Here is a 144,179-nt window from a genome sequence, read left to right as displayed (position 1 = left end):
ATACACAATTAAGGTGGCTGTTGTCCCACCTTGGCCAAAAATACCCCTTTCTGTAACTCCCTAAAAGATGCCCTGGTCTTCTCCGCCCTTATCGTTAAACAGTTTGACTCTCATGGGCTGGAAGTCTACTCAACCACCTTGTTATACACACTGAATAAGACATTTAAAGAGTTGTTTGCACCTTGAAAAGAATCGACATACATGACAAAGTAAGGCAGAGAAATTTCACTTTATCTGGGACTCATTTCTTTCTTTCTTCTTCTCTCTTAGCACCAGCGAGCTCACCTCTCTGTCACCTCATACCAACATCCAGAGACATCATCTTTCCTGTTTTTATTCATTTATATTTCTTTCTTCTTTTATGTAAGTTTTGTTTTAGGTGTGTGTATTTTTTCTGTTGTGATAAAAAATTGGAAATGCCAATGAAACCCAGCCTCCCTACTACTGCACCTATCTGATGGTGGATAAGAAGGATGCTAGATAAGGCCACATTTTTCTAACTATATAAAACAACAAGGTCGACATTCACACCCAGAAAGAGTCAAAAAAATAATATATGTCGCTTTTCATGTGAGCAGCTGCTTGCAACACTACGACTGACTTCCAGCGGAGAGACAGAGGCTGAAAATAGGCACAGTCATCCTTGTATTTTAAACAATATCGTATGTTCCCACCCTAACCACGTCCGCACTCTGTGACAGTTCGCTTTTCACTCCGCCTTTGAGTGAAGCCGTTCAGAATAAGACACTGGTGAAGAAAGTAGAACATCTGCTAAAGACAGCCATTTTTTCTATATTGGACTTATTATTCATTATTCACCGATCGCTCACACACACAAACACGTCTAATAGGATGATAATGTTGCTGAATGTGTGAACACAAAATATTTCACTAACAGATGATAATCATGACAATTTTATATGGTAATAATTCAGGCCTAGTTATCAGTGTTAGCGGCCAAAAATTGATTAATGCAACTTTTTACACAATTTAAAATGTGATCATTCAGCTTCAAAATCAGTGCAGTTTCAGCCCTGCATCCAAGTGTAAAGAGTTGGCTGCTAAAAACACTGTACTCATAAGCTTTTTATATCAGAAAATGAATCCCTGAAGACAAACAATAAGCCAAAGTGAATGCTATTAAAGGATTATGTTGATGTGGTAATTTCCTGCTTTAAAAGAAAGCTGCTGTTCAATCGCCAAATCTCAACTCCTGCATGTCAGAGTGTCTTTGAACGCACCGACGTGGAGAATTATAATAATAGCCTCTGCTAAAATATGCAGTACCACATGATAGACACTTGAATCAAAAAAATGGACAAACATCTTTTTTCTTTCTTTTTTAAATGTGACAAATCGTGCTCTTTGATAAACAACAACCCAGTTCAACCTGTTTACTTTTAAAAAGGTTGGCAGCCTCTCACACCCTCATCTCATTTTTCATTTTGAGCCATTAGAATAGATTTCCCTGGAAGCCTGTTTATAATAATAAGTGCAGGTGATTCGTTAGCTTTATTCACACTCCTCTCGTCTGCATGGTTTCAAACTCGCTCTGGTTACAGTATGTTGTTGGAATGCATATTCACTGTTATCAGTTTTCTCCTTTGTCTCAATCTTCAAAACATACCCATGCGCTGCGATTCCCAGGAATGGGGAGGTAAGTAAACAACATTTATCACATATGTGTCAGAAAGTTGGTCTTAATTTGGTGGAACAGCGTGTTGCACAAACTCAAGCCTAGCTGACCCATGAGAGACGTGTGTTTGCAGGATCACGGTACCTTGACGTGACTCTGAGCGCCCAGGTTGTAGATCTCCGTCGGCTTCACCTGGTTGATGATCTTCACCAGACACGTGCTGTCAGTCAGATCGCCGTAGTGCAGCTTCATGTCTGACGGGGAAGACGGACAAACACGTAAAACAAACATTGGTTTCTACTGTAATTCACACTCACTGCTCCTTCACATATTCACTCAGCATGACTTCCCTTCTTGGAAACATATCAGAGAGGAAAACCCAACAGCTGCTGTTTTTTTTGTGCACTTCAAATGAAATCAATCGGATCGGAAAAATTGATCGTCAAAGTTCACTTAGAGTCAACTGATCCTGGTGATATGTCTGTTATATTCTGCTGTAATTCATTGGAAGAATGTTTCCTACCAGTTAGCAAACTGTTACTATATGTCAATTTGCAATCTGTTCTCTTTCAATAATAATAACCAGGGCTTGACAATACAAATACATTATTATAAAACAACTGCAAATAAATAAATAAAAAAATTAGTTTGAAAGGTTTGGTATATGCAGAACCTAAAATACACTATTATACACTATTACATATTTTGTTCTGTTGCTATTTCACTTCTAAGCTTGAACAATGGTCAGCTGTATGATATGTTTGTAATAATAGACCAACCAAGTGGGTCCAGAATGAAAGAAGATGATTTAATTTAGTTTTAGATGCATGTTTTAGATGTTTTAGATGTAGACACTTACTGCCTTCAGTGTGTGTCTGTGGGTTCTGGTAAAGATGTTCAATGCGTCCCGTGTTGAAGGAGCTGGAACGACGCAAAATACCATGAACCTGAGGGAGAAGAAGACAAAAGAAGAGAGGTAAAAGGAGATTTATCCACGTTAACTATACAGCAGTCTCTGCCCTGAAATACATAACAGTATGCATCTAGAATTAGGATTTAAAATGCCATGTTTTTAAGATTTTTAATATAAATGTATATGGTTTTAACATTTAAAAAAAAAGATTGGTAACTGTCAATCCTCTGTGAGAGTAAAGATTGGATGTCTGGATATTTTATATGGATGGATATGGATATAAGTGAACTCAACACTTCCTGCAGCTGCTTCACAGACCATATAAAAGCGCCTTCCAGTAAAAGAAAACAAGTTACGCTGCAAGAAATGTTTGCGGTGTCGTCGCCGGCTTGAAGCTGCTTAGCTGTGTTTTAACAAAAGGTAAGACGTAGGCTTATGTGGATCCTCGTGCGTGCGTTTGTCATCACATTTTTGTCATTGCGTCGATTCCACAAACAAACACATTGAGTGAAGTAAGCAGGCGTTTATACTAGGCAGCTGTCCAACACACATAATCAAAGTAAACATGGCTTTTCCTGTGCCGATATCAAACCCCCTCCATAATAATCTGTCCTAATGTTACCTCACACCGAGCACAGCGAGGCCTTATTACAAATATTTCCTCCTAAGCTGGAACAATACGGTCATAAAATGTGCTATTGTGATGTTGCGTAACGTAGAATAGCAGCATAACTCGTGATGCTATAGCGGCCATTGACTCAGCATTAAACAGCGTTCCACTTTGCCTGGATGTAAATATCATGACACATCAAGCACTGATTTTAGACATAACACTTGGCTGTAGTTTTTAGGGGCTACCTAGTGGGCTTGGTGGTCTCCTATCTAATCCTTCTGTTACCACCCAGAATGACTTATTATATTCCTCATATTTCTTCACCCTCATTCCCAGTCTGTCTCTATTTACTCTACAATTATAGCCATGTTTTGTTTTTACCCAAGATAAAAGGTTTTAAATTGATGTCAGATATAATATTACTGCGGTGGCCAACGTTGCTTTAATCCTTATCTTCAAAAAAGATCTTTGTGCCAATAAAATATTTTTATAGCAAACATTGATACAACAGCGTTGTGTCTCATGGCTCCGGCTCATAGTGTTTTTAAAACGCTGCCTGTGATCTGTACTCCATGTTCTGGAGAAGGGGGGGAGGGGGCTGTGTGTGAGGAAGCTCTGCTCAGGGAAGATAACAGGTCCTGATCCAAAGGGAGTCCATTAGAGGGAGGACGCTGTGCCCTGACCTCACTTCCTTTATTCACTGTGCACTTCCTGCTTGCTTGCTTGCTTGCGTGCTCCTCTTTAATGCCACTGCATCACCCTCCCACCCTCCCCCCCTCCCTCCTCCTCCCTTCTCTCTCCTCCTCCTCCTCTTCAACATCAGCATCCCCAACCTAGATCTAGTCCACTTCCTGTCTGCTGTCTCTAAAGCAGGCAGCAGATGGCGAAGCTGACCAGGCAGGCTTTGGACGATGATGATGATGAAGTTGTGTGTTTGTGCTGCATGTTTGAAGGGGAAATGAAATCATGCGGCTACTGTCAGGAAAACACATGACCTCTGGTGCAATGTGTGTGTGTGTGTGTGTGTGTGTGTGTGTGTGTGTGTGTGTGTGTGTGTGTGTGTGTGTGTGTGTGTGTGTGTGTGTGTGTGCGTGTGTGCATGTGGGTAGTATGTAAAGGCTTTTCATGGGTGTGAAACCACCACTGAAGCCCCACATAGCCTCAGTCAGTCAGAAACAGCTCATTAATCTTCATGTCCATCCACAAGCTGTTGACTTTTTGGGCGCTCCTAAAAACACATCATGCAGCAGGTGAAAGTTATCATCCTCGCTCACTCATATTATAACAACCTGCGTTATTAACCGTCTGACCCAAGGGTAAAAGTTCACATGTCAAAGGGCTCGGTGCCACACAAAGGGTCTTATCGGGGTGGGGGTGAGGGGGCAGGGGGGTGAGGTGTGAGTCACAGTTCGAGTACGAATCTGACTGCCACGTTACATCACGATCCCTCGGGAGCTCCCACACACTGCTGTGGCTGGACGCGTCTTATCGAGGGAATGTCGCCCTGCGTGTGTCTGTGATTGTTGGCCTTCAGGAGCGTCTGGATTCATTTGGGCGTACGTGTGTGTGTGCGTCTACAGTACCAAAAGGGCAGATTCTTGGTGCTGTCTGGGTTTCTCTCTCTCTCTCTCTCTCTCTCTCTCACTCTCTCTCTCACTCACCTCGTAGCCTTTAGCGAGCAGGAACTCAGCCAGGTAGGATCCATCCTGCAAAAGAGAGAAGATGACAAACCATAAGGCATGTAAATACACAAGTGTGTGGTTCAGACATACTGATTTATTACATCGACTGATTACAATAAGGCTGCAATTAATCATTATTTTCATTATCTATTATCTGTCAATTATTTTCTTGATTATTCAATGAATCATTTGGCCTTTTTAAAATGTCAGATAACAAGTGAGACATGCCAGTTATAATTTCCCGCAGCCCAAAGTGACGTCTTCAAAATGTCTTGTTTTGTCTGACCGATAGTCTTAAAGCCAACCATTTTGTCATTTTAAGAAAAAAAAGGTTAAATATTTGCTTGTTGAAGGTTCTCAAATGTGAGGATTTGAAGCTTTTCTGTGTCATAGTTATCATAGTTAATTGAATTTCTTTGGATTTTTGATGAGATAAAACAAGATATTTGAATTAACCTCAAGATCTTACAAATAATAAGAGTCATTTTTCACTATTTTCTGATATTTTATAGACTAAACAATTGAGAAAATTATTGGCAGATCAATGGATAATGCAAATAATCATTAATTGCAGCCCAATTTCAGAGCATATGCCTACAGAGTTATGTTTGGAAGATTGTTGAAAACGAGACAGCAATGACAGATGCGACAAAAAAAGCTGAAGCGAACACTGAAGATGTTTGTTTTCTGTTGGTCAAGTAAACCAAATATGACTCCATGAGTCATGACACATTGATGGACACAAGTGGTCAAAAAACAACAACTGTAAAACCTAAATCCCCTTAAATGCTATTGGAACGCCTCCTTTAAACCTCCACGCTGGTAGTCGTGAGATCATTAGGTATAACATCCACATGAATCAGGAGCTTTGGGGCAGATGCTGAATCCGTCTCTCTGTGTGTGTGTGTGTGTGTGTGTGTGTGTGTGTGTGTGTGTGTGTGTGTGTGTGTGTGTGTGTGTGTGTGTGTGTGTGTGTGTATGTGTGTGTGTGTGTGTTCGAGAGCGAGCCCTGTCAATAAGGTCTTGTTCCCTTCACCCATGTTACTCCTCGTCTTTTTTCCCTGCTCAGACTTTCCGACCGCACATTCTGAAACACTCTGGAACATTCCTAACCAGTCATGGCATTCATCCCTCAAACCCCCTCACATATGTGCACGCACACGTACACGCACACACACACACATACGCTGCCAACATGCCAGCCCCATGCTTCCTCTCCAGGTCTGAGGGAGGGGTGGTAGTGGTGGTGGTAGCGGTGGTGGTGGTGGTGGTGGTGGGATAGAGAAAGAGTCAGGGTGGAGAGGGAGGCAGGAGGAAAGGTTGAAGGGAGGCTGGAGGCTGGAGGTTGGAGGTTGGAGGACACCCAGGACCTGCAATCAAGTCACGAGAGAGTGATAGATGGTCATGTTTTAGGCTGCGTGAGGCCCTGATCCTGGATGCACCGCTACATAATCTACCATGGAGCAAAGACAACAGAATAGACCACATTCCCAAATGGGAAAACTTTAAAAATTGGAATAACTTGGGTGGTTGTTTTAAGAGTTAGTTCAATTTTCCATATTAATTAATCAATGCAATATAGCATTAGCCCATTTTGGCCACTAGGTGACAACCTCATGAAGCTGGTAAAGCTGTCATCAAGGCATACAGTGATGACTTTGAGGAATCTAAAACATGAATGATTTTTGGTTTGTTTGACACTTTTTTCTTCTCTACATAGTTCCATATGTGTTATTTCATAGTTGTGATGTCTTCAGTATTGTTTTACAGTGTATAAAATAGTAAAAAATAAAGAAATAAAGCACATTTTCAAATATTCTTATATCAGAAATATGGGTTTCTGTCACCGAAATGTGTTAAAATAACAGGGATGGTTCCTTACTAAGCTTTTCACAAATAAAATGAATTATCACTAAATTTCATTGTGGGTGTTTTATAAAAAATATAGCATCAATGGTTCTTCTATGGTGGTCAAAAGTTGCATGGTTGATGAGAAAACAACAGGAAGGTTAAAAATTGGAATAACTTAGGTTGTTGTTTTAAGAGAAACAGCTGATTAATCTCTCAAGTTAGTTCAGTGCTGTATTAATAAATTAAAGTAGTATTAGCACATTTTGGCCACTAGGTGACTACCTCATAAAGGTGGTAAAGCTGTCATTAAGGCATACAGTGATCTAAACTTTTTTTTTTTTTTGGCTTGTTTAACACTTTTTTGTTCACTGCATAGTTCTATATGTGTTATTTCATAGTTGTGATGTCTTCAGTATTGTTCTACAGTGTCTAAAACAGTAATAATAAAGTCAAAACCCTTGAATTTGTAGGTGAATCCAAACTTTTCACTAGTACTGTATATTAATGGAAGCGTACAGTGGATATAACAGACCTTGTTTGCTGAAAACGGTTGCCAGCTGCTGCTAGAAACGGGGTTGATGAGAGTCTCGAACCATACAGTAAATACACCGTAAAGCCAAAAAACCACATCAAGTTATTCCTAATCATTTGAGGCATGCATCCAGGAAGCTTTTTTTTCTGTACCTTGGCTGCTGTATAACATCATATGAAAAGTAGAGGATCATTACGAGGATTTGCTGGCTTCCATCTGTTGGAGTCTAATTATTCATGTAAATGCTACCTCTTAATCTAGGACCTCCAAAAAGCCACGCTGTAGTCAAAAAAAAGATCTAAGAATATAGTTTTCCCCTTCTTTCCAAGCAGGCATACGTTTCTAATTTTCTGCGATATTACTTCATTAAACATTTATAAGTATCGGCATATATATATCAGCTGATTAGCAACAAAACATCTCAGTGAAGAAAAGCCAAAAACATGAGGTCATATATTCACCAGAAAGACTGATCTAATAACCAAAATTTAAGAGGCCCTAGTTCAAAACACATGTTTATGTTAAGTCATTTAGTATCGCTCCAGCTTGACTGTGTGTAAAGATGTATACCGATCTCTCTCCGCTCTTAACCTACTTTTTACCCACATTTTTAACATTTTTGAAGATAATTCCAATTTCTGTGCTACTGAATAAAATATGTTGTTCATTAGGATTTCCAAGTAGTGTATGTTTCTGTTATTATTGTTGCCTTGAAAACACAGATGGATGGGCTTAAACATGTTTAAACGCTGGTACTTTCCTCTGAAGTCACACAAATTGCAGCAGTTTTACTCTAAATGTCTTCTGAAGATCATTTTTTTAGCATCTCCAGATTGAGCTCTCTGTACTGTAGGTCGGCCGGGAGGTGTAAGCACTGATGTCCAACCTGTTTCTGCCTAACCCCAGAGGGGGGGTGTGGTGGGGTGGGGAGATGGGCACAGTCGGGGCACCTGGCAGCCCCCGTCCCCACGGCGTTCAAAGCTCCAGCTGGTGTCATGTTTTCCTGCCCCAGTGCCAGGGTCAAAGCGTTCCACGCCAGACCAATATGGAAAACAAGCCTGAAGAGCTGCAGCTCTGTTTAAAAACAAGAGGCTCCTTTGAGGCTGTATTAGCCCATAAACCCTGGCCTCACCTCGCCGTTTCCTGTTATGGGGAGCTGAGCGTTTGGTGGGAGTGGGAGGCGGGTGGTGGTGGTGGGGGGGGAGGGATGGACACACACACAAACACGCATATATACAACTACAGTACATGCTCACCTGCCAGGTCAATGCCACACCACAAAAACTCCCCACAGACTCATTTCAGACTCTGACACAATGTGATCTCTCTACTCTGCTGGATTTAAACCAGAGAGGAGGCTTCAGTAACAGGAGGGTGAAAGTTCATCAAAGAAGAAGAAGAAGAAGATAGTGACTATAAATGCCTCGTATTTATAAACGCTGATGGTATGATGATGTGTTAACTGAATCTTCTGATTGTCAGTGAATGCAGCATGAAGTGTCATCTGCAGGGGGAGCAATCATTAAAAACAGGTGTGATGAAACTTTTTGAAATGTTCTTAATTGCAACATTACTTTCTTTCCTCTTCCCTTACATCTTACATTCCTTCCTCTCCTACTTCCTTCTTCAATCCCTTAGTTCCTTCCTTTGTTGCTTTTTCCTTCTTTCCTAACTGTCTTTACTGTTTTTCTTTCCATACCTTTTTCCCCTTTTTAATTGCTCCCTCACTTCTTCCTTTCCTTCCTTATTTCTTTTTTTACTTCCTTACTTTCGTTTTCTTCCTTCCGTATTTCTTTCTTTCCTTCCTTACTTCTTTTCTTCCTTCCTTACTTCATTCTTTACTTATTTCATTACTTAATTCTTTCTTTCCTTCCTTCCATATTTCCTTTTTCCTGTCTTCTGTCCTTCCTCTCCTATTTTCTTAGTTCTCTCCTTTGTTGCTATTTTCCTTCTTTCCTTCCTTTCTTTACTTTTAAATTGCTTCATGACTTCCTCTCCTTCCTTACTTTCTTCCTTCCTTCCTCATTTCTTTTTTCCCCTTCCTTACTTCCTTCTTTACCTCCTTCCTTTGTTACGTTGTTTTCTTTCCTTACTTCCTTCCTTCCATATTTCTTTTATCACTTCCTTAGTTCCTTAATTCTCTTTCCTTCTTAAATTCTGTCTTTTCTTCCTTCCATATTTCCTTCTTTGCTTCTTTCGTTCCTTCTTAATGTTATTCCTGACTTTGTTACATTGTTCTTTCCTTCCTTACTTTCTTGCTTTTTTCCTTCCTTCGTTTCTTTTCTCCTTCCTTACATATTTTCTTTATCACTTCCTTCTTTTCTTCTTTACCTCCTTCCTTCCTTCCTTTTTCTTCCATAATTCCTTTTTTACTTCTTCCCTTGTTTCCATATTTCCTTCATCACTTGCTTCTATTCTTCTTTACTTCCTTACTTAACTATTTTTCCTTCGTTTCTTCCTTCTTTCCTTCATTTCTTCCTTCTTACTTCCATATTTCCTTCATTTCCTCCTTCTTTACTTCCGTTTTTCCTTCCTTCCTGACTGACAGTTTACACACATTGCCTTCATAATAATCTGAGTCTAATTTCGTGATATTTTGGTTCAAACACACAAATATTAATGACGTTACATAAGCCTCGAGAAAAGTAAAGTACTGAGTAAAAAATGAATAAGAAGAGTAATGTGAGCAAATAGAGAACGAGCAAAAAGAAAGGATGAAAAAAGAAAAACCTAAAGCTGATGTTGACGTTACACTAAATCAATCCATGTGACGGAAAAATGTTAACAATGTTCACTCATCAGAACTGCTCCTCAAGTGCTATCATTAGCTCCAATCAACATTCCCGTCATCATCATCACATCATCATCATCATCATGGTGTGGTTTCATTAAAAGGAGGGAAGGTGGGACTCTGCTCACGTCTGTGTGTCACAGGAGAGTAAATGTTCAGTGTTTCTGCAGCACATTGAACAGCATGTTCAGTCCATCACTGCAAACACTCGCTGTGCTTTAAAAGCTTAATGATGGAGACATGCTGGTGTGTTTTCAGTCTCCACAATTATGGGGAAATTATATATGATTACATAACATAACATGATGGCCGTTACCGTGCCAACCAGAGCCCCAATAATGATACTGGACTTCTGGGGCTGATGCCAATATGTGGGATTAAAAAACTTCCAATATCAATATATCACTGATAACCTTACATATATACAGAATATATACTTAAACACACATTAAATATGAAGCACTCGTGACAAAGATATATAATGGTGGCATGATGTTTTACAGTTTATACTTTATTGTATAAAATAACATTATTGCACTGAAATAGCAAATCTAACTGGAAATGTAATATTATAAAAGTAATATATTTTAAGCACTTCCAAATGATCAATACGCAATACACACACAGGAACTGATATGCACTCATATTTTTTATACCTTAACATACATAAATATATAAAATATGTATGTATTCTATGTTTTTTATGTAATTTCTGTCTATTGTATGTCTGTTATTGGTCAGTCAAAGACAGTTTTCCACCATGGTTTTGTTTTATTCTATTCTATTCTTTTATTCTATAAATTAAAAAAAATAGAGAACAAAAAAAACATATGTGCATGGATGTTAAACTTGAATTTAGAAAAATGATCAACTATATATGAAATGCTGCCTATATAACGTGAAGAAATCTTTAAAAACTATCAGCAACATACACCTCAATACTGATATATCTGTGATAGGCCAATATCGGCTGATAATATTGTCTTACTAACATATCTTTATAATAACTATATGATAATCCTTTTTTTGCTACTGGGAAGAAAGGATGAGGAGAACATGTAGAGTCCAGATGGGGTTCAGAGTCTTTTGATCAAACCATCAACCCAGTGATAAATAAATGACCTGCTGAACCTCTTAACCCACAACAACACCATTCATACTGTATCACATCATGTCTGCAACACTGAAGGACTCTCAATCAAAAGTTTTCTCATAGCACAAATGAAACACTTCAATCATTTAATCTTAATCAGAGTAAACATTTTCTGAGAGGCTCCACCTCCTTAAATAACCAATCTTTGAGGGGAGAAGATGACACACACACACACACACACACACACACACAAACACACTCCTCCCAAACACAGGCGGTGCACATCGGGCCATTAACAAGCTCAACAAATGTTTTAATCCTAAAGCTGCAAGATGCAATCCATGTGAACGAAGCATTAACAACACCGAAGCATTTGTCTTCCTAATGTAGGAAGTACATTAAGAAACTTAATAAAAAGAATAGAAAAATAAATACCATTAAAAACCAATTTACTCAGGAGAAATAATATAAACAATTACTGACAACAAAGAGGGAGGAGTGGAAACTCTTTATAATGTATATTTTAACAGCCTACACTCAAAAAACCAAAGATATTCAGTTAACTATCATATAAGACACCAAACTTTGGCATTTTAGCTTAAAAAAACATCATAAATAAATGACGGATTGTAAAAATTGTTGCTGACTAATGTGTGTGCAGTGCAGACAGAAGACATGTCCATGGTGCAGACAGCATAATAACATGTAGAGGAGTGATGTTTTGGACTAACCCCATGCAGCACTATGAGGTTAGTGCCCCCTGGTGGTGGAAGAGTGAATTGCAGGACATTTACCAATTACATCTACTCTGATTCAGATTATTAGGGTTAAATTATCTGTTTAACATTAAGGAGTAAATAACCTACTTGGGGGGAAAAAAAGATCCTGACCCAGTCCAAAAGTTAAAGGGGTTCAGTCTGCAGGCCTGCAGGCATTATGCATGTATTTATGTAAACTTTTAAGTTCATGGCCGTTTATTTGTCGTTGTGTATAACCTCCAAATGAATCACTTTAATGTGCTTTCTTTAGACCGCAGGAAGAGCGGGCGGCCAAGCACGCCACCGCTCTGCAATTAAGCCCGATACACTTTAATGGAGCCGTAATCACAGACCACAATACACACGAGCACATCATGCACACAAATAAACATACACATGCAGCAATAAGTAGGAACATTTGGTGTGCTGTGTGAAGAGCGGCCCGAATCTTTCCCACCCTACTTTAGAAACAAGTCAGGCGTGAAATAAAATGAGTGAACAGAGCTTCCTGGTATCAATATGAGTCAGGAAGACGAAACTTTGAGGAAGCTGCTGCAAAACTTACTCACAGAAAATACATCTTAAAGAGTTATTTTATATTCTTTACAGCCAAATCAAGTAAGATTCATTCAAGAATGCTTATTTTTTGATATTTGAAAGATTAAAAAAGTGACAGTTACATGTTTTTCCTGCATTAAATTACTTTTTAGCTCATAAAAAAACGTCCTAGAATATATAAACTGTATATTACCATTCAAATGCTTAATAATAACTTAACCTATCATGGAAATTAGAATAGGAAGCATGCTTGGCTGACACATACTGTGACTACACCATAAGCATGGAAAGCCTCAGGTATCAAAAAGGATTAAAGGTGACTGTTATCCACAACATAACTTAAACGTAGCTGAAATAAACTACTTGTATGTTGAGCTATTGACTCCTTAAAACTCAGAAGTTATAAGTGAAGCCAAATGGAAAGCAAACGTGATAGTCAGTGATTATTTAGTGATAGTGATACTTTAAAATATGAGTTTCAGGGTTGAGATCTGTTGCCTTTCATGCTATGACTCAACGGTAAGTCGATCTTTGGTTTCCACTGCGGTAAAAGTTCACGTTCAAGTTGTTCATGAAGGACATGTGACAAACTTCTCAGAGCCACCTACAGACAGGCAGCACTTCATCATAAGATAGATTTCTAGGGAAGGATTTCTTTATTCCTTTACTTTTATAATCTCTTTGATAAATTTCAGATCAAAAACTACAAACATGTGATTCATGAGTTTAAGATGATGCTTCATGTGAATTGTTTTAGAGTATGAGAAGCAGTCAGACTCCATGTTTTTTCTTGGCTTGGTTTCCTCTCACATCTTTACTAAATGTTTAAGAATTTGTGATATCAAAAGATGATTCCTGAATTTAGAAAAATGAGCTTTTTCCATCTTCACTTTAAAGTTATTTTTCTCTTCATCTACACAGACGTCATGACCAATCATAAATGACTGCCTTGCAATAGAGAAGCTGCAAGTAATTCATATAATTAGCCAATTAAGCAGTCGGCCAGTCGAGAGGAAATGAATCAGCAACTGTTGGGATCAATCAACAATCCTAAAGCCAAAGATATTTAGTTTACAACGATCATTTTTGTCAGTTTTTACCCATTAATGCCAAACATTTGCTGGTTTCAGAGTTTGAAGCTTTTCTGTGTCATACATGATGGCAAAGTGAAATTCTTTGGATTTTGGACTGTTTTTAAGCATTTTTCACAATTTTCTTCTTTTATAGATACAATGATTTATTGTTTGATGAGGAAAACTTACCAGATTAATCCATTATGAAAGTAATCATTCACTGCAGCCCTATTTCAATATGTTGTAGTAACATCTAATCTTTACACCATCATATCATGTGTTAGCCTGTAAACTTCACAGCTAATCTTGAACCACATGCAGTTCACTTGTTGTTAGTTAAATTTATTCAGCTTTTTATCACTAACTGCACTGTTCCTGTTTAAAAAGTTACCAGACTTCATTCAGAGGGAGAATCAGTCTTGAAGGAGCCATCAGCAGCGGTTATGAGCGACAGAGGAGATGTGTGCACGGATTCTTAGCTTTATGATTATTATTACTGGCACAGGCTCCGACTCTATCCTGCAGCCGCTAACGCTGGGGTCTGTAGGAAGGAGGCGAGGGAAGGAATGAGAGAAGCGAATCAAATGCCAACAAAAGGGATGAAGCAAAGAGATTTGAAGGATGAACATCAAACAGCTCGAGGGGTCGTATCACGGCGCGGGCGTTGTTTTCCCAACCAGAGGAGCCGAGGAAAGAAGTGCGAACCTCAAAGCCAAAGTAAAGTTTTACTGTCGAGCGGAGAGGCTGAACCTGTCCTTTTCGTAACCCCACGTCGTAAAACAGCACTATCAGGCTGGAGCCCCTGCCCGGCTCTGCAGCTCTGCCTTGGCACTCAGGTGGTCTCCCATAACTCACACCCTCTCACCCCAATACTTCACACTGACACAGCAGTCAAAAGGTATTCAGACTGAGCAGCATGCTGCCTAGAAATTTATGAACAGTAGTTAGCCAGGCAATTTATGGCATCACTGTGACCCCGCGGCCCGTGCAAGTGACTCCTGAGATGATCTATCCAGATGCCTGCGCTGCCTCCTGCGTGGACTCTCATGGAGTATTTTACAGTAATGCAATGACCGGCGGGATAAAAATGAATTAACGCTGTTATTCTTTGTTTTTTTGTCAAAGGAAAGAAAGGAATGCGAGATGTTGAAAATGACTTTCCAAGACCTCCGATAGTTGTCTCGCCTCCAGGGACGCATTCTGGAAACGGTCAACTGACAACTTTTACCTCATACCGTGAAACATTTCACAAGTCTTTGCTGCTTATTTTCTCTGATGCAAATCACCTCTGCATGTGCAACACTGCCACAACGCGTGCATACATTCACACATAAATACTGTGCACACTTATACAATTACGTTCACATGCACACACAGAACCGCTGATGCAAAAGTACTGGACAGGTTTAAGGGCAGCAAAAAAATAAAATGCAACATATTACGATCTTCCATAACATTCCCGAGCTTCCTGAAGTCCAAAGAGACTTTTCTTCACTGCAGAAACTATTACTGAAAACACATCTATGAGTAAAAACAGCAGGGATATAGATACTGAATGTCTCATCTGTTCACACAGTACACAGGTGTTCAAGGAACAGACAATATGGATCAAATGTATCACAGTATATCCAGACTCATTCAAATGTTTAGTCCTAATATGAGCTGCAGTGATTCGTCGATTCATCAGTCGGTCACACAATTTAGATAATTGAATAATCGTTTCTGTGATTTTAAATAGAATATTTGGTTGCAGCTACTCAAATGAGAGGATTTAAAAGCTTTTCTGTATCACACATGATGGAAAAATTGAATTTATTTGGATTTTTCTCTCTTTTTATAGACACAACGATGAATCAAGAACATAATTGGCAGATTAATCAGTAATGAAAACAACAATTAGTTGCAGCGCTACTCCAAATATAAACATTGATATTGAAGTATAGTACATTTTATGGAAATTAAACCAAGAAAGCATTTATGGGTAAAATTGTGAAATGACAATATCTAAAAAAATACCTGACTGATGCAAAAATCTTGTTAATCCAACACTATCATAAAATCTTGTTCCCTGACGTCCATTGAAATCAAAGATATTAAAAAGACTTTTGTAGATCAATGCAGCAAAAATCACTAAAAGTTTACAAAACTTAACAGTCTCAAAGTATAGTACATCATCATATTGTCGAACCCATGACGTCTTAAATATGTATTTTCTACAGCAAGAATTATGGCCTATAAGCTACTGTTTAGTTTTCTAGGAAATAACATCTTCTGTTTTCCCAAATGTACTGAAAACACAGCTTTAATCAACTAAACTATCCACATATTAAACCATGAATAATAAATCTTTTAGATTAATTGACTGATTTATATAAAAACTGTCCACAGCTGATGAACAATGAATTCAGCTCTACTACAGTAGAACCCGACCAAGCCCAGTTAAATCTATGAAAAGACAGATACTGATCTTGATACTTGAGAAAAATTGGCCAAAATTCTTTTAGTCTGTTTTGACACAGATAAAATAAACCAAAGATTCCTCAATTTTAGATATAATAAATAGTTATGTCAAAGATATGTGCTGGGGCTGGACATTTTAAAGATGAAACACAACCTTAACCGTCTAACATGACAATAGCAATAAAAATAGGGAACCAAAAGAGCAGTAAAGTATGTATAAATGCAACATATGAAGATTTTTTGGATACCTGCCGACTCATAAGCACCTGCTAATATATCTCCAATAAGCAAATATCAGCCTGCTGATAAATGTCAAAATCAAGCACTAAAATTGACTAAAATTACAATTAAATTCAAGTAAAAGTCATTTTTGGACATCCTCCATACATAAATCAAAGTTTCATCCTCAAATAAAATTCCAGGTTTGAAGTCTGCTGTAACCATGACGATGACACAACATCTCAACCTCTAGGCGATGACACAACTTCAAACAAAAGCTCTCACGGTAACACGATAACAAACCTCCGTGACAGTATCGTCACCGTGGCGATGTCGTTCAATTGGCACATAAATACCAGTACGGCCAGTTCCACCAGGCTGACGCTGCTCCTCCCTGCCCATTGAACAGGTGTTGTGTTCTGGTTAAGTGACTGCCATATTCAGCGTGCCAGATCTTAAACATGAGGAAATGCTTCACGCCACAGTGGCAGCATGAAGTCAATCGTTAACTATAAATGTCATAAAAAGGTCAACCTTCTACCCGTCTTCCGTAAATCCCATAAAGCCTCAGATGCTCCAGTACTGTTGGACGTAGCAACCAAATAGTGACCGAAGAAGAGTATCAAATACAATGAAGTAGGACAAAGTAGGACTGTTTAATTTTAAATGTCTACATGCACAAAAAGTTCATTTTTAGTCAAAAAGTAGCGTAGATCATAGCTGCTACAGTAGCAGTTTTGAGTCATTAAGGTCCCGTAAACTGTGATATGATCAGTTACACCATGCACACAATCAGTTTGAACTGCCGACCTCTGGCAGACGTTACAGGACAATAAAAACACGAACAAACAGATTAAAAAACTGCTTTCATGCAAGAGCCACAACTGCCTTTAAACGCTCAGAAAACCTGATTTTTGTACAGTTGCAATGACACTTTATATGTGCAATACTAAGGGAGATTGCGCAATAATGACAGCAGAATGTGGAGTGTATTGTTTGTAGTTTATTATGTGTTTCACTTTCCTTTTAGTATATAGTTTACTATCTTTTATAAGCACTTTTTTAAACTTTAGGCACCAATAAGGATTGCTTCCAATTTCGTTGTACAATGACAATAAAGACTATCATATTCTATTCTACCTGCAGCAGTTTTTCTGTCTCTGGCTACCTTGAAGTGAATTTAACGGACATATCTAACCCTAAGTAGGACAGACAGAAAAAAAAAGTGCACACACTGATCTGTGCTCCTGGTTTGCGTCATTAACAAGGTTACACCCTCCCATCTGCTGGTTATGATGTTCATGTGCTTTTAACTCATGATCCTTTGTATGTTCTCTCTCTTGGGTATATCTGGCCCCATCTAATTGAGGGCAACTAATAAAGAGAGGGCAGGAACCTGAGCTCTCTCTTTCTCCCTTTTTCTTTTTTTGCCTTTGTTGGTATCTGTAGGTCCGGTTGTCCTATTTTTTTACGGCTTTATTTCTGTCCTACTTTTCATGTTGTCTCATTTTAACCCTCACATACTGTTCATATTCTGACTCATAATTAGTCTATATACACCAATGCACATCCATGAATTCCCCTTCAGGTTTCATAGAATATGACGGCAGCAGCTCCATCAGTGAGCGGAGCTTTCTGACTCTCTGTGCTCAAACTGATTATTAAACTAGATGATGTATCTGCTCATCACAGTCCATAGCTGTGTGGTATGATCTGTGTTTTAAGCAGAATGATAAAAGCATTGCAAATGATGCAGGACTTTTATTATTCTTGCACAACTGCATGCTTCAATCCTGCATTTTCCCAGCAAACAAAACCCCACTACAACTTTAAATCAAACCCAAGTTTGGAACAGAAAGAAAGAAAAAATTGTATTTATGGACATATCTTCTAGCTCGACCGTGAAATTAACAAAAGTTGGCATTCTACATTTGATTAAACACTTGGTTTTGTTTACACTGTTCATCTTTTTACTGTAGTTTAAAAATTCTTGTCTGGCTGTTTGTGGGGAAAATGTGATGAAACAAGTTTAGAAAAAGGGTCCAAAAGATCTGATTTCATCTGATATTCTCCACCAACACTAAACAACTAACACACTGCACAAGAACATCCATCACACTCTGCTACGCTGTCGCCAAACACATGCACACAGTGTCAGCGGCACTCTTTATTCATTTTGGACTTAATCGCATTTTTTAGTTTTGACTACAGGTTCCAGATTCTCAAGCTGAGCATCATCTTAGTCTGTTTATCAAACTCAACTCAAATCATTTGTTTGACTTAACTACCTCAAAGAAAAACTTATTTTTAACTATCAATTAATCTATTAGTTGTTTGGTCTTTAAAATGTCAGAAAAACGTCAATCACTGTTACCTAAAGCACAAGATGGAACTTAAAACGTCTTGTTTAGACACAACCGACAGAGATGTTCAGTTTAGTGTCATAGAGGACAAAAGAAGGAAGGAAAATAGTCACATGGAAACAGAGAATTTTAGCTTTTCTTTCTTGAAAAATTGACTCATAGAAAAACTTTATTATAGACCAACGCATTTCAGCTTGTGGCCTTCATCAGGATCATCATAAAACCCTATGTAAATACTGCTTGTATTTACCCCATTTACCCTATTATAAAACATGTTTATCTATTGTCCTATTGGTCTATATGAAACATAGACTGTATATAAAATGGACGTAACATCCGTGACGTCACCCATTGGTTTGGGGACTGCTGCTTGGAAGCGTATAATTTCAGATCTGAGCAGCGCGATCTTGAAAATTTCCGGTGCATGCCGGGTAAAAAAAAAACACAGATTCTACTTATATGGGCATCAGGAGGAGCAAGAGGCGCCCTCCTGAACCTGTGAATCAATCAACCTGTCAAACACGACGTAGCCACGCCCTAATGCATACCCTGCTTTATCGTCAAATATAAAATCAGGGAGGCCAACATTTCACAAATGAACATCATACTGCATTGAAGAAGGCTTTAAACTAGCGATTGAGACCATAAACACATTTTGAAAACGTTTACTGAGGTTAGAAATCAAGTGAGAAGTTGGTGAATTCTCCATTGACTTGTATAGAGACGGAAGTCCTTTTGACACCAAAACGGTCGCCCCCTGGTGGCCTTTTGATAGAATGCAGTTTTAAGTTACTTCTGCGTTGGCCTCATTTCAGAGGACCGTAACTCCCCGCCTGATATGAAGTTGTTCTATACCCTGTTTCTTCAAAAGTTTACTTATAAATCTAAAAAACCTTTGGGCAATTACTTATCTGTCAATCAACCGGCCTAATCAATAAATCCACTAATCGTCAGCTCTAGAAACATGCACTATTAAAACTGGAAAGAGTGAACTATAATATCAATTATACTGTACAGTGACTAAAGGTACTGTCAGAGTACTCCACTTCTGCAACATTTACATCCACTATGTGACATTTAACTTAAAGTTTAGAGTTTAATAATCAGATAACAAATAAGAGACTTTAAAGTATTCATATAGAAACTTTTAGCACTGGTTTAAAATACATTTCAATATACACACACAGCACCAGATTGTAAGAAATAAGCAATAAAATAGTCTCACATCTGCACAAATCTCCACAAATGACTTCATTATGTGCTAACCAGCGATGTTAAAATGTACTTTACACAATAAACTAAATATGTGTGAATATCCTCTAACAGACTTTACTATTTCACAAGCAGTGAGCAACTTATTGTTATCTCTATGTGGAATAGACTTTACCGTTAAGAAAGGTGATACACACTCTAAAAACAGATGTTTGTTGCTTCAAACTGCAGCTGACCAGATTTTAACTTCCCTCTCAGTTATAAAACATCTGTCTCTTTTTTACAAGAGTTCCTCAGAAAATTTCAATATTATTGTTTGAAGAGTTTCAGTGGAATCGTGTTGTGATATTACACCATATCCACCGAGCAATAAGTGTCACTGTTGTCCAGATGAATAACTCTGATCTGATAAAGCTGTTATTAAGGCTTTGTTTTACACATGTGAAGAGTTTGGTCTCCTATAATGCATAACACTGGTTTTATTTAGAGTTTTAATGGACATTTTCTTGTCCACAGCCACTTATCTTGCTTAATTCCCAGGTATTATTCCCAAGTATTATTCCTGGATATTATTATTACTTGATCCAACAGAAACTCAACAATTGAGACAAGCTAAATATTTCTGTTTGACATAACTTCCTCACTAATTTGACTACACCAAATCCATTAAACTTCTTTCTTTAAAAGGCTTTTATTCAGTTCTGACTCTGAGAAAGTGGGGAAAATAGCAAAATACACCAATACTACTATATCTCATAAATATCTCTTTAACTAGATCAAACATATTTAGGCTTTTCTATGTGATTCCCTTTTTATAACTAATTTAATATAACCTTTGAGCCTCCTCTGAAACCATTTGGAGCAACCTGCACCATAGCAATAAAGAATTTGATTATTTTATATGTGGTTTTGCATACATTTAACCATATTGTGACACATATATACAGTACTGTGCAAAAGTCTTAGGCAGTCACTAGCTTTGTTTTTTTAGCAATGTTTTAATGACTATCCATATTTATTTTTCTGCCTCTTTATTAAGATATAAACAGGAAATATGTACACAATTTTTTTTTTAAACACAATTTTCAGAGCAAAATGTCTTCTACTGGCAAAAGTCTATATTTAGTTTGACCTCTCTTGGCATTAAGCACATCTTGAACTCTTTTGAGTCGACTGTCCTGAAGTTTTCTGAAGTAATCTTCTAATATATTATACCAGACTTCTCTCTTCTTTAGGTTTATGTTGTTCTTTCTCTGTCCAGGTGACCAAATACTGCATTTATAATGTTCAGGTCTGGTTTTTTTAACACTGCATACACATTTCCTGTATTTTCTGTTTGTACTCTAATAAAGACACTGAGAAATAATTCTATATGGTCATTATAGCAATGCTAAAACACTAAATCTAGACTTTTTTGGCACAGTACTGTTTATAAATATGATAAATACAGTAAATAATAAGGATTTTAAACATATGTGTATGTCATATTCTGCAACTCCCACTAGGGTCACCTGAGTTTACTCTAAATGAATCAACAGAAAAGTAATCAGCAACTATTTTGATGTCGGAGTCATTTTTCAAGCAGAAATGTCAAACACTCGCTGGCTCCAGCTTTAAGGATTTGCAGATTTTTTTGTTTGTTTTGTTTTGTTTTTTTATGATGATGATGATGATGATGATGACTGTAAACAGAATATTTTTGACTGCCGATGAGACAAAACAAGAGATGAAGACGTCACCTTTTCCTCATGTTTTCGGGGGAGCTGCGGTGGTGATTTTTCACTACTTTGACATTAAAAAAAACTAAATGATTTAACAGATTAATCAAGAAACAATTGTTCAACCACTGACAGTTAATGTGATGCAAATAACTAACCTGTCAACCTCTCCACTCGTCTTATTCGACACTATTCTGTCACTTTCCTTCTTTACTCAGTTTAACTTAACTACTATATGAATACAACTCTAGATGGACTGATTACGTCAACATTTATATCCCCTAAAAAGCTGCTTTCCCCTCAGTTTGGTGCTACAGAGGAACATAAAAAACAAAGCCACTGAATGGAAAGGTGGCTAATGTGTAACCTGACAACTTGGTGTTGGGCTCAGTGGAAGCATGTGTTTGAGATAATAGGAGAAGGAGAGACTTGTTGTAGGAAAATAAACATTTCATTTCCAAAGAAAGTTTATTCTGGGAAGACAACAGCTTCAGGCACAACTTCGGTGTAATTTTAGCCAGCTCAGAATCCGCCATCCGCCCCCCCTCACACACACACACACACACACACACAGTCATCAATGTGTTTGTTTATTGTTACTTCACTGTGATGTTTGAGCTTCGCAGAGTGATGCATGGACAGAGTTCGACACCATAGGAGACTGTTTTCACATTCGTCTTTTATAAAGGGGGGAAAAGTTTCTCTGTTATCACCTCACAGACAACTGGAATCATATTTAATCATCCGTCTGCATGTTTCCTCAAATGTATTGTTCATAGTTTTTTTTGTTATTAAAATGTAGTTTTTAAAAAAAGGTATTTGGAAAAATGCTCTATTCTGTCTCAGCCAGGTGTTGGAGGCTTATTTGATTATCATTAGCTGGCAGTCTACTAATGTAACACCAATCAGAACAGAGACAAAGTAAACTACTGTAAAAACTGTCACTTAGAGGGATTATGAAGTGCAACGACCAAACCAGCATCTGCACTTTTCCCCAGTGAATATTTATTTGGTGGCTCATTCAACAAACTAAGGTGCAGGACAAGGTGTGGGATCATGTTTGTAAGTTAGATAAGAAGGAGACTTTAGCAGGAAAGCTAATGTTGGTTGTTGTTCAGAGTTTGTGTCTCTTGTGTTGTGTAGCAGGATGCAATCAGGCTCAGTGTGACCGTCTGCTCTGCCTATGATAAGACGCCACATTGAAGCTTTATGCAATGTTTGATTAGCTGTGTTTAAGTAAGGATGGGTATTTCATTGCTATCATTAAATGAAATAATTAAAAAAATGTATTTCTCCCTCCTGGTTTCTGCTTTTTTTCTCAAAAGGAGAACACACGACAAGTATAGAGCAGATATGTTTTTCTGGACACTGAAGACATAAAAATACTCTGATTGAAACAATAGTGTGTGTCTGATATTTAGGGTCGGGTGTCGATACTCGATATCTTTAAAAAGGTAAATAAATCGATACCAAGTAGTATTGAAACGTCTCCCGTCAAACGATACCTGAAATCGATCCTTTTTGCACCCAGAGTTAGAAAATATGACTATTTCTATGAACTTGCTCACAGCCAATCAACTCGAGTGTTCGATTTAATGCGACATGTGATTGGTCCACTGCCACAGCAGCTACAACCCGTATGTTGTGATGAAGTCGAGGTGAATTTGAGTAAATACGCTTAACAGTTCACATGCGGAGCTGACAGTATTGTACATTAAGTCGAAGTTCGCTTTGCTGGACAAACTATGTAATGACACCATATTTAGATCACCCCAAGCATAATTTTCTGCATTATATATGTTCTGATCTGTGAAAGGCCGATATCAACCGATAATATCGGTCGGCGATAAATCGGTCGGTTTCTTCATCTTCTGACATTTCATAGACAAAATAAATAATTGGGAAGTAATGATTTAAATGACAATAATCACTACTCTGCACATTCATCATTCTGCACAATGAAACTCAAACAACTGAGTGAACAACAAATAACGCATTTTATGAGTAGAGGGGGACTTTAACTATTAAACTGAACTTTTTTTAAGGGGGGGGGGGTGGTTATTATTGGTCAAAGCAGAGTTTCCATGTCAGGAAGGGATCTTTACGTCAATAAACGCTTCTTTAGAAACACCTGAAACGCATGAGGCAACGTTTGAGGGCAGAGGAGGATTAGAGTAGCGGTGAGTTTGCACCTGACAGGTGGAAACAACCACCGGTGTTTCGCTCAAACTGGTGACCGTGTTAACTGGTGACTCTCTCCCATGACAAGCTACGTTGCAAGACGTGAATGAGTCTTCTGAACACAATTTAACTTAGGTAAATGGTTAGCATAGATATTAAACACAAATGAGTATGTATTTTAAAAAAGGAATAAACTAGCATACAATTAAAGGCTTTAAAGGACACATACGTGCAAGTCATCAATTAGCACGGTCACCATGTAAACTGAAACACCGGCAGTGATAAACAAAAGCCTCCAAAAGCATAAATCACACTCACAGCAGCAGTGATAAAGAGACACATAAGCATGATTGTTGGTGCGCGTGTGCGTGTGTGTGTGTGTATGTGTATGTGTGTGTCTCTGTATGCGTGTGCGTGTGCATGTGTGTGTTACCTGTCCGGTGATGCCGGTGATGACAGCCACCTTCCTCTCCTTCTTCATCTCTCCATTCACCGCTGAGCTGACAGTAGCATCCTCTAAGCTCTCAGCCATCTCTGCACAGATTGATGTTTGCAGTCTGAAGCTTCACAGACCAACAGAACCGTTACAAAAAACCTAGTTTATGTGTGTTTACAGTCTGGATCCTGCAGCATCCGTCACCCAAACTACACAAACACACACGCGCACACACACACGAACCGCTACACAGTGCAATACGTAGAAGGAAGTAAGGGTGAAATCAACCAATAGGAGGAGAGCAGCAGAGGAGGGTTTATTAAAGAGAGGAGGAAGAGCTTGAGATGTGTTTATTATAGCACCACTGTGGGGAGGGAGGGAGAAATACAGCTGTACCTTTTAATATTTGCACAAATTGTTTCAAAAGGAAGTGAAATAAATGAATCTGTAATAGTTACTGAGGAAAAAAATGTGGTATTAATTTATAGTTACTAATGATGGATGATTAGAAAAGGGAAGTCAGACCTTTAAGATTTTATCAAGGAGGGTTTTTTCTTAATGTTTTCATATTTAACATGTTACTGAATACATATATTGCTGTTTTTAATTCTTTGACATCAATGTTTTTATATATATTTTGTAAAAGAAATCATGATGTGAGCTTAAATGGTGTCACAGTACCAATTAAACCCATGCCAGAATTTAGATTTTTATTTTTTTCATAAAATTATCTTTATTATATATTTTAAAATCTACATGAACTCATAGGTGGGAAGTAACAAAGTATTTGTACTTACTGTACCTAAGTAGTTTTTCCAGGTATTTGTACTTTACTTGAGTATTTATTTTTCTGATGACTTTTTACTTTCACTCCCTACATTTGAACACAAATATCTGTACTTTCTACTCCTTACATTGTCGAAACAGGCTCGTTACTTGTTTCAACGACTCGGGAGAATAAAACACCTTTTTTATTATTTATTTTATTTAACAAAATGTACAAGACACCCAACAATCAAACATATGACACACAAATCTATCAAAACCAAAAAATCAACAACATTATCAACTCTGGCAAGTTATAATAATTGTTGGGTGGAATAATTTATTATGACAGTAATAAGGTAGCAGGGGGGAAAATAATGAAAAGAGGGAGGAAGAAGATTGATTAAAAGAAGACAGATGGGAGAAATACATCAATTAATGAATAAATGACATGCAAAAAGGGGAAGAAGTGTTAATAGACCGATGGCTGAATGGAAGTGATCCCAGCAGTGGAGAGACATGAAGAAGTGGGAAATAAATGGTTCCCAAACCCAATATATATTTTAATTTATGTATTTCTTCTGAGTTATTCATGAATAAAAATTGATTTATAAAACATTTTGGGAGTGTGTCCGAGGGCAGATTTCATCATTTCCATTTGTAAGAGAACAGCTTGTGAGAACGAGAATGGGTTCACAATTTTTCAAATCTGTCTTAAATCAACAGTCAGCTGCCAAAATTAACACTGAAACATTTTTTCTTTCTGTAATCATTCCTCCCATTCATACCAGCCATTAGAAGATCATTTCATAATGCTCTTACAATATAAGTGATGGGGGCCAAAATCCACACTCCTCCTTTTTTGCAAAAATGTGTTTAAAAGTTTATCTGAAGCTAATATGAAGCTTCAGCCGTCCAAATGAGTCAAATCAAGTAGATCATTCTTTCAACGCTACAGTGTTTTTAGTGCCTAAGTTCCTCTTTTTGTTACTATACTTCCACCACAGCTCATCAGGGAAACACTAAGAGGCAATTTGATGCTAAAAACACTATAAATGTGTCAGATATCCACTTGATATGACTAACTCAGACTGCTGACATGCTTCACATCAACCTTTAAATGCATTTTTGCACAAACCATGACTGGTTTTTGTCCTCCATCACTTAACATTGAAAGCACATTTGAAGATCTTTTAATAGTCAGTATGAACAGGAGGAATGATTACAGCGAGGAAAACGTCTGTCTCTCACACACCTGACTGCTGTTTTAAGACACTTTTGGAAAAATGGTGAAACTAACCTTTACTACTTTAACAACAACTTTCTCAAACTCAACTCTTTCCCAGTTCATTCCACTTTTATTCAACAAAAGTTTTTAATATCACCTTCATCACGGTGCCGTCTGAGGCTGCTTCCATTTCCTTTATATACCCTTTACACACAATGTCAGAACCAATCCCTTCTTCAAAATTACCATATACCAAACTGATAAAGTCACTACAAGAGAAATATGGCCATTAATCCAGGACCAATAAGATCTTCCCTATCACTACTCACATTTATAAACTCACCTTTGACTCCTCTTAATTTATAATATCAGGATAAAATAGTTATAATTTTGTCCTTTACAGTTATTTATCTATTCTTGTTATTTTTTATTTAATTATTTAAAAGTATCTTAAATTTCCCTATAAAGCACTTTAGTCAGCTCCTGTTGTTTTTAAATGTATAAATAAATTAGTCTTGACTTGATAATCTTTTCACAATATCCTCCATAAAATGTACTTTCAAAAATAAATAAAAAGATAAATATCCATATTTCTATTCTGACAGACAAATTCTGCATTCTTTCAGCATTTCATCATTAAAATAGTCTTTCAAAACACACTGTATTTACATCATTTCCATTATTTAACATCAGGAATGTTTTTTGCAACCAACAAAAACAAAGTAAAAAGACATGCAAACATGCAAAAGATAAGACAAGCATGGAGTGAGAAATACGTCTCTCCCAGCAGAGGACGTTTCTCTCTGTGTGCTTGTGTTTGCCGATGGGTGAATGTGTGTGAATGATGTGTTCATATCTGGTTACAATTCACAGCAGCACTGTGAAAGCTATGATATGAAAATGAACCATCACTTTCCTGCCAAACTCTTGTGTAACTGTGGTTGATTAAACATTCTGCTCAAACTAAACAGTGAAAGACGGACTACTGACGGATTCATTTAGGCCGTGTATGTTTGAAGGACAAATGTGCCGATTCACCCCTTTGTGAACATTATATTGTGTTTAATGAGTATCACTGCAAGAGGAATAAACACTCATGTCAAAACCTCACTCCTGAGAAAACTCTTACTCCTCTCTTTCAGATCCGAGTTGGTCAGAAAGGCATTTGTTAAAACCTGCAGGAACTTTTTCAATTGCATTAAATTCCCAAAGATTTGCAGAGATCCTAAATGTTAATATTTCATTTATCCAGAGGGAAATTCAGCTGACAAAGCAGCATGATACAACAAAGAGATAATAGCAACATGAAGAGAAAACTACATGTGGGACTGGTAAAGCACAGCGTATTCAAAGTAATTAGATACATTGAAAGAAAATGTAAATAAATGTACAAAAAAACTGTGCAAAATAGGTTGATATGAATTAAAAATATGGGTAGAAATATGTGAATAAATGTGAAATATGTGTTTAATTAAAAACAAAAGGAGAATTCCCAAAAAAAACAAGCAGTCTTGGGTTTGAGTATGCCAGTCAGGCTTGTGTTAACCTCCATACAGTTTTAATGAAGCATCAAAAGAACCAAATGCTGAACACAGAGTATGTGATACTCTCCTATCGTGTGGAAAATGGAGTGTTTTTCTGACTTTAAGCGAACGTTAAGAGGAAAATCTGGGTTAAAGATCTGGTCATTGGTCAGTTTGCCAAAATAAGCAGAACTTCAGGAGGAGAACTTGATATATTGACTGACAGAGAGATTCATTTCACAAGAACAAACCGCAATCACTTGAGACGCTATCTTAACAGGAGCGATCAAACCTCTCAGAGCTAATCTCTTATTGTTCTTGTACATTTGACCGTTTACGACAACATCTGCTCCAGCTGAGAGTCTCGGTAGCGTTGGTCAAAAAGCTCTCTCTCTCTCTCCCTCTCTGCTCGACTTCCCAGGGTGCACAGCATGATGGGAGGTGTGATTCCATTACCGACTAAAGTAAACATCATTGTAAAGGCTCTCCAATATTTAAAAAGAAGAGAGAGAAAAACAAGTGCTTGGGGTCCTGAGAACCACAGCAGTCCACTCATCCACCCTGCCTGATCAAAAGAGCTCTGTGTCAGCCCCGAGGCCTTTCTTCTTCTCTTCTCTTGTTTTAGGGGGCAGGTGTCTCGCTGTGTGCTTTTAGGTATTTGACTCTGACAGTGTGTCTACTGCTGTGCAGAAAAAGCTTCATTCTTTGCACGTGTGGGAACAGGAAACAGCGCGGGGTTAAGTTCATCTGAGAGAAAAAGAAGATGGATGGTGTCAAAGAAAGTTGTAACCGTCACAGCACAAAGGAAACAGTTGTCAGAGACGCAGTTGTTCATCGGGAGGTTCTGAGTTCAAATCTCCACGTTGACATGCAGCTGACTCCATACTTAAATCTCTAAAGCTCCAGCTCTGGTGTGGTGATGTTCAGTAGAGGTGACACTGACACAACCAGAGAAAATCTGCAGCTTGTTTGCTTGTTTTAAGCTCTGGAGCAACCAGCTGGTTTTTATTCGCTCCTGAATTCCAACAGCAGTGAAGTAAAGTTGTACTTTTTGTGCATGAACGAAAAATGTGATGCTATGTAGGAGTTTAGTTGCAAAAAAGAGAGGGTTATGTTTTGTATAAAAGGTGCAAAAAAACCCAAAAAAACACCTTTAAAGCTGGACTGAAGCAGTGAGGGTAATTACAAAATACTCACACATCTCACACAAATGACTCATTGCACTATTAGAGTTTCATTTGAGAGGGTTAACCTGAAGTTGGACGACAATACATGTTTAAAAATCGAGTTTTATGTGAAAGTGTAAATCAAGACCTATAATCAGTTATCAGGTGATGTTTTTGGAGGAAAATCTTTCACCACAAGTTCCCCTAAACTGACCCAAATTAGACCACAGCCGCTATTTGACAAGTTTTTGTCCAAGGATCCCCCATCTGATAAGATTTTCACTTTCAGATGTTTTGTCATAGAGAGTGTATGAAATCCAGACCAAAATAATCACACATTCTGTCATTGTTTTACTTTTGGATGGAATTATAGTGAAAATAATGTATTTCCCTTTTTGCTGGGGACCTCCACAAGCACCCCTGGGGGTCCTAAGACCCCACTTTGAGAACTACAGCTCTAGTTCTCTTTTAGTTTCGAAGTTCCTTGGACCTGTCTGCTGCCTCAATGTATCGACTGATGAGAGAAATGATAATTTTTCTCCCAATGAATCTTTACTTTGGCCCGCAAAGGTCAGCTGTCCATCGTCTTTCTGTCTTTCTTAATTCCCAAAATCCCTTAAATCTCTCACTGTGGATGGAGAGGTGTTTGTTTTATCAGGTGAATGATACTGACGGGAGTATACAGGAATGTCAATTGTTAATTGAGATTTGGATCCTCGTCCTGACATTAATACCAAGATTCAAACACAACATTTCAAGAGTAAAACCAAAATCTCTAAATGTAATCTAAGAATTTCTGTCTCTTTTTTCCCCCTTGTTCAGTTCCCTGCACTCAGTCAGATATGCTGCTCTCTAGTGGTTTAACTTGGTCATTGACCAGTTTTAATATGAAGAAACATAAATATCCTCAATCATGTGGAATCTATATGTGCACAGATTAAATGTGTGATTAAAAACCCTGCATACAGAGCAGTACACTGTGAACATGTTTGATACATATCTAAAATATGCACGTGCACATTTTGGTACACTTTTACACATCTCATTATAACTTCAGTGATGTGAGGTCATATTATCAATATTTAAAGAAAATGTCCATTTCTGTTTCAATTCATGGGAAAAAAACACAATATTTCTTCTTCATTTTCTAGTGTGCTTTATTTATTTGCTTATTCATATTCTACATTTATTTATTTATCATTACACAAGAAAACTTGAAAAAAAAGAAGTCATAAATTCAAATAAACAAGTATTCAAAATCACAAAGCTTTTTCCATTTTCAAATGGAACAATCAACAACTGAGTGATTAATATTCATCCAACTTTCCATTTCTTACCCAGAATGGGACAATACTGCACAGACTGATGTCTTCTTTTGCTCTGTTGTTGGCTCCTCATCAAGCTGAACTGTGCATTAACACAAAACTATGTGGATAACTAAACTAAATCCTGTTTGTCTCCCCTGAAATAAAACATAACATATCGAATACAAGCTTTGTACTTCAAGTACAGACTGGTGTTGAACCAGTAAATAAAGGAACATAAGAATCCACTCCAGTCATAAACATGAATCATTCATAGGTAGTATTCTGTTGTTCGTTACGCCTTCATGGAAGGTGAGAGGGCTACTCAATACTGCCGAAGCAAAGCCAAGCTCTGGTGGCATGAATGCATACAGAAGGCAATCCAGGCTACAGTGAAAATGAATGTGGGTTGATTATGGAACAAACCAGAAAGCGTACAGTAACTGAGATATTCTTACTTCCAGGGGAACGACGGTATGCAGAGCTGTGTTATATACAAAATAAATTAAACAGGGCGTGACTTCAAAAATCAAGCAAGTTCTAAATGTATTTTTTTATGTCACGTTCAAGAAAGAGATAACATTTTTATAAGACTTGTAAATCAAAAGAAAGAAAATAATCTGTATTCACAAAAATATATTATTTAAATAGTAACATTCAGTCTACATCTTGTGTGTGTGTGTGTGTTTCTTTTTTGCTGAATCTTGGAGAAATAGGCCCGAAAACAAAGTGCAAAGCATGCAACAAATCAGGACGACATGACGAAGTCAGAGGGAGAACAACAGTGTTTGTTTGATGCAAAACTGCAGATTTTCTTTCTGAGAAGTGGAAGTTGTAGAAGTGGCAAGTAACACAGGCCTTTTGTCTCTAATATCTTGGATTCGCTATTGAAAAACGGGTCTTTTTTTAACCTTTACAGCTACAAGAAACTTAATACCACAGAGCGTCAAAGGCTCATTCTGAAGTATTGTACTCTACAGGACAGCTACCATGCTAGCAGGCCGTTTCTACCTCAAACTTGGGGGGTTGAAAAAGGTCAGATTTCTTCCTGCTGGCCTCACAATATTCTGTTACAGGTCCGAACTACAAGCTGCGGAGGTAAGCTGATGTGAGGGTGCGAGGCAGAGAGTAGTTATCCAGTAGCCGTTACAGGTAAAGCAGCATTGGTCCAGTGTTGGGCACCAGGGCCCTACATTGTCAAGAGGCATGCTGAGGGCCTCACAGTGTTTCCTGGAGAGAAACAAAAGCAGATTTCAGGATTGAAGATGATGAAGAACAGCTTTAAAATAAATACTTTAAGCTGAGTAATAATTTTTAGGTACTGTTTGTTGGCTAAATGCAATAAAATATATATATATATGTATCTTACCTGTCTAGCTCTCTGGAGAAGGAGCATGTGTGGAGTGGCACTTGTTTTTCTGCAGGCAGAGAGGAAACACAAAAATTAGCACTTAAATAAACACTGTTTTGTTGTCCATCTCTTAGTGTAATGCTTTTTTTCCCCCAACTCCTTTCAATAATCTTGATAACCTGCCAACTGTTACCAAAATATGCCTACCAAGACGGGTGCTACAACGCAGGTGCCGACTAAATCTGAGTGAGTTTTTTAATCAAAATTGTGATTAAAAGCGAAACTTCTGAAGACGTTTCATGCAATGCAATTGAAAATGTAATGATTCATATTAAATGTAATGTAAAATGTAATATTTATTGTTTTCCTTTTGATCTAATTCTTTATTGTAATTTATTTATGTTGTGTTTTTTTAATGTATTGTTTATAAGGGCCAAAATAAATCACTACTACTAATACTTATGTTTGCAGTAGTCATACAATGCAGTAAAATTCAATTCTGCACATGTGAAAAAATTGTCCCTAAATCCGCCCCTGGTAACCACTCCATTTGTGAGATTGATATCAATCTTGTCATCTCACTCTTGGAAAGAAAGCAAATACATATATTTCCTAAAATGTTTAACTATTACGTCCACATTCTTAATTGACAAGAAACTCCCAAGTAAAAGAAACCTTAATTACCTTCCCTATTAGCAATTAAATGTTCTCATTTCTAATTATTGATTCATTATTTAATTGAATATCAAATTTTAAACTGACAAATGTGTCATATTCCCTCATAGTTTGTCTCCTGTTCTAACCTCTGCTGTGTGTCATGTGTGTTCAGACCACAACAACTCTGCTTTTCTTGGCCTTAAAAGAAACAAAAGTGTGTTTAGATTTTACCTTCAGATTTAATCGATAGTGCAGACTCCGGTCTGACAGCCAGGGGTGTCTGAGGGACTCTGCAGCGCTCATCCTCCAGCTCTTGCTCTTCACCAGCAGACGGGTGATGAAGTCTTTGGCCTCGTCTGAGATGTCCGAAAACTCGTCCTCCTCGAAGTTCCACTGACAGGCCAGAATGTTGTTTAGTGTCTCGTTGTCATCGTCCCCCAGAAACGGAGACAAGCCACTCAGTCTGAAGGGAAAGAAGCACAGGTCAGGGGTGCTGCTGTGTGTGTGTGTGTGTGTGTGTGTGTGTGGATAAAATTAGCGTGTAAGACTCACAGCATGTAAGTGATGACGCCGAGGCTCCACATGTCTGTGGGGAATGAAACAAACTCATAGTTGATGACTTCTGGAGCTAAAAATTCAGGCGTTCCAAAGTTGACCCTCAGCTTCTCTCTGGGTTTATACCTGTTAGAGACAAAACACCACAAACATAAGATACACACACACTCATACACACGCATATATACACAGGGCTCAACAAATCCACTTATGAAAGAGAAGATAACTAAAGCTTTTTACCTCCTGGCCAGACCGAAATCAATGATTTTTATCTTGTTAGTAGCTCTGCTGACACAAAGAATGTTCTCTGGCTGAAAAAGAAGAAAAAGTTGATCGTTACAACCTTTTTATGGGTAAAATATATATCAGACAGACAGATATCAGACTTCTACTGTGAGCTCCCTGTCAACTAAAAGCAGATTTAGACTTGAAAGCCTTAACAGTTGTTGAATTTCATTGTTTTAGCCCCGTGAGAGACTGCAGTATTTATGTGATTTACCCTAAAAACTAAACAGAGAGACAAAGCTACACATAAATAAATATTGGAATATATCATTTTAATAGGGTTTGGGTTGAAATACAGTAAAATAAGGGTGGAACAGTGCAGTAAAGTATGGAAATGGGTACAAAAACTGATAAGACAGTAAAATGAGAATAAAAGAAGTAAACTTTATGCAGGTTTACCTTGAGGTCGAGGTGCAGGATGTACATCTTATGCATGTACTGCAGCCCTTCACAGATCTGGCGTATAAACAGAACCGTGTCCAACTCCGTCAGGTTGTAGTTCTCATCAATGATGCGGTCAAACAGCTCGCCTCCCTCAACACTGAATCACACACACACACACATATATATATATCAACATCTGGAAAAAGAGCTTTTAATGCAGCTGCTGCTTTAGTAATACACGATGACAAAAACTACACACACACAGAAAGACGCTGTTAGATAGACTTACTACTCCATGACGAGGATGATGTCATGGCGAGACTCGAAGGCGGCGTACAGCTGGATGAGGTTGGAGTGATTCAGCTGGTTCATCACCTGGATCTCATTCCTCACCACATCCTGAGAGGCAGAAAATAGTGAAACAAGTCAATATACACACATAAAAGTAGAGATACAATATAAAAAAATGACAAAGATGCAACAATTAGTCGAGTAATTGTTTAGTAAACTGGAATAATACTGAGTCTAATGAGCAAAAATGGTATAAATTCATTAGTTCTTGGGGTTTTTTGTTGCATTATTTGGCAGTATATTACAACATATGTAAATTTGACTGAACACAGACACACAGGCAGATAGGCGGGAGGCAGCAACACTGTCAGTTTTGGACGGATGGTCAGTGACGTCAAGCTGAGCCAGCTGAGGATTTGGCCTTGCATTTGTTGGGGCTTTTGATTGGCGCTGAGCTTTTTGAATATCTTGATGATAATGTAACCTCAGAGCTATGTTCGGACATGTGACCTCTCTTACATCACTTTTGGATGAGTGAGAGCAAGAAAAAAACACAATGAGACTGACAAATTGACACATACTCGCACCCTCTTGGCTGTTGAGCTGCGTCTATTTTTAAAAATCCTTTATGGTGCTTAGCAATGATAAAAGTAATCGTCTATTAGGTCATCTACAGAATCTGGCATCCCAACGCCATTATTGAGCATGTACGCTGTATCGTATTCATCACTGATTGGTTAATTATGACCCCACCTTCTCTTTCTGGCTCTTGGCTTTGATGATCTTGGCAGCCAACATCAGACCAGACGAGTTCTCCATGCACTTGTGGACTTGTCCAAAACGCCCCCTAATCAAAGAAAAGCAAAAAAACACATTGATAAGTCAAACAAATTGATAACAACAGAGAAAATAAGGAGCCTAGAAACTGGATTTTTGATTTATTAAACACTTCAAGCAGACATCCAAAACATTTGCTGGATTTAGCTTCTCAACTGTGTCGATTTATAGTTTTATTCTATATTTTATATTATTGTAATAATGTATTTTTTGGGGGGCTTTCAACTGTTGGTTGATCCAAAACCCAAAGTTATATATGTTGGTCACACAAAACAAGTAATATGAAGATGATGATGTTGACTTATGATGGTTATTTGTCAGTATTCTTTACGATTAATGGATATTATATTTGAAAATGGTAAATAATCATTAGATGGAGCCCCCAGTCACTTGTGTACATACATTATAATTGGCCCCTTCAGTCATACAGCAATTAGAGCTATGTACTGTGTCATTATGTCAGAAATCTTAGAAATGTGCTTGCGTGCTGAGGGGTAATCTCCAGTTTGAGAGGCAGGATTTAGCACTGGTCTATTACATCAGAGAGGCCCGCTATTTTGCAAGTTGCCCCCCTCCTCTACCTCCCTAGGCTCGCAATCATCTGCCCTTTAGGGGCACAATAAAAAGGTCTCGGAAAAAACTATTAGCCGTCCCCTCACGGGGCGTGAGATCCTCTGTTATTCCATTAGAGAAGACTGATGTGTTACGGCGACTGTGGTCGTATCTGTAATGAAAATAAACTCGGCCGTATTATTATGAGAGCCGAGCATTCTGCGGTTTTCTTCTCACTCACCCGCCGAGGACCTCGTCTCGGTTTATGGTGTAGTAGGTGGCGATTTGATGGGGTTTGGGAGTCACGATGCGGTGGTCAAAAGGTGCTGATGGTGGAGGGCTGGAGTCTGGAGAAAAACAGGAGAGGAGTTTTTTTTAAGAGAGGTAAAGAAGAGTTTGCTTTTGCTTTAAAATATAATTAGGCAGAGACTGAGGAAGAGACCACCACAGGCCCTCGCCCCCTAGATACGAAGTGGATCAAAATAGCAGCATGCCAAAGTCTCATTATCTGCTGTGCCAGCTGTGCCTGCTGACATGTTAGTGACGCTTGAACAGGCAGGGTGTTATGACATTGGATCTGCTTCAAAGTGTGAGGAACAAAAAGTCAAATGTCACCAACTAAACACTAAGCTGAGTCTGCATTTAGAGTCTGCTGCCCAGGAATCTGAGATAAAAATGTGGATTTATGCCAAATAAAGCCAGAATGTAGCAGTCTTATATTCAACTCTTATGGATAAAGTCCTGATGTAGTAGTAGCTCACTTTTGCTTTTCATGCATCATAAGGCCTTTATGTCTCACCTATGATAAATTCCATCAGCCCTGACTCATCCTCCTTCCCGTCCTCTTCCGTCTTTGTCTTTACGTCATCAGATTCGGAGGCTTTTGGTTCGGCCCCCTCCGCCAACTGTCCATCAGCGGTTTCCACCTTGCTGCCTTCCACTCGACTTTTTTTCAGGTCGTCCTTAACCACGTCTTCTTCTGCGACACGACGTTTGCTGCACGTGGCCACATCGCCGACCTCTTCAGAGCTACACACACACACAGGAAATTGAAATGAATAATTAAATGTTTTTATTTTATTTGTGCCACTAAAAAAATGAGATGATAATGAAGATTTTTGATTCTGTTACAAATACCTTTCTTGTGTGAGGAGAGCAGGCTTGCAGATCTCATTGGAAGCGTCTGTGATGACACTCTGTGTTGATTTAGGCGACACTTCTGCCTCTCCTTTATGCCTTTTCTTCCCATCATCCTCCCCTCCTACAGGCTGCTCTGGAATAACATCAGCTGTCTTTCCCTCTGTCTTCTCCCTCTCTTCCTCAGCCTCTGAGTCGTCAAAGACACTCCCCTCCTCTTCTGCCTCCTCTCTCTCTTTAGCTGTCTTCTTCCTGTCCTCTTCTGGCAGGGCGGCCGAGGTGTGCGACCCATCCAGGATAAGCTCTGTCGACTCCTGTCTTCGTCCTCCACTTCCCCTGTCCTCCCCTCTTTGTATGTCAGCCTCTGTGTTTCCATGTGAATGCTCCGTATTCTGTCTGTTGAGTTTTTCCACCTGTTCCTGCAGCACAGGCTCAATCAGGGAGTCTGAAGTGGGAAAAGCAAAGATGCAACCATGAGTGTTTAAATGCATTCTGATAATTGATGCCTCACTCATGACATGTTTTACACTAAGCTGGTTGGTTGATAAATTGGTCAACCACAATCTCGACATCTTCTGGATATATTGTCATGAAATATGGTGCAGACATTCATGGATGAAAGTTAATGCTGATCCTCTTCAGCAACCTTAACCGGTCACTTCCTTCTACTTGTCAAACACATCAGTTGAATAATGGAGCTCTACAATATTTCATATTGGACTACTTCTCAAATTAATGCCTTAATTCCTATTAATACTTGCTGTATTTTAGATTAATTCTAACATACTAGGCTAGTTGGCAAGCAATAAGAGACGATTAAAGACATGTGTAGTACAGCTAAACATGTGAATAATCTCCACTTAGCATTTAGCTGAGTCTACACTGAGGCGGACAAAGTTTAGATTAATAAAACTTCAGCGAAGTTGGCCGATGTGTAGCTTAGTCAATCTAAGACGTCCTGAAATAACCATCCAGGTAAAAAAAAATAAAAAGCAACACTAACAGGCCAAACTGTATAGTTTTTGTAGAGTTTCCATTTTTCTTCAATCCAATGAACTATTTTAAAGATTTAATGTCCTTGTCTATACTATTCAAGCAGATCATTCACCACAAAGATGCTCCAGTTAGCATTTAGTCTTCATTGAGGCGGACAAAGTTCAGTTAAGTTGGCTGTCTTTCCATTTTTCTTATATTCAATGACTTATTTTGGAGATTTAATGTCCTTGTCTATCCTATTCTAGCAGATCATTAAACACAAAGATGCTGTGCAAGTATCTACATGAACTCAGGTGATTATCTGAGACTAACCTGACGTATCTGGGGGCTTCCTCTTCTTCTGGGCCTTCAAACCCTTCAGGCTCAGTTTGGTTTTATCCTTGTCATCCTTAGCCTGGTTTTAGAAAGAAGACAGAAACAGACAGAGAGAAGATGAAGCATTAGACATTATCATACATAACACACTGGAGCCATGAAGCCAAAGATGAGGACACAACTTGGACCAGATATGAAAGTCTCATATTTACAGCATTTTATTTTTCTTAGTTGTGGGAAGATTTTTGGAAACTCATTCGGAAATCCAAAGTATTTGTTGCTGTTGCTATGGTTACCACCAGAGATGCATGCTTCTTCAACAAAGAGGAAAAGTCATATCCTCACATATCATCTGCAGCAGACTACATATGAAACAACACTGCAAACTAATATATTTATTCATTTACTTCAGACTTCTTTTCTATATGGAGTATACCATACAGTGAATTAAGAGCATTATATGAGAGCAATATCAATAAAATACATTATTTTCAATGCACGACACTGATACATGTGTACAGGGTGATAGGGAAATCTTTTAGATGAACCCTGCTACAGTTTCCCTGTCATTTAACATGTGTGACAGAAGCCACATGGAGTAATGAATCTCTTTCTCTTAACCTTCCTCCCACCCCTGAAAACACCCTCTGAATCAGCAGAATTCAAGTATGTAAGGTATCCCATCTCACACACACACACATACACACACGCACGCACGCACACACACACACACACACACACACACACACACACACACACACACACACACACACACACACACACACACACACACATATTCTGCATAGACAGCGTAGTAAAAGCTATAAAACAGTCCACCAAGAATACCAAACATGCACAATTTAATGCAGACTATGTTGGTGCTTCATACAAAGGACACCAGACCATCTCATCAATCACTACAGTATAACGTCACTGATTCAGCACGAGCCAGACTGCAAGTGCTAAACTGACTGTGTGTCCAGCCCACTGCTGATAAAGCCATGATTTGGATAAGAGAACCAGTCTGACTCTAATCATCTACACCTCTGATACAAGTAGGAAAACTACTTAACATTACAAACAATCTGAGAACGACATGTTAAAGAACAGCAGAACTAATAATAGATTCACAAAGAGCCACGTATATCAGTTTTTATACACAGACGAGGAATTCAAAAACATGTGGAGAGACATTTAAAAGATGTGCCTCATGTGCATTTAACTATACCTCTTTAAATTTTAGAGCCAGGAATTAATAATATCACATTTCACCTATGCAATCAAGAGGATGCCATTTGCAACCTTTCGGACAGCACTTAGTTAGTCTGCTGCAATGATCACAATGCAGTTAGACTTCTCACTATGTTGACATGCACATAGTACAGTAACACAACCACTAGGTACTCAAAGCAAGGCACAATAATCAATTAGTCAGTTCATTTGCGAAGCTTCCTTGTTTTTGGCCACTTCTTGCCCGAAGACGTTGGTGGTAACATGATTAAATACTCTCACCTTCCTGTTATGTTTGTTTCCAGGCTGTTTGAAGAGCAGCTCCACCAGCCTGGAGCTCTTCACCACCTCCCCGATGAAGCTGATCACCTGCTGGGTGCCCTCCACCAGCTTCTCCACCCCATCCAACCTACGGCTATGACTCTCCATCCGCTCGGTGGCCCTCTCCACCACCACCTGTAGCTCCCTGCACACCGCCACCACCTCCGAGCCACCATGACCACCACCTCCTCCACGACCCTCCTCGCGCATAGATGCCAGATCGCGACCCATGCCCCTCACGTCTTGGGATAGACCGTCAAGCCGGGTGAGGACGGTCTGCTGCATGTTGAGCAAACACTCCATTTGAGAGCTCAGGGAGTCCATACGGCTCTCCACACAGCGCAGGGCATCATGAGGAGAGGAGGAAGAAGGGGAAGAAGAAGCTTGGGACTTGTCTGATCCATTCAAAGAAAGCTTCCTTCCACCAGGCTTCTGACCGTGGAGCGGGTTGGGATCATACACTTTGGCTAAAGAGTTGACCAGGCTGGAGCTCATGGCGGATTCGCAGTAGATCCCCTCTCAAAAACCAAAAACACTTTTCATTCACAAATGAAGCCTCGTGCAGACTTGATAGAAACTAAAATATAAAAACATACACCAGACAAAGCTGTAGGCAGGAGAAAAGAAGCGGAGGGAGATCAGAGATCTCTCCCCCAACGCAGCAGCACTGAGTTGAGTTTTAAGAATAGCAAGTGGCTGCCCTCCAAATTAAAGAGCAGCCCCCTGTGGACGTCAGGCACAGAGTGGCCAGTGATAAGAGCTGAGGGCTCGGGTGTGCAGTAGGGGATTGATGGGGGGTTTAGAGGGAGATGCTGGAAAGGATCGCTATGTGACATTTGAGACACTTCAAAAGCCCTTCAGTCAGGTGTCAGAATCCAAAGAATCTGGGACTGAAATATGATGCGGTGAAAAGTAAGACAAACAAATAAAATGTACAGCCAACAAAAAAAGAACAGGGGAACGCCCAAACCTGGGAATTAAGAAGATGTAGGAGTTGTAGAAGATGTAGAAGTTGTAGAAGTTGTAGAAGTTGTAGAAGTTAGTTAAAGTTAAATTGGCTTTCACAATTGTTCTGCAACAGGAAGAGGGGTGACAGGTGTGAGTGCGTGCAAGGCTGCAAAAAACTTTATTAACCACTGAGAACTTTGTTTAAACACATAAACATTGTGAGTATTTCTGAACCTCGTCAAATGCCACCCGGTTCTCACAACTGACTTGTTTTTATCACCCAGCTGATGCGTCAGCACAACGTTGCATAATTGCTTGTAACCCCGAGGGTCAAGACTCTCTAGGAAAGAAAAAAAAAAAAAAAGAAAAGAAAAAACAGACCTCAAGACCTCTTATTTTAAATGTGATGTTTAATTTTGTATATTGTGCTTGTGATATCACAACATTGCCAACACGCTTTTTATTAAGCTGCATTTTGAATTACGATTAAGTATTGAGTATTAAAAACGTATATTTTGCTTTCTTTCATGCTGGATATGTACTTTTTGGTTTTACTCTATTTATGGTTAAATATTAATTTTAATTGTTTGTCTAAATAGTTAAATAACCTGTATCTTGTTAATGTTGTAGCTCATTCATACCGTTGATGTTCATGGTGTAACAAATACAAATGTATTATTAAAATAAAGATAGCATTCTGAATATAAAGCAAGGTGAAGTAAAGGCGATTACTGTAACTTTAATAGTAAAAAGTTTATTCTAGTCAATGTTTGCAGGTTGCAGTATGGATTCTAAGAAAAGACGGGTTTCATTTACAGTGTAAAAAGAGGCAGCGAGGTTCCTAATATAGGCTCTCCATCCGTGCAACGTGTAGACAACGGAAGAAACCCACAAACAGGTGATACCACTGACACCCAAGAACTGTTGACACAGAGGAGAAGAGATTTGATGGAGAGGAAACTTAGTGCACACGTGTTGTTGTCACAGAATAAAGAGAATGAACTGACACAGAGAGACCAACGCACAAGTTCATGGGTCTCCGTTAGGGTCGTATTGAGATGTGTCTGACTCCTGCTCACTGGCCTCAAACTTGTCCACGTCTCAGTGCAGAGGTATCTGGAGTAGGCAGGGTGACAAAGCGCCGGCGCCTATATACTGGCACCCATCTGTCACCACCGGAAAAAACTGACCTATACTCTGTTTGTCCCTCGCACTGTTCCCAGTACAGACAACTCGTCAGCTGTCAGGTTTAACACTCGTAGCCTCGGTGCCTATTAACCAGCTACGGTGAGAATGAAAGAGAACACGGTGCGAGTGGAGACACAGAACAAGTCATAACGTGGAAATGCATGTTTGTTCCCTGAATGGACAAATGAGATCACTGATCAGGAAAACACTCAGCTGCTTTGTAAACATTAACACATCTGCATTAACCACTTCTTGACCAAAAACTGCTGCAACTCAAACATACTGTATCATCACCCTGGTTAATAATGTAGGTTTCCTAGAAGTTAAAGGGCCATTTCACACAAAATCAGTCCACTAATGTGCATTAAATGACATTTGCTCACCATGATGCTTAAAGAGCAAGAAGATTATACTCGAAGAACTGAATGAAAATGTTTTTTTTTCCATTAAGAATTGATCTAATAACTATAATCCATGACTGAAAACTACTTTTAAGTAATCTTTGATTGTCAACAGATTCGATAATTGTTCACAGTTATCGTAAGTTGTTTTTTTTTACTTAGAGCATCAAAAATCTTAATATTATTTTATTTTCTAAACCAAATACTAATTTGCTGTTTCACCAGTTAACTCATGGGTGAAACTAAGCTAAGTGGTTAATCAGGCTACAAATACCCTTAAAGGAGCAGTAGCTAACTTTTTTTAGCAACATATTACCACTTCATTAAGTTGTTAGGCTAAACATGTTAGCTCATTGTTGCTTGTTTACACATCCAGCAAACATGGACTAAAGTAGCGTTGATTTAAAATTGTTGTTTCTTGCCACTCAATGAATAAAAGTCCAATATTCCTTCTCCTTCAAGACTTATTTTTGTCTCACTTCAGAGAAAAATGTATGGTTCATTTCCCACTAAACGCTCCAATGAGTTGCTAACCTTGTCTGTGTGTCATTCGGTACAGGACAGGAAGTGTACAGTGAGTTTATCAGAGCTTTAAACAGCTGCTTGCTGTGGCTATAAATGAGGCTGACGAGTGAAATGAGTGATGAGACCGAACCATACAGTAGAACAGTAACCCATACTCTAACCTCAACAAGGTTGGATCTAAATTCTCTGTGGGTTCATCACTACAAGCGACCACGTTCACATTACACACCGTCATAGGATCAGTTTTATCAGCACCCATGGGAGACTCATCATGTTTGTTCCATATCAGTGTTTTTCTGATTGATGTACTGTTGTTGTTGTTTTATATGTGTCTTGTAAGGTGTCCTTGAGTGCTTTGAAAGGCACATTATAATAATTATTATTATGGTAAATGGACTGTACCTATATAGCGTTTTGCTAGTTGTTATGACCACTCAAAGCGCTTTTACACAGCATGTCTCATTCACCCATTCACACACATTCATACACTTATGACAGCGGCTACCACACAGGGTGCCAACCTGCTAATCAGGAGGAAACTAACCATTCATAGACTGTTGGCACAGCAACAGGAGCGATTTGGGGTTAAATATCTTGCCACATCGACAGGTGACTGGAGGAGTCAGGAATCAAACTGACAATCTTCCAATTGGTGGACGACCGCTCTACCTCCTGAGCCACAACTGCATTTATCTTTATTATTATTATTATTATTATTATTAGTAGTAGTAGTAGTAGTAGTAGTAGTAGTAGTAGTAGTAGTAGTAGTAGTAGTAGTAGTAGAAGTAGTAGTAGTAGTAGTAGTAGTAGTAGTAGTAGTAGTAGTATCACTGATTATTCACTAGTTTCACTGATCACTAGATTAGGTGTCTGACAATGTGTGATGGACATATATTTAAAAGATGGAAAGAATCTGGCAAAATAGATGCTACAAAAAACAATATTATATATATATATATATATATATATATATATATACACACACACATATATATATATATATATACACACACACATATATATATATATACATATATATATATATATACACACATATATATATATGACAATATTATCAGGGTGATGGTTGACTGGTGTGGAACTGTTGTTGTGTGCAGTGGAAGGTTTAACTGTTCCCTGATGGTAAATCTCTGAAATCCCCCGTCAGAAAGGGTTACATGCAAAGATGAGCGTCAGTGTGTCATAGGAGCGTTGTTTAGGAATGACACTGACCCAGCCTCACCACTCACTCTCTCCACATATAGAGTTACTCAGCAGGAAGACGCTGACAATACATAATGTTTATTCTAGTGCAGCAGACGATCCAGTAATCCAATATCGCTCCATAGCAAAGGCCTGAACAATGTGGATGTATCGAGCTTCTGCCCACAGACACAATAATAGAGTGCGTGACATGCAACAAGCCTGTGCCTCAGGTTGTGGTAAACTGAGTCTTCATATAACAATGGCTTGGCAACAGAGAGATGGAAAGTAACGAAATACAGATACTCAAGTATTTCCATGTCGTCTTTTAAAGAAATTAAACACTGTGCTGGCTTCATTTTTATTTTCACACTATATTAAAACTTCAATACACTCATTCTTTGTAGATCCACTCAGAGTATTTATACGCAGCCCCTTAAATTTGATCCATTTTAGGGGGGGGGGGGGCCGGATGCTTTGAAGGACTCGAGAGATTGGAGATTCATGAGCTGCACCTGCACATTTTTCCCAGTGAGACAATGGACAAATGTTGTGGTCACTAAAAATGTTTGGCTCTCCCAAACGAGAGCTCAATGACAGCTTTCGTATCTTGAGCATGTTCCAGGACTCCGGTCCAACTATGGAGGCCCTGAATCATCCAGGATGTCCCCGACCTCCATATGGCATCCCTGCCCGCAAAGGATGACTCATCCCACACAGCATCTTTACGACCGAAAATAATATAATCAGAGGGGAGTTGAACCTCTCCAAGTTCACTATAAGGAAGTTTTTCATCATATTTCATCTCTGTATCATGATTTTAGGAGATTATTTGTGTTTAAACTTTAAGCTTTCAACACAGTTTTTACCTGAGAAAATGCAAACACTAAATGTATCTAACTTTATAAGTTAACATAAACTGATTGAATTCAACATAAAGTGACTGATACACAGTGGATTTTGGGGTTCTGAGGATTTGGTTTGGCAAGTGAAGGTTGTACTTTTCTGCGGCATTTGGACATTTTCAGTCTTGAAATGTAGAATTTAAAAGGAGGAGAGAGATTTGGAGTTCTTCTATGAGAGAAACTTGCTGACCTTCTGCGATTTTAAGGGGGAAGCTCAGTCCCTCTGGCCTAATATTAGGCTTGAACCGTTGCCATTCGTCAAAACGAGTTTCTTTATTTATGATATCAATTTATCCTTAATTCTGTCAACCTGTTTTTCCCTGTTGTATTTCTGTAATTCGGTAAACACAACATCTGTTGCATGTCTGTCTGTTCTGAAACAGGGATTCCTCCTCTGTTGCACTTACTGACGTTTCTTCTATTTTCTGGGGGAGTTTGTCCTTATATTCAATTGAGGATCTATGGATGTTGGATGTTGGATGTTGTATGCTTTACAGATTGCAAAATCTCGAGAGGCAAATTTATGATTTGTAATATTGGACGAAACAAATAAAATTGACTCAATTTGGCTGTTTCACTGCTAATGCTTGCATCCTTTTGCATTTTGAACCCTTTAACCCACCTCATGTAAGTTGGGGAGAGCATATTTCTACAATAATAGCATGCAGGCAGGACTTAATTGAAGCTAAATTGTGCTTATGATTATGTTTTTATAGCTGCAATATAAAAGGGAAGTTAGAATATTCCACATCTTGCACATCATTGCATGCAAATTTTTCCCTAAATCTACCGTGATATTTTTTTGGTATCTTTGCAAACCATGGACTATAATTTAAAGTAAATATCTGAGGGTTTAAACAACACCCATCATTGCAACATGCATTATTATTCATATGACCACAGGCATGTTTTTCAGGGTTTTAATTTTCAAGTGCTTTTTCCAGGACTGCTGGAGAATGGCGGTCTGGCGAGTACATAACAATGGAAAGAAGGCTGAACATTATCTCTGCTGCTCCACCTGCTGCTTTTCTATCTGTATAAACCTACTTGTGTCACCGCTGGCCGATGACAGTCTGTACTTTCACAGTTCAGCTGCCGCGATAACGTTCGTGCAAGTCTGACCTAGGACAGACCCTAGAAAGATTCCTTTAATGGGATGGAGGAGCTCTGTGACGTCAATAAAGTGTGTGTGCTTATGTGTGTGTGTGTGTGTGTGTGTGTGTGTGTGTGTGTGTGTGTGTGTGTGTGTGTGTGTGTGTGTGTGTGTGTGTGTGAGTTTGTGAGGGTTATGTTACATAAGTTACGCATGTTTGTGCATAGACTCCTATATAAATAGATGCATACAAAACAACTTTACTTTGTTATCTGTGAAAGTCTTGAGAGTCGCTCTAAAAGCCTCATTATGATTTTCAGATGATAATCACCAGGGCGTTTTCCTGCAAACACATCGCCTGTTTACTGCTGGCTGTCAATGTTACATAACGAGTAGACAACTGGGCGTGTTTGAAAGGGGATTCTGCATAAATGGTGACTTCTGACCCTGCGGAATGACTGTGAATCCCACTGCTTCAAAACATGCACACACATACACAGACAAACAAAAACCAGCGCAGCTTAGCGGAGAATTCAAGCAGGAGATCGTGTATCTCACTCCATCTATTAGTGTCACAGTGTCAGTACGAAGTGATGGTCTAGCTTGATAACAATAATTGAATAATCAAAAAAGATTAATAACTTAATGATTTAACGTTTTGTCTGTTTGATGATGAAATAGGAGCAAACATCAATTAATCAACCAATCAAAAGTTCAGCCCTGACACTGACCCTTCAGTCTGACGTCAGGGAAGCATTCAGATATTCATACTGTGTAAATTATTATTACGTTCAAGGATAAATAAACTCTAAATTAGGAATTGGTTTTTAGTTACTTTTAAATACATAAATGCAAATATAATGGTTTGTAATAATCTGCGCTATATGGCTGCTTTATTGCTCGATCATTCAGTTTTTTTAACTCTGACCTCACCTCAGCAACAGTATCAGTATGACGGCAATAAATGTAAAATTTCATGAAAACACAAAAGTTTGAGAAAGTAAATAAAAGTCAATTAATGCAGAAATCAAAAAATGTTTAAATAAAATCGGAAGGGATTAATGTTGACCAATTTATGTATTTGAATATTTATAATTGACTGCATTTATATTTGCATGTATGAACATATGGTATATGACATCATATTTACTGAAATGAGAAAGTGTGGCCAAACTTTTGATAGGTACTGTATTTTTAAAATGTCTCATTATATAATAGATATTAGTTAAATTATGTTAAATCTGATGCAGAAAAGAGTTTTTTTTAAATTTGCTAAATAGATTGGTCAGTATGTGTTGTTTTCAAACATGAGTTGTTGCATTAAATTTTTGAATCTGTAAAAGTCTGTGCTGCACTAATTATTTGTGATATAATGCTGACAATAATAAGGCTGACATAATGATCCTTGTAATAGATTACTTGACTAAAATGTTTTTTTAAAAAAAGAAAAACCGAGATCGACCTGCTTTGACTGTTATCAGCACACATCAGTCCCAAATATGAAGGCTAGTTGGGGCCTTATTGGAGGCTGTTATTACCTATTTATTTCAGTGAGTCAATGTTAATAGAGCCCAACATCTCTGGTATGTTTTGTTAAATTTAAAGCCTTTATGAAAAAACTAATATAATAAACTAAATAATGCTGTAATAAGTAATGTATGGTCTATTAAGTATGAGGAAGATGTAATTCTCTTGTATCACCACTAGATGGCAGAACAGGACCACAGACGCCTGCTCCTCTGTTCTCCAGACCATAAAATCTAGTGATGACTATGCAGGAATTCAGGAGCAACAGGAGACCTTTGGTTATGTATCTTGGTACCTTGAACCCCGACCTACTACCCCCCAAACCACACACACACTCACAGAAACACACCACCGCCCAGTGCATCAATATTTGCCATGTCAGAACTACTGTACATGGTGACAGATCATAAACACGACCTGGCCTGCAGTCAAATACCATTCTGACAGGCAGCTGTGACTTCATGTTGGCTATAAGTTCAATTGGGCTTTATTTCATCCTGCACTCACTCATTATTCCTGCCTTCTGTGATCATATTCTGTCCTTTTATTTGTTTTGTTTTGTCTTGTTTTATACTATGTAAAGCCCTTTGTGTTACATTACTCTGTATGAAAAGTGCTATAGGAATAAAGTCTGATTGATTGATTGATTTATTGACTGTGTTTAATGACTGATATGCATGTTTGACTTTCAACTGGGCTTTTCTTTTAATTCAGGCCGCCATTGCTTGAATGTAAACTGCAACTAATTTTGTATTAAAATCAACTGTATCTAGTTTTTCCCCCACTGCAATATACAGTATATCCAATGCACCATTAGCAAAAAGGTCAGTGTATCCAGGCTTCCTCTATTACTGCTGCACTGCAAATACTTAAACTAATTATAGAATTAATCATCTGAAGGCATCTAATTAGGAACAAATCCAGGTTGAAATACTGATTTTTTTTTTTTTTTTAAATGTACACTCAGTTGCCAGATTATTGTGCAGTAGATGTGTGTTTGTAGATTATTATGAAGTCTACAGACCTGCAATTATGTGCAGACGTTGTTTAAACTATTTTAGCAAGGGTGCTGATTCAACTTTCTGTTCATTTTGGATTTTCTTGTTTGTGGTGCTGTTATACTGAGAGGTGTATGTGGCTTAACTAAATATTACAGTAGGCCTATATCTAATCCTATAATACGCTATTTAATGCAATACCTTTTACTTTAAATCCACTCTATGATCAATGACAGTGTTTGATTCGCTCTTATTATGTTTGTGCATCTAACAGCTGACACCACTTACCCTGTTTAAAAGAGGTCAGACTTTGACCATCGCTGCATGTATACTGAGGCCAAATAATTGTTTTATTCTCCTCTAATTTAAAATATTTATTGTCTGTGTGTGTATCGTTGAGGGGGAATCAACTAAATTTAACTGTTTCATCCTGTATTGCACTTCAATGCACTTTCTCACAAATCTATCGTAGATTTTTAAAAATACAGGCTCAAATCTCAATGAGTGTAAACTTGCCCACAGATAAAAAAAACACGTTATTTGAATGATGCATGATGCTGAAATTAATTAATGAATGAACCTACTAAAGTGACTTTTTATGTGTGAATTATGCTGTTTTTATTCCACAGGTTTAGCCAATTTGACCACAGCAGATGTATTCTTCAGAAACACACATAGGTGGCAGTATAACAGAGACGATGTGGTGATGCAGCAACAGTATTTCAGTCAACCTTATATGAACCACACACAGGATATATTGGTGTATAATCAATAAAGTGCTCAAACCCAGACCCAAAAGACCCAAAAATTGCAAATAAAGTCATCAGCACTGACAGATAAGTATGTAACACATTACATTTTGGGCAGCAGCAGAGGGAAACAGACGAGTTTCAGCCCTAAGCTTTCCTTAGTGTGTCATGAGTGTGAGACATATGTGGATGTGACTCCCATTAAACAGCAGCCAAGGATCTGCCAATGATTAACAACCAGCTGAAAGACACACAGCTTCATAAGTAGTGTATCAAAGAGGCCTTCTTCTCTGTATCTCCTTCCCTCAACAGCCTCAATACCCATGAACCATAGCCAATAAACTCCATAGACAGCAGAATTACAGTGTCTGGCTAAAGGAGACCTTTTATCATTATTTCTGATGCTACTTATATGTTCAGAGATCCTAATTTTCAATGTTCTTGCCCGCAAAGCAAAACCCAAAAGGGCATTTCAATAGGTAGACTACATGAGTGGATATAAACGTGATTCTACCCCTGACTTTAATTCTTCTGCTTTTGAGGGGATGTAAAAAAAATAATAATAATAATAACAAAAAGGACACAGTAAAAAGGAAGTAGAGTTAGAGTCACTTTTAGCCAAATTACACCACACATCCACCACAGGTAAGATGGACAGTGCAAGATGAAGCTTAGTGACGGAGAAAGTTCTGTGGTTGAGCTATGACTATAAATCCATAAAAAATATCAATTGAGATGATATGACTTTTTCTAAGACTTTGGATTATTTGGATGGTGACATTTGGACAGTGACAGTCTGCCATCTGTTAAAAGTGCATACAAGGATGCCACCACACAATTTATAGACCATATTATTAATAGATCAATTGAGAATATATAATATGCAGATTAATCAGTTATGAAATTAATCATTAGTCCTAAACCTAACACATGTAAATATGCCTTTTTTGACTCAAAATCATTTAGAATTGAGAATTTATCCTGTAGATTACACAGTTACTATTGTACAGCTGCACTTAACTGTTCACGATTCAAAACTACCTGATGAATATCACATGGATCATTGGGTTTAGATTTATCCATCTCAGTTTAGTAGATAGCATTATTCCCTGCTATGTTTGGAGGTGCTTTGGGGAATGGCTTCGTGTATGTGACCAGGCCACACACAGACAGCACATTTAATTTAACAATGTCAACTTTGGAGTGTGGTATGACCCCAAGGAGGCAGTTATAATACATAAACCATCCTAATCATTCCACTTGCTCAGGCCAAAACACAAGCACTTTTGCACATGAAGTTTTTGCAACACAAAGGAAGACCACACACACTTTTCCTTGTTTGTACTGAGACTGTCTGTGGTTTTATATGCGTGTGTGTGTGTGTGTGTGTGTGTGTGTGTGTCCAACCGCTATGTATCAGCACTGTGCTGGTAATGAGTTATGCAAACCACTGAAAGGGGACACCAGTCGAGATCCCAGAGGAGCCCAGGCGAAAACAGCACATTCCCCAGAGTCCTCATACCAGAGAGAGCCAGAGGGAGACATGCGGAGTCAGCAGAACAAAAGTTTAGAACTAAAAATGTCGGTTCAATTTTAAACTTGTTTTAAAGTGCTCAAATTGCAACTCGACTTTCTTTAACTTCGGCCATAATGCAGGTAGCTAATGAGACATTGTGTGTAATTGATCATCGTCAAGTATTGTACAGTATTGATAAATAGGAATATAAAGGTCAGTCACAAAAATGACCAGGCATCATTCAACTTTGCTTCTCCAAATATGCAGCAAAGGTAAAAATACAGTACATGCATTTAATAATAAATAAATAATACATTTAAATTATTTAAATATGCAGTATAAATTAAATTGAAACCCTTTGCAAACAAGTTCACACAATACTAATTAAGCCTATCACTGCCAGGTAAATCTCTCTGTATTTCACAGTATATCTAAGTTTTTTTAATCTGATGTCAGGTTTGACATTCCTGCACTGGCCAGATGAATTCAAACTGCACATGCTCTATCGGCAGGGCAATGCACACTGGAGACACCTGCCAGTCGAGTCAGCAAACTCTGATTAGCTCTCTCTCTAATTTAAATGGGGATACAATAATTTAATCATGCAGCTCTTCCAGACTTTCCAAATGTTATCAGACAGAATGGATCAAATTCTGATGGTAAAATGAGGCATTTTGAGAGGATTATGTGACATTTATCCACATGTTTAAAGCTGCAACAGTAGCAACAGACTTGGCTCTGGTGGAGCCAATGACACAAGCACATTGACATTGTTTTTGTAATTACTCTCAATGCCAGAAAGGGGAGACAAACGTCCTGCACTCCAGTTTTCATTTGTACAACACTTTAAATTCATTGTGCATCTCAAAGTGCAGAAATGCTGTTGAAAAACTGTACTAGACCTAAACTATACTGTCCTATAAGATGCATCCATTTAATAAGGCCCTGACTTAACTAAATCTACCATCAAATATATTTGATTCATGCCAAACTTCTGTGTTATTGTATTATTATTGATTTATGGTCAATTTCATCTCATTCTAGTATGTGTGCAAACCTTTTTCAAGTGTCTATATTATCAACAGTAGAGGAAATACAACGCAGTCTTCTCTCTTTTGCAAAATTCCATGTTTGCAAAGAGTGAATCATCTTGAAGTTTATCCTTGCTTGTTCTAAACTAAAGCATCAATAACAAATTTCTCTTTGCAAAAAAGGAACAGTCTACATTTGCTTCCCTGCATTAGATCGTCCATGCGTTCTTTAATTCTTTAAACCATCTTTAAACTATCACCAGCTCTCTGTTTCTATCTCTCCTCTACTTGTGTGTGTGCTAATTCTGTCTGAGCCATGTGAGTGTGAGAATCTCAGGCAGGGGAAGCCATTCTCACATTAGTCATGCTCGAACGCATTAGCACAGGCTAGAGTTTACTCTCTGCTGGCCTCATAAAAAAAAAAACTGTTTGTTGGTACTTGTTGTAATGTCCGAGGCTCTTATTAACAAGACTTTCCAATTTTTTATTTATCAGCGCATTAACTCCAACTTCTCAGCAGCTGAAGTGTATTAATAATGTATACAGATTGTCACATTTTGTCCAAGAGAAAAGCCCTCTAACATCAACATTCAGGCGGCCGTCTGTACAGTTTTAACACAAACAAAGCTTATGACTGATGCAGGAATACTTTCATAACTCTTTTAACTATTTGTCAAATAGGAAAGCATGAAAGGGCAAACTCTGCTTGGTTTTCTCCACCAAGTGCACAATGCAACTGTGAAGCAGTAAACAATGACACTTAAAAAGTATAAATGGGGAAACAACCCTAACAACCTTAACCTTTTATAGCATCTGTCTCTAGAAATGTCAGCTTTGTTTAAATAATACAGTTTAAAAAGCAGAAGAGTGCAGATCTGCACCAGATGTGTAGGGTCAAGATGGCGGTGAAGATAACAAAAACAGGGATTTATTCATGACGTATCGTGCTTAACTTAAGTGGATCTTGACATATCAGGTGTGGAATTAATCTGCAGACGCTCCAGTTCAAAATAAGGTCAAATTTATCACTGAATGTCAGTTTTTGAGCCACAAAAGAAGCCAAAATGTGGCCTGCAATAGACTGGGTAAGCCTTGTTTTTAGTCTAGCCGATGGTCAGATATGCCTTTTGCTATATCATAACACACGTCGTAAAATGACCAGAACTGCTGAAAACAAAAAAATCTAAACTTTATGATAGTCTCATAATGACTCATATCAATAATTATTTGTATTCATAACACAGCCGGCTCTAAAGGTAGCACACTTTGGTATTGATTCCTCTAACACGACAACAAGTCAAGGTGACAGTCTTGTCCTTTTGCACAAACAAGATTCCAAACTGAAGCTGTTGTTGATCACTTGCGGCCCCACCGGCTGAGGAGTGAGTGAGTGAGAAGTCAGAAGGTAATGGTGTTATAAAATAGGTTTTTCAATAACTGTGAATCACCATAACTACGAGATCTTGAGTGGACGATCACAAATGTGCACAAAACATTTTAGACAGACGACGGGTCCAGTAGTATGTGAGATTAGCTGCAAACAGATACACACATGGACACACACACACTCACACTCACACACAAAACCAAACACCTCTGCCAACCGAACGCCAGACTGAGGTAAAAAATATCTGATCTGTGTTGGACTAATTATATTAAGTAAACTTTTTTTTTTTTTCTTTTAACTTTCTGATTATAAATAATAACTGCGTGAAAGGGAGAGTGTACTACATCTGAATAAAATGCATAAAATGTAAATAACAGGAAAAAATACTAACTTTTTTTTAACCTTTGATTACTAAATTCATTTTCACATATATTATTGTTATGTATTGTCTAACTGAAAGGAATAGAAATAAAAACATACATAATGACTGTTATATTAATGGAGTGGTTGCGATAAAATACACATCAGGATGAACATAATGCAGTGTAGTTGGTAAATGCAGTAAAAACATTGAATATGTTTGACCATTTTATGCAAATTGAATGAATCAAATGCTGCATTTAATTGATTAAATACAGTAAAATCATTATTTTTAATGAAAGAGAATAATAAAACATGTGAAGAGAAAAACAGCTGTCTGATTTAAATCCTATACTTTGATTTCTATCTTCTACCTTTGTGAACCTGCAATGTTTCCTAGCAACATCTGGGCTTTTCTGCCAGATTAATGCCTTTTTTTCTTGCAAATGTTCATACTATATTAATTTGCAAGATGCTTCAGACTGGCTTTATGAGGAAATCTAATGTAGAAAAAGAAAATGCTGCCATGTATTTAGGGTAGTTGTTTCTGACATGAAAGGAACATGGCTACAAAAATAAAGTCACCTGTTCAGCACCTTGGACAGATCTCACCTAAATAGGATTAAACCATGAAGTACACTCAGTTTACCTAAAACTTTTACCACGTCTTACACTCAAGTTCCACATATCTATTGTTTTATCTGAATTTACGGCATCCACAGCCTGAGCTGACAAGAACATGTTGACACATTTGGGCTAAACTACCCGGGTCATATATATGATAAACAGAGTTATAAATCCAGCTGTAACAAGTCCACTGTCAGCAGAGACAAGAAGACTGAGACTAATAAAATTATTCCGTTGACACTGACAGGCTTTAACTGCTGAAAAACACCACAGAGCTCACATTTTATGAGGAGTCAATTACATTTGCTTCCTGTGGGATTATGTTAGCATAATAAAGTGGTTTATGCCAGACTTGGTATGCGTAGCGTAGAGGGCACCGGCTCGTCTGAATGGAGTGGTGGAGTTAAGTGCTGTTGGGCAGAATTTAGATGTCAGCGCTGGTGACAAGTGTGTGACGCATGTAAGATGACGTTATCTTTTCCACTGAGCTCACACACACTGGCACCTTGATGAAATACTGCTTTACCTGCAAAACACTGTTGTTGTGTCATTGTTTTGTCACAGCAATCATGTTCAGGACATGTCCGAAGTTAAATCCAACAGTGGAAATGTTACCGATGCCAGAAATACTTCTGCTGATTAGTTTAACAGCCAGTTGTCGCGTCCACACTCAGACCTCATTAGTCAATAATGCTTTACTTGATCCTAGAGAAGAGCAGACTTGAATCATGTGAGCTTGATCACATCGCCAGAAACATAACTGCTCTTCTCTGACTGAAAGCAGAGAGCCACCCAGAGAAAATGTCACCATAGATGAGCTCAAATAGTCCAGGTTCTGATTTCCGTACTCAAATATATGAATAATGAAACCACCAACATAGAGCATAATGCTTCAGATCTGCTTCACCAGCCAGAGCTTTCTCATGTAGTATCAAGGCCTAAATGTTATTTCATTATTAATGTTTTTAAATTAAAGTTTTCAATTCTGCTGTTACTATTACACCTTCACTAATAGTAATAAAATTATATTATCCACCAAGAACTTCTTTACACATTTAGACTAAAGGATTCATCATGATTCAATTATGCAGTGTGTATATACTTAATTGGAAAATAATGCCCATGACTTCTTTGATATTCCTCATAAACTAAATCCAATCACTTGTTCCTCTTGCAATGACCTCAGTCTCATTATAATCTGCTTTTAAACAGATGTATTAAATACCTTAATAACTGGCAGACAGAGAAAAAGAAAAAGAACCTCCTAAAAGAGCAGAGCTAACAAATATTTATAACAGCAATGGTCACACCAGCACACACACATCTGTCATGTCCAGGTGCTGAATCAAAGATATTGTAGATACTTTTGTTTCGTAAAGTCTTTAAGATGAACCCATAAAATAGTCATGCTCTTTGTCAGGTACAGATGTTCTCATGTTAACACATCTGTCAAAATGACAAGACAGAAACTATCTAGATTGTGTAACAGCATCGGAAGGCGTGATAACATGATAACATTATTCATTTCCGGGTCATGCAGGCCTGCAGCCTGTCGGCCTCTGTCATAATCCACAATGTGACAGTTCGGTCCAATAAACAAATATTTGTTGATTTCTTGTGTTATATGTGACAATTCGGCTGTTTATTCATACTGAGTGAACTACTGGCACATCACCAGGAAAGATTCGGCTGGTCACACGTAGCGCAGGTGCACAAACCCAAACTCCTCTGTCTCAGTATTACCTGTACATCTGGAGACGGTTTGGTCTTCTTGGTGGAGAATAAATTCCACAGCCGTCCCCACAGGAAGGTGGCCACCAGACACACACTCCCTAATATCCAAATATCTTTATCCTTAAAGATGTTCTCCATGATGCAAACCTCCCTCTTCCTGTCCCAGGTTCTCTGTCCTATCTCAGCTTGTCTGCCGTCTGTGGTGAAGGAGTCCCGGGTGGAGGGCAAAAAGTTGTTGACATGAGGCGAAACAACAGGCCTATGATTGTGAAATCAACAGGCTTCTGTAGCTGTGCATTGATTGTCAGTGTGTTGCTCTCTACAGAGTTGGACGAGAACAGGGAACTTTGCTGTGCTGCCACCCACCCACCAAGTCACCCATTCACTCTGTACCCAGTTTCCTCCCTGCCTCCCGCCCCCTGGACCAAAAAGGAGAGAACATGCCGTCTCTGAGACGAGAACAGGACAGGTGGTGTTGGGTTCAGGGTGTCGTTGCAGTACGCAGAATCAGATGCCTACTGCTGCTGCTGCTGGCATGTTAGTGAGACCTCTGCGATATCCTTAAACTTCAGACACAGCACTTCACGCATGCATGCATGCTCCTAAGTATATCTGTTAGGCAGTCGCCTTGTCCCTGTACCACAGGGCATAAGTACTCTATGTACATGCATCACTGCCGATGCATACAATGGCAAACAAGTAGACAAGCACGCACACATGTAAACAAACACTACGTGCTAAAGTAGTCATCTCATTCAGTGGACCACTATGTCCAAATTGTGTGAGAAAGAAGAAGGAAGGGTGACTTTTTCTGTCCATTCAATGTATAAATTACAGAGTAAGTCAAGATTTAGATGTAGGTGTGTGTAGTTTTAAATTACACTCACATTTAAAAAGAGACAAAAACAGAGAAATTACAATTTTCTGAAAAAGAAAAATATTTAAAAAATGACTCCTGCAAACGTTTAGCACACACCCCTGCTAGCTAGACACACATGGAGCCTACAGGTTCTCCTAGTGTTGTCAGCAGAGGACTGCAGAGTGTCCTTTTGGGACTTTGAGTTCCTCTGTGTGTACGACAGCTATCTGTCTGGACGGAGCCCATGATTTATACTGGATATTGGTATGTGACCACTGCAGTAAGGCAGATCGGATCCCTCCCTGTGCCCTGCTAAACATGTCGGTCTACAGTATTAAGGACATATAACCTTGGTGCCTTTATATGTTTCTTTAAGAGATTGGACCTTTTTAGAGGCAACCCTCCAAAGCAAGCTTCATATAACAAGCAGCAACAGCTGGGGAGGGATGGGGGGGGGGGTTTCAAGGGTCCAATGGGTTACAGGGGTTACAGATCAGGACCTTGGAGAGGAAAAATATTCCCCAGTGGGAATCTGAGGAGAACTTCTGCACAGCTCAGGAGTGGAGTGACTTAAGGTAATGAAGCTGGTGAATCTGGAGACTCAATGACATGCTGTTGGTCTGAAAAGTTTGTAGCAGTTAAACTGAGGAGAGTGCAGACAGGTGGAGACTGAAAAGATGAGGTGACTGAAAGAGATATAGTGGAGGGATGGAAGGTGCAGCTGAGACCAATTGAGTTTAGGGAGAGCAAGGTGGAAGAGGAATGAGAGAGAGAGAGGAAGGTGAGAAGGGTGTTCACTGAGTACTATGATAGACTGAGGATCTTAAATTACACATGGAGCCTCCCATGTAACTGGAACGTTTCCCTCAGAGCTGCCTGCTGGTTGATGGAAAATCACCACAGATTTACAGCTTAACCAGGCAAAAAGAAACGAAAATTAAAATGCCAACAATGCATATATTGTCCATGACATTTCTTCATTTGGTTAAGATGAAGCTACTCACACCTCAAACAGCTGGTGAACTCTCTGAAGGGTTAGGGGGCATGTACATGTAAACTGGCAACGCTTTCTATCTGTTCATTTTTCATTTATTCATCAAAAATAAATCCCCACTATAAAAAATTACATAAAGTAGGTTTTGATCACACACAAGCAATTCCTTACAGATATTTAAACACATATTTCACATCTGTCCCATACAGCAACCTCTTAAACAAAAATCGACAAGATTGGCTTTATTAGATTCATTCTAGCAGAGGTGGCAAAAGTATTCACATCCAGTACTTAAGTAGAATTACAGATACCTGGTAAAAAAATAGAAGTACTGATTCAACTCCATTACTCAAGTAAAAGTAAGAAAGTACAGGCTCTGAAATGTACTTAGGTAAAAAATGAATTTTTACCGTCAGTGATATACAACACCTCTCCTGATAACTTGACAAAATGAAAAAAGTTCTCGGCACACAAAATAGGATAGTTTTCCTCTTTTGTTCACAACCTGCACAGAAAATAAATCACTGGACACAGTCTAGTTTTGCTGCAGACCAAATTTCAGACAGAATATTAATATATAAAATATGTATAATATAAATATTAGGCCTGTCTGCGTTAACGTGTTAATCGCGATGAGATTAAGGGCCGAACATAACACGTTAACTTTTTTAATTGCGTTAATCGCTCCTCACTGACTCACTGACTGCTGTTATAATCAACCTCTATAAACTGTGCACTGTGCACAGCATGTGTTCATATGGTAGGAGTCTTCCTATTTCTGCACTGTCGGCACACACTGTAGGGACTTTCCTTCCAGTAGTGGATTTTGATATGAGCAGTCGCCCAGGGAGGCTTCTTAACGGTGGCGACATGGTGCGCACACACCAAAAGAAAAAAAAAAGATCGGTTTTCTATCTATGAAATTCTATAAATATCTATATATAAATACTGACACACGCTGTTGTACTTATTTGCACGTCATGTCTTCTTTATAAAACAAGTAACAAGCCTGTTTTAACAATTTAAGGAATAGAAAGTCCAGATAATTGGGTTTAAATGTAGAGTAAAAGTAAAAAGTCATCAGAAAAATAAATACTCAAGTAAAGTAAAGATACCTGGAAAATCTACTTAAGTACAGTAATGAAGTGCAAATACTTCGTTACTGTACTGGATAGTTTAGTGTAGAGATGCAGACAGGAAATGAGAGGAGAAAGAGGAGAGAATAACATGCAATATAGGCCCTTTGGCCAGAGCCTGAAACAGATCTTTGTGGTTATATAGTATGCAGGTATGCAACCATTTGGTTATTGCACCATTATTTTTAAAGTCATAAGCATGTTTCAAGTCTGGAGTCAGTCTGAAGTTAAGTCCGGTAGACACACTTTGTTGTAAAAGAAACAAGGTAATGAAATGCAGGCTTTTCAAAACAAAATAAGTGTCACTGAACATCAGCAGTAACATCAGGAAAGTAGAGCACTCTTAATTTCTCTGTCAACTTGTTGAAAAAAATGACCAGTATGTAGGATTTAGTGACATCTAGTGGTGACGTTTCAGATTGCAACTAAATGAATAACCCCTCTCCTCACTCTCCCCTTCTGAGTGTGTAGTGGGGCTGCATGGTGGCTGCAAAAATCATGAAAGGCCTTGTCTAGAGCCAGTGTTTGGTCGTCTGTTCTGGGCTGAAGATATATGGTGGGCTCTGTGGAAGATGACCGACACCCTATATAAAGGATTCATTCTTATTTCTGGCGATTACACACTCATTTAAACATACTCATGAATATTATATTACATTTCTGCCAAGCCCGTTCTACTAGATATCACTAGGTTCTACACACTGGACTTTTAAGCCATCATGCAGTAAACAATCCTCTTTTTCTCTCTCTGACCCCGAGTCCTTACACTTTGGCCCTAGAGGTCACATGACTCCAGTTCTTGTAAATCATCAGTGTCAAATCCAAACTGAGAAGACTAATCTTTCACTCTAGCAGGTGACATAGAAACAAAGACGCTATGTCCTCGGATCCTCTGTTGCCTGATATTTCTTTATAGTAATGGTATTTACTGAACTATAGATGTTATATAGTCTCTTAAAGTTTTATTACCTGAGCTACAATATCATAGAAGCACTTTAAAACACCTTCTCTACATTTAAGAGTATTTTAAAAACTGTCCTTTTTGATAAAGCTTAGAGTTAGAGTCGGTCTAGACATGCCTAGTTGTTGCTGCCATAAGCCTGGGCTGCCAGGGGCCATCACATGATGCACCTCTCTCCTCCTTACCCTCTCCATCCGTACTCATCACATTTGTCACATTCATGTACCGGAAATGCTTTTTACTAACTTAGATTCTTCCCCAGAGTTCTTGGGCTTTCTCATCTCACAGGCTTCTTTGTATCATGGATGTGGGCCACCTGATTATGGATTACAAGCTTCTGTGGGTCATGATTGTGGACCCCATGCTGCCATGTTATTATTATTAGTCATATTTCTATTATTATTAATGTCGTTATTGTTGGTTTGTTGCTTCTCTGTGTCTCTTCTCCCTCTTTCTCTCTCAACCCAGCCGGTCAAGGCAGATGGCTGCCCACCTATGGAGCCTGAATCTTCTTCAGTCTCACCATTAAAAGGGAGATTTTGTCTTACTGCTGTTGCCAAGTGCTGCTCATGTGAGAATGTTAGGTCTCTTTAAATTAAATTAAATTAAATTAAATTAAAGGGTATGGTCTAGACCTGCCCTATGTGAAAAGTGCCTTGAGATAACTTCTGCTGTTATTTGGTGCTATATAAATAACATTGAATTGAACTTATAATAATGACTATATGCAGATTCATATTAACAATAAAGATTAGAAAACACGGTTACCTGTGTATAGTTACTTTGAGCATCAATTCCTGCAGGTTGGTGTTCTGAATTACTTATAAAATTGTGGTTTCAGTCATATCAGACTGAAGGTTCACTGTATTTATTTCCTGATTATGAAAACTGGCCCAGTGCTGCCATCTAGTGGCGACCAAATCTGCATCAACCTTGACTCAGCACCAAATATTTGGTTCAGTCTGCAGGTTTACGTGCATGTGTGACAGACCCGGGGTTGAGAAAGTTCAAACAGGCAGTAAAAAACATTTAAAGAACTGCAGCTCCCTCTAGTGAGCTTGTTACATTTCACCTGTCAGGGCATGTTGTGCCTGCCAACAGGTGCCGAGAACGGGAATAGACTCTGCTGTGGCCTTCTTTTGGTTACCTTAGTCCTCCCCTGGTGATTGGTCAAACATGGTGACAAAGACAGAGTCATTCTCTTTCAACTTAGCACTCCCATAAATGCTGTTTTGAAGGACCGACAGCTGTAGGGCAAAGGGTGCAAGTGGAAGACAGCATTTCTGTCTCCAGAGATCAAAGACTTGTCTAATTAACTCCAACTCGAGTGAAAAGAGCAGGCAGAGTGTGTTACCTGTTGATTGCCTCCCTCCAGCTCCACGTGTTTGAGCTCCCAGAAGCAGCGCATAGTCTCCACCTTCTCCAGGTGCCGGTAGAAAGCCAGTCGACCCAGACGAAGGCTGTTGCTACGGTTGCGGATGTCTTTCAGGCCCTCCATCTTCTCAACGATGGGGGACATGGGTATTGGTGGTGGTACCACTGATGGCAGTTTTCCATTCGTCTTACCAGAAACAGACTCATTACACGAGCTCTTCTTGTCTGACCTGCAATTACAACAAGCCTTTTATTAAACTTCATCCTTTAAAATGTATCATTACTGTTAAACACATGACTCAATACCAGCCATGAATAGGTAAAATAGATGTTGGGGCTCAGAATATAATCTACTGCTGAAATGATTAGTTGATTGACGAAAGTTTCGACAACTTATTCATATTTCATCAATCAAACCTTTTCTGTTTCCAGCTTCTCAATTGTAAGGCTTTCTTCTTTTCTCTGTTTTAAATAAATGTAAATTGAATATCTTCAGATATAGAAAGGTTAAACAAAAGTATTATGAAGACGTTACCCTGCACTTTAGGCTTCTGGGTAATTTTGATGGGTATTTTTCAGTATTTTCTGACATTTTATGAAATCATCTACTAAGGAAACTATTAACTGATGTATGTTAAGTCCTCCCTGAAGTTAAACATTAGTTGCAGCATTAATTCATATCTAAAAAGATCAAGGTAGTGTATCACATTGATGAAACTATCCTGTGAATCTAACACTGCTGTGTCCCCCGATTTGCAACATTGCTTACACTTGCCTAATGCGACTAGTAATATTAAAGGGATTGCTACCTTGGTATAAACAGTATTGGAAAATCTATTTCCAAATCTATGGCCACAGTCTAATCTACAGTGTTGAAATGACCATATGCTTTGATCCATCCCTCCAGCGGACAGCAGATCCGAATGGGATGACTGATGATGTTGGGGAGAAATCCACTGTGACGCCTACAGGCGACAGCTGGCTTTCTGCTGCGCTCTACCTGTTGAGCCTCTGGGGGAGTCATGGAAGATCACTGGGGATATTTATACCTCCAGAGTGTAAATGTTCTGCCTTTGCTTTACAATTACAGAGGTCAGAGAGTGGCTGTAGTTTCAGCACGGTGCGTAAGCCTGCGATGCCGCCAGAGCTGTTCCTCAGCATCAGGGGCTTTCTCGGGGTAGGATTTCAGCTCCACTGCTGTGCTATGGCTGAGGATGCACCTGTTATTGCTACTTATGTTGGCCCTTTTACATGTTGTGATTTATTTACACTTGTTAGAATTTCAAATGATATAATCATTTTAAAAAACTTTTCTTATAATTTCTTTCATTTCCTGCTAGCTGGGGAGGAATGAGTTTAATCTGTTAATGCACCAACTCATTAATTGATATTGTTAATTAAAAGGTTTTTATTTAAAAGGTAGTTGATATAAATAAGCACAGTAATGACACATTTTCACATTTATGGTAAAAACTATGAAATGTGACTGAAAATGTAGTATAAAGTTATGAAGAAAAGTCATAACATCTCTATGGGTTTATGCAATAGTTGAACAGTTACATAAGGCATATTGGAGGTTTTCATGAGTGCATTTTAACATAGTATATCAGACAGGAATACTATGAATGAAAGGCCAAATGTACCCTACAGATAACAGTAAACTCTCTTAATAATTACACTCCATGTTTGTCATAATTTAATGAGATTTACAAAGTAGGTATTTTGTAACCTGGCTTCTTACAAAACTGATGCCTGTTTATGATTACCTCAACAAGTAGACATGTCACATTGAGCTCCTGTAATTGCAATAAGTTCAGTCAGTTTTATAAAATAGTGCAATAGACAACTGGTAAAGACGTAGTATACTGTACTAACATTGTGCTACATTAGTACAGGGTTAGGGTTAGGGCAGCCGGTAATAGATTTGAGTATTTATGCTTTGGAAGACTTCATAGCAGTGATAATAGTGCTGTACATTTTACTTCAGTATATATCTGAAGACCAAAATAAAGTCATTTCAGAGATAAGTTTACTCATCATCGGCTCTCCAAATATTGCCCTTGTTTGGTTAAAATGTTATATCTCTAAATTGTCAGTTGTTTAAATGCTATTTAAAAAAGCATCTTTGTTTAAGCATGATTATTATATATTTGTCATTAATTTTCTCAACCTATTAAGCAACATTTAACATATTCAACTAATCTAAATACATAAAATTAGCCAACATTTTCATGCCAGTAGAATCAGAACTGGAGGACGTTTATTTCTAAGAGGTTTTTTTTTACATTTACGACCTTCTACGTTTAAGGAGAACAGTTGTCTGACCTGACCACCACCCAGTCTGCTCCTTTAAATTTGGGGTTTTGAAGAGAGGGCCTTTCAAGAAGTCGTCTCTCATGCCTGTTTTGACTGTGTCGTCTGGTGCTGAGATATGGCTTGCAGCCCTGGAGAGCCCAGATGCTCCTAGAGGACTAGCTGACCCTTGGGTCACTCACTTTAAAGGGCTTTATTTTGGGTGCACTGTAGTTACATGTCGAGGTCAAGGGACACGCTATCACCAGAAATGGAAAACTTCCATGCGTGAAAAACTGTTATAAGGCAGGAGCTGTCACAGGGTTTGTAGCCAGGCAGACAGGCATTTAAGCCGAATAGATGACTTTCCATTGTGGCGGCTTTGACTCATTGCTTTAACCACCTGTTACATAAGAGCATTGTGTACGGTATGTGGCTGTGTCTTACGTGTGCTAGTAGCGAGTGTGTCACTGTCCAAGCAATGCTGTAGTTTGTGTACGTTTACTTTACTTGGCAGCCCTCGTTAATCCCTCTCGATAAAACAGCAGAGGGGTTTCTATCTGTCTTCTCCATCATAATCCCTGTATGTAACCGATAGGAAGAACTGCATGTGCCCCATAACTCTTAAAGTAGCAATGAATCATGAAGACTCCAAGGCTTTTGTGAGTCCATGAGTGAATGTTCAGATGAGTAAAGAGCAAGAGGAAAAAAAGAGGGAGGGTTGACATCGTTTAAATCAGCCCCCACCACCACCACCCCTCTAAAATGCCAAATGTGAGAGCATGGTGATGATAGGAAACATCACTGTCAAAATTGGCTCTTGCAAACCTACCCACAGGCATTAAATATCCCCAAATCTATTAATAGGGGCGGTCTATGGGGGTCCAACACCATTAATTACGACAATAATGCTTTAGGGAGGAGACACCATCAGGATGTTTTGGTTATTGTAGAATTATTTCTCCATGTTCAGGACTGTGGCCAAATTCTGTCTCAAAGTCTGTACATAGCTGTGGGTTTATTGTGACACGCTAATTGCGCAAGTTATAAGCCAGGGACAATGGAGACTGTCGAAAAGAGAGACACAGTGAGAGAGACGGTGGCAACAGGTGACAACACAACACACCTCAGTGTCACTCCTCTTTACGTCCTCTTGAATGACTGGTAATAAAAAAGTATTATAAGAAGACTACTGAAGGGCAAACGTATAGATACTAATAAGGGCTGAGTGGTATGGACAAATTTCAATATTCCAATAAACAAATTGTAGGGCTGATTATTGGAGGTTTTTGACAAATAATCTTCAGTAATGTCGGTATTATAACCAAGTGGGTAAAGGCAGATAATAGAAAAGCTAAAAAAGTCGAAGAAAGTTCAGAAAATGACATAATTATACTATAATTCAGCCTTTTAAACCAGGAAAAGACAACATATAACCCATAACCCTAACCCTAACCTTATATAGCACCAAATCACAACTAAAGGTTATCTTAAGGGACTTTTCACATAGGCCTATAGCAGGTCTAGACCATACTTTTAATTATGATATCCAAACATTTAAGACAATATCTAGTCTCATATATAGTCTCAATATCGATATAACATCAATGATGTACAATAATTTGAACACTTTTTTTATGATTAGTCAAGTTAAGTTCTTACAAAAAACTGAATCGAACTACAACCAAAATAGCTTATCTAATGCCAAAGTTTGTGAAATACTTAATTTTCTTAGATAACAAGAAGCAAATTGATGTCCAACGCTTGGTTTCGGACTTGTCGTGCCTAACTTAGCACAATGACTGTAAGCAAGGGGGAACAGCTAGCCTAGCTCCATTAAAGCCGCTTTCAAACAACACCCAAGCTAGTTTGTTTATACAGTGTATCTTGTGTATTCAACACATGTAGAAATAGAAAATGAGACACTGGTTTGACAAGCAGTTAGCTTACGCACTGGAGCTATTTCTTGATAAGCAACAGCTGCGACCAAAGACAGATTAGCACTCTTTTGATCAAAACCCAATTGACTCTTGTTTGTGTTGGTGACTAGCTTTGTAGCTAACGAGGTACAAGATGTAAATAAGATAGTACTGTAATCATAGGAAGGTTTTTTTTTTTTTTTTATTGGCACGAACTGAAAATTTCCATCTGTTTTGAGTCTTCAGCTAAGCTAGGATAAACAAGTATGGGAGCTACAGTGACGAACACACAAAGATAAAAACGTCACTATTCTCAGCTGACTGGCTGTAAATTGGCAAATGAATGTGTTTCTAATTAAAACCTGTTATTTGACGTAACAGGAAAGGTAACAAATTAGGATATGTTACTGAAATGTGTCGTTTTTTTTATGCAAAGCAGAGTTTATGACGCGACTCTCAAGATTTTATATTCAAAGAGGAGGTGTATTTCCACAAAAAAGTATTAAAAAGTATATCCAAAAGTATTAATTATGTATTTTTATCTGACAAAGTAGGGGTTTTCAATCTTTACCTGACTTGGCATAGAATAATAAGCCAAATTTAAATATTGCAAAATGAGTAAAGGTACATTTGTTCTCTCCATCAACATTTTATTTAGCATATTCTGAGATGAAAATCCTGTAATAATCTAATTTTGTGCTTTGTGTATCTGCTGCTAGGTAAACAGACTTTGCCATCACTCTCAGCTAAGATAACGTTAAGTGGTTCGGGGAGACACAAAGTCTGCTTCATGTGTGTTCGCTTGTGTGACGTGCATGTGTACGTGCATTCATGTATATGGTGCATACGTACTTATGTAAAAGTGTGTAAGTAATTCAAGGACTGGGCTTTGTTTGTAACATGTGAGGAGGTACAGAAACAGCAACAGGGCAGATTAGGGGCCCTTTTTAAGTATCAGGACAGAACAGGGGGGTCTAGCCCCAGACGGCCTGAGTGGGAGGGGCGGCCCCGAATGGAGCGTCTTCACCCTAGGGAGCCATCTCTCTTAGGAGCCTCAGATGTCCTGGTTTAGTAGTAGCGTGGAAACAGCCATCAAAGCCTATAAACCATAGGAATGTGGGGGAGGTGTCTGTTTGAGTGTGTACGGAGAGCAGAATAGACGCAGCGTTAACGTCCAAATAAGTTGTTCATTGGTGACACCTGAAGTTAAAAAAAACTTTCAAATATCAAAAACAAGACTCAGTATAAAAGAGTAAATACACAGAGACAAAGTCAGAAGATTTTTCTTGGAGATTCAAGTGTTGATCTCTAAATTGCTTCTTCTAAAAGTCACACTTTTCAACTGCAATGTGTCCCACCAGAGAAAGAAAAAATAAAAAAATAAAGAAAACCAATGAACATACTTTCAAATCCACACTCCTTCATTAGAGAGGATACTCAAGCGATCATATCCACTTTTCAAATTAATAGGTATCAAATGAAACATGTTGAGTGCCTGACACGATAATATCAAGTGATCAACAGGTTTATTTTTCTCCATCTAAACTAGGCATTCCCTCCTTTCCAGCCGTGCCAGCTCTCTGAAGCTCTGGTCACAGCGAGAGCCAAGTGCTGATCAACTATCATCGCCATAGCTCTCTGGAGTGTGCACTGCAAATAGTTGGACTTGGGGTGTTGTGATAGAACGCAGCCAAATTGATACCGAACCCGGGAAACCCCGTAAATTCTGCTGTAATTAATAACACATGCATTTGAATACAGAAGCTCCATACCGGCTCCTCAGAAAATGCACAAACTCTGCACGATCATTACATTAAACTTTGTGAATTCTACTATTACACACACACACACATATATATACACACACACACACACACACACACATTGCACAATATACTCAGATGTACACTTGCACACACTGATTTGTGTACCCCCCAACAGATATATTCGGTCGCCACAGCCCCTTCCAATCCTTCACTTTGACAACAACTCAGCAACCTCTGCAGAAGAGTGTAACTGTAGAACTTCCACTCAATGTACTTTTCCATTTCGCCAAGAACAAAGCAGAGTCCTTATTTTAGTCCGCGGCAGATAGAGTTGCATTCTGCTTTGCGCCAAAAACTATGTGTGAATGAGAACTGGACTCAGTAACCTATTATCAATTACATTCTACTCTCTGTTTTATTTATTTTGTCGAGGAAGAAGTCTATAAATATTGCACAATTTGTAGCGGTACGGCATAAATCAGCATACGGCCACAACCATGACAGTGTGATTTAGAGGTCTTATACCAAAAATAATGTTTCACTTTTTGCTTTTTGTCTTTAAATTCATCATATTATAAAAAGATTTTTTTTTAAATATTATCTCAAAGTCCATTTAAAGATTAAACATGTAACCAGCGCCAAGTAACTTGACAAGTAGCACCTTGCAGTGGACGCAACTCACACCGCTGGAAAAGGGGTGTTAGAATTCAAAACATGGTCATGATGCAAGTATAAGATTGCGTAGCATTTCTGAACAATAATACAAAATGTCAGTGAAGACAGATTAAAACTAATTAAATTAAAGATAGTAGAAATATGCACTAATTGGTTGCACAAATTGTCATACCTACTAGACTTTTTCTGCACATGATTGTCAGTAGAGGCATAATTAGGACCACAAAGGACTCACCCTTGATAGTTGGGCACATTTGCAATCACCAAAATCTTCTTCTCCTTTCCTCCCATGTCTCTCATGGGTATGATGGAGCTCCTCTCTCCAGGTTTTCCCCTCTTCCTTCGCTGTTTTTTTTTTTTGTGGTTAAATTTTAGGTCCTGGTGCAGGAGGTGCTCTCTTGCTCCCTTCAACAGACCAGGCAGCTACAGGACCGATCGATCCACTGTGACTGACAGATCAGGAGAGACGGCTCAATGGGAAGCTCTGGCTGCTTGTGAAACTCTGCAGTGGGAGCCACAGATGTCCAGGGATAAGCACCAGGAGGGGGCGGGTGATAGTGAGAGAGAGAGAGGGTGTGTGTGAGTGTATAAGTGTGGTGGATGAGAGGACAGGGGGGTGTGGGGGGGGCGAGGGTTGGGGTGGTGGAGGAGGGCCAGAGGGAGTCTGCTCTGGGACCCAGGGACCACAAGCAGGGACAGAGCAGAGGAAGCGTTCCAGGGAATGTGGCTTGTTATAAAGGAACGCGTGGAATGCCTGAGTGCCATGTGTCTCTGCAAGAGGAGGGATGATAGACTGAGAGAGGGCGACAGATACATTGGGGGGGCGGCAGGGGACTGAAACGAAGAGAGAGACTGGGGTTTTAAGGTATTCGTATCTTGTTTCGTGTTTACTTTTTGGGTCATTGCTTAACAAGGATGGTCTCTTGAGACTGAAATCTCTGTGTTAAGAGAGTCTTTCAGTGTAATCCACAAACAAGCACTGTAAACAGCATTGGTCTATTAAGTCAATTAAAATAATACAAATAAAAATCCAAGTCACAACATTTATAGGGAAAGGGTGAGCAGAAAAAACTAAGTAAGGCATTAAAACACATAATTACACAATTTCCTAACTATAAACTATGCAATAAAACAATTATCTGTGTCTATCTCAGTCCTTAAAAAGCTAAAAACCTTCAATTTTATTTAAATCTTATTGTATGATGATGGGACAAATGTTCAATGCAATGAAAAGTTAGCAAACCTCTTGGATCCTTGCACAATTCATTTATTATTTCTTCCAATAAGTGTAGGTAATAAAATCATTCACTGTTTTTGATGAAGTTCATAAAATAAAAACACATTATAAATAAAGGTTTTTGCATCCTTATATGTGAGTCCTTTGCGTAGGTTAAGAAAAATAGCAGTTAATCAAAAAAGATATATATAATGAAGATATATAGAGAGATGAATGAGCTGTGAGATTCCCATGCCATGTGAAAGAACCCCGAGGGTCTTCTCAATTGGCTCACACTCAACACAACTATACTATATATACTATACATGAGATAGATTAAGGGGCGTTTTCAAACCTATAGTTCGTTTGCTGTTCTCAGAATCAGAAGATAAGTTGGTAAACCTGGTGTAGTTCCCCGAGGTTCAGTTTCTTTGAGACAGAAAATCCAAGCGAATGAAAATACATCACTACAAGTCATGTGAGAATGCTTATTGGTCAGATGTGTCTGGGACTAGAGTGGATTTCATACAAGATGAGGAAGGTCCTATCTGTCAATTATTAATAATGCTCTGTATTTCATTATGCCAGTCGGACCTTGATTCATTTTCTATATAGTTGCTGCTAGCAATTGTTGATTTCACTCATGTAGATCAGTGAATTCAACATTCATTCACTTTGGGTCCAGTCAGAAATTTTTCGACGATTATTGAATGGATTTCAAATTTTGGTGTTTAGTATTGTTCCACCACGAGGTTCACATTGTGTATTTTGTGAGACGTCTCAACAACTATTGGATAGATTGCTGTGGACTTTGGCAAACACGTTCATGTTCTCCTCATAATGAACTGTAATAACGTTTGATCCCTTAACATTTCATTTGCGCCATCAATGAGTCAAAATAAGAGCATGGTCGATATATGGTCGAAATATATCTGACTAATCAGACTATATTTCGACCAATATCAACCTATCACAGATACCTTCGTCGTATCTGTGATAGGTTGTAAGGCTTTAGCAGTAGCAGCAGAGTAAAAGCCACCAGGTAAGTGTTAGTTTAATAAGCTCCTGGTGTATTTACAAACTTTCCAATGCATCAATTTATGAGTAAAGACCTGTGATTTGTACTACTGTAGAAGTTTGATAACAATCCAGGCATTATTAGAGGGGTAATTTACAAGATACACTGGTGGTTCCATTAGCGCCTGTACTAAGCAATACGGCTGATGGCTCTAACTCCACTATTTTGCGACCAAATGAAAAAAAAAGGGCTGAGGCGGTGTTTAGATAGACGTAATGGTGCATATGACGCTAGGTCGAAATTACGCCGAACCATCGCTTTAACGATAGCAAACATTTTGGATTGAGACTTTCTCAAAACATACATTTCTCCTGCATCATGTATCAAACTCTCGGATTTTCTCATTATCGTCTGTAATATTTATCACCATCACTTGTTGTTCTGCTGACCTTACCATTACACAGCACAGTGTTTAGTCTTCCGGTCGTGACAATGAATCCTCCCTCGTTCCTCTGTCGCCCTCCTGTCCCTCCACCTTCTCTCTATCTGTGCTAATTGGCAGCATTGGTGCCTGTTGCTGTAGGGTTTAACAGCGCTTTACATCAGCCCCGGAGTGTCGCCCCAGGCCAAATGTTTGTGTTCTACCTCGACTATATTTAGCGTGTCCCCAATTAGATTATCTTGGGACAATAGTAGTGTTTGCCGCAGGAAATACGACAACACAAACCACTGTCACCCTGTGTGTGCCCTGTCTTTGTCACCTTGTATTCACAAGTCACAAATGAAATGTGACAAGTTAATACTTCAATGCACTCTACACGAATCAATATTAATACCTTTATGTTTGACCACGTGACAAGTCTGACAGCCAAGTGCAGCAACCAGGACACTCAAACCTACCGTGCCCCTGAACAGTCTCATAACTTCTTGTGAGATAAGATAAATTGTTCCAGACACAAAATTGTTCAGTGACTGCAACAGTTGGGAAATCTGTATCTGAAAATACTATGAACTCAATCAGACTAATAAAAAGAAAACAAGCGTGCAAATGTTCACATGGAAAAACAGACAGCATCTGTCTAACCGAACCACCACCACCACCATGTGCCTGTACCCTAGTCTGTTTTAAACTGGGTCTTTCAAGAACCAGCATGTCTGCTTTTACCACAAAGCCACAAAACACTTATACATACAGTAAAATACCCAAATAACATTGACAGGTGACATAGAAGTCTATGTCTTTAATGGAAATGTAAAAACAGTCACGTGCCTCAAAGCGCTTGAGGCTTTTTCATACCATTAACCATCCGACTGCACAACACCACAGCTCCCAGTACCTCCGACAACAAAAAATGACTGATGCTGTCCTTCCTATGTTAATCCCAGGAACATTGTCCACATGTATATAATCTCAGGAGCTTCTACATATTGCACATTTATATATTGCAGATTTGCTCACACAGAGATTGTTTAAATCTGACTCATAATTAGTCTCTATAACAATTCACACCCATAAATGCTCCCAGTACCTCCGACTCCCACTAAAAAATGGACTTCTGCATGTTGCACATTTATATATTGCAGATTTACTCACACAGAGATTGTTTAAATCTGTTCATATTCTGACTCATAATTATTCTCTATAACAATTCACACCCACAAATTCTCCATCGGTCATTAATACATGTTTGGTTAATCTTATGGTAAAAAGACATTCACAGTCACTATGATATGGTCCAGGAGAACATTTGAACATGTTTGAATGCTGATTCATGATTTTTTCCCCCTTTCTAATAAACACAAGTCAAATTCATACATTTTCATGTATAAAATGTGTATCAGCTGCACAACATGTTTTTCTTCCGAATTTTGTAGACTGTGGGTCACATTAGGAAAAGTTTGGCTAAAAGAAATGTGCATAGGGTGTTTTTACAGCTCATAAACATAAAAAATGGGTCAAATTTGAGCCTGAACAGTATGTAAGGGTTAATTTATATAGTATTTAATTTTATTTATTTTATCACTTTCATCCTTACGCTGCTACTTTTTTTCCACTGTACTGCTGTGTCAATTTGAATTTCTCCCAGGCAGGATCAATAAAGACACATCTTATTTTATCTTATCTTAAATTTACATCTGTTAATGTGGCTGCAGTTAATTTAAGATGAAACCTAATTAGTAGGGATGTCCGATATTATCGGCCCTCCGATATTATCGGCCGATATTCACTTAAGAATGTAATATCGGGAAGTATCGGTATCGGGTTTTTATAACCGATATTTGTTCTGTAGCCTTCAGCATTTCCGAGCCTGCGTGAACGCAGCATGGGACGTTTACCGGCGCGCGCTTGATGACGTATAACAACAACGCTAGACTTGTAGGTCTCTAACCGTGGCTAACCGCGGCGAACAAGTTCATAGCGTCCATCGCCATATACACGAACACACAAACAGAAACAAGGTTTACCTCCTCGTTGTCATTTTCTCTGTTATGCTTTCGGCGAGTCGCCTCTGTGACGTCACCGTCAGAGTCCGGTGGGTCCTATCTGGGTCCTATCTGGGTCCTACTCTGCTGTGGAGACACAACAGCTGAGAGGACCGAGTGAGAGGACGTCCCTATAAAAGGTCCCGCCTCCAGAAACGGGGCTTATGTCTGTGGTTTGGGACTATTTCCAAGTGTTCCCTACGGATAGTTCATTTGTAATTTGCAATTACTGCAAAGCAGCATAATAAATATGGCAGTGCTATATTGGCACTTTTTTCCATAACTTAAGTTGAAGTTGTTCTCTTATTTTGCACAGACAGTGTTTACATTTGGAAAACCATGTTGCATTTATGTATGCATCCAGTGGGTCCTCACAATAAAATGAGTCATAAAGTGTTAATTCAACAATAGGAGATATGTTATGTTGTTACCTAATAGTTTTGGTGTAAAAAGCCTGCAAATATCGGTATCAGGTGATATCGGAAATTAAGAGTTGGGGAATATCAGAATATCGGATATCGGCAGAAAAGTCAATATCGAGCATCCCTACTAATTAGTCAACACACTAAACTGAGATGGTTAACATTATCCTTGCTAAACATCAGCATTTTAGCATTGCCATTTTGATTTTTGATGTTAACTAGCTTATATCAGAATTTAGGTCACTGTGCCAAACATCACAGGGATGCTAGCATGGATGTAGAGTAAATATATATTTGGCCAAAGAACATCATAGATTAATTTTACTTATTCAAACACATCCAAAAATAATTTGTTGATTGTATTTCCAAAAAAAAAGGATATTTATATGAAAAATACCTGTTCTTCGATGATAGAAGGTAAATTATTTAAACAAAAAGTATAAAACTTAATAAAACTACACAAAAAGAGAAAAAAGACCACCATGAAAGTGAAAATTAATACAACCACCTGTGCAAAAAAAACTACTACCTTACTAAATGTCCCCTTTTAGGATCGTACGTAGATCACACAATCATCCAACACAGTTTCCCAGACAGGAGGTCATGAAACAGAAACAGTGAGTGACCTGTGATGTACAGTGGGGGCAATTTTAAGAGCCGCGTTTATTGCCAGGTATTTTCAGCCGAATATGCTACATAAACTGTCTGGTATGGTTGCGGTCGAGTTTTAAAGATCATATCATATCACATTTTCTGCGAGGGCTACTGACATCATCACATGAAGTGCAAATCTTTCAGGCACTGACTGCACGCGAGCTGCAAAAACAAAAGACGCACACACATTTTAGAAGCTGTGAGGTGACACACTGTACACTTGACACAGATTTTCAGGGGCCTCGTTTAATCTTACCTGGAATCTCAATCAGGAGGGCAGATTCTTTGGTGATCCCTGAGAAGGTCACAGCTGCGTGGGCACACAATGAGGCGATGCATGCCAGCTGACCATCGCGGTCGACTGCTAGAGGATACTTCCCTCAATGGACAGAATAATGGGCACCGATGTTTGCCTTGACCTGAAACCCATAGAGGATGGGGATGATCGGTACATTACAGTAGCATGCTGTCATGTCTAGAAATCTTTCGGCTTTTTACTACCGCGCTACCAGGGATTTCAGTTTATGGCTGAACTTAACAAGCATTTTCACAGACTTTGCTAGAGTGACAGTTGAGGTGAGATTGGATGGTTACATATAACAGAAGTGCAGCTTGTGTAACTAAAGGCTTTAAAGAGCTTTAAGACACTCTATCCAATGTGGCAGACTGTGAGTTTAAGGCTCTGTTTCAAATAAAGAAAAAAAGTTGTTATATTTTTGGGTTAATGTGAACAAGCTGAAAAACCAGGGCAACACTGTGAAGCATAGTCAACAACTCCAGCATTCAGCAACCATTGTATTATACATTATAATAACCAGGCTTGCACAAATGTACTACTTTCTGCACAGCCTTCCACATCTTTTTTTCCCAAATATGTTTTTACTCAATATGCACTGTTTTTTCTTGGTAGCCAAAAAAAGTAAAAGAAAAAAAAACATGATATGAGAAAAAGATATGATTGATTGATTGATTGATTTGTGTTTTCATTATTACCAGAGATGGTCATCTCTGAAATTGGGTCAAAGCCTCAAATGTTGCGGTGGAGTCAGATGGGCTTCATCATCATACAGAGGTGAGCTGGCTAACTTCTGGTTTAGCCCTTCACTAAATTGAGTCAAAGATGCAGCTCTCCTATATTTTCCAAATGGTATCAAACCAAACGGATCAAATTAGATTGTGAAAGGTGTCATTTTGCGATGGTTGTGACACTCAAAAAAATGTGTCCCCTGTTTTACACTGCAGGAAAAATACTTTTTGGGCCCCTTTCAGACCCAAAAGTTGTAATCTCCACAGTTTGGCCACAATGTCAAATTAGCTTCAAATCCCAGCACTCTTCCTGGGGGCTTGCTAAACACTAAAAACTAAAGAAGGTGCTACTTTCAAACATCATTGTTACCTCAAGACAAGAGTTCAGTTAAAGACACATCTTAAAGTGGGTAGCGCTGCTGTGATGGAGTTACAAATGCCCATAGACTGACGTGCCGAGTGAAACAGTGTCAAGCTGAGTCAAGCCAAACCAGCACGTGTATGGAAAACCATCCAAAACCATCCTAAATCCCCCGTAGCATGTCGGTCCCAGTTGCCCATGGCAGAAGTTACCATTTAAGGTGCAAACTCTGCAGAGGCAGCATCAGATGTAATTCTGCAAAGAAGTGCATGTAATTAAAAACAAACTCTAAAAAAAACATGTGAGTGTTTAACGAGATGGGCCAAGATATGAGCTGGTACACAGTGTTCATGTTCTGTTGGGTCAGATTAGGCAGCTGAGTCACCAAGAACCTGTATCATAGACTAGCACCTTATTTAATTACATCTAAAGGGAGCATTTAGTCCAGACTCATGCTTTAAATTCAGGTCAGTATTATGAACGTGCAGCTCGATGTGATATCCAATGATATGAACTATTCATCATCATTCTGTGTGTTCAGCATGTAATTAGTCAGATATACTGTAGACTGTAGACTCTCTCCAGCGCTGGCAAAGCATTAAAGTCAGGAGTGGCAATAAACCAACTGCATTTGTTTAAATCTGCACCTGTATTAGTCTGAATCTGAATCTTGTTAGAAAACCATGAATCGGTCCTCAGCTAGAAAAGGTCCAGCCGCTCTTGGTGCGACCCCAACTGGAGTTGGTGCAGATAACTTTATCTTCCTACTGATGTGCAATGCTTCATATTGATTCAATAAGTACGACATGATGCAGCATTGGAGCTGCAGTGTGTTTTCAACTTTACACCCAATAACCCGCCATGCATTAACATTCATATATTTTAAAATGCATTTGAATGTAAAAATGACATTGCATCCACACTAACTTTATCAGGCAATCCTTGTAGACCTACACAGTAAAACACCTGAATGGGAAAAGGACTAAATCTCTTCTTCTTCTTTCTCTTTTCAGTTGCCAAACAACAAAATTGCACATCACAGACAACACCTGATAGGTCTAAGGTGTGGGACAGATGCAGCGTAGATTACCAAATCATTATTTTATTGTGGCAATGTTGTCTTAAAAATATCAACATGAATACAGGTAACTGACAACAGCTGTGTCTATATAGATGTTTATCTTAAGTAGTCAATAGAGTGTTTTGGAAAAGACAGTACATTTTTGAGGAGAAAAGTGTAATTTAAGCTTGGCCTGATGGAGGAAAATGAGAGAAAAAGATGGAAGGAAATGTTGCTGGCTCTCTGTCAATTTGTTTTGGATTTCTTCTGCCCCCATGTGGCCAAAAGCATTAAATTAATCCATTTTTAAAAGTGAGTTTAAGGCAGTGATCACTCAAACACTCTTCAACCGTCATCCACAAACTCAGGTCACGCTTACTGAGAACAACTCAGACGTTGGGATCAAGTTATATTTGAAGTCCCATAAACTGATGCTCAGTACAGGTAAGCTGTTAGACCGCGGCTTTACATCAACATCCAGCAACGTGGTGGAAAAAAACAGCTCATCACATTGCATCGGTTTACTTTCTATCTCACATTTTTTTCCCCACAACACCACCTTATTCAGACTAATGTTTTCCCTCTGTGGCCTCTTGTGTCATGGCCGCCACAACACAGCAGGCTTTAGGGGATACAGGCCTTTATTTGTGTTGTAATGGGGGCTCCGGGAGAACCAGATCGTTTAAGCTATGGTCCCTGTAAGTTTATAACCGTTAAACAGTCAGTCTGGGGCATTAGACTGTCCTCCATGTGTCTGCTGAAGGACAAAAGTAAGTTAAACAATGTGTAATACCCCTACACACACACACACACACACACACACACACACACACACACACACACACACACACACACACACACACCCCTACACACATACACACACACACACACACACATTCACCCTTCAACCCTGCCTTTGTTCACTGCTGCTGGTGGAAAGCTAATACGCTTTCATCTCACACTCGTAAATAAGTCAAAATAACAATGATGAGATTTATGAAAGGTCATGTAATCTGCCAGCAGGCCCTCTCTCCTGTCCTGAGTAGTGTAACATATTGTGGAGGGAAGTGTGCCACCGTCGAATTCTAGGTCAGCAAAAGGCACAGTCTCTGATCCTAATGAAAACAAAAGGATCGGCAACACCTATAAAATTCAATTCAATATCCCGATGCCTTAAAAGGAGCAACAATAGCACAGCATGTATGACTTTGACTGGTGGTGCAACATAGAAGGTCATTTAATACTCAAAGTTAAGTCTGACATCATGTAAACGGACCCCTGAGTCACTTAATTGAGGGAAATTGACGTTTGAAAGACGAGTTCTTACCAATCATGGAGGGTCTAAGAAAAAGGTGCTATTAAGTTGCATTATGGGAATGTAACTCTCAGTCCCAGAATCCCAAAATTGAGCTCAAAATGTAGTTTATCGATCGCTGAGGGCAGAAAAAAACACTTTCAGACGAGAGTAGATTATGATCTATTTCTATCATACTTATGGTGTGATGAAAGTCTTCTTTACAAATTGCTGTAGTTATTCTTGTACTGATACAAATGAGTTTCCTCTTCAGGGACTGGCTGTTCTCTTCTAAATTAGGTCATTATGTGACATGCAAGATTTGCCTCCTCTTGCCTGCTGATTTTCATCCACTATGAACTAGTTAAGTCAATGTTCGAGATAACTAATGAATGTAAGAACATTTAATGGCTATAGCAGAATAAATATCAGCCTTATTTGGTTTGATGTGATGAAAATCTTATGGATTATAACTTTAATAGTAATTAATTAAGTCCGTCCAGAAACCCTCCAGGGAGTCCATCATGACATACTAAATGTTGTGTGGATACAAACTATTCCAACTCTTTTGAATTTAACTCGTCAAAAAGTTAGAAAAGCTTCTAAAAAAAACATCCAGGCCAGGTTGAATTATATATAAATGTATATACAGCATAAACTGATATATAGGACATTAAATTTGATGCATTTGGTACAGTAAAAAGTTGCATTTTGTCTTGTAATGCTTCCTTAAGCATCATACAGCCTCCTATAGTTTCAATGTTGGCATAAGCAGATAGAGAATATACATCACATGCATACTGTCAAATTACTATAGCTATAGTAAGTGAGTCACTATAGTTACCATTTATAGTACATAACAGTACACTGAGTAATGTTCGTTTCATCTCTGCCGCAGTAGTAACATTGCACATGCGCTTATAAACGTGAGCTTTGACATTGCCTTCAACTGCGTCAAGGCTGTGTCTTTTTCCCCCGGTACAGTTTCCCCTCATAAATGACATGGCCGACGAGTATGTGAAGGGATCAGAGTTTTGTGATGGTGGGCCAGTGTGTTGACAGCACATGAAGATGCTGTGGCTAATGGAAATGCCAATGTCAAATTCAAGAACAGAACACCTCACAGCGGGAGGCACTGAGGCTGGCATGTGAGCGTCCCACTCACTCAGCAGGGTGTTACAAGGGAGAACAAGCTGGGCAGCATTAAAGTGGAGGCCTGTTGTTAAAGACAGCTTATTTTTAAGCAGTTGACATGTTTTGCTTTTGTTTAAAATCATCCAAACAAAATACAACAAGTGGCAAGCTTCAATTTTATGGACATAACTCCAAAAGGTTGAAAAAGCAGGGGCACCTATAAAGAGAAAATAGAGTCATGGATAGCAGAGCAGGTGGATCTGAATGCAGAGACCGAAGACAAAAAGCAGGGCTGAAGAAAAATAGCAAATTAAAAATGTAAAACCCTGAAAACACTCTTACACAACTCAAAAATAAATAAGCAAAACTAAATGACTAAAAGAGCTGGAAAACAAAAGTTGAACACCGGAAAGCAGGAGAACAAACACAGAGTCACACACGATATTATACCAATTACTGCAAAAAAGACATAAAAAAACATAGATATAAGAAGTTCATTGTTTTTATTAATTTATTACATGATTCCTCAGGAAGTATGGCTTTGTGCATTTGCAGTTTAATAACAATGATACTCAGATCCATCAAGTTCAAACTCTTCAATCTCTTCAAAACAAGGTAACACACCCCTCTCTGGCGCCATCTAGTGGAAAATAAATGTTAAATCCTCTCTGCACTTCCGGTTTTCCGTTTTTAACATTGAAGAACAATCATGCCATGAATTCTGCAACTATTAAAGAGGAGTTTTTCTTTGCTGCTGTCACTTAGTGCTTGGTCATATTTGAATGTTGGGTCTCTTTAAATAAAAATTAAAGAGTACAGTCTAGACCTGCTCTATGTGAAAAGTGCCTTGAGATGACTTTTGTTGTTATTTTGGAACTAAATAAATAAAGATTGATTAATTAATTGAATTCCTTCTTTTAATATTTCAAACATTTTGCTCATCTGTGCAAGAAGATCCTCTTTTAACTTTGCATTCTTTTCTTGTGCAATTATTAGGTATATAAAGACTATTTGCACTAATTACAAATATGAGATGTCTTAAAGTTTTTCTAGATCTCCTACTTATGATTTATTATTATGATTTATGCTGTTTGCATTTTATTTGGAAAAGAAAAAGTACTGAACGAGGCTGATGAAGTTTTGCTTAGGGTGCAAATAAAGACATAAATGTTAAAAAATCAAGTGTAAGAAGGAGACGGGGGGGGGGGGGGGGGGGGGGGGCTTTTATAATGGTACAGGATATAGGATGGCGGTTATGTAACAGGGAATCTCAGAGAGTCCAAGGGTTGCCATGAATCACAAGTGTTTATCGTGTTTCAATGGTTGTCAGGGCAGTACCGCAGTCCTCCATGACAGGTGGAGACAAGATATAATCTCTGCAATAAATCAGACACACCTTTCTACACATGAACGTTTTCAAAGGAGTAACCTCTGCTCACTGGTACTGTTAGCTGAGGCATGCAACCTTTACCGACACGCCTATAGCAAGCATTTAATTCAGCATACAAAAAAATAAATCACTGTATAAAATCTCAATATCAAAATGTCTACTTTGACCCAGAATAAAGAAAAACATATCTGCTGTAGAGAGAAAGATCTGCAACACAACATGAAATATCCAAAGTGAAACAAAAAGCTCTACTATTTATTTAATTCATCACATTTTCATTACCTATAGTGTCACATTCAGCAAAAACTTGTGTTATAATTACAACATTGTGCGGGCATTTGTTCACTTTTTGAGCTTTTACATTAACACTTTTTTTTAGTAAAATATTTGAATGTATTTTGTCTCAGTTTCTATTTTTTTCTGATCTCCAAGAGTCAATCAAAATCTGTTATCAGCTTGTGTGGTATCTATTCATTTCATTCATTCATTCATTTATTCATTCATTCATTCATTTCATCACTCAGACAGAAATAGACTCAATTTTGAATGAACACTAAGTTTTGTAACTAGTGTAACAATAAAATCTGTGGTCTGAAGAGGTTTATCGTAACTATTAATTATTTATGAAAATGTTATGAAATGATGTAGAAAACCTTATAAATATAATTAATGTAGTGTTAAAGGAGCTTAAACAGTAGTGATGTCATGACATTTTCTGGTCATTTACATTATAAGGATACACTACATTTTCTAAATATACAATTTAACAGTTTTTAGGCAAATGAATAAATGAATAAATAAATAAAAATGAAGACCATTTCAATATGTAGATTTTTCCCCACCTGATTGCCACACCTGGCAAGGACAGGGCATAATTTAGAGAGATAAAATGGTTTAAAAAAAAATAAGAAGAAGAATAAGAAAAAATATATATAAATTATAATTAAATTAAATGATGGAATAATTTGTGTGTAAAAATCGTACTATTTCTTAAAATAGTATGATAATTACACAAGGTTGGCTGGTTTTAAGGGTGGGACTTTGCTGGACTCTGCCCTTTAAAAAAACAAAAACCCTCCATCTCCACCCTTATTTCAACAAAATCTAATAATTTCATCATTATAATTTTACAGCACCCCAGCTGTGTAAAGGTCATATAGAGGTTTCCACCGCCTTGTATTTGTTGAACATTGTCTTTCTCAGTATAATAGTTTTGTCACTGCCCATTGACATAATCGCCCAATCACGCGTCCACACACCCTCAAAAACCAGTCAGTGTGTGTGGCGTATAAATCAGCTGCTGTGCACTTCTGTATTTCCCACAATCACTGCTCACAAGGGAATTCACTGATCCTCATTTTTTTAGGGGATTTCTTTGGATGTTTTCCTGAGTTTCGATTTCATTTTTAAGTGCGTGCGAGCAGAACAGAGCAGAGCAGAGCGTGCTTCAGTCACTGCGGGACAACGATCAGGTAATAATCCACGCGCGCGCGCACACACGCACTGTGCCATGTAGATATGCATTAGGTTATACATGTTTCACATGAGCTAGGATTGATATTTTACGTCCATGATTTAGAGTTGGATGTTGTTGTCAGTCGTGTGTGGGTTCATTTCCGGGTTGACTGTCTTATTTTTATCTGAGCAGCTACACTGAAACCTGATCAGAACAGCTGTGGAAGAAATAAAGTACTAATATGTAAACATACAACATTACAAGTTAAAGACATGCATGAAAAATCCTAAGTAATATATAAGTATTATGAATGATGTAGTTAAAGTATTACAGTAAAAGTACTGCAGCATTATGAATGTAGTCAAAGTATTACAGTAAAAGTACTGCAGTATTATGAGTGATATAGTTAAAGTATTACAGTAAAAGTACATAAGTATTATGAGTGTTGTAGTATGCAGTATTACAGTAAAAGTACTGCAGTATTATGAGTGATGTAGTATGCAGTATTACAGTAAAAGTACTGCAGTATTATGAGTGTTGTAGTATGCAGTATTACAGTAAAAGTACTGCAGTATTATGAGTGATGTAGTATGCAGTATAACAGTACAAGTACTGCAGTATTATGAGTGATGTAGTATGTAGTATTACAGTAAAAGTACTGCAGTATTATGAGTGATGTAGTATGTAGTATTACAGTAAAAGTACTGCAGTATTATGAGTGATGTAGTATGTAGTATTACAGTAAAAGTACTGCAGTATTATGAGTGATGTAGTATGCAGTATTACAATAAAAGTACTGCAGTATTATGAGTGATGAAGTATGCAGTATTACAGTAAAAGTACTGCAGTATTATGAGTGATGTAGTATGCAGTATTACAGTAAAAGTACTGCAGTATTATGAGTGATGTAGTATGCAGTATTACAGTAAAAGTACTGCAGTATTATGAGTGATGTAGTATGCAGTATTACAGTAAAAGTAGTGGTTTGGTCCCTCTGACTGATATATTATTATTATGACATCATTAGATTATTAATAGTGAAGCATCAGTGTTAGAGCAGCATGTTACTGTTGTAGCTGCTGGAGGTGGAGCTAGTTTACACTACTTTATATACAGTTAGCTAGTTTAGTCCAGTGGTTCTCAACCTAGGGGTGGGGCCCCTCCAAAGGGTCAGCTGATAAATGTGAGGGGTGGTGAGATGATTAATGGGAGAGGAAAGAAGAACAAACTAAGTTCTGAAACACAAATGTGTTTTCAGTTTTTTAACTTTTTCTCTAATCTTTGATTTTTGCTGAAATATTGGATCATTTGAACATTTATTGAAATGAAAGCATGTGAGAAGTTTAGAGGGAAAAATCACTATTCGGTGGAGCTGTTAACAACTCATAGACATCTGAAATGTGAGCCAGACTACACACTGCTTTTTGTAAGACGCCCAAAGGCAAAAAGGTTGTTAACTACTGGTTTAAAGTCCAGATGAAACAGCGTGAAGTATTTCCGGGTCAAACAGGACAAACAGGTGGAACATAGCATTGGGAGGATTTTGATTTGAAGGTTGTAAAGTCTGCATGTCGTAATGAATCTTTGCTCTGTGCCGCTAAAAGTTGAAGATTGATTGATGGGTGGACGTGGTTGGTTTAAGCTTACGTAAGCACACATTGTTTTACAGGTAGAACGTTTTGATATGATTGATTTTTTTTATATAAGACTACACAAGAAAAGCAGTTTTTTGGCATATATTCTCAAACAGGTGCACCATATGACCGAGGATGTGATCTAAAAAGAAGATGTCAAATAAATGTAGTAAAGCATAAAGTACAATATTTCCCTCTGAAATGTAGTGGAGTGAAAGTGCAAGTAAAGCATAAAATAGAAACACTTGGGTACTTTCCACCAGTAGATTGGACTCAGACTTTGGGTTTGAAAATTAGAGGTGAAGGTTCAAAAAGTTGGTGAAGCTTAGTGATTAAACCGTTGTGATGACTGTACAATCACACTGTTTTTGGTGCACATCCAGGAGGCTCATGCATGTGCAAAGAGTTAATTAAAAAGAACAATTATTTGGATAATTTTCACTATGAACAACTTTGGATTAAAATGGCAGCCTAGCAACACCAAACCCCAGGTTCATTTTTATTGGTATAGTATCCAAAAATGTTTCTGTTTTTGCTTTTTACTTTAGATTTATGTACATGGAGCTTTATAAGTTGTATTCCTTATGTCTTTAATTGATAGCTGACAGTATAGATAGACAAGAAACATGGGGAGAAGGCAAAGCCGATGCAACACAAGTCCAGAGCCAAAATCAAACGTTGTTGTGAAGATCTAGATGAGTTGATCAATACCAGCACGTCTCAGTATGTAACAAAATCTACCTACCAGCACCTGTAAAGCTCACAAATTAACATGCTATGTCTTGTTTGTTTCATTCTGTACAAAAACGGAAGTTTACCAGGAGTTAGGCGCCAAACTATTATTGGATGGGTGCAGTGACTTCCGGGGGTCTCTGCTGCAACCTGTTTGTGACTGTGTCTAGTTAGTGTCACACATTATCACCTCGTAAAACCACAACCTGTTATTTTCACTCTGTGGTGTTTGTACAGAATCAACAAACATGATGTATGACTTTGTAAAGCTTAGAGGTGCTGAGGTGCAAAGACCTCAACTGGCAGAAAACCTATAGAGTTAGTATAGTGTGATTATACAGTATGTTTAATGTACTGTGAGGTTTAAGGGTGTTAAAGGTATGAAAGTGAAAGTGAGTGTTATCATTTGTGTCTATCAGGAGTCAGACTTGCTGAATTTGCCGTTTGTTTCTTATAAATACAATTTGCATTTCTCTGCAGTGTAGAATTAAACACTAATTTGGCTTTTGCTCATTACAGGAAATCTTTAACAACCATGGCCGCCATCAGCAGCTCAAACACATGTTTCGCCTTGGAGCTGTATCGCACTCTGAGCCAATCAAACTCCAGCGGGAACATCTTCATCTCGCCGCTGAGCATCAGCTCGGCTCTGGCTATGGTCTACCTGGGAGCTAAAGGAGAAACCGCTGCTCAGATGGCAAAGGTATGTAAAGTCACACACCACCTCCAGCAGGTGATATGTTCTGTGTGGCATTTAACCCACTAATAAAAAAGATAAATATTATGAAATGCAGTATCCTGTCTCTATAAACACCCCTGTGATTGTTCAAGTATAGTGCTCATGTTCTTTGCAGTCGGTGGCTATAGACTACTGGTTCAGGTGTGTCTATGGGCGCACACAGAGAGGCGTGCCTTGTCAGACTGGATGACTAAGTGTAGTGTCACCTGTACTTTGACTTCAATAAATGCCTCTGAAACAAGGCATGTGTTGTTCGCTAAAAAGCAGAAGTTTGTGAGAACTTGCACAGAGCTGCAGTTTCATTTCATTAACCCCAAATCCACAGTTACTTTTTGTTCTTCTTTATTTGAATCAGATTACTTCCATCTTTATTATCATGATGTGCCAGCTTTAGCTAAATGCGAAATTTGAAGGGGTTGATGATGAATGTATTAATGAATGAAAAACATGACATGACACAGAAATATAGAAATACACTATATGGTCAAACAAACATTACAACCATATGTGATTGTTGAACATCTCATTGTAAGAAAACCATGGGCATTAACCTGCTGTAACAGCACCTGTTCTTCTGGGAAGGCTTTCCACCAAATTTTTAGAGCCTGGCTTCGGGGATCTACTCAAATCCAGACCGATGTTGGGTGACAAGGCCTGGCTCGCTGTCGGCATTCCAGTTTAGGTCAGGGCTCTTTACAGACCAGTCAAGTTCTTCCACACCAGACTGGGAAAAACCATTTCTTGGTTGGCTTTGTGCAAGGGGGGGGGTTAATGGTTACCTAACTGTGGCCACAAAGTATGCTGTAACATTCTTTGTAACTAATGAGACTGTGAAAAGTAGCTCTACACCCAAATATACACAAGAGTTTGCAGACCAGATTGTGCACATACCTTTAACCATATATAGTGCATAGAGCAGGCACATACGTCAACGACAAGACAACCATTAAACATGTGATATAAGCAAATATATACAATATGCAAAGCAGGTACGTGTAAATCATGTACAGGATTTCAAGAGGCAAGGCAAGTTTACATTTCAATAACAAGGCATAAAATGCATCAGGACAAAATATAAAAGCAGCACATGGTCAAATAAAAAGCTGTTAAAGCACAATTTAAAAGTGTTAAATTGTAAATTAATTTAAGGTAAAATAGAGTAAAACAGGAGAATAACAAGTTACAGTGCAGTGTAAGAAACAAATACACAGCATCGGGTTGTGACAACAATATACATCACATATAATCTGCTTGTATCATAAACAAGCCGGACAGATTATTTTAAAATATGCTTCCACTGTTTGTCCAATAACCAGATTTTTAAAGTTAGATGTCCTTTCCTTTTCTTCCTTTTAGCTTCATTTTCACCACCTGGATGACCTCGGTTATCTGTTGTGGAGTAAATGTTTTGATCCCAGAGTAAAGTTTGTTGCTCAATATTTCCACACAGGGCCTTTCGTTGAGCCCAGGCGAAGGCGTCCACGCAGACTTCCAGACACTCAACGCTGCCATCAACTCACCATCTGCATCGTACATCCTAAAACTAGCCAACCGTCTTTATGGAGAAAATACCGGCAACTTCCTCACAGTGAGTTATCAGTTGTTATGCATGATTTTACACTGATTGGATGCGTAAGACAGAGTTGATACAATGTTTTTTCCGCTTTCCGCAGCAATTCCTCGACGCCACACAGAAGTACTACCAGGCAGACCTGAGGACTGTTGATTTCATCGGGGCTTCGGAGGCATGCAGAGCGGAGATCAACGGCTGGGTGGAGCAGCAGACAGAAAGTGAGAGTTTGATTCACTTAAAAAAAAAGAAATCATTACAACAACCCAAAATTTGTTCTGCAATAAATCGACATCTGTTTTGTTTCCTTTCAGATAAGATTAAAGATCTTCTGAAGCCAGGAACAGTCAGCTCTATGACAAGATTGGCTCTGGTCAATGCCATCTACTTCAAGGGAAACTGGATGAACCGCTTTGATGCCGCAGCCACCAAAGAGATGCCCTTTAAAGTCAACAAGGTGAAAACCAAGCCGAAATCTGCAGAGACATAAAGTTACAATAGAGAAAACACAGTTTGAGCCAACCAGACGTGCACTTTTTTAAAACCCCCGATGCTCTGTGCTTCTTGTGTGTGTCAGAATGAAAGCAAGCCGGTCCAGATGATGTACCAGATGAAGAAGTTCCCCTTCAACTACATCCTTGAGCATAGTCTGCAGGTCCTGGAGCTGCCGTACATGGAGGAGGAGCTCAGCATGTTCATCCTGCTGCCAGATGAGACCGATGACGGCTCTGACCCTCTGCTGACGGTACGCAACCTAAGAACAGCTATACCTGCATGAAGAGAGGATCCTGTTTCTGGCTTAATTTGGTTCATGTGGTAATGGAGGCTGTACCGTAGGAGCTTCTGCAAAGCATTCAACTCATTAAAAAAGGAATAATACCTCTATATTAGTACGGAGACTAATCTACAGTTGATAAGTCGATCAACAATAGTTTCGATAAACAATTACTTGTCATTCATCCAGCAAACAATTTACATTTTACATCTTCTATAATGTGAAGATTTGCGGCTGTTATCTGTTTCATAACATCGTAAATATATATATTTTTGTCACTATAAAACAACAAAAAAGAAGAAAAAAGAGCTCTTTTATTCTCTTCTATTGTATCGACTTAGCAAATTAATCAAACAAGTAATTGACAGACAATAGACAATGAAAATAATCAGTAGTTGTAGCTATGCTCTGGATTTATAAATGTTAAGGACTTGACATTTTTCTAATAGGAACCTAACAACCACAGGTATTAAAACATCATTTATGCAGAACAAAGTCAATGAAACAACACCAACTTAATCAGTGATTGTAGGATTCAGTAAGAACCTCTAAAATTAATATGTGTAACCCTTTTAGAGTTTCCTTTTGTTCAGTTTTTTTTAGCAAATATGAGCTAGAAGTGCAATAAAATGTATGTGTTCTCTTCCAGCTGGAGAAGGAGTTAACGCAGGAGAAACTGGATGAATGGACCAACAGAGAAAACATGGACGTCCAATCAGAAGTCTTTGTTCATCTTCCCAAGTTCAAGCTGGAGCAAGACTACGAGCTGAACGAGCCTCTGGCTAAACTGGGCATGACTGATGTGTTCTGCTCGGGAAAGGCCGACCTGTCCGGCATGAACGGCGAAGGAGGACTCTTCCTGTCTACTGTGGCCCACAAGGCCTTCGTGGAGGTGAACGAGGAAGGCACAGAGGCGGCTGCGGCCACGGCTGGCATGGTATCGTTTTGTATGTTGAGGGAGGAACACTTCACAGCAGACCACCCCTTCCTCTTCTTCATCAGGCATAACAAGACCAAGTCCATACTCTTCTTTGGCAGGTTCTCCTCTCCTTAGTAGACAGAACCTGCTCAAGAAGATTTTGGGCCAATTCAAATAAAATCTGCAATATTCTTAATATGACGGCTTAATACGTTTAGACTGTTGTTTGCTAATTGAAGAACTGCTGTTTTTTTGTCTGCTTTTGCACTGAAATCATAGATGTTACCATTCATACACTTATTAAAGAGCACATTTGATTGAATTAATGGATTACTAGCTTGGTATTGATAATGAAATGATCGTCTGTAATCGCTATTAATAATATGTTGATGTATTGTAAGTAAAACAAATAAAACAAATGGATTTTACTGTGTTTCTGATGTTAAATGGAAACAATCAACTGGATTATATGTTTTTATCCAAACAGTTTACATAAGAACTGTTTATCCATTATTTCAGATATTCACAATTAGGTCTGTAGATTATTAAGATGAACCAAGACATTGTTTTTTGTTTTTTTTAAATAAGTTGCTGTTGATCTCAGCAGATAAAACAACACATATCCACAAGATTGGATAAGAAAATAATTTAATATTATTGTTTTTGTGTTTTTGTAATGTTATTTTTGATGATAATAGTAACAGAGCACTGTAGGAATGTAATTATATGGTGTTTGTTGTACAGGAATTTCTTTCATTGCATAACTCCTAAAGGGTGTGCAAAGACTATTTAGAAACAGGGTTATCGTAACTCTGTGGGAGTCAGTCAACCCAAACTAACATAGATACACATCTGACAGCATTCCAAGCATAAACAGAGATGGTTTTTCACATCCTGTTAACTCTTAGTGACCATGGTGTGATATCTGCTCAAGTTTGGTGAAAAGTGAAAGCATCAGATTCTGTGGCTGCATCTTTACTTTTATCCACTGGAGGGCGCTAAAGGGACTAACAACACTGTCATACAAAATCTAAAGTAGTGCAGAATAGTCACAATCTATTAAAAAAGCTCATAATGGAATCAGTTCATACCTGAATTTGGACCAAATTAAAAAGATCAAGCTATTTTTAAAGCAAAAAATAATTTTAAAATGTAAATATTAAGTACAGTTTCAAACCAATTCTTAAGTCCCCCTCCACTCAAAAATGTGTGTTTCTTCTTGTTCCTACAGTGTGATGTTTGAGCTCCACTGTGCAGAATGATGTCTGTGCAGAATTTGACACTAGAGGGCTATTTACACAATGATCTGCTAGAAGTGGAAAGTGTCTCTGTGCTCACTGAAAACCAGCTTTTAAGGGTCAGACCTATGAGCATGATAATCACAGCTAACTTTAGAAACCAATCCAAGTCTGATGGGGAAACTTAAAGCCTCCAGTGCACAAACACTGAGAAAGGATGTTACCGTGAAGAAGGAGACATCTTGTGTCCAGCAGTCAAACCATTTGCATTTATAGTTTCTGTCATTTTAAATGAAGGAGAAGAAGAAAGAAGATAGTGTTTTGCGCCAGTGAGTAAAACACTAAACTGTGTTTTCTTTCTCTAATGAAAAGGGGAGTTATGTTTCAGACAAAAATACATACATAACATCTTTAGAATTGTAAAATAAGAATAAAAAGATAAGATTGTGCTTTACAGTGTTTCACATAAAAGTTACAGTTTGTGTTCCTCTTCTGGTATTTTTACATCAGTCAGAGGGGCTAAACCACAATTTTTCTTCTCTGAAGGAGACTATTCTTATTTTTAACATTTGTATTACCATTATTATTACTATCACTATTAGTATTGCGTTTCCACATGTCACAGGTGGATTGCAGCAGCGCAGATTTTTTATCCTGCAATGTGCTTCACAAAAAAAATCTACCTATTTAAAATCTAAATTTGGGATTTTAATATCAGAAATTCCGAGTTTTTTTCTCGAAATATTATTTACAAAATATTAAATATATTTTATTTTGAAGGTAAAAACGGAAACGGATTTTTATGAATGAACTAGCTTGACGACCGGTCGGTTAAACTCTTTCCTGTCGTGCTTGGTTACAACTAACAGGTAAGACTACTTTACTTGTCATATTAGCACAGAGTTTTTAGCTGTAGCATAATAATGCTAAGCGCTTATATACCTCATATATTATTCACACAAAGCTACTGGTGTTTAGCTTTTAGCCACATCACCAAACAGTGGCTGACACGGATGAATGTGACGACGAGCAGGCTGCAAAGAAATACAAATTAAAGACTTTTATTTTTTAATTTAAGGTTTCAGCCGTCTCCATGGTAACCAGACGCTATCCTCCAGCCGGCTTGTGTAGTTACATAATTACATCATCCAAAACCGGGACTAATTCAATAAGGACCTTGCATTTGTTATTTAAAGTTACAGACCAAAAATATCAACCAGGAAGTTCAGTTGAAAAAACTACAATAAAAATGGCGACGTTATAGAAAAGACTAGCCAATAACATTGCACGAAAGAATGTGACGTGTTCGCTATAGGTTGCTATGGTGTCCGCGACGTGTCAAAATACTCCAGGTTAAAAAGAGATTAAAAAAAAGAGACATTTATGTGAGTTGTAGTGTTTGTTATGAATGTTAAGAACCTATTGTACATTTATTTTGGTATTCAGCACATTTCTGAAAATATTCTGGCAAAACTTTTATATTTTTATTGTTGTAAATATTGATAAAAGTTTTATGTTACTTTGGAAGAATGTATTGTTTGGTCTTGTGGAATTTAGCAATGATATCAAACAATACATTCATTCACTTCATTCCCTAAAACCAAAGGCAATTAAAACTCGTAACACACTGTTCTATGTTAAAAATCTTTATATAGATCCCCTGAGTGTTCATTTTATTCGCTTTTACATCGCTATGGAGATTGTAATTTTCACTTAACGTCCTTAACTTCCGTGTGCTATAAGATGGATCCATGATGTATCTCGTCTCTTTTTCTCTGTCTGTGTCTTTGTCCAGATGAACTGTCAGGAGGATCACACCGGCCCGATGAGGGTGCTGGTGACAGGAGGGTCCGGCCTGGTTGGGAGGGCCATACAGCATGTGGTCAAAGAGGAAGGAGGAAGCAAAGATGGGGAAGAGTGGATATTCCTTTCGTCCAAAGATGCCAACCTCATGTGAGCCTCCATGTTCAGCAGCTACTACTAAGAGTAAACAAACAGACTTTTTGGTACTTTAAAAACAGTCTCTGCACTCTCCTCATATGTTTGTGTGGCCTCTCTTCAGGAACATGGAGGAGACGCGGGCGGTGTTTGAGAAACATCGACCCACTCATGTCATCCACCTGGCTGCTATGGTCGGAGGGCTTTTCAAGAACATGAAGTTTAATCTGGACTTTTGGGTATAAAGGAACCTGCACGTCTACTGTTATTGATATTAAGATGTTTGAAAAAGTTGTTTACTGGAAAGTAGAGCTGCAACAATTAGTGGATGGACAGAAAAGAGTTTGAGTCATTTTTAAAGGAAAAATGTCATTTACTGGTGTCAACCTCCTTAGATGTGAGGATTGTATTTGTTATACATGACAGTAAACGTAATATCTTTAGATTTTGGACTGTAGATTGGACAAAATGAGACATTTGATGACATAATCTCAGGCTCTAAGAAATTATTAGAGGCATTTTTCACTTTTAATATAATCAGCCTTACTGGAAAGTAGACTTTTTCTTGATAACAGAATCTTTATGGAGTCTTCTGACGATTATTTTCAGATTGTGTGACTGTGGGCTACTGATGTGTCTCTCCACTTCAGAGGAACAACATCTACATCAATGACAACGTGCTGCAGGCGTCACATGAAGTGGGCGTGGTCAAGGTGGTTTCCTGTCTATCCACCTGCATCTTTCCAGATAAAACCTCCTATCCCATCGATGAGACGATGGTAAGAGGCGTTTCTCTGTGTGTGTGTGCTGCATGTCCTGGTCTGTATCATGTTTGAAAGCGGTGACTATCCTTTCTTTACCTCTCTTCACCAGATCCATAACGGACCACCTCATGAGTCAAACTTCGGCTACGCCTATGCAAAGAGAATGATTGACGTTCACAACAGGTTTGTAAACAGAAACACTTATTGGAAGTTATTTTGACTTTTAGTATTTTTATCTTGTGTTGTGTCATGCTTCAATTTTTGCTTAACATTTAGTTTGGTTTATTTTGTTCGTCTTGTAATTCATCTTTTAGGTTTATGGTTTGAATCTTTGTGTGCTTTTGTTTGTCTGTTAGGTGAATATGTATAAAAGCGTGTTATTTAAGTGTAGCTTGTTTTATGACAGAATAAAATCAAACCAAACTTACTCTCTCAGTGTACTTTGTGTGCACAGTCTTATGATTTAGACTAGTCTGATAAAGTGTGTTAATGTTACACAGGGCGTATTTCCAGCAGCACGGACGCTGCTACACAGCTGTTATCCCCACTAATGTGTTCGGTCCTCATGATAACTTCAGCATCGAGGACGGTCACGTGCTGCCAGGTCTCATCCACAAAGCTTACACTGCTCAAAGTAAGTCACATTTTAACACATAAGCACTTTCTCTCCTACTGTAATACATCAAATTAAAGGTTTTGGTTGATACTGAGGATGTAAACACACATAACTTTATATCTAGTAATGACTTTCATACACCAATATTCTTATAAGGCTTTCACACATTTTGGTTTGAATCTTCTCGATGGTTTATAAAGTTGTGTTGTTACCACTGAGACTAAGAAACAGTATTTGATCTCTTTTATCTGATTCTGTTAGGAAGCTTAGTTTTGGACAGGTGTTTCTCTAAAAGCAAGCACACTTAAAAAATATAAAAAAGAAAGGATACATTAAATTAATTTAAACATAAAAAATCTGTGTGTGTGCATGTTTCTTTGTCGGTCAGAGGAGGGGAAACCTTTGGTGGTCTGGGGATCCGGCACTCCCAGAAGACAGTTCATTTACTCTTTGGACCTGGCTCGTCTCTTCCTGTGGGTCCTGAGGGATTATCCAGAGGTTGATCCGATCATCCTCTCTGGTGAGTCCTCATACACATCATGTATTAATAGTTAAAAGTGATCAAAGTAAAGTATAATTATTCTGTTGTGTCTGTCGGTTCCAGTCGGCGAGGAAGATGAAGTGTCCATCAAAGAAGCAGCAGAAGCCGTTGTAGAAGGACTGGGCTTTAAAGGAGAAGTGGTGGTATCCTTTAATTAACGGAGGTCATCACAGCTGAATTTCAGAGCTGTTAACTGTCACATTATATTATATTATATAACTTATATAACTTCTGTCTTCAGCGACATTATTTGTATTCAGGCTGGCAAATGTGTCTCGGCAGGTAAGTAACATGAAGGAGAAAACTCAAAGTGGGGTGAACCAAATGTAAATTCATTAAATAAATAAAGGAAGAATGAAGAGTGAGGGAAGTGAAGGAAAGGAAAGACCTTTAGTAGCACAGCTAGCTGCCAAAGATTTGACTGGAGGATGCATCCTACTGAAATGATGAACTAAGGGCAGATACATAATATGAGGCATGGTTGATAGTTGTTGTAAACCTATTTTAGGCAATTACCCAATGGTTATATGGGTAACAAACATTCGGCACTATGTCCTCTAAGAAAATAAGGAAACTTTGGCCAAAAAAAAGAGCTAAAACCTTTTTCATTTACATAGAAAACCCATCGTCTCTCCAAGGCTGCAAGTTTATTCTCATTAAGCACCAATAATAACTACAACTAATGAATATTTGAATTCTAAACACCTGGAATTCTTGTTGCACTGTCATAAAATAACTTTAAACTGAGATATGTAAAACCAAAAGGTTAACCAAAAATATTGCCATATTGTGGTCTGATCAGTTGTGTGTGATTTCCTTGACCTTCACGCTGTAGTATGATACCAGTAAAGCAGATGGCCAGTTCAAGAAGACGGCCAGTAATGCAAAGCTGCACCAGTATCTACCAGACTTCACCTTCACACCGTTTAAACAAGGTGGGACTCACTTATTGAATTACATAAATGTGTGTGTATGTCTTTATGTAAGTATGGTGTTCAGTTACATTTTAACATTTTATCTTATTCAAATCCAGTATATAATCCACTTATCAATCATATTTGGTTTATCTGTCAACATTTGCAAGTAACTAAAGGCTATAACAACTAAAATTTAAAATATGACACCTGAAAATCAACTCAATCAACAGTTGCAGCTCTTTAAAACTACAAAAACACACTCTGGTGTTAGAGAGTGATGTATCTTGTCACTTACAAACAATCTTGAATTAATACAATAATTTACCAGAGAATAGCAGAACATTTGATTTTAGCAGTTCAGAATTAATGTTAATATTAATAATAACTGTTTAAGAATAACTAATCTGCTGTTGTTGATATTTATCATTTAAACCTTTCCTAATGAAAAGTGTGTGGAAAGATGAAAGGTTTGTGTGTAGCAGTAGTAGTAGTAGTAGCTTTGTCATTATATTGATGGTCAGACAACAATACAACAACATTTAGATAACCTTCCCTAAGCCATAAGAACATTTTAAGAAAAATAAAAAGCAATTTAAGACATAAATAAAACATTAATAATCTATAAAAGCAATAAAGTGAAATATGCAACATAAAAAAGGTACAAACAGTTGCAACAGTTTGGGGGAAGAAGCTGTTTTTCGGTCTTGTAGTGTGTGACTGAACTGTCCTGTATCGCCTGCCAGAGGGAAGTATTTGGAAGCGTTGGTATCATACAGTCTATGGTTGGTATCCAGGATGTGTTGAGTCACGGAGGATGTTTAAAGGTCCTGCCCTGACAGCGAGATTTGTAAATGTCCCAGATTGCAGGAAGCCGGGTCCCAGTGATGTATCGTGCCGTCTTGATGAGTCTTTGCCAACTCTAGACGTCATCAGTGTCACATTTCATAATGACTGTCATCTTTTTGTCTTCACCCATTCTTCTTCTTCTTCTCTCTCACAGCTTTGAAGGAAACCTGCGATTGGTTTGTCGCCAACTACGACACGGCTCGCAAGTGAAAACTCTCCCAAAAAACAAGCGGGCACAAAGTCTGTCGACACAACGACCCGTTCTGTTGACAGAGGAGAAGAAAAGCGAGAGAGAGAGCGGAGGAGGTGGTGTTGGCAGATATGGAGACAGCAGCAGGAGGAAGAAGAAGAAAAGGTGGCAGGAAGTCTAAAATGAATGAAGTCTGTCAGCATGAATCTGTCCGTCGCTCCCGTCTGTGCACTCAGTGAGCTGGACTGAATATCTCACTGTCTGCAACATTATATTGTATCAGATTATGAATCATGTTGTAGACTTTTTCTCTTTGGGTACAATACTATTAATACCTGTTAGCATTGTTTTTCTACCACCTGTATGTAGGATTTCCAATTTTTTATTCACTATGGTAGTGTTGATCATCTTGGTTGTTATTTGACTGCTTCAATCTGGGAATACAAGGTCTGGTACATTTCTTTTATTGATATTCTGTGTAGTATTGATTATTTACATCACTGAGTTATCTTTATTCTTTTAAAGGTTTGGAGCCACAGAGGAGAGAACCTAGCATTAATATAAATGAGAGAAAAATGCAGTAGAGAGTCAGTGAGCTGAAATGAAACAAGTCCACATGAAATTAGGTAAATAACATGAAGAAACATTTAATTTATTTCAGGAGGGGCGTCCCACTAACCCCTCCAAGCCAAATACTGAGTGGATAGTTCATTATATAGACATCATAGCCTTATTAGAGTCCAAATAGCTCGTTTAAAAGCAGCTTCTGAATACAGGCTATGTGTATTTCTCCATGGGACTGACCGTTTTGATACTTTCACAGTATTTATATAAAAAGCTAGACCTGCTTTAATATCAAAAAGAAATAAAAACCCCCATTTCAACATTATGGGATCTTTTAAATAACCTGGTGTAGATTTATTTAATTCAATAAACAAATTACTTCTTTTTTTTTACTCAAGTTTATATGTTGAATTTCTTGCCTGAGTCTTTTCAGGCTTATGTGACAGGCTGAGGTTTCTAATCATGTTTTATGATTACAAAGAGATATCTTAGGCTTTCATTATTATCACATGTAATGAAGTTTATTTATGTAACACTTAATAAAACAAGCAATTACAAAGTGCTTTAATCAGGCGGACAAAGGATAGAATAAAATGCCAAATAAATACACAATCACATATATACATCAGTAAACACAAATAAGCCTTATTATAAAAGTGACTTTTCTTAACATAGAAGATATTAAATATTAGTCTGATTCTCGGACATGTCATTCCACAACCAGTGGTATCCTGACAAAAGCTTGTTCTCCTTTAGTCCTCAACCTTACATAAGTGCAGGAGGATCTCAAAGTGCATGCAGGTTAATACAGGAAGAGTATAATTTGGGGCCAGAGGTAAAGTGCTTTACACATATTGAGTAAAATCTATTCAAAAACCAACTGGCAGCCAATGTGAGATATTATGTCTGAGCTGATTTCTGATTGATGTCCCTTAAGAGGCCACTACATTAATCTAATAGTAATATTAAAAACAACCAACTTTAGGGAGTACTGCTAGTTTTCTGTTCAAATACACCAACAAACACATTCATGGATAAAGAAATCATTTATTAACTAAATGAACAGTTAAAATGTCGATAAAAATGTATAAAAACATTTAAAAATCATGCCTATGTAGTTCATCTTTTAGCAAACTCATCTTCAAGCAGAGAAAGCAGAGCTGACAATGACCACACAATAACAGCTGACAGGTTTTTTTGTAGAGTAAAACCTCAGCCAAAAAAAGCTTGAGCTAATAGGGGAAGTTGTGCATTTCAGGAGTGAATATAGGATGCATAGCCGCCCTCGTGGACTCGGCAGTACTCTTGTCCCGGTACGGCTCTCTTCTTACAAGCCTTCCCCGTTTTGGTGATGCCGTTGCAAAGCTGACGACCTGACAGAGAGCTGTGAAGAACCAGTAAAACCAAGAAAGAAAGTTATGAAATGCTTCAAGTGTTTAAAGGCACTTAGGTGTACATTAAGTATAAAACACGGACCTGTTGCTGATCAGTGATGGAGTCGGACTCGCACTTCTTGAGTCATTCTCGAAATCATGCGAGTCGTTCACTGCATCAAAAACAAATCCCAGGTTCCTCGAAGGTATATCACCAATTAGACCCTAAAAATTTAGAATAAAAGCTCATTATCATTCATTAAGTGCTTCAAAAAGAGCTTTAGTTATATCTCCAATGACAGTCAGTCAATGTGCTCACCGCTGACAGAACTGCATGTGGTCTAAACCTGGGAGTGGACTGATTAGGTGTCCCAGTAACGGGTATAAACCTGGACTCTGGTATTGGTTTCCTGTAAGAGGGAGACAGGACTGCGATGCCAACATCACCTGTATACAAGAAAAATGAGAACATGAGTGACTGAATTTAGTAAAAACCCAAAATATCACATGACTATTTCACTGTGATGATGCATAAATTCACACCTGACAGGAAGCTGTCCTGATTCAGCAGGTCGTCTTTCTCAATGAAGTCGTCCTTTTCTTCTCTGAGGACAAAAGAGAGTGAAGACAAATTATATTAAAAGTGACTAAAAAGCATTTAGAGACTCCATGCTTTCCTGTAAAGCTGTACAACTGTTTTAATAGCAAGTTTTTGTTCTGGATCTGCATTAAAATACACAATCAAGGGCTAATTATAGGGATTATTTGTGAGGAAAATAATAAAATAAAATAAAAAGTATGTCTGATCCAGAGTTACAACAAAATTAATCCCACGTTTCTTGGCACTTGGCACCAAATTTTCTGCCACATCAACTATTGAAATTCTTTGGTCCTGTTTAAGTGTTTGCAGCATATTCTGTACATGTTGACGTCTGCAGACTCACTTCTCTGGAGTAGACGATGGTGGATATGTGGGGCTGGATGAAACCGGCTTCTGTGGCTCCACAATTTCACAGGAGGCCAGTAACAGCGGGGCCGCCGGCTTTCCTCTGATCTGGAAGGTGGCTAACACCTGATTCATAAACCAGTGAGCTGTGGACATCATGAGGGGGAGGAAAAGAACAAAAACATTAGTGAGTTGATCATATGAGACATTGTATTTGTCTTGTAAGCAGCTTCAGGTCCGTACCGAGAGACAGAGTGAGGAGCAGCAGGCTGAGGCTGGTGAGATCTAGCGCCGGCTGCTGGTTGATTTCAGCCACTGCGTTCAGAGGCACGGTGAGCAGCAGCATCGCACGAGAGAAGCCAGGACACCGCAGGAACGTCAGCAGGACGGCACACACTACGAAATAACCTGTATGTGCTATACAGGACCACATGGCTGTCAGGCTCAAACCTGTAATCAACAAAAAAAGCACAAAGAGAAACTTGTTAAGTGAGCCGGAAACATGAAAAACTGATCATCATAACATCTAGGACTGATCAACTTTCATTTCATTAAGTACATGAAACTGTCTTGTTAACGCTTTTTTTTTTTGCTTTTTTTTTTTTTTTAAACCACAACACAATGAACTCTCTGGTGTTTATGTGCAATTAAAGTCTTTCTAAGCAGTTCTTTCCACAGTTTTAAGGGTTACATTTTTGCACATTGCACAATTTGTAGCTAATACATTTTTTCAAAACTTCTCAAAAGTAAAAAGGTTAAAAAAGTTTTAATTTTAGATGTTTAAAAAAAAAGAAAAAAAAGGCAATCTGATTCATCAACATCAGATAAGAGTTATCTCACGTTTTATGGTTAAAAAGACAATAAAACTACAGAAATGGTCAACTTTTAAATGCAATATATAGATTGAAACATTGTGGTATAAACTTTGTAAGTCTCACCTGCCCAGCCGAGGTAACCCTGGATCACCTGAAGCCTGTCCTCTACCCGGTTCTGCATGTTATCGATGTAATGCAGCATGAATCCCAGCGTGCTGTTCATACGCTCCAGTTTATTCATCAGGTCAGTGTAGTACTGGGAGGTCTGGTCCTGGTACTGCAGGAACTCCAACATACTGTGGTCTGATAACGCACAGGGGAAAGAAGAAGATGAGCTACACATTTAATAATGATTTGATGAGTTTTAAATCATGATATTATTTCTCATTTACCTATTTTTTGGTAGATGTCCTGAGCTTGGTGTCGGACGTCTGCGAGGTCTTTAACGATCGCCTTGTGGCTGTCCTGAACCTCCAAACCCTGAACCTGCAGATTGTCACTGACATTCTCTGAAGAAAGAAAAGCAGGAAGGGTTTAATATTTCACACTTAATGGACTGTAGAAACATTTAAAGCATTTCCAATAATTTATCATTAACACTATTAAGAGTCCTCTCACCCTTCAAATAGAGCATTCAACTCACTGCCATCTGACTCAAGTTCCAGCAACATCTGGACCAAAACTACAAGACTGTCCAACTGACTTTCCCCTACAAGCTGTTAGGCTACTTAATGCTTTACTCCATCATGTTAACAGCTGCAGACTCATAAAAAAGTCCAACAATCTCTTACCAAGTCGATTAAACATTCAAATGTTCCTATGTTGCAGTGGTTGATGCTACTTGATACTTTCCCACCTGTTAGTTAATTATCAGAATATCTGAAAAAAGATATTTCAATATCAATATGCTAAGATTTCTGTCTCTCTCTGAAATTGAAAGTTTTCAATGAGATTTTGAGCATAGTTCACACATGGGAGTGAGGGGCATCTTTTCTCATGAACTACTGTGTTAACTTTAATGAAAAATATCTGGCACAGCCATTCTTTGATTGTCTATCAATATATATATTTTGATACACATGAACATGTTGGAGGTACATGCTCAAAGGAAAGATGCAGATGTTTTGTTATGTCAAATAACACCAAAATAGAGCAAAAGGCTGAATCTTTTTAACAGTGTGATGTTTTAACAAGGTGCAAGAAAGTTCTCACCCATTCTCCTTGTGATGCCGTGAATGAGCTGGGCTACCAACTCCTGTCCCGAGGCGATGAGAGCTTTCTCCTGTCCCAGACGCTCCAGGTTATCCTTCAGTGAAGTCTCCATGTGCTCCTGGCCCTCGTGCAGCTTCCCCTGCTGGGCCTGCAGGGCGCTGTGGCCCTGAAGCACCTTATCCAGTGATGCTGCAGTCATTTCCCTCAGCTCCAACTGGCCCTCCTGTTATTAAAATAATGCAGTCAAAGCGGGATCTGAGCCTGGTTTAAATCACATATTGCGCACCCAACCAAACTCTACCTTCAGCTCTTTCATTGAGTCGAGCTGGCTGGTGGCTGTGGAGATGAGAGCGTTGACGGTGTGCTCGGCCCTGCGCCGGAAGAGCTGCTGGCGAGTCGCGTAGCACACGGAGCGCGCTCTGTTGCTCACTATGTGGTACGCATTCCACGTGTCTGAATCCATGTCTGCCGTGCACTCTTTTAAACTCTGAAACATCAGAATGAGGCAAAACAAAAAGCTCCATGAAAGGCTAAAATCCCACATTATTAAAAAAAAAGCATTTATTGTGATCTACTTTTCTTATCAGTCTCCTATTGTGTTTTTCCCCCCCAGTTTTACCATTTCCTCCGTGCAGGGGTAAGTCCTGCGCCCCTCGATCTCTGCCTGGCAGTTAAACAGAACTACTCCGAGCTTCGCGAGCTGCTCCTCTGAGAGGCTGTCACAGCTCGCCTTCAGTCTGGCAACCACCTACGGAACGAGTACAATGGTTTATTCAGACGTGATTGAAACACCAGTGAAAGTGAACAACTACTGCTGCTGCTGCTGTTGCTGTTATGACCCTACATGTGAGGACAACTGCTGCAGATAAAAGCTGTGAGGATTGCTACCGGGTCCAATTTGATAGAAAAACCATACAGCAGCATCTCTAAATCTGTTTGAGACTAACTGCAGATTTTAGCCCCAAAAACCTCATGAAAAGTCTCAAGTTGTGTTGTGATTTGAGGTCTGAGGCTGTTGCAAATGGCTTATATACAATTGTGACCATGTCTGCATAAGTGTCTTTAAGTGAAGCCTGAGTTCAACAGTGGGAAACCCTAAATTTAAAGCTAATTTAAAGTCTATTTACCCCATGATGACAGCTGTCTAAAGGGCTGAGCTGCAGCTGTTTTGCCTCAGCTAAAAACTTCTCATCAGCGGTGGTTATTTCAAACTGAGCATCCTTAGCCAGAAGTCCTGGAGCTACAGGTGCTGCTGCAGGTGAAGGAGGTGCTGCAGGAGGATTGTCAATCTGCTTCAGCCACTCAAAAAGCCCGCTGACTGCAGGGAACTGGCAGACCAGAAGGAGGAGAATGAGCAGGAAATGCAGGTGGTGGTGGAGCAGGAGGCGGCCCATGTCTGGAAAAAAGCACAACAAACATGCATGTAGAAGCAAAAACTCAATTTGTTTTAGCAATTAGTACAATTAACCAAATATGTCACATCCTGTTAGAGCCACAACTAATCAGTTCATCAATTAGTGAAGAACAAAAAGTTAATCTACAGCTATTTTGATAACTGACGAACCATTTATTATTTTTCAAGCAAAAGTGCAACACATTTGATGGCTCCAGTTACTCAAATGTGACATTTCTGCTGTTATTCTTTGTCCTACATTTAATATATTTGGGTTTTAGGACTGTTGGACTGATCAAACAAGACATTTTCCACAGTTTTGTGATGTTTCATATACCAGACAATGACTCAAAACAAAGAAAAGTCAAATATGATTGTGTGAGGGCCAGAAAAGAGGTAAGATACAATACAGCTTATCCACGTATTTGTAGCACCTTGATTGACACTTGCCACATATGTGTTAGGGTTTACTTTTAACCATGAGTGTGTAAAAGTAAAAAAGGCTTCAGATTTTAATAAGTTCCTCTAAACCTATGAATTGGTGGTTGCATCTTGTCAATCACTATCTAAGATCTCTTTATCAACTTCCACTGCCAAAATTCAGCTTTCACTGTCTTGCAGGCATGAAATGAAATTAAAGAAAAGTCAGCTTTAAATTGCAGGAAAATATGTTTTAATACTTAAATCGGCCAGACTTAAAAGATTGTCACTGGATGGCGACATACACTGAGCAGATATGAATGAATGAGGACCACCACTCTGAGGCTTTGCCCAGGCATGTCTGTGATCTGCTGCAGTGAGGACCCTGAACGCACCGTTTACGCACTATTGAAAAACACACTTTTAACGCCATTAATACAGAAAAATGCACGAGTAACATTCAAATCAGTAGTTTTTCCCTCGTTTAATGTGAAGCACCCTCTTCATTGCGTGTGAAATCATGGGAAAACCCTTTTGCAAATTAAACTCAGCTGATTTCAAAACACTCAAACGACTCACTGACAACTTTTAACAACAATATATAACACAAAATATTTTGCAATGATTGATCTCTGCACGCTCTGCACAGCTGATTAAATGCAAAACTACAACATGTGTTTGTACCTGTTGTTTAAGTGTGCAGGATGGAGTAAAACACGCTCATCTCGGTCGCCCCACACACAGCTGATCGGAATGACGGATTTTTTTGTCCACCACCTCGCTGCACTATATGACGAAGCTGCAGCCAATGGAAGAGCTCGCATTTTTTTAAGGGGTGGACGCAGGGTGTGTTCGTTTCTTTATCCGGGATGGCACGGGATGGCACGAATGGTGCGGTGTTTAAAAACATGCAAGGTTTGAGAGGGTTGCTTTGGAAATGCAATAGGTTACAGATTACTAGTTACTCTATTTAAAATGTAACATGCAACTATTTCAATTGCTTAATCAACGTGCTTTTCTATTTTTTTAATTAATGTTTTCAGCTGTTAGGGTAAGTGTACCCATTAAGCACCAAAATCTAAGGGTGTTTTTCATGCATAGCTACTGACATGATTTATAAGGGAGATCATTTCTTATAAAGCAAGATTTATCTCTCGTGTGAAAATGTATTCATAAGATATTTTATGAAAAAAGTCAGAAGCAGAGAAGAAGAATAGTTACTTTGGCAACCAGAAAGTCTTTTATCCCAAGTGCAATTAATAGGCCTACTTTAAGTTTAAACGCTTCAAAATGAACAATATAAAATACACACACAGGAACTGATATACACTTATGTTTTTTATACCTTACATATTTTATGTATTTATGTATTTAAAGAATGATTTTATGGCTTCTATGTTTTTTTATGTAATTTCTGTCTATTGTATGTCTGTTATTGGTGAGCCAAAGACAATCTTCCACCATGATGGACAATACATTTTTATTCTATTCTATGATTTATTTACAAAATATATAAAAAAAATATATTGTTTTCAAAGAATTTAAAACAGCAAAATATGTATTATGTAACATGTTAAATTAATTAAGAAAAAAACCTGCTTCCTGAGCAAAATCTTAAAATCTTCTTCTCTTATGAGAACATCTTATATGTATTTATTGTATTTATTTCCTTTTAGTCTGAAGACTTTTTATGGACTGATGCTATTTGTCTGGTATGGTGATGGTGATGTGAAGCCTGTCTTTTAATTTATAGTTTGTTTGTTTTAATTTGTTCACTCCTTTTTGTGTCTTATGTGCCTGTACAGCCTTCGGGCACAATAAAGTGTATATCTATCTATCTAAGGATAGTCTCTGACTTCAGATGTGACCTCCTTTGTCAACATTTTCATAAGTAACTGTAACAGACTACAGCTACATTTATTGTGTAATTAAATTAGACCCCGCCCGGCCCGGCTGCAGCAGCGGTGCGGCGACAGACCTAAATCAAACCAACCTATAGTCACGCTTTGCACACAGCTGGTTGGTTTCCTGCATGCTCAGTGTGGGATTTGCTGACCTGTCATTGCTGTTTAAAATTGAACAACTTTGCAACTTTTACCATGGAAATCATCAAATCTGAAAAACAGCAGGTGAATAAATCTCCTTTAGAGTAGAAAACAACAACATTTAAACCCCGGTTCTATTCACAGGCGTCGCCCGGAGAAACATGCGTGTGTCACTCCGCGGTACTTTATGGTTGTCCTCCCTCCTCCCTCCGTCCACAAGCAGCATGTGCGTTGTGTTTCTAATCTAATCTGTCCTGGATTATTACTAGCTAGATAGCAGCAGAGACAGCAGCTACATTTCTGCCATTACTCTGCTTTTAAATGGCAAGGGGTTTAGAGATTTAACTGGCGCCGCTTTCTACGTGTTGTACGCTGAATACGGGTGCGTTCGAAGTAGTCGTCGTAACCTTAGCAACCTCGTCGAGCTAATATTCGCTAGCCTCCCGTTGCTAGGTAGCCACGACAATGGACGACTCCGGCATAAAGAAGCAAAACTGGGACGTGAAGGAGACGGAGCTGTTTCTAGAAATCCTCAAGGAGCTGGACATGAAGAAGTGTCTGGACGGGAGGAAAGTGAGGAATAACAAACTGTTTAAAGTGGCGCACAGGAGGATGACAGCTGCCGGATATCACAGATCGGTGGATCAATTAAAGTTTCGATGGAAACTTCTCAAAAGTGCGTATTATAAGTGCAAGAGGGAGCCAGACTCATCGGCACCCATTAAAATACAAGGCTGGTGGCGCTATGAAAACACAATGGTCGCTATCATGGAGTCCAGACATCCTCGGGTAGGAGCTGGGGTCAACTCTGACAGGACTGATGAAGTGACAGAAGAGTCAGATGGAGATGGAGATGCGTCCATGCTGCTGCCCTGGCCCACCCAGCCCTGCACGGACAATACGACCCAGAACCTGGATTTAATTGTAGGGGTGATTAATAATAATAAGCGTGGATGCAGTATAGTTGGGCATTAGTGGTCGTGGTGGTGGTTTCATTTCGTCCATGTTGTTGTGCAGATGCATGCATTCATTCACGCAGTTGCCAGGTTATAGGGTGCACCTATAGCTGAAAGGATGGGGGTCACTTAAAAAAAAGAAGAAAAGGTCTGTCTTAAAGGACTAGTGTGAGGGATTTGTTGATATCTAGTGGTGAGGGTACAGGGTAGCAGGTAATAAACTGATAATGTTATAAAATGTCAGAGAAAAATAGTAATATAAAAATAAAACACATATGCGGGTGACATAGAAACCCACTATGAGTTTATCTTAAAACCTCACCTATAAGAGATAAAACAATAACAATGCACAGGTGATAATAAGCGTGGATACAGTATAGTTGGGCATTAGTAGTAGTTGATTAGGGTAATGTAACACTTTTTTCAATTCTGACTTGTTTACCTTATCTACATATGTATCCAATGCATTATACCAACAACTAATATCATTATGTAATCCATGAATTGTTTCCGTAAGTAGTAGTGGTGGTGGTGGTTTCATTTCGTCCATGTTGTTGTGCAGATGCATGCATTCATTGGCCAACTGTGTGCCTTGTTGTGAATATTCCTCCAACACCCAATTGCCAGTTTATAGGGTGCACCTATAGCTGAAATTAAAGGATGGGGATCTCAAATGGGGGGAAAAACAGGAAATCTTTGGTATTTAATGTTGGCATTCTTAGATTATCACCAAATTGCTTGTGATTTATTTTCTGTCCACCGACTGGCACAGACTCCATATTATATTCTTTTTCTACACAGTAAAAGCATATAAATTAAATCTGATCATCCCTTGTTTTAGTCGTCATCTAAGGAGAAATCTGAGTGTGTTTCTCTGCTGCAGAACGCTGCTTTTTCTGCCTTTAACTAAGTTAAGGATGCAGATGCGTGACAAAAAAATTAGTCAGTTTATCAAGCAGCTGTAGTTATTGGAGGGATGTGGGGGGAAGAAATCTGATTGCCGACCAACTGTCAGCCGGGGTTTTAACATGTTATCTGATTTCTTGCCTTAATCTGATTCCTCAGAGTAATCAGGTTTTCTCGTTCGTGTCGATATCACAATATGTTCTTCTGTTGCCATGAGTGGTGATGATTGGTGGTGTTTAATCAGCACCAATATATCTTACATGGTTTCCTATCATATATTAATGATAAACAATCCCACTACAGTGTTTTTTTTTACTAGAATTATTTTTTTATTTTTTATTTACTGCTAGTTTCCAACTCCAGTCTCTATTTAGGCTTTTAGTAACAGAAAGAAAGATTAAAAAAAAAAAAAATATACAAGTTACATACAATTTAAAACATAAATTAAAAACATTTAAAGTCCTGGTATATTAATAAGTATATATACAATAAGTAAATGTAAAACTTTTCCTAATTTAAAAAAGAAGAAGAAAGGGTTAGCATCTTTGTGGGATGCTTTCATCTTCAGTTACACAAAATATTGTGATTATAAATGATTTATTTTATATTTATATCATGAATTGTGATATACGATAATGCTGCAATTTGTGACCATTGTTATGGTTGGAAAAGTGTCATGTTTGGTTGTCTTGTGATTCATGCCTCTAGTTTATGGGTGAATGTAAAACGCTGACGTGACGTTGTGTGTCGGTGATGTTTCAGCTCTAATCTGAACTTTATCTCCTTCTTTCAGATCAAAATGGACCCTGAGATGGACTCACAGCTGAAGATCGGGTTCATCGGTGCAGGGAACATGGCGTTCGGCATCGCAAAGGGCATCTTGGCCGGTAAGTCAGGAATGAGTTGTTGAAACAGTGCGGGGAGGTTTTAAGTGAAGAGTGAAGGCGTTAATGATCATTATTGTATGTCTTCATTACAGGAAATGTTCTGCCTTTAAACCTCAAAGTGAGCGCACCGTCCTCAAGGAACCTGGGACGCTTTCAGGTACTTTTAATACCTTTTATTTTTCTGTCAGTAATCAATAAGTACGATTGGTTTGCAGGGCAGTTACAGTATGATCAGGATCATGGTTATACTGCAAACTGATCCAATGTAATGCTGACCTCCTTCTAGTGTCACAGAAACTTGCAGGTGTCAAGTTTGGGGCATTGCGCTAAACTGGCTAAAAATCTCAGTTTGAAATAGTAATAACTTTACTTTTATAGCACTATAATAACTTTAATACAAAAATAACTTTAACTGTACAGCACATTTCATACAAGAAATGCAGATGAAAGTGTTTTACAACTTATGTTTCTACTGTATACATCTATAAAATGTCATAAAACATCTTGCAATAGCTTATTCTGTCAGATCAATGCTCAAAAATCCAAAGATATAAAACAAAGAAAAGTTGCAAATCATCACAAAAGTAAAAGTGGAAGTAGAGCATGCTTTTTTAAAAAGTAGTTAAAGTCTAAATCTACCATCAAAATAGTTTCTGATTTAAGTTCTTGTCATTTCAGCTCTAACCCAAATGACATTTAGATCAAATTATCCAGCGCCTGACAACTCTCACTGTGTATTCTTGCACTAAATTACTGAGTATGTGCTGAGCAAGCAGTCAGATCTGCCAAGTATGTAAACACAGCTGCTAGCAGACTCTGAGTGTTTGTCCTTGACTGACCAGAAAAGCTACAACAACAGTTCATGCTTTTTAGAAGCTCATTTGAGAGCAAAATTACCAAAAAATGCACCTTTAACACCTGCCAGGCTCTGTACTTGTCTCCTTTGTAAAGTTATACTGTATTAATTAAAGCAAGGTGAACTGTTTGTTAACCTTGCCTGTGGACGTTGACTCATTGTGTGTGTGTGTGTGTGTGTGTGTTGTGGGTCAGTAACATCTCTTCCTCTTGATTTCAGGAGCTTGGGATTTCCGTCACTCACTCCAACAGCGAAGTGGTCGGTAGTTCAGATGTGATCTTCGTGGCGGTCAAACCTCACCTGGTTCCACCGGTTCTCAGCGAGATCTACCAACACGTCAACGACAGACACATTATCGTGTCCGTTGCAGCCGGTGTAACGCTGGAAACATTAGAGGAGGTGAGCGTCTGAAAGACCAGATCTAACAGCCTTAAAACCAAGTGCTGATTCACTGAAGTTGACTTTTAATCTTTTTACTTTCAAGCTCCTTCCAGAGAATTCAGTCGTCATCCGGTTGATGCCAAACCTGCCGTGTTTAGTCCAGGAAGGCGCTCTCCTGTTTGCGCGGGGATCACGAGCCAAACAGGAGGACGGAGCACTGCTGCGGTCTTTGTTGCACCGCTGTGGTTTAGTAGAGGAGGGACCCGAGTCCTGGATCGACATCCACACCGGACTGAGTGGGAGCGGAGTTGCTTTCGTGAGTTTCTCAGGAGAAGTTAAGATGTTCCTGTCAATGCTTGTAGACTAAAGATGATACACAATTGATGATGAGATTGAAACCAGGATTTTATTTCTCAAGATTTGATCTGTGAAACTATTAATTCCAACAAATGAAACAATTTAACTTTTAATTGACCGTAAGAGTGTTTAGTCACCACAAACCACACAATATATAACATTTCTGTTTGTGTTTTGAAAGTTTCATTTTACTCCCTTCCAAGCAGCCAGTCTGTGGTTTCATTTCATTTCACTAAAGTATGAAACTCAACTTGCTGAGACATGAAACTTTCTCAGATTTCATAATCTTGCTTCAGGGAACATCACATCTGCTCTTAAAGTGATAACACTGTTTAGTGGTAGTGTGTTACCAAAAAAACTTCTGCTTTTCATGAGCTAACCACACAATATTACTGCAGCTTTAACAAGAGTAAAGGCAGGTATGATTGTTTAGGTTGCTTTGTCTCTTTATCAAACCTGCCCTCTTAAACTTTTGAATCCATTCATAGAGTTTAAATTTTTTCTTCAATAAAACCCTGTAGATAAAAGTTATTTCTACTATTTACTCAAACTTGCAAAAAAAACTTCAACATTCAAACATTTCAAACTTAAATGTAAAAGGATATACTAAACAATGAAAAGCCAAAGATCATTGCACTGGCTATTGTTCCTTTATGTGTGCAAGCAAGAAAAAAGTCTGCACACTGCAGCTTCCAATGCAGGTAGAGCTCAGTGCATTGAGCTCGAAGTGTCACACTGGTGATATATTAAATAAATCTACCTGCATTGGAAGCTGCAGTGTTTTGACTTTTTTCTTGCTTGCACACATTTTTTACAAAGTGCTTTGACAGTAAAAGCAGCACAATACAAAGCAAGACACACAACACAGAGAGCAGTATCAAGACTGACATTGACTAGATGAAGGTAGAGGACAATGAAATACAGTAAGAAAATGATGAAAATATAATTAACAAATATAAAAATGACACCACATAGAAGCTAATATATAGAAATTCTTATATTTATTCCCTGTGATTCATTTTTGAATCCTCTCAAAAACTTTGACTAAAATAAATATATTGTAATAAATGGACTTTCTTCACCTTTTGATTGTGATGCACGTGTTTCCTCTCTGCAGGTGTATCTGTTTGCGGAGGCGCTGGCAGAAGGAGCCGTTAAAATGGGCATGCCGAGCGCTCTGGCCCACAGCATCGCGTCTCAGACTGTTCTGGTCAGTTTCAGTGATTTTTTATTTCATTTTTTTATATGTAAGCAGCACAGTATTTGAACGTACCATCTGTTGCAGGGTGCCGGCCGATTGTTACGTGACTCTGGGAAGCATCCGGCTCAGCTCCGCTCTGAGGTCTGCACCCCAGGAGGAACAACCATCTACGGGCTTCACACGCTGGAGCAGGGAGGCTTGAGAGCGACGACCATGAGCGCCGTAGAATCCGCCACTGAGAGAGCCAGAGAGCTCGGCCGAAAGTCAGCGGCAGCGGGATCCAAGAAATGACTGCTGCTAGTTGCCTTTCCAATTAACTGCTCGACAAACTTTAATTTAAGAAAAGCCGACAGCAAACAGACTTAATTTTTTATTTTTTTTGCTCAATGTCATCATGGTACAAAAAGACTAAACATGACCAGTGATTCTTTTTATTTCTCCTCTTTTTCCCCCCCTCCAAACAAGTGCAGTTTATACTTCTCATCTTCTATTTCACGTGTCTGACAAGAAGGATTTAATGTGAGTGAAATAATTCATATGAGCTACATTTATATGCACACCATTGCATGTGAATGTACTCTACATGCACACTAATATTAAAGCAGTAATGCAACCCATATAAACATTAAGGTACATTAAAGTAACCATCTCAAAGATCTCCATTTTGTTCTCTGTGGCGCCACCTGTGGTGATATGTGGTATTTGCAGGTGTGTTTTTTGGATCTTACGTCTTAGAAATCCAAACCGTGTCAGCTGTGTGACGTCAATCTGTAGTCATCAATCTTTTCTTCGTTAGTTTGGGTCACATTTACTCACAACGCTAGCAGACAGTTGAAACAAACAAACAATACACAGCTTCACACACACAAGAGGGTTGAAGAGCGAGTGTGTTGTGTGAGATGCAGTTTACCAAAAATACCTGGAGGTCGTACTGTGGCTGCTAATAATGTAATCATTTTGCCAGTTCTGTAACAAAGTAAATAAATGCAGTAAATGAATGTAATAAAGCCGATAATTTAACACCTTGCCATTATCCATCCATCCATCCATCAATTGTCTGCAGCTTATAGCCGGGGCCGGGTCGCGGTGGCATTAGGCTAAACAATGTAACCCAAACATCTTTCTCCTCAGCAACGTTTGTTAGTTCCTGAGGCGTTCCCAGGCCAGGAGATATATATAATCTCCCCGACTGTATTTTGGGTCTACCCCGGGTTCTCCTCCTAGTCGGACGTACCTGCAACACCTCTAAAGGGAGGCGTCCAGGAGGCATCCTCACCAGATGCCCGAATCACCTCAGCTGGCTCCTTTCGATATGAAGGAGTAGCGGCTCTACTCCTAGCCAATAATGTAATAAGTTACATTATTGGCTAGGTAAAAAAAAACACCTTTACAAATGTTATAACTGGAGCCGATAATGTAGTAATATAATATACTAATATCACCTTAAACAGGCAACGTACACCAGGAGATACATACATATATACATTTTTTATACCTTAATAGAGGCAACGTAACTCATAAAATCCAAAATATATTTAAATTATTTATTTTATTTACTTTAATTTTCACGTCTCATTTTCCTCTACTGCCTGTTTTAAGGTTAAGTTTCATTTATTGGATATAAAGCTTCTGTGGCGCTTAGTCTTACTATGGTCTCAGCTGTTATTGAGTTATTGGCTGCTAAACGTACTTATTCAGAAACATCTCCAGTATGCATCAGACCTCGCCTACTGTGTCCCATAATATAAACCACTGGAACGATCACAACACCCTTTGAAATAGCAGACAGCAACTTTTGCCGATAGATGATGACCTAACAAACATCTACTTCAATGAAAACCTTTGAGATGATTACTTTAAATATGCTGATGTATTTAATTATATTCACTTATATTCAATATTTGGCCTAATTAAGCATAAAACTTGATTTTGGGATCATCAGTGATAACGGTTGTACAGCTTCTGTCGCAGGTGTAGTTCATCCATGTAGTCGCTGCTGCTGCTGCCTTTGTGTCTAACACAAGTTTTCGGATGAGTAAATATATATGATCTACGATGCCAAGTGTGTAGAATTGGTTTTCATAAAGTCTAAATGTGAACTGGCTCTTGTGTGCGTCGCCTTATTTCTGTCTGAGATCAAATGTAAAATCCACATTAAATGACAGCAGAAAACTACAGAGGTAGTTTGTGTGTGTGTTGGTAGACTGTGTGCCCCTGTAACCCTCCTGTTGTCCTTGAGTCAAGGAAGGAAGGGAGGGAGGAAGAAGGAAGTAAGGAAGAAGGAAGGAAAGGAGGAAGGGAGGAAGAAGGAAGTAAGGAAGGAAAGGAAGTAGGAAGGAAGAAGGAGGAAGGAAAGGAAGGAAGGAGGGAGGGAGGAAAGAAGGAAGAAAGGAGGAAGGGAGAAAGGAAAAGAGGATGGAAGGACAGAGGAAATAAGGAAGGGAGGAAGGAAAGGAAGGAAGGAAAGAAGGAGGGAAGGAAGGAAAGAAGGAGGGAGGAAGGAAGGAAGGAAAGAAGGAGGGAAGGAAGGAAGGAAAGAGGGAGGGAGGAAGGACAGAAGGAAGGAAGGAAGGAAGAAAAGGGGGATGGAAGGAGAAAGGAAAGAAAGAGAGAAGGAGGGAGGAAGGAAGGACAGACGGAAGGAAGGAAGGAAGGACAGACGGAAGGAAGGAAGGAAGGAGGGAAAGAAGGAACAGTCAAAACAGACGGGGTCAATTTGACCCGGGAGGACGACAGGAGGGTTAATATCTAAAAAAATCTGAGTTATTGACTCTTGATGTATGATAAAGCAGTTGAGAAAACAGTCTGAACTAATCTTATATGATTGAAAGCTCCATTAAGAGGTACAAACTTAGAAATCTACAGTCCTCCTCATGTGCACAAATGTGCTAATATGAAGCTTCAGCTGTCTAAATGAGTCAAATAAAGTATATATCTTTCAACATTACAGCCTTTTTAGTGCCACAATCCCTCTTTTTGTTACTATACTTCCACCACAGGGAGACAGAAAGAGGAAATTTGATGTTAAAAAGCCTGTAAAAGTGGCAGATATCCACTTTTAAAATGACTAAATCAAATTTATACTATACTTCCACCACAGATCAACAAGGAAACACAAAGTCAAAGTCGATTTCATGTATTTAAAAGTTAATCTGAAGCTAATATGAAGCTTCGGCTGTCCAAATGAGTCAAATCAAGTAGATATGTTTCAACTTTAGAGGCTTTTTAATGACAGAAAGAGGAAATTTGATGCTAAAAAACACTGTAAATGTGACTTTTAAATGCAATTTTTGCAGTAAATGACTGTGTGGAAGGAGATCTTGTAAAGGTCTTTCAACATTACAGTCTTTTTAGTACCAAAATCCTTCTTTTTGTTACTACTGTTCCACCACAGGGAGACAGAAAGAGGAAATTTAATATTAAAAAGACTGTAAATGTGGCAAATATCCACTAACTCAGACTGCTGAAGCCTCATATAAGCTTCACATCAACTTTTTGGGCACCAGATTTGGAAATATTGTGTCCCATACACCTTTAAAAAGGATTTGAGGGAATGAGTAAAGTATTACCTCACAGTTGCTTGTAAAACACGTCATAAACAGGAAAAAGCTTGTCCTAGTGTGGAGCAAAGGTTGGAAAATGTGGCTATGAATTAAATAAAATAAATAATGTATATATTTATAAGAGAAGAGTGCAGATTTATATAACCCTGAGACTGAGAGAGGTCACACAGTTTATACTTACTACTTATTTTTAATGTATTTTAATCTTTAATAATCTTCAATGTGCTTAACATAAAAACATACAATTAAAAAATTAAAAACAAAATAAACCCAATAATAATAATACAAATAAAATCAAAGTACAGAAAAATAGAAAAAGAGAAAAATAAAATAAAAACTAGACTAGAATAGAGCATAAAATATAAGTTTGCAGCATAAAATAATGATTTGCTTTAAAATCATTAAAAGGACATTAAACACGTCAGGCTTGTATTAATCATTCATAACTCCTCCCTCTTCCTCCTTTAATAATAATAATAAAAAGTTTAATTTATAGAGCGCCTTTCACAAACCCAAAGATGCTTTACAGAGGAATAAATAAATAGAAAATAGAAATAAATTTTAAAAAATAAAATAAAATTAATGAATAAATAAAATAATACAAAAAATACAAAATAAAATAAAATAAATAAATAACAAATAAATAACAAATAAATAACAAAAAAAATAAAATAAATAAATAAATAAATAAAAATAAAAAGATAAAAAAATAAAAAAATCAATCAATCAATCAAACAAAACAGATCAAAACATCATTATGCAGAGGAGGATGAAAAGAGAAATGTTCCTTTTCCCTTCCCCCACCCTTTATCACACAGTCACAGTTTTTGCTCCTTTCTTCCTCCTATTTCGCCCACCCCCCACTCTCTTCCTCCAATTACCCCCCCACTCTCTTCCTCCTCTAATCATAATATAATTTATATATAATAATAATAATAATAATAATAATAATAATACTAATAATAATATTAATTTATATAGCGCCTTTCACAAACCCAAGGACGCTTTACAGAGGGAAAAAATAAAATAAAGAAATAAAGAAACAGATAAATAAATAATTAAACAATATAACTAAATACAAAAAAAAAAATATATATATATATATAATATAATAAATATTATAATAAATAACCAACAAATAAAATAAATAAAATAAATAAAATAAATAAAATAAATAAAATAAATAAAATAAATAAAATAAATAAAATAAATAAAAAATAAAATAACATAACATAACATAAAATAAAATAAAATAAAGAAATAAAGAAACAGATAAATAAATAATTAAACAATATAACTAAATACAAAAAAAAAAATATATATATATAATATAATAAATATTATAATAAATAACCAACAAATAAAATAAATAAAAAATAAAATAACATAACATAACATAAAATAAAATAAAATAATAAAATAAAATAAAATAAAATAAAATAAAATAAAATAACATCAAATTAAAAAAATAAAAAATAAAATAAAGAAATAATGAAATCAAACAAAACAGATCAAAACAGGACTATGCAGAGGAGGATGCAACGAGAAATGTTCCTTTTCCCTTCCCCCACCTTTTAGAGATCACACAGTCACAGTTTTTTGCTCCTTTCTTCCTCCTCCTCCTCCTCCTCTTTCTCCCCTCCCTCCCTCCCTCCCTCCTCTTCTTCCTCCTTCCCTGTTGTGTCACTCTCTGCAGCCGAAACACGCGTTGTCTGCACCGGCCTGCTCTCTCCTCAAGCTCCGCTAACCCTCCACAAAAACGACAAAAACAGCAGTAAGTAACACTATTAATGAATGACAGCCTCTGGTTTCAATCAAGGGGGTTATTATAGGTCAGGAGACATTTTAATGGATTTAATGCATGGATATTTAGTAGTTTTTTTACAGCTGATGCTAACATGCTAACAAGCGAGGCCAGCTGGGAGAGAGGCGGCTTGCTGCGTGCTATCTACCCGGAAAAGGTGCATGCTGCCCCGGGTAGACACATGCTGCAGCCGCTGGGCCATCTCTCCACTATTCACTGATATTTTAATCTTAATAAAAGCATTAAAAACAAACCCTGTTAATGCAACGTGTTTAAAAACAACCATAATTGCTTTAGTGCATCCTTTTTTGTAAATGCTAAATCAGGGCTTTATTTCATTACCCTTCATCATGATGAAATGAAAGATGGCAAATGGAAAAGGTTAAACATGGCACACCTTTCTAATTTTCCTTTTCTTGTATATCTTGTATTACAGGTTTCTTTTATATATCCATGACTTTAGACACGTGTCACTTAAAACTATCAATCAGTGCTTTTTAGTCTATCAATGATTTCCAGGTGTTTAAAGTCCTTATCTTGACTGGTTTGTCGCTTTTAAACTGGCATTTTTCATGTGATATTTAAAACAAATAGGTATAAAAAAAAAACCTATTATATCAAAGGTATGCTCTATGCTGAAGTGCCTTTGGGCAAATCACTGCACCCCACCCTTCCTGTACTGCAGGGGTCTGTAATTATGTTAAACCATAGGCCAGTTTCTCTTTATTTAGGGGGGGGGGGGGGGGGGGGGCAGATGTTGTACAAGCATTATATGTGTGTGTTTATGTCAGTTTTATGGTTGTATCTGATGTAGGACATGGTGCTATATCAATATGGAGATGTGAGACTAGATATTGTGTTAGATTTTGGATATTGTGGTATCATGATGTGGCATGTAGGGCTGGGTAAAACTATTACAATACCAGTACCAATCCAAGCACCTTTAAAGTGATACAGGTACCAATTTTGAGTGCAATAGAAGCATTAAATTGCATAAAATACCACCATGTTTTACACAAATGCATATTAAAAGTCTTCAAATTATTAATAATTAACGCTTGCATTGATTAGCTGTGGTCAAGTCCATATGAATAGTCATATTTTCTAGCTCTGGGTGCAAAAAGCATTGATTGCAGGTATCGTTTAAAGGTATTGAGTACTGTTACCCAGCCCTAGTGGCATGAGTTGTGTCTTTTCTAGGTTTTAAAAGCTGCTTTACTGTAAAAAAATGTGATTTTGTGATCTTACCTCACTGTTCTAGCTGTTTTGTTTTATTTGCTTTTACCCTCTTAGTCATTATATCCACATAACTGATGATTACTTATCCAAATCTCTCCGTCTCATTGTGTAAATATTTTGTAAAGGCACCAATCGGCATCCTTACAGTATAATCGCTATATCGTTATCGAGGTATTTGGACTCAAAATTATCATGATAGTTGATTTTGTCCATATTACCCAGCTCTAATCTGTTATAATTCCCCCGACAGAGTGACAGCAGCATGTTAAGACTCTTAAATATGAACATACCATCTGTGTTACTAAATGATTAGCGATTGTTCATATCTTAACAGCCACTTAATAGACTAACACTGCTTTTTTTTGGCTGTCACATGCATATTTTAGCAGCATTTGTCTGGTGGTTGGTGCTCATTTTGAGTCCTGGTTACACTTCAAGACTCATTATTATCTTTTCCACACATAAAAAACAGAGAACTGCTTCATTTATAGTTGAAGCAAAGTGCTGATAGTGACAAATCTGAGTACTTTATTTATCCTAAAGGGAAATTAAAGTGTTGCAGCTGCTTGACATGAATCAAAATACAAAAATAATGAGATAGGTAGCCAAATTATATGCACTAATTAAATAGACTACCTCAAATATAGAAAAATATAATAGATATAACAATGACTATATTACTTGCTGTGCACCTGATTCATATTTAGTGGAATTTACACGAGCATTATGTTAAGATTATTATAAATAATGATGTGAAAAATGTGATGTAATGTTTTAAAAGGAAAAAAACGTCCATTAAAGGGCCAAATATTTCTGTTTTGAAGGCCCAGATTTGGCCCACGAGCCTCCGTTTCCCTGCCAACGCTGCATTTCATCTGACCCTTAAATTAACCTCCTTGTGAAGCAGGAAAACTGTCACACTGGCATCACTGTGATTAAACATTATTAGTAAAGTAAAAGGTGTTTAATTACATCAGTTGGCAGTATTCACAGATGCTCCAATGATGCTGGATAGGATTGTGGGACTGACTGATACTGGATTTTTGGGTCATTATTGTCCGATAATAATATTATATGTACAGAATGTGTCTTTTTATAATGATCCCTCAAATGTAATGTAATGAAAGCTTTGATATTTTTACAGTTTAACAATAAACGTTACTGTATTAAAATGACTTATAAATGAATAATTAGAATTAGCTATGAATAAAAAAACAAAACAACATGCAGAACAAATAAAGTGTGCATATATTAAACTTGAATTAAGAAAAAAGAGTCAAAGATATTTATATAAAATGCTGCTTATATAACTTAAAAAATATATATTGGACACCATATTCGCTAATATCGGCTGACTGATATATCGGTCGTCCTCTACACTATATTGTAGTTTATTTATATTAATGTTAATATGGTGATAAACTCTGATCAGCACAATGAGAAAAGTGAATATTTAAAGGGCAAAAATCAGGAATATGTGTGTAACTCATTAGGAGATTAATCAATGAATTGATTCTTGTTACATTGCCTGTGCAGCCAAAGCGTAACCTAGTTTATTCCTCTCTCCCATTGAGCTCCATTTTTATCCACAAATGAATAAAAAAAACATGAATGAGCCACGTCAGGAGACTGTGGGTAACATGTCGCTCCGTTACTATGAACACAGCCATTGTAGTGTTTTATTTTTAACTCACTGAAGCACCAAATGGGAATTAACCTGCAGGCGAAAATAGTTTCTGACAGAAAAAACCCACTATGATCTCCTTTTAGAGATAAAACAGCGGCTGTCAACAGAGCTGCTAAAAGTCGGGATGCATCATAAAGCCTCTTAAAAAGCATCCACTCTGTCTGTCTATGTTAACTGGGAATGATGGTGTGCTAAATGTGGACAGAAATGAGAGTATCCCCTTCTAAAGACCCTAAAAGAAACGGATTAAATGTGATAATTCAGCACATAAATACACAACAAATCTATTTGAATTAAATTGTAATGTCACTGCTGATTAGAGTGAAGTTTTTTATTGAGCTGCTGTAACAGAAAACGTCCCGATTTTGTTAACAGAGGCAAATAAAGTGTTTCTCCAGTGTTTTTTCCATTTGAGGAGGAGAGAAAAGAAGACTGAGTGGGAAAAAAAAGAAGCTTTCAGATGCATCCAAGTTACGGCTTCATGATGATCTGACATCATTTTACAGCCTTTAGGAAATAATAGTGACATTATTCTCTATGTTCATCCTCATCCAACATCGTTAGAGGGGATTGTTTTTAACACACGGCTTCTTTTCTCTCGTCTTGCATTCAGAATTTGGCAAGTGAGTATCGTTGATGATGATAAAGACGTGTTTGAGCTTTGCTGCTTTGTGTATCTGTTTGGTTTTATGTTTGCAAGGTGGTGATTGTTAAATTATCTTTTTTTTTTTTTAATGGCTTGCGGTTTAACTGGATGCAAAGAACGTGTTGAAGCGTTTTGACTTTTACACACATTTTTGAGTTTCGCGCCTTTTACCGAGGAAGGTGAGTTTTTTTTGAAATATGAGTTTTTACTTTTGACGGCAGGAAATGACTTCCCAAAATAGAGCCCGAAATCCATTTCTATGGTCAATATGACCCAGTTCCACATGGTGAAACATGAAGGGAACACATTTCCTGCACTGAAACTGAATACTGGCTTGATGTGTGAATGATTTAACAGAGAAAAACCTTTAATATCTATTAAACTAATACGTTTGCTTGCATGATTATACAAGCTCGTTTTCTTGTTATATCTCGTCATATTCAGCCTCCGACTCCTCACACCCTTCTCTTTCTATGCATGCTTATGTTCAGATTTGTCAAGTCTTGTGACTCTTTTTTTTTTTTTAGGTTTGAAATGGAAAATCTTTAATAATCATTTACAACACAGTATTGAAATTAATCTAATTTATATCCTGGTTAATTTCTGCATGTTGTGAAGCCATTTATAATCAAGACTGCTGCAGTATGTTGTAAATAATCCAGGTAAAGAAAAGTATATGATTGTCTAAATGCTTTATTCATTTAAATCTGTAGAGATTAACTACACATACTGTTCTTACTGTAAGTGCTGTGTCACTTAAAATCAAAATCCAAGATTAAAATACTTCCTGGATCATAAATATTATAGCAGGATTTAACGCTTCCTTGCCAAAAATGTGGTTACAAGCACTAACTGCTGTTGAGCATTTGATAGCTGTAAAAACACCATATACACATTTCCTTTAGCCTGTCTTCTCCCTAATGTGACCCACAGTGTACAAACATGGAAATAATATGCATCATTTTTTAATTTTTGTGCAGCTGATACACATTTTTCTATACATGTGCTTCTTCCAGTTCTCTGCATGCTGCTTCTGTTGCTCTGCGACTGATGTTGCTTGTATTCTGCACGCATGCGTCTAACTACTAATCATAAATGAGTGCTACTGAGTCTAGTAGATCAATCCTTCTGTGTCTCTAAGCCTTTCCTACCTCTCTCTAACTAATCCAAAAGCTTGTACCTGTTATTCTCTTTTTTATTTTTTATTTTATTCCTCCCCACGGAAACGGATCAAAGATGATGTCAGCCGCGGATCAGTTGGAGCGCGATCAGCCGCCCAGCCGTTGTCAGGTGGACTGTTCAGCCAACGTAGCGGCAGGGTGTAGAAACAAGGCCAACTCAGGCCAGAGGAACGGAGAGACTGCGTCATCCTCCCCGGAGAGCGGGAGCTTGAACGGAGACGCAAAGCGAACCGGGAAAAGCCGCCGTCGCAGGAAACGCTCGTCCAACCCCGAGAACCGCCCCGAAGGGAAGGTGGAGGGCAAAGCCAAGAATGAGGAGAAGCCGAATAAAGCTGCGACAGGCCAGAGCCAAGCGCCTGACCCCCGAGCTGCGCTGGTCGGCCTGCAGTCCGAGTGCACCAACGTGTGGTTCGAGCGAAACGTCTACGAGCGAGCGGAGAGTCTCTACCAGAGCCGGCTGGCGAGCTCCTCCAACTCCAACGTGGCCGCCAAGATGAACGGGTCACCTCCAGCTGCTGGGAAACATTCCAACTCTCCGGCATCCACCGCCGCCCCGGCTCAACCCTCAGGAGCGGCGAGTCACCACGGCAACCAGGTGGCCTGCCATCACGTGGCCTGCGAAGAGTCCGCGCAGCCGTCCGTCCCAAACTCTTTGGATCTCCCGCCCGCGTCCAACCGCTCCAGGACACCCAGGACACCCAGGACACCCGATGAAGGGTACCAATCTCTCGCCCCGACTCCTGCGACTCCCGTCAACCAGCAGGCAGCGGTCACGCCGACCAATCGGCAGTCGATTAACGGACTGCCCCGCATCCCAGTGGGGCTGCTGAGAGGCGTTTGGTTGGAGAAACCTCTGTACGACCGCGCCGAAGCAGCCTTCTACCAAAATCTTTACGGCAACAACTCCTCCTCTAAGAGATCCAGCTGCAACTCCGCCACCAGAAGTAGCGACCCGCCTCAAAGCCTTGTAGAAGAAGAAGAGGAGGAGGAGGAAGCGGCGGCGGAAGAGGAAAAAGGAGCAGGCGCGCAGGGTAAAGCAGCGGACAACTTCCACGCTCTGCATCCGATCCAGGAGGAAGAGGAGGAGCCAGCGGGGGCGGCAGCGGTGGCGGCGAAGGAAACCCCCGAGAAAAAAGGTGGAGCATCGGGGTCGGGACTCTGCTACTTCCTCCACCCGGACAGCGAGCGGGTGTGGCTGGACAAGTGGCGGTACGATGATGCGGAGGTCCGTTTCCATGGTTACAGTGGGAGCGAAGCCCCGGCGGCGAAGGCGAAGGCGAAGGGTCGGAGGCCGGAAGCGGACGCCTCATCTGTCGCCTCCGCCGCCCCACTGAGGGACAAGTATGACCAAAAGCCGGAGAACGGAGCCGCTTCAGTTCCTCTTTCATCTTTTTTTAATTTTTTATATCATCGAGTGTTTTATCCCTTTTTTATTATTTATTTAAATGTGTGAAAGATCCCCCGCACCTTCTTCCACCTTTTTAATTTGTTTTCATTCGTCTTGGTTCATTTCTTATTTTCTTGTGGTCTTATTTTAATTTTCCTGGATGATTGTTTGGTTCGATCATTGTTGCGTTTTGTCAAATTTCATTTAAGTTTTATTTTTTGTATGGTCGTGTTGGGTTTGGTCTGTTTGTGGGGAGAGTCGATTTTTTAAAAAACAACATAAAATAAGCAATTTTTAAGATTTTACAGCTAATATATCAAACATGTGAATATATATCCGACTTTAAGTATCATTATTTAAAATAGTTTTTATTAATACAGCTTTTCTTTTTCTATCTTTCTCCCTGACCTCCCGTCTCCGTGTTCATACATCCCTCTCTTCTCCTTTGCTCTCTCCTCTGTAGAAAGATGAGCACCCTCGACTTTCTAGCCCAGGAGAAGATCTGGTTTGATAAACCTCGTTACGACGAGGCCGAGAGACTCTTCTACGAGGGCGCGAACGGCTCCTCACCATCAACGCAGGTACGATCGCAGGCTGAAGTAGTCCAGGGTGAAAAGTTAGTGTGAAAGGATGTGTAAAGGACGACCTGGCAGTTTTACACTGTTTCCAAAATCTATCCGATAGATATCAGCAAGCTAAATATTTCTAAAAGAAAGTTTAAAACTTACTTACTTAGCTTTTCTATCAATCGTCTTCACACTGATTCACTTCTTTTAAAATGTTGTATTGTACTTTATTTTATATATTCTGTTTATTCTCTGTTTTAGCTGCTTTTTCTATGTACTATATTAACATTGCTATCTTTATTTTCCATCTTATATTAGTGGGTTTTTTTCTCTTTTGTTTTAACATTACTTTTTAATGTGAAGCAGTATAATATATAATTTATTTAGTTGTGAAGCACTTTGAGCTGCATTTCTTGTATGAACGATGCTTTACAAATAGTTATTAATATTAATAATAATCCTTTAGTGTATTTGCTATGATTATCCTTTTGAAAGTATCAACTGTATTCTCCACAGCATTAATTTATAATGATATTGATATAAGATCATCTTTTATTATTCACACAATGGGGAAATGTACAGCATTACAGCAGCAAAGTGGATAGCATAAATATAAAGAGCATCAATAAAAAAATAAAGAACAATACATAATAAGTAAGTAAAATAAGCAATATGAACAATATATGAACACAAATAGCAACTATGTGGAGAGGAATATATACCCGAGTTTGATATTGATATTAAACTGATTTTAAACTGAAAACTGAAATCAATATATCACAGTATAAAACGAATGATTGATAATTTATAAATACATTTTCTCCACATTTCAGTTCTTTAATGTTTCTTACACCAAATTACATCTTGACATTTTATGGAGGCAAATTATATTGACTTTATGTCGTGTTCTGAATTTATTCAAGTGATCTGTGAGATGCATAAAACTGGGAGAAAAAAGATTTAAATAATATAGCTAGAAATTACATATTGAATCTGTAGTTTCACTTTCAGTCTTCCTCCAACTGTCTATAAATTAAAGGATGAATCAGCGCTGACCTCTGTTATATAGAAAGTCAAAAGGCAACATGACCTGCTTTAGATTCATGAAACAAAGTCTGAACATACTCCGCTCCTTTTGATCTATCACTTCTATCTTCAAACATTCACCTCTGTTCATCTTCTCTCAGGATGTCGGAGCACCATCCAACACCATCCTGCAAGACATTGCTCGGGCTCGGGAGAACATCCAGAAGTCTCTAGCAGGAGTAAGTATCATTAAATGGATCATATCTGTATTTTTATCTCACATTTCGAAGCTAATTAGCGACACAAGCTAATTAGTCACATTTGATGACTTGCATCGCTTTTAAAAAGTCCATAATATGAATGAAGATTATAATCTCTCCACATTCATGAAGCTGGTGCCAAAACATGAAGGTAACACCAATTATACACATGATGGTGATGTTAATGAGAGACTGAATCTGCTCATTTCTGCTGTGTAATAACAGAATCATCACACTCTTCTCACAGCTTCGCGGCCATTTTATAAAAACTATAGAAACATTTATAAGTGTTTGTGACATTGCTAAATCCATTTACACATAATGAAACACACCTTCAGCTGCTCATGTTTGTCTTGATATCTGAAACCTTGAATGAAAGGCACAGTTTCATGATGATTAATGCATGGAAGTAATGTATTATGCACCACTAAACTCTATCATTCAGACTACTTAAAACACATTTTATACCTTTTTTTTAAGGTAAGACTTCACTAAAATAGGGTTCATGTTGTGTGGACTCCTCTCGGCAATCTGAGGCCAGTAAACTGTTAGTGCAACGTGTCACTGTGACAGTTTTTTTTTCTTCTTTTTTCTCACTCTGACCTTTCATAGCTGCTGCAGATAAGAACATTTGTGTAGTGAATGTTAACACCTGTGGCTCAGTCTACTGAAAATGTGATCTGCTCATGTTTTAAAGGATAAAGCTGGAGTAATACTATGTTTTTCTCACAGTGTGTTCACATATTTACACTTATTATTATTATTAGTTTTTACTCATTTGGTAGACATTTTTATCCAAAGCAAAGTAAAAATTAGGTGAGAGGTGAGAAGCCATTTAGAATAATTACCTCAACATTCAGTCCTGTGTGACACCTGATAACAAAGCTTGCAGATGCTTAGTGCCGAGCAAAGAGAAACAAAACATATTAAGTCAGTACTGTATTGTGTGTGTGTGTGTGTTGCATTGAGGCAACAGTTCCTACTTCCTCTTTTTAGATGTGTTTATAGAGAAGCTGGAATCAAAACAACACTGATTGACTTGCTCACACTGTGTCAGAGGACATTTGCATAAAGTTGAGCCTTTCTCAACTTATACTACTTAGTCGTATAACTTGGTGCTTCTTCTTTTTGTTTCTCTCTATAGCCTCAATCATACATGCAGTCTATTAAATGAGATGTGTAGGAACATTTTTATCGTTGGGTCATGTGTGTATGACAGCAGGGATCGATAATCAGGGAAATCTGTTTTGGTAATATCCCACCTCCAAGATATAAGACTTTCCACTGCAGGAACTTTAGGAGTAATTTTACGGTAATATTCCTGTGTGAGGCTTGAGGTTGACTCGGTGCTGGTTGCGGTTTACTCAAAGCGGGATGTGACGTCAACAGAAAGCGCCAAAATAAGCGCTTATAAACTGTTGCAGAATGATAACGTCACCTCCATAGTCGCTGGGTCCTATCAAAGGCCTGCTCTGCAACGGCTAAGAGGACAGAGTGAGAGGACGTTTCTGTAAAGTTCCCGCATCCTAAATTTTACCCAGAAACTTCCTTTAATGGAAACGGGTCTATAGGAACGTTTCAGGAGAAATGCTGGTAATCTTTACCTTGTTTATGGTTGCTTTGCTAAAACTTTTACAGGTGATTTGTGTCGTAAACTTGTTAAATATTAAACACATTATAAAGAATATTGGCTCCAGACAAAAAACAGCTCCTCACCCGACAAGTTACTGACAATAAAACGAGACATTTTCTGCTGTGTTGCGTTCATCTGGCCCTGCTCCATCATCATCTCTTCTGTTGAGTTTTATAGCATCTATAAGTGCTATAAAACTGCCGTGTGACGCAAAGCCAGGTCTCATTTATAATGAATAGCAGCCGTTACTGTTCCAGCTTTTCACTCATTCATTGTGTGTGTGAACGTCACGTTACTGACCCAAAAAATCCAATGTGAAGACCTTCCTAACACACATTATTCAGCTCCAAGCATATCAGCTGCTGCTACAGATGTAAATGTTTAAAACCAGCTGATCTCAGTGTTTTTTATTACTTTTTGAACAATGGAGCTCTGTGGCCCAACAGAGGAATAAGATATATTTGACCACTCAAACTAATTCATTGTTGTTTTTGGCCTTTTTGTGGGATTGTTAATGTGAAAAATGATCATTTTAACAGACTTAATCTTTTAAAAGTCATGTGATTAATGCTGTCTTGTTGCTGATAGGTTAAAATAATGAGCTTTGTATAGAGATTTTAGTTCAATTGAAAATTAATGAATCTATATGGCACCAAAGAGAGAGAAATATTTGACTACATGGACAATTTGGTTGTTGGTTTTTGGCCTTTTTGTGGTATTTGTATTAATATTAAGAGAGATTTTCACCGTTTAGTCGTTTATGAATTGATCTCTTGTTGCTGATAGGTTCAAATAATTATTAATAATTACTTTGCAAACAGATTTTCTCTATTCTAAAGTAGAAATCGGACTCTTTGTTTAAAATACCTTCCTCTTAGTTTGCAATCATCTGCTTTCACTGATCTCTTCCATAACATTTCCTTATAGTCGCCCTGTTTGCTTTCTATTCTTCACTCCTCTGTAGCACTACTTTCAGTCTTGTGCCTCCTCCCTTTCCCTTGCTTTTCCTTTTTTCATGGCTGAAATCCCTTCCTCCTCCTCCTCCTCTTCCTCCTCCTCCCCTCTCAGCTGAAGACTACACTGTGTAACAGAAGGTCTGATCAGCGTTCCCTGAGCCAACAATCCCAGTTCGTAAGTTCCTCCCCGCCTTGTGTGTCACTGGAAAACAACCACGCTCCACCTTTTTTTCACCTGTGTGTGTGTGTGTGCGTGTGTGCGTGCAGTGTTTCAGAAGCAGATCTCACACAGTTAGCTGCTTATCACCCTTTTATTGTTTTAATATTTCCCTCTGGGTGCGTTTACAGCTGCTGAGCCTCAGTCTGGCTGTAGAGATGGACGCTGGCAGCATGTTGTATATTCACATAAAGGGCTTTGCTTTTCTTTAACAGGCCTGAGTTTGATGAAGACACTAATTGTCTGGTTTGAACATTACATTTTCTTCTTTTCTCTGAGCTGTGTTGACTGGTTTTCCTCTGTGTGTGTTTACAGAGCACCACCAGCAGCAGCCCAGCTGATCAAGGAGAAATCGTCTCACGCATCAAAAGCCTGGAGCTGGAGAACAACAGCTTAAACAAAGGTGGGTTTGTTTTTAAGGCTATTTTTGTCATTTTGTAGATATTATTAGAGCTGCAGCAGAATGCCAAGATTATGTGAGGAGCTTTACAAAAACAAAACTCAATATTAGGTCATTATTTGTCAAATTAAAAATGATTACTGCTTCGTCAATTTTACAGCTTTGCAGTTTTTCTCTATTTCATCATTATAAACTGAATATATTTAGTTTTTTTTATAACTTATATAGATAAAATCTGCAATTGTAAGATAGCTTATGTATCTGCATTAGTCATTTTTTGCTGTTAAATTACAGACTATGTATAGTTAATAAAAACTTTTGTTTCTTTATTATTCTATATATAAAATGTAAGATCAGGACTTTCTACAGATTGGGTTCTGCTGTCTTCTGATCATTTTTTAGTCTTTATATGTCTTGAAAAATTGTTGAATTACTTGGAAAAAAACCATTTTATTTTAAATGATATGATAAAGAAAGAAATAGGTGTGTTTTACTAGATGGAAATTAGAGGATTAATCAATTAATTGTCGTATAACTTTCTGGTGATCACCTACACTAATCAAATAATATAGTAATTTTTTTCAGCAGTAAATATTCATGTACATCTTAACGTATTTGCATCTCAGTGTCTCCTGTTATCTAGAATACTTGATGAAGACTTGATGACGCCGTTATTTTGCTCTAGACTCCTGTTAGGAAAGTTTCACTCAGATATTATTCATCCAAAGAGTCAGTCGTCATCCTTGAAGCCTTTTTTCCCCTCGTAAAAGTGATATAACCATTAAAGCAGAACATAACTGTAGCATCCCTCTCTCCTATCAGGCAGTCCAAGCTGTTAAAAATGATTTTCTACAGCAGATAAGATTTCTCAGACCGTATATTTCATCTTCTCGTCATTCTGTGACGGCAGTAAAGACGTTTTAAAGACACAAAAACACTATAAACTTGTTTTCACTCATCATGATTTCATTTGTATATCCTCTGATGTCAGGTTTCACTGAGCTAACCAAACACTTGAATGAATGATTTGGGGCTTTTGAGAAACCTCCCTCCTCCTCTCTAGCTCCACCCCTGCTATGAAAGCTGGTGTTTCAGTACTTAATGTTTTTTTGTGTTTCTTCTTCAGTGGTGGAGGACTTGAGGGCAGCACTATCCAAACTGGAATGTCGAGTAGCAGTTTTGGAGAAATCGCCCGCAACTGTAACTCCCGCTACTGCACCGGCTCCTGCAGTCCCCTACACAAACGTACGTCTCCTCACATTTATTAATCGTTTTAATTCAGCTTCATAAAGTTAAATAACAAACAAAAGAGCAGTGTGTAAGGAGTGATTGTGTCTACTCTGTTCAGGGCACTACCGTCCAGCAGAAAACCAGCAAACCAGTTGACGAGGAGGAGGATGATGACGATGATATCGACCTGTTCGGCAGCGACGAGGACGATGAAGAGGCAGAGAAACTCAAAGAGCAGAGGTTGAAAGAGTACGCAGACAAGAAAGCCAAGAAGCCCGGCCTCATCGCCAAGTCCTCGATCTTACTGGATGTCAAACCTGTAAGTTACTAACGAAGCTGATCTGCTAAAAAAAATCCAGTGTGGTGCTCACAGGAGCCGAAAAACTGACTGTGTCCCCTGCTCTGCTTCTTTTTAGTGGGATGATGAGACAGACATGGCGAAGCTTGAGGAGTGTGTGCGCTCGGTGCAGGCTGACGGCCTCTTATGGGGGTCGTCCAAACTGGTTCCCGTGGGTTACGGCATCAAGAAGCTCCAGATCGCCTGCGTGGTGGAAGACGACAAGGTGGGGACGGACCTGCTGGAGGAGGAGATCACCAAGTTTGAAGACTATGTGAGTAAACCGCTCAGTACATGAAGTGGTAGCGGTCACACACACACACACACACACACACACACACACAGGAACATGCAAACATCTGGCATTACTGTAATCTAGATGATCTGTTCATGATTTAAGTAAAAACACCAATTCAAGTGTACATTTTGAGTTTTATGCAGCAAATCAGAGGCAGTTTATTTTTACACATTCATATATAAACAAAACCATGATGTCTCTTTTACATCTTTTCCATAAATGCATAATGTGTTTGATGTTTGTTATTATTATTTTGGTATCAAATATCTTTACTGAGAAGCATCAATTAAGTAGACATATTTCAGTCTGTATCAATAAATACAAATTAAAAATATACAAATATAAAACAGTGAGTACATCAGTTATATCGCTCAGTGCATTCCTTGTAAAAATAAATATGTAAATTAAATAAAGAATAACTTTAACCCAGCAGAATAAAAAATGATTAAGCAAATAATAAAATAAACTTAAATAAGAATAAATGCAGTTAAGTATAGGAATAAAATAGTTTTTCCTTATTTTTTTTTACTCTTTAAACTTTAAATTTCTTTGAATATGAATAAAATAAGAGGCAGTTTACATACTTGTAGGATTTAACTTACGAACATAATATTGACAGACTAACAAACTAAAGTAAACTCCACTCTGTTTAATTAAATACACCTAGCACTAATAACTAATACTGTCTAATTAAACATCCTACCTTCATGATTATAATGTTCAGTGTCTGTTTGGAAAGTGGTGATTTAACCTTGCGCCTATTTTAATCCTTATTTTATTTATTTAATCCTATTGACACAAAAAGGGTAGATAAACATTTGAATCTTACCTTCATTATAAAGCAAAAGAAACCAAACAGCAACACAAATTACAGCCTCCAAAATGAACATGCATGAAGGTCGGATCATTGCAGGCTGTGGTATCAGATTGCATTAACTTTAGCTGGGGGCACTTTGCTGCCATGTTGTGGCCGAAATGAGTCATTAACAGGAAGATTATAGTACACACAGCAATTTAAATTAGTTTTGTAAGAGAAATCCCCCTTTTAAAATGTACTCTTAAGTTTTTTAGGTGTTACACTCTTTACTTTTTAAAATCTGTTCCTGTAACTCAAATGTTTCCTTTTTTTGTTTCTATTTCAGATTCAGAGTGTCGACGTAGCAGCGTTCAATAAGATCTGATCCCAGTACGTCTCGTCTTGTCTGTCGTCACGCCTCGTTTCTGCTGATTGTGTCAACGGTTAATCATGATAATAAAAACACTCTTGCACTTAAGTTTCTGTCTCATGAGTATTAATAATTGAGGGAAATGGGGGAAACTGATGGGGGCAGATTGAGGTATAATAGAATAATTTTGGTTTAATTTGTCTGAAGATTTTTTTGATTTGTTTGCAGTACAACGAGATAAAAGGAATAAATTAAACTACAGTTAAAGAAATTCAACACACAGTTGAGTCAGGTGGACTCTAGACCGGACCTGAGCTATTTAACTACATTTACTGACCTGATAATGTCCAGATGTTTTTAATGGTAGATTTGAATCCAAGCCAGACCTCAGTGTTCGGAGGCTGGTTGAAGTTGGTGCTGACCCAGTGCAGAAGGTGGATTTCCTGAAAGTCTTGGTGTAGAGGTTTGTTGAGTTTTGATCCATGGCGAGGATAAAAAACATCCAGGGAGTCATTAAAGATGCAATATGCAGAATTTAGTGGCATCTGGTGAAACAGACTTGGCAGAAATGTAATATAATATTCATAAATATGTTTTAATTTGTGTATAATCACCTGAAAATGAAAATTAGTTTTTGTTACTTATAATTAGTCCTCTATATCTACTTGGGGAGTTTCTGTCTCATGAATATAAATGATTGAAGGGAAATGGGGAAAACTGATGGGGGCAGATTTAGTGATCCAGGTCCAGTTCACCCAAATAAAACACTTCCTTATTGAGCTCTTGAGGTATAAAATGATTATTATTTTGGTTTAATTTGTCTGGATTTAAAGATATTTTCAATTTGTTTGCAGTACAACAAGGTGAAAGGAATAAATTAAACTACATTTAACATCTTTAACATCTCTAAACCACATTAAGTTGTAGAAATGTACTGACCTGATAATGTTGAGGTGTTTTGATGGCCGTCAGATGATGGTGAGCCACACGTCAGGGTACACAGGCTGGTTGAAGTTGGTCCTGACCCAGTGCAGGCCGGGGCTCCTCTGGGAGTCACTGTGTAGAAGCAGAGCAGTCCGTCATTGTGGTCCAGAAACGCCACGATCCTGCAGGACACCGAACACAGAGGGGGAATCATCTCCAACCTGTTAGTGTGGATTTATTAACATTGCTTTACCTCAAAAGACCATTGAGAAAGCCTAATTTATAACGGTGTCGAGTAGCATTAACAGCAACACACAAAACAATATTAGGTAAAAGAAAGAAAGAAAATGAAATATTAGGGAAAAATGATATAAAAAAGTAAAACCACTATAAACGGCAGCTGACAAAATAATATCACCTTAATGTTCATTTAGTAGTTTGAGCTTTTAAAACAATGCTTTGTAAATTTCTGACTTATTTGTGCATTATAATTTATTATAAAACACACTTATTGATTATTTATCACACAAATGTTCATGATAAGTGAGTTTATTTTATTCTGGGTTAGTGTGCCACTGTAAGATGTACTGACTTTAATTGTCCACTAGATGGAGCTGTTACTATTCACCTGGTAATTTAAGCAGGCTGAGTAGTAAATGTAAATATTCTCAGGACGGTCAGTAGATAGAAAAAGACAACATAAAGTTACACTGGATGAAGATGAAGTGGTGAAGTGTGCTCCGACTGCAGAGGTGGACCAACTAGCAAAAAGCAGCTAACTTTTTTGAGGACTGAAAAGTGACCCAAAGAAAAACTGAACACACCATCCTGTAAAAAATTAAATAAATAAATACACTAAGGTTCGTCTCAGCTGTCCAATCGAGATAAACAGACCCACTATATTCATGATGTTCATCGCTGGATCTACCATATGAGTTAGTGTCAAAGTTAAGTCTCATGATCGACTGTTTTATTTGTCGATTTGACAGCTGGGGCCAAGTGATTATTGATTATCAGGCCACAATGCACTGTGGGTATGTTGTATCAATGAGTGTGAGGGTAAAATAATGATTAACTAGTGGATAATAGACATCGCCAGGGGTAACCAAAAGCCCAGTGGGGGGGCCAAAAGAAAGAAAGAAAGAAAGAAAGAAAGGAAACAGAAACAAAAGAAGCAGCCACAATAAAAAAAAAAAGTAAGTCGCTTTATCAAAAAAGCTAAAACTGAAGAAGATTGGAACATAAATTAATTATTTTGGAGGGTTTTTCTTTGAGCTACAGAGCCTAAAGGGCCTTTGGTGTTACTAATCCAGCCTATAATCTTGACTATATTGCATATTATTGTCCATGTTCAGGACCTAACTGTGGCCTCAGACCAGCATTTCATCTAATATACTGTATAAAATATGTTTCTTTGGGATATCCTTGTAACTTTATATTCTACGCTAACTACACATGTAGATATTTCAGTAGGTAGGTAACTTTATACAGCGGTCCTTTGAGCTAGAAGAAAAAAAAAGTTGTATTTTACTTGATTATATATATTCTATTTATTTAATTTTTAACTTTTACTGTCATTTTATTTTACTATTTCCAATTATTACTACTTTAGTTTCCATCTTATATTACATTAATGTCTCTTTTTCTTTGTTTTACCTTTTTTTTAAACATTGTTTTATGTTCCTTTTAGGCCATTTTAATGTGAAGCACTTGTGTGTAATTTCTATTATTTTGAAGCACTTTGAGCTGCATTTATTGTATAAAAAGGTGCTATACAAGTAATTATTATCATTAAATGTTAACTTCAGCAAGCTATAGTGGTCACAATAACAATGCTAACATACAGAGATGGTTAGCAGGCTGATGGGAATACTGGTAGTTTCTGACCTGATGATGGAGCTAGAGCTAGATGTAAAGTCAGGGGATCACCAAACTTATTTCAATTCATCCTGAGGGGAACGTGAATGTTTGTAGCCAATTTCATGCCAATCCATCCAATAGTTGTTCAAATATTCTACTTAAAACCACACACATACTGGGGTTAAATATAGAGTATAAGAGTATTACAGTCACGAGGGAAACATCACCTGGGAAATATCTGCAGCAAACTTTGTGTTGATCCATCTCGTAAACATTGAAATATTTTACTGGATAACTAAAAACTTGCTGAAGGAAAAGTCTGGATATCTCCACAGTCTTCTAGTGTTTATCCTCTAGAGATCAAAAGTAGAGAAGAAACAAACTTTAATGGCAATCCATCAAATATTTGTGGAGATATTTTTCAGTCTGTAGCAAAAAGTAATGAAGTGACCAACAACGAGACCGTTATCACAATCCCAAGAGGCAAAGTCTGCAAATCACAAAATATAGATACATAAACAATCAACTAAAACCCCAAAAGAAAACAAGACAAATACAAAATGTGCACTGAAGCAACATTTTTCAGTAAACTAGTTAAAATTACTTTTTAAAGGACAAGTTCACAGTTTTTCCATTTCCCTTAAAACAGTAATCAAGCATCCAAATAAACATTGCAATAGGTTTGTCATGCTATAATCATTCCTCCTGTTCATACTGAGCATTAAAAGACAAAATCCACACTCCTCCTTTTTTGCAAAAATGTATTTAAAAGTTTATCTGAAGCTAATATGAAGCTTCAGCCGTCCGAATGAGTCAAATCAAATAGATATCTTTCAACGTTATAGTCTTTTTAGTGCCAAAGTCCCTCTTTATGTTACTATACTTCCACCACAGCTCAACAGGGAAACACAATGTCAAAGTCAATTTTTTTATAAAGCACAATTACAATATCCGAGGTGGACCAATGTGCTAAACAGGCTTAAAAACCACTAAGAACAATAGACAAAAATAATAAGAAAACAATGATGTCTAAAGTAAGTCAAGTGAATGCCGATGAGAAGAGGGTCGGTCTTTAGCAGCGACTTTTCTTCAGTTCTTATATGAACAGATAAACTTCTCCAACCGAGGCAAAAAGGCTCGGTCCCCTCATTTTTACGAGCCGATACATCCAGTGGAAGACCTCAGTGCTTTTCTCTGGAGTACGAGAATATAAAAGTTCAGCTAAAATAAAAGTGGAGCCAACCCTTTTAAAACGTTAAAAACAAGCAATAAAAGTCTTAAAAATCAATCCTGAGCCACACAGGAAGCCAGCGGAGGAGGGAAGCTGATACCAGAGTTATATGATCCCTCTTTCTTTTACTAGTTAAAACACAAGCTGCTGCATTTTGAGAACATATGAGGTTTTTGTTCCTCTTCATGTTGTCCTCCGTCTACACACGGTTGCAGCTTGTCAATTAACTGTGAAGCACTTTGACATTAACCTGTATGAAAGGTGCTTTATAATGAAAGTTTCATTGATTGATTGATTGATTGGGAAAATCAAGTTTTGGACAACAGAACTTGTGTTTATCAAAGGAGCTGTCGGAAATCAAACCAAGATTTTTAACAACAGATCGATTAAAAAATACTAAACCAAAATGAACTGAAAATGTCTTATTTTCATTAAAGATGAGAAAGTTTAAATCCATCCATGTTTTAATGTGACAAAGAGGGAATTTTGCTCTAAAAAAGTCTTTAAATGTGGAAGATTTTCACTTTATTTGATTAACTGCTGAAGATAATTTGTTTCAAGTTTTAAGACATTTGAAAAACTGTGAAACTATCCTTTAAGTCAATAGTTCCCAACCTTTTTTTTGAGGGACCCATATTATTACCATTATAAACTTTGGCTTTTATCTCGTGATATATATTTTTAAACTTTTCTATAGTAATTTAGTTATTTATCTATTTTAAAATAAATGAATAAACTTTTAATGTAACCCTTAAATTAAGTTGTTTTTGTCACATAAATGAATTAAATGCTGACTCATCTATATTTAACACATTAAAATGATCACACCCCTTAAAATCAAGGGCTTGATCTAACGTCAAGCTTCTCAATAATGGACACACATGTAAAAATAACAGGTCAGATCTGCGTTCGGCTGCGTTTCACATCTGATTTCCTCTCTGTTGTTTGACTTTATGAACTGAACTGTTGTATTGTTTGTGTGTGTGTCTGCACTTTTATTATATTTACTTTGTTCCTGAGGGACCTTGGTATGCCGGAGATGTAAACAAAAAGAAAAAGAACATTTTAATCTAATTCAGACCTTAGAATTCACCTTTTTTTGTCAAAGCAAGTCACAAAAAACACTTTTATTTTCCCTCCTGTGGGAACTTAAAACTCCAAAAACAAAAAAGGTTGATTTGCATTGGAAACAAATAAAACTGTTCTACCTCACTGACACACTTTTGATTCTCTTCCCTCAAGAAAAACAAGCTTTAAAAGACTCGATACTGCATTTAATGGCTTGTTAAAAATCAGTTTTTTCGGTAGTGACCTGGGAGCTGAATAGTTACCACACATACCACAGCGCTCCTACGGATCCTTAACAAGTCTTATATTAGATTTCCAGTATTTATAAAAGGTCGTTAAATGTCTTTAAACTCACCATTCCTGCCAAAATTGACCCGCTTTGGTTTGACGGTTTAAAAAGCATCAGGTATAAATTATCACTAAATTCTGTCTTAGACCTTTTAAGCCAACTTTACTCCAACTTTTATAACACATATTATTTCAGACATTAAGCTCAATAAGCCTAATTTCAATGAAACTATCATTTTTAGTTAACGCCTGTTGTCCTGCCTTAAAATGAACCTGAGGGCAACAGGAGGATTAAAAAGTCTTGTTTTTAATTATGGTAAGTCTTCAGTTTTGAGGCAGTGCCTGGTTGCATGAGAACTAATAATAACAGTGTTGTCAAAATTAACAATTCCAAGCAAATTATAATTAAAAATGTCCTTATTTAATTAAAATGCTGCTTCTGCTTTTTTTATTTTTCAAACACAGCGTAACAGTGGGACACACTTCATTGCATTTACCATTAATTTGATGACTTTATGTCATTTTACATTTATTGGAGATACAAAAACATCCTTGTTGTTATTTATATTTATTTAAATTTATATTAATATCAAAAAATGTAAACAAAAGTTCCCGCACACTGTCTCGCTCACTGTTGTTTATTAAGTTACTGTTACGTTTAAGCCTCAGACCTTCATCAGGCAGCATTTCCACACTTTAATATATAAACATAGCACAAAAAGTAAGGAAATTTGAGTTCTTAGCAATTCATCTTATACCGTTGTAAAGCCTGTTTATTTCCCTTTTAAATGGAGCCACATTTGTAAGGAACATGCATTTGTGGGATGAGCAGCAGAGCTGAGTATCTTCTCTGCCTTCTTTGGTGAAGGCAGTGTGATGGTGTGGAGCGGCATCTCCCTCACTGGGAAAACGAGGCTTGTCATCATTGGAGGCAATCTCAATGCAGAGAGATATCAAGATGAGATTCTGCAACCAGTGGCAATCCCATATCTCCAGAGTCTGGGACCGAACTCTATCCTCCAAGATGACAACGCTCGCCCCCCACAGAGCAGGGTTTAGTTGCCAGTTTGTTGTGGCTGTGTATGGTTCTTCCACACACTACTGAGGCTCCTGTTTGTTAAATGAATACATTGTTATATTGCCAATATGTCTTGCTTCTTCAGACTTCAGTCATCCAATCCACCAAACAACACCAAACAAGAGTCAATAGCAGAATAAGCTGTTCAGCATTGGCAGAGAAGATTTGGCACAACCCAAACACTCAGCTCTGCTGCTCATCCCACTAATGCATGTATCTTACAAATGTGGCTCCATTTAAAAGGGAACGGTATGAGATTTATTCCCAAGAAGCATTGTTACAACAAAGAAATGATCTACCAAACACACATTGCCTTACTTTTTGTGCTATGTTTAGATACATACAAGAGCTGACTCAAACATCCAATGAGAGGACATGAAAATCAGGTCTATCACCATTAATATGAGCTACTTTTGTATAGTTAACATCAGCAGTGAAAGAGACAAACGAAGACATTGGAGCCACCTCAGTTACAGGTACTCATACATTCTGCTTTACATACACAATCTTATTCACAAATGGCCTAACTAACCTTGGTTGTGTGGATCTCATTTCAAACTACTAACTGACTCTACTAAACTGCATAAAAGCCACATTTGAAATATTTACTTTTCAGCTGAGCGCCGTGAGGACAGTCAGCAGTAAATGAGACTGAAGAGATCATTGGAGACACCTGCAGCTACAGGTACTCATACTTTCCAATTAACCCTTTAAGACATTTGCCTATAACCAACATGTTGCCCCTGGTTATGTATAACTCATTTCAGACAACATTCTGACTTTTAAGGTCAACAACGAATGGCAGCTCAGCAGAAAACAACAGACAAAACCAGAAAGAGGAATGGAAACTTCAGAAGAGCATGGACAGCTGCACACCAAGTCACACATGCAGTTCCATTTGATACACCTCACATGGATTTAGTCTGTATTTCCTGCTCTGCTGTTATGTTTCCTTGGGAGACATATAATTGCATGTATTATATAAATTCTGTATAAAGATGAACCTATCTTCTGTCAACAATCCCTAAACCCTCTTTTTTACTCTTTACCTTATATGTAGTCACATACATTTCTATGCTTCACTTTATCTCTGTGCCTCATCAGTGTGTAGGGGGAGACCTTCATATACAAATATACATTGTTCTCACTGCTTTAATCTATGAGCGTGTGTCTGTTGGCAAGTAAACATGCTGCAGCGCCCAACGGGTGCATTGTTCTAGTTGGATGAATGGACCATTATATGACGCAATAATAAGTTCCTACTGTTTCACTTTCACTCGTTCACGGATGTAGGTATTAAATAAAGTCCAGATATTATCCTATCAGTCCTAAGGACAGCTCGCTGTGATCGTATAGTGGTTAGTACTCTGCGTTGTGGTCGCAGCAACCCCGGTTCGAATCCGGGTCACGGCAGTTTTTTTTTAAGGATTATTGCTGCTCCTGCACAAAGTTATAAAGAAGTGTTTGATGATGGCGTAGTTGAAGATTATTCACTACAGGCTTTGAAGGAGTTGCTACCTTATAATCACAACAGAGCATTAGAGCAGGTTGTCACAAACTGATTAAATATCCTACAGTAGCATCATCCAAGTGAACAAGGCAACTTTTTTCTTACTTTTGCTCCAATAGGGAAACTGTGTGTATATTATATTGCACCACATATAGTGCATCTACAGTCACCAGCCTCTTTATTAGCTACACCTGTGCAATCTAATTCAGTCCAATACAACAGTTGTGATATAAACTCTACATTTATGAAGTTTAGACATTTTCAGTTTTTGCTGACATTGTCAAAAAGGTGATGATTCTGCTTTTATGTTTATTATTGAGGTCATGAGTATTAATAATTGAAGGGAAATGGGGAAACAGAGTAATAGAATCATTTTGGTTTAGTTTGTCTGAATTTTAATCAGGACCTGAGCTATTTAACTACATTTACTAACCTGATAATGTCCAGGTGTTTTTAATGGTAGATTTGAATCCAAGCCAGGCCTCAGGGTTCGGAGGCTGGTTGAAGATGGTGCTGACCCAGTGCAGAAGGTGGACTCCATTGAAAGTCTCTGTGTAGAGGCAGAGCAGTCCTTCATTGTGGTTCAAGAAACACCCTGATCCTGCAGGACACCGAGCACGACGACTTGTTTCTGTGGATGAAAGCAAAGAGAAGGTGCTGTATTTGATCCATGGAGATAAATATATAATGAAAAAAAAATACATATACATTTATTGGAAATACAAAAACATTGTTTACATATTTTGGATGATGCTACTGTAGGATGTTTAATCAGTTTGTGACAACCTGCTCTAATGCTCTGTTGTGATGATCAGGTAGAAACACTTTCTTCAAAGCCTGTAGTTAATAATCTTCAACTATGCCATCATCAAACACTTCTTTATAACTTTGTGCAGGAGCAGCAATAATCTTTAAAAAAAAATGCCGTGACCCGGATTCGAACCGGGGTTGCTGCGACCACAACGCAGAGTACTAACCACTATACGATCACAGCGAGCTGTCGTTAGGACTGATAGGATAATATCTGGACTTTATTTAATACCTACATCCTGAAAGAGTGAAAGTGAAAGAGGAGGAATTTGTTATTGCGTCATATAATGGTCCATTCATCTGATAACATGTTAACTATACGAAAGTAGCTCATATTAATGGTGATAGACCTGATTGTCATGTCCTCTCATTGGATGATTGAGTCAGCCTTTGTATGTATCTTTATATTAAAGTGTGGAAATGCTGCATGATGAAGATCTGAGAGGCTTTTAACGTAACAGTAACTTAATAAACAACAGTGAGGGAGACAGTGTGCAGAGGCTTTTGTTTACATTTTTAGATATCAATATACATTTAAATAAATATAAATATTAACAGGGATGTTTTTGTATCTCCAATAAATGTATATATCATTTTTTTCATTATATATTTATCTCCATGGATCAAATACACCACCTTCTCTTTGCTTTCATCCACAGAAACAAGTCGTCGTGCTCGGTGTCCTGCAGGATCAGGGTGTTTCTTGAACCACAATGAAGGACTGCTCTGCCTCTACACACAGACTTTCAATGGAATCCACCTTCTGCACTGGGTCAGCACCATCTTCAACCAGCCTCCGAACCCTGAGGTCTGGCTTGGATTCAAATCTACCATTAAAAACACCTGGACATTATCAGGTCAGTAAATGTAGTTAAATAGCTCAGGTCCTGATTAAAATTCAGACAAACTAAACTAAAATGATTCTATTACACCTCAAGAGATAAATAAGTAACGGATTCAGGAACTTGACCTCACAGGACCTGGAGCTAGATCACTAAATCTGCCTGAATCTGTTTCCCCCATTTCCCTTCAATTATTAATACTCATGACCTCAGTAATAAACATAAAAGCAGAATCATCACCTTTTTGACAATGTCAGCAAAAACTGAAAATGTATAAACTTCATAAAAGTAGAATTTATATCAGAGCTGTCGTATTGGATTGAATTAGATTGCACAGGTGTAGCTAATAAAGAGGCCTGTGACTGTAGATGCACTATATGTGATGCAATATAATATACACAATGTTTCCCTATTGGAGAAAAAGTAAGAAAAAAGTTGCCTTATTCACTTGGATGATGCTACTGTAGGATATTTAATCAGCTTGTGACAACCTGCTCTAATGCTCTGTTGTGATTATCAGGTAGCAACTCCTTCTTCAAAGCCTGTAGTTAATAATCTTCAGCTACGCCACTGAGAAACACTTCTTTATAACTTTGTGCAGGAGCTGCAATAATCCTTAAAAAAAACCTGCCGTGACCCGGATTCGAACCGGGGTTGCTGCGACCACAACGCAGAGTACTAACCACTATACGATCACAGCGAGCTGTCCTTAGGACTGATAGGATAATATCTGGACTTTATTTAATACCTACATCCGTGAAAGAGTGAAAGTGAAACAGTAGGAACTTATTATTGCGTCATATAATGGTCCATTCATCCAACTAGAACAATGCACCCGTTGGGCGCTGCAGCATGTTTACTTGCCAACAGACACACGCTCTTGATTAAAGCAGTGAGAACAATGTATATTTGTATATGAAGGTCTCCCCCTACACACTGATGAGGCACAGAGATAAAGTGAAGCATAGAAATGTATGTGACTACATATAAGGTAAAGAGTAAAAAAGAAACCCAATGGAGAACTTGCCATACAAAGGTTTAGGGATTGTTGACAGAAGATAGGTACATCTTTATACAGAATTTATATAATACATGCAATTATATGTCTCCCAAGGAAACATAACAGCAGAGCAGGAAATGCAGACTAAATCCATGTGAGGTGTATCAAATGGAACTGCATGTGTGACTTGGTGTGGAGCTGTCCATGCTCTTCTGAAGTTTTCATTCCTCTTTCTGGTTTTTCAACTACGCCATCATCAAACACTTTATAACTGTGTGCAGGAGCTGTGGTGATCCTCAAAAGAAAACTGCCGTGACCCGGATTCGAACCGGGGTTGCTGCGACCACAACGCAGAGTACTAACCACTATACGATCACAGCGAGCTGTCGTTAGGACTGGTAGGATAATATCTGGACTTTATTTAATACCTACATCCTGAAAGAGTGAAAGTGAAAGAGGAGGAATTTATTATTGCGTCATATAATGGTCCATTCATCTGATAACATGTTAACTATACAAAAGTAGCTCATATTAATGGTGATAGACCTGATTGTCATGTCCTCTCATTGGATGATTGAGTCAGCCTTTGTATGTATCTTTATATTAAAGTGTGGAAATGCTGCATGATGAAGATCTGAGAGGCTTAAACGTAACAGTAACTTAATAAACAACAGTGAAGGAGACAATGTGCAGAGGCTTTTGTTTACATATTTCGATATCAATTTAAATTGAAATAAATATAAATATTAACAGGGACTGGTGTTCCTAATATTTTGTCCCTCTCATGTATGTTAATGGTTTGGACAAAATATTAGGAACACCATTCAATATAATGCACCCTAGTACACCACTATCACCTACTATGACGTCAATAATAAACATAAAGTAAAATGATCACCTTCCTGACAATGTTAACAAAATGACAATGTATAAACTTCATAAATGTAGAATTTATAGCAGAGCTGTTGTATTCAGGGTATCTGCATATTTTTTAAGATCAAATTTAATGACATTTAAGGCTTTTTTACAGACTCTTTAACAACCTGTTAGGAGCATCATTGGTTAAGGTGGTTGTTCAATAGTATGTGCCTTGAATTGATAACATTGAAGCTTAAGGTAGGTCTATACTTATTATATATTATATATATTATAAAAATCACTTCAGAAACTAGTATGTGTGATATATTAATGACCAGAGAAAACATGAATGCATCACTTCTCTTTATCAAATAAAGCATTCAATATTTTTAAGAATAATTAGGTTAGTTAGGTTAGATAGTTAGGTGCACATGAGATCTCATTTTCCACTCCTGCCTGTTCAAGGATTAAAAACGCATTACATTTGATTAGGTTTGAAGTGGGCAGCAGCTCTGTACCACATAAAACATAAAATCCCTGGTTGAATATCACACCCATCCCTCATCTCTCTGTGCTTTTTTTGGGGGGCATTTTTGGCTTTTACTGGACAGTGGTCAGTAAAGAAACAAACAGTTTTCACAGTAAAGCCCTTGTGGTGAGTTTTCATTGCTCAGACTCACTTATGTTGCCTCAGATAAACAGCCGGTCTGTCCGTCTCTGTGTCCCACCACTCCCATCACTTTTTAGAGAGGGCTTCCCTTGACAGCTTCCTCCCCCATAAAAGGAGGCTCCTGTCTGGGCTTTGAGGGACTGCAAAGCCTCCTGGATGACAGATAGATGGATGGATGATGTAAAAAGGAAGAGGAAGAGGAGGCTGTGAAGTAGATGTGTCCTATCTTGTCTTTTTTGGTCAGTCATGAGTGAAAAAAAGTGGAAAAAAACAAAACACAGAAAGTTAAAAGTTGGGCAGGAGGAAACACCCGGGCTGTGAGAGACGGGAGCAATTACTGTCTGAGACGTCATCCACCCCGAGAGAGGGAGAGAAAGGGAGGGAAGGAGAGAGAGAGGGAGAGGGAGAGGAAGAGAGAGAGAGGAAGAAACAGACAGACAGAAAGACAGAGTGCAAGAGAGAGAAAGAGAGAGAGAGAGAGAGTGAGTGAGTGAGTCAGACAGAGAGAGAGAGAGAGAGAGAGAGAGAGAGAGAGAGAGAGAGAGAGAGAGAGAGAGAGAGAGAGAGAGAGAGTGGAGCAGGAAGGAGAAAAATAAAGGAAAGGAAGGAAAACCAAAGGGACTCCTGCACTTCCTCTGGATCCGAGTAGAAGGAGATGAAAGGCAGCAACACACACATAAAAAAAAACCCATATATATATATATGGGCTTACATATGTCCTCCTTAAAAAGAAAAAGCTACAGAAAGAAAGTTACAGACAGTTATATATATATATTTTCTGTAGCTTTTTCTTTTTAAGGAGGACATGTGTAAGGAGCTGCTTCCTTAAATAATAATTAAAGAAATAAGAAGACCAGTGACCTCTTTCCTGTGATAATCAGTGTTGGAGAGTAACTTATTTAATTATAAAATAAATGTGTCATTAAATTACAGTTACTTATGATTGATGATTACAAAGGGGGTTACATCTGAAGTCAGAACTTTAAGATTTTTCTCAGGAGGGTTTTTTCCTATTTTTTAAATATTTATTGCTGTTTTTAATTCTTTGAAATCAATATATGTTTTATATTTTGTAAATAAATCATGACCTGGGCTTATTTGGAGCACACATGGGCTTAAATGGTGTCACAGTACCAATTAAGCCCATGCCAGACTTTTGACTTTGTTCATATAATGTCTTTATTTTATATTCCAAAATCTACATAAACTAATGAATACATTTTATCGACTGATAAATATACAAATCAGAGTGCATCATCATGCTTTTATATGTGCTAAACAAGGTAAAGTTTACTCATACTTAAGTCCATTTCAGTAAGGATTAGTATCTGTTAATGCAGCATCAAAAAACAGCACGGTTGCTATGGTTACCCCTCACTTTATTTCACCTTATGCACTGATTTTTAGCTCTGTGGCTGATTATTTTTTACCTGTTTTCTGTTGATTTTAATGAACACCTGTCGACCAAACGGAGCGGCTCATCAGTGTTTGTCCTCCGGTGGTGTTTCAGAATCGGAGGGTCAGGTGTGGGGCGCCGCGTGAAGGGGTTTACAGCGGGGTTGTGTTTGATAACTGAAGGGCAAAAAATGTTTGAGTTTTAGCTGTTGCCAAATTAATGTTTTTCATGTGGAAACAATAAACATATTGCGTGTGCTTTCATGCTGTGAGAGGAGACGAGGAGTCAGTTCAGAGAGGAAAAAGGTATGAAAGGAAAGAAAAAAGGGATGCTGTTAATTTCCCCAACATTGTTAGTTGTTGACTGAAATTAAATTACATTTTTAATTATGTGTCTACTTCCAAAGTGTGGAGTGACAGTATAAAATGAAATGTCAGTCCAGTATCACCAAAATAAAACATTTCAAACTAATTGCTTCCTTTTTTCTAAGAGGATAAAACTCTGAACATGTTGACACATTTTCCATCCATGTCCGTCCATGCCTCCATAACCAAACCTACCATCACTGGAAACCCCTCAAAGCTTTTGGTGCAACCAGGGTATTATAGTTAACGAAAACGAAAACTAGCAGTGAAAAAATTATTTAGTTAACTGAAATTTAAAAAAAAAAAAGGAAAACTAAAAAAAAACTACAATGTAAAACCAACTTAAAAAAATAAAATTAAAAACTAATAAAACATTTCATAACTATAATAACCCCGGGTGTAACACTTGTATGCCATGTTTGCTGTTATCGACTTGCAGCAGAAGTTTTAATGACCAGATTTTGTAGTTTCACTGTGTGGGTGAAGCCGGTTTTTGGAGCTTTGTGAGTCTAGATTAGGTCAACAGAGTCCTCTCAGGTTGTATCTCACACACACACACACACACACACGCACACACACACACACACACACACACACACACGCACACACACACACACACACACACACACACACACACACACACACACACACACACACACACACACACACACACACACACACACACACGCAGAGCTGTAATCATTCCCCATGCTGATCAATAAACCTGATAAGAACTCCATCCCGCCAGCTGGCAGTGACTAATGCTTCTCCTGAGGGTCAGAGAGAGAGAAAGAGCGAAAGAGAGAGAGCGAAAGAGAGAGAGAGAGAAAGAGAGATGACCAACCATCTGTATCTATCAGACAGAAATCATAAAAACAACAGTGAAATGTGCCAGTTGGACTTTCTGTTGCTGTTTCCACATTTATAACATTGGCTTCATCAGTCTATTGTATACTGTGAATAATCTTTTTAGGCTCAGATCTTAAAAAAGACTCAATACTCAAAATTTAAAGCTATACAATAAAGCTGACGTAGGCAAATTTCGCCCTATAGAGAAAAAATATTTGTCCCTCTGATGAAAATCCTGACTTTTATATTTTACGTCAAAACTTTAACATCATTTTTCCACAAATCTACAAGTAACAAAATAAACACAAGGCTCCTCTAAATCCTCCTCCTCTAATCATCATATATCTTTGTTGCATCTAATCCGGCCCCCCGACGCCAGCAGAGGCATTAAAACTGTCATGCTGTCTGCACAGGTAATCATGCCGAAATTAAGTCCAATAAACCTTTAAGAAATGAAAGTTTAATACGTGAATTAAAACTACTTTTGGCTAATGGAAGAGAAATGCTGTATTAATGCCTTTTTTTTTTAGATACAATCTTTAACAGTGTTGTAAATCAGTTTAATTCTTAAATGGTTTGGTTCAGAGTTAAAAAGGTCAGGTTCATAATTTAAGTCTGTTTTAAAGCAGCAGTCAGGTTGTTAAAGGATCTTCAAATGTGCTTTCAGTGTAAAGTGATGGAGGGTGTCCACATAGTTATTCAAAAGCAGATGTAAAGCTTATATTCAGCTTTTGCAGTCTGAGTTAGTCAAATCAAGTGGATATCTGACACATTTATAGTCTTTTTAGCATCAAATTGCCTCTTTGTTTTTCCCTGTTGAACTGTGGTGGAAGAATAATAAAAAAAAGAGGGACATCCTAAACCTGTCCTTAAAATCTCTCAACAACTTTTGTCTGGACTTTTGTGAAGTTTCTAGATAGAGAGAGGATAAACTCTGGTGACTTTGGTGATCTCTGTATATAACTTTCCCTACACTTAACTTTACGACCAAAATACCTGCAGAAATAATCCCATCAGCCTCAATTCTACTTTGTGTTTAGTGCTAATTAGAAAGCCACTAGATATTTTCCCCTGAGCCTCCCTGAGTGACTGCAGGAAAAAGCACGACCCTCCCTCCTCTTTACATAACCATAATTTTTATTATTATCATCACACCAAGTGTAGGTATTATTAGAGAATATAAAAAGCAAGCAACAACTGGCCTTTTCCTGCCACTATGTTTAATCATTACATATTGTTCATATTCTACACCCTCACAATATGTATATGTATAAAAAGTGTCTAAACCAAATTTTGAACCACATATCTGTTTAGAAAGCATCAATGACTCATGTGAATGATCAATAAATGTGTGATTAAACCTTGATTAGTGCTTCAGAGAACAGAGAGAGTGTATTTTTTAGGTTTTACATCATTAATTTTTGGAGGAAAAAC

The 144,179-nt window shown here is 38.1% G+C and overlaps 7 protein-coding genes and 4 non-coding genes across 11 annotated transcripts in view; 5 read left to right on the top strand and 6 right to left on the bottom strand.

Annotated features, from left to right (window-relative positions):
• The window catches only part of gmds (GDP-mannose 4,6-dehydratase), a 207,151-nt gene extending 182,837 nt beyond the window's left edge, over positions 1-24,314 (bottom strand). Inside the window, exons 1-4 of the mRNA XM_062424449.1 lie at positions 24,087-24,314; positions 4,824-4,868; positions 2,496-2,583; positions 1,781-1,890 (exon numbers count right to left, since the gene is read on the bottom strand). Coding sequence (XP_062280433.1) covers positions 1,781-1,890; positions 2,496-2,583; positions 4,824-4,868; positions 24,087-24,185 — 342 coding nt within the window. The 5' untranslated portion in view covers positions 24,186-24,314. The remainder of the gene's footprint in view (positions 1-1,780; positions 1,891-2,495; positions 2,584-4,823; positions 4,869-24,086) is intronic.
• Positions 24,315-31,448: 7,134 nt separating this feature from the next.
• On the bottom strand, positions 31,449-39,481 carry mylk4b (myosin light chain kinase family, member 4b). The gene is made up of 12 exons (XM_062424468.1): positions 38,948-39,481; positions 37,433-37,514; positions 36,125-36,569; positions 35,787-36,016; positions 35,229-35,334; positions 34,352-34,445; positions 33,597-33,706; positions 33,323-33,464; positions 32,879-32,949; positions 32,636-32,764; positions 32,315-32,546; positions 31,449-31,493 (listed from the first exon to the last, which is right to left on the bottom strand). Exons 1-12 carry the CDS (start codon positions 39,479-39,481, stop codon positions 31,449-31,451), a joined length of 2,220 nt encoding a protein of 739 aa, XP_062280452.1.
• A 41,016-nt stretch (positions 39,482-80,497) lies between these two features.
• On the top strand, positions 80,498-87,466 carry LOC133984674 (leukocyte elastase inhibitor-like). The gene is made up of 7 exons (XM_062424124.1): positions 80,498-80,685; positions 83,555-83,738; positions 85,225-85,362; positions 85,448-85,565; positions 85,659-85,801; positions 85,922-86,089; positions 86,769-87,466. The coding sequence occupies exons 2-7, from the start codon at positions 83,571-83,573 to the stop codon at positions 87,171-87,173; spliced, it is 1,140 nt and encodes a 379-aa protein (XP_062280108.1). The 5' UTR covers positions 80,498-80,685; positions 83,555-83,570; the 3' UTR covers positions 87,174-87,466.
• Positions 87,467-89,104: 1,638 nt separating this feature from the next.
• Positions 89,105-94,953, top strand: LOC133984631 (GDP-L-fucose synthase-like). Its single transcript, XM_062424065.1, has 10 exons — positions 89,105-89,145; positions 90,072-90,229; positions 90,339-90,453; positions 90,865-90,993; positions 91,088-91,161; positions 91,479-91,612; positions 91,983-92,114; positions 92,199-92,278; positions 92,971-93,070; positions 94,053-94,953. Exons 2-10 carry the CDS (start codon positions 90,072-90,074, stop codon positions 94,106-94,108), a joined length of 978 nt encoding a protein of 325 aa, XP_062280049.1. The 5' UTR covers positions 89,105-89,145; the 3' UTR covers positions 94,109-94,953.
• Positions 94,954-95,715: 762 nt separating this feature from the next.
• On the bottom strand, positions 95,716-100,392 carry bmb (brambleberry). The gene is made up of 12 exons (XM_062424608.1): positions 100,126-100,392; positions 99,618-99,746; positions 99,300-99,485; positions 98,999-99,221; positions 98,179-98,295; positions 97,910-98,089; positions 97,215-97,421; positions 96,970-97,117; positions 96,569-96,630; positions 96,345-96,472; positions 96,129-96,250; positions 95,716-96,036 (listed from the first exon to the last, which is right to left on the bottom strand). The coding sequence occupies exons 1-12, from the start codon at positions 100,390-100,392 to the stop codon at positions 95,907-95,909; spliced, it is 1,899 nt and encodes a 632-aa protein (XP_062280592.1). The 3' UTR covers positions 95,716-95,906.
• Positions 100,393-102,840: 2,448 nt separating this feature from the next.
• pycr3 (pyrroline-5-carboxylate reductase 3) lies at positions 102,841-109,056 on the top strand. The gene is made up of 7 exons (XM_062424192.1): positions 102,841-102,940; positions 105,512-105,605; positions 105,698-105,762; positions 106,681-106,860; positions 106,946-107,158; positions 108,317-108,409; positions 108,485-109,056. Exons 1-7 carry the CDS (start codon positions 102,911-102,913, stop codon positions 108,689-108,691), a joined length of 882 nt encoding a protein of 293 aa, XP_062280176.1. The 5' UTR covers positions 102,841-102,910; the 3' UTR covers positions 108,692-109,056.
• Positions 109,057-118,569: 9,513 nt separating this feature from the next.
• Positions 118,570-128,104, top strand: LOC133985261 (uncharacterized). The gene is made up of 9 exons (XM_062424859.1): positions 118,570-119,936; positions 120,371-120,488; positions 121,661-121,738; positions 124,461-124,523; positions 124,881-124,968; positions 126,092-126,210; positions 126,314-126,514; positions 126,612-126,806; positions 127,973-128,104. The coding sequence occupies exons 1-9, from the start codon at positions 118,576-118,578 to the stop codon at positions 128,009-128,011; spliced, it is 2,262 nt and encodes a 753-aa protein (XP_062280843.1). The 5' UTR covers positions 118,570-118,575; the 3' UTR covers positions 128,012-128,104.
• Positions 128,105-135,786: 7,682 nt separating this feature from the next.
• On the top strand, positions 135,787-135,858 carry trnah-gug (transfer RNA histidin (anticodon GUG)). Its single transcript has one exon. It is a non-coding gene; the product is annotated as a tRNA-His (tRNA).
• Positions 135,859-136,877: 1,019 nt separating this feature from the next.
• On the bottom strand, positions 136,878-136,949 carry trnah-gug (transfer RNA histidin (anticodon GUG)). Its single transcript has one exon. It is a non-coding gene; the product is annotated as a tRNA-His (tRNA).
• A 1,286-nt stretch (positions 136,950-138,235) lies between these two features.
• Positions 138,236-138,307, bottom strand: trnah-gug (transfer RNA histidin (anticodon GUG)). The gene has a single exon. It is a non-coding gene; the product is annotated as a tRNA-His (tRNA).
• Positions 138,308-138,915: 608 nt separating this feature from the next.
• trnah-gug (transfer RNA histidin (anticodon GUG)) lies at positions 138,916-138,987 on the bottom strand. Its single transcript has one exon. It is a non-coding gene; the product is annotated as a tRNA-His (tRNA).
• Between the last annotated feature and the right edge of the window lie 5,192 nt (positions 138,988-144,179).

Source organism: Scomber scombrus, chromosome 8 (assembly GCF_963691925.1).
Source record: "Scomber scombrus chromosome 8, fScoSco1.1, whole genome shotgun sequence".
In the NCBI taxonomy this organism is placed as follows: Eukaryota; Metazoa; Chordata; class Actinopteri; order Scombriformes; family Scombridae; genus Scomber; species Scomber scombrus.
This window is presented reverse-complemented; position numbering and strand designations above follow the sequence as displayed.

Bases quoted from the DNA above. Each gene is read 5' to 3' on its own strand.
- mylk4b (XM_062424468.1), bottom strand. From the start codon at position 39,481: ATGAGCTCCAGCCTGGTCAACTCTTTAGCCAAAGTGTATGATCCCAAC. The intron at 36,570-37,432 runs GTTAGTCTCAGA...TTCCCACTTCAG, and splicing joins GAAGCCCCCAGATACGTCAG to ACTCCCTGATTGAGCCTGTG. The intron at 31,494-32,314 runs GTAAAATCTAAA...CTCTGCCTGCAG, and splicing joins ACTATCGATTAAATCTGAAG to AAAAACAAGTGCCACTCCAC.
- LOC133985261 (XM_062424859.1), top strand. From the start codon at position 118,576: ATGATGTCAGCCGCGGATCAGTTGGAGCGCGATCAGCCGCCCAGCCGT. The intron at 124,524-124,880 runs GTAAGTTCCTCC...GTGTGTTTACAG, and splicing joins TGAGCCAACAATCCCAGTTC to AGCACCACCAGCAGCAGCCC. The intron at 126,515-126,611 runs GTAAGTTACTAA...GCTTCTTTTTAG, and splicing joins TCTTACTGGATGTCAAACCT to TGGGATGATGAGACAGACAT.
- pycr3 (XM_062424192.1), top strand. From the start codon at position 102,911: ATGGAAATCATCAAATCTGAAAAACAGCAG. The intron at 102,941-105,511 runs GTGAATAAATCT...TCCTTCTTTCAG, and splicing joins TCAAATCTGAAAAACAGCAG to ATCAAAATGGACCCTGAGAT. The intron at 107,159-108,316 runs GTGAGTTTCTCA...TCCTCTCTGCAG, and splicing joins GTGGGAGCGGAGTTGCTTTC to GTGTATCTGTTTGCGGAGGC.
- LOC133984674 (XM_062424124.1), top strand. From the start codon at position 83,571: ATGGCCGCCATCAGCAGCTCAAACACATGTTTCGCCTTGGAGCTGTAT. The intron at 83,739-85,224 runs GTATGTAAAGTC...ATTTCCACACAG, and splicing joins CCGCTGCTCAGATGGCAAAG to GGCCTTTCGTTGAGCCCAGG. The intron at 86,090-86,768 runs GTACGCAACCTA...GTTCTCTTCCAG, and splicing joins GCTCTGACCCTCTGCTGACG to CTGGAGAAGGAGTTAACGCA.
- bmb (XM_062424608.1), bottom strand. From the start codon at position 100,392: ATGGGCCGCCTCCTGCTCCACCACCACCTGCATTTCCTGCTCATTCTC. The intron at 97,118-97,214 runs GTACGGACCTGA...TGATGTCCACAG, and splicing joins GCTCCTCACTCTGTCTCTCG to CTCACTGGTTTATGAATCAG. The intron at 96,631-96,969 runs GTGAGTCTGCAG...TTTTGTCCTCAG, and splicing joins CCATCGTCTACTCCAGAGAA to AGAAGAAAAGGACGACTTCA.
- LOC133984631 (XM_062424065.1), top strand. From the start codon at position 90,072: ATGAACTGTCAGGAGGATCACACCGGCCCGATGAGGGTGCTGGTGACA. The intron at 90,994-91,087 runs GTAAGAGGCGTT...TCTCTTCACCAG, and splicing joins ATCCCATCGATGAGACGATG to ATCCATAACGGACCACCTCA. The intron at 92,115-92,198 runs GTGAGTCCTCAT...TGTCGGTTCCAG, and splicing joins TGATCCGATCATCCTCTCTG to TCGGCGAGGAAGATGAAGTG.